Here is a 141,899-nt window from a genome sequence, read left to right as displayed (position 1 = left end):
CTTTACTGGCAATTAAAATGGGGGACACCCCCCAAAAAAAAGACGTGGGGCCCCCTATAATTAATAACCATCAAATACTATGCAGACAGCTGCGGGCTGACATTAATAGCCTAGGAAGGGGCCATGGATATTGTCCCCCCCAGGCTAAAAACATCAGCTCTCAGCCGCCTTTTACATGCACCTTTTCTGGCGCTTTGCCTGGCAATTTCCACTTGCCCTGTAGCGGTAGCAAGTGGGGTTCATATTTGTGGGGTTAATGTCACCTTCATATTGTCCGGTGACATCAAGCCCACGGCTTAGTAATGGAGAGGCGTCTATAAGACACCCATCCATTACTAATCCTATAGTTGTATTGTAAATAAAGACTCGGCCAGAATAAAGTCCTTTATTAATCTTTTTTAAACCATACCGAATGCATAATCCTCGACTCGCTCATCTCCCACAACAAAAATAATAAACCACAATGGGGAAAGACATGCAGGGGGAGAGGAGTGCATAGGAGAGGATTAGATACTGACTGCTGAGCCGTGTATCTAATCCTATCCTGTGTGATACCGACTGCTGAGCCGTGTATCTAATCCTATCCTGTGTGATACCGACTGCTGAGCCGTGTATCTAATCCTGTCCTGTGTGATACTGACTGCTGAGCCATGTATCTAATCCTGTCTAGTGTTGAGCGATACCGTCCGATACTTGAAAGTATCGGTATCGGCCGATACCGGCAAAGTATCGGATCTAATCCGATACCGATACCCGATACCAATACAAGTCAATGGGACACCAAGTATCGGACGGTATCCTGTATGGTTCCCAGGGTCTGAAGGAGAGGAAACTCCAGGCCCTGGGATCCATATCAATGTGTAAAAGAAAGAATTAAAATAAAAAATAGGGATATACTCAACTCTCCGACGCAGCCTGGACTTTACCGCCGTAAACGGGAGCCGTTGTACCTAAGAATGCGCGCTTGAAGGGCCTCAGATGACGTCACGGCGCTCTGATTGGTCCGTAGCGGTCGCGTGACCGCTACGCGACCAATCACAAAGCAGTGACGTCACCTAAGGTCTTTCAAGCGCTTGAAAGACCTTAGGTGACGTCACTGCTTTGTGATTGGTCGCGTAGCGGTCACGCGACCGCTACGGACCAATCAGAGCGCCGTGACGTCATCTAAGGCCCTTCAAGCGCGCATTCTTAGGTACAACGGCTCCCGGTTACGGCGGTAAAGTCCAGGCTGCGTCGGAGAGGTGAGTATATCCCTATTTTTTATTTTAATTCTTTCTTTTACACATTGATATTAATCCCGATACCGATTCCCGATACCACAAAAGTATCGGATCTCGGTATCGGAATTCCGATACCCGCAAGTATCGGCCGATACCCGATACTTGCGGTATCGGAATGCTCAACACTAATCCTGTCCTGTGTGATACCGACTGCTGAGCCGTGTATCTAATCCTGTCCTGTGTGATACTGACTGCTGAGGACACAGTACATAGGACAGGATTAGCTACACAGGACTAGATTAGCTACACAGGACTAGATTAGCTACACAGGACTAGATTAGCTACACAGGACTATATTAGCTACACAGGACTATATTAGCTACACAGGACTAGATTAGCTACACAGGACTAGATTAGCTACACAGGACTAGATTAGCTACACAGGACAGAGGTAGCAGTGGTAGGTGTATAAAGAGGCAGGTAGCAGTGGTATATAGAGGCATATAGTGGTATGTAGAGGCAGGTAGCAGTGGTAGGTGGTATATAGAGGCAGGTAGCAGTGGTAGGTGGTATATAGAGGCAGGTAGCAGTGGTATATAGAGGCAGGTAGCAGTGGTAGGTGGTATATTGGGGCAGGCAGCAGTGGTATATAGGGGCTGGTAGCAGTGGTAGGTGGTATATAGAGGCAGGTAGCAGTGGTAGGTGGTATATAGAGGCAGGTAGCAGTGGTATATAGAGGCAGGTAGCAGTGGTAGGTGGTATATTGGGGCAGGCAGCAGTGGTATATAGGGGCTGGTAGCAGTGGTATATAGGGGCAGGTAGCAGTGGTAGATGCATAAGAAAATAAAAACCCTGTACTTACCTTCTGTCCTCTCCCAGGAAGTGCTGAATCCTGTTCAGGGCAGAGCAGTGTGCCGATCTCCCTGCTGTGCTCTGAACAGGTTGGCAGTGAGCAGTGATTGCAGCCTGTACTGTAATACTAAGTACAGGCTGCAATCATAGCTCCTTGCTGCATATACTTACCTCGGACCCTCGCTTCCCAGCGGCAGCTTCTCCCTGGCAGCTCCTGTCATCGCACGCACTGAGCTGTGTGTGCGATGACAGAGGAAAATAAACAAAATGGCCGCGATCTCGTCTCACAGCTGTGACGTAGCAGCTCAGTGGGCGTGCCCAAGTCACAGCTGAGAGGCAGGAGGAGCGGCCTCAATGAAAGAGATGCGGTCGGAGCCCGACTGTTGGCTCCTATGCCCATGGCTGCCGTAAGTGAGGAGTGCAAGTGTTGTGCCCAGGCACTTACACCCACACTAATGAAAATGGCGGCCTCCAGTGGTAAACGTAAAATGGAATAAATAAAAAAGTATGAAAGTAGTACATTTACTTTTGTATTAAAAATAATTGATTATATAATCAATAATTATTAATACAAAAACTAAAATCACGGCACCCTCCCTTTAAGCTAGATATTCCAAGGTGGGATGAAATTGATTGGAGATAGACTCGACAGTAGGTTCACTCAGGTGAACACAGTTTTCCAGGATATCCACAGACGCCTTGACCCCCCCTGGAAGACGACCTTCAGAGACTGGCGCATCATTTTTTTTCCACAATAGAGCGGGGCGTGTCAGAAAACCTTACGCCTGAACTCCAGCTGGACATCATACAGGCCTGCCAGGCTGCTTACAACCAGGCATTGCAGCAGTCCCTAAGCTACCATCCGCAGACCGGATTTTACAAGCAGGCGAACATTTGTTTTCTGACACCGCAACAAGGCCGAGCACAGCATCAGTGGGCGAAGACGCCAGCACTGAACTATCCTTCACCACCACCGCTGGACATTATGGCTCTTCCCCCAGGTCACAGCTACACAATGCTCCAGAGTGCAGCACCCCTTCAGCGTGCAGCAGCCACCACGCTCCAGAGTGCAGCACAGCACCCCTGCAGCAAGCAGCATCCACCAGGCTCCAGAGTGCAGCACCCCTGCAGCAAGCAGTATCCACCACGCTCCAGAGTGCAGCACCCCTGCAGCAAACAGCATCCACCATGCTGCCCAGTCCAGCACCACGCTAGCACACTGCTACAGAGGCCACCACTCCCACTCAGCCAACCAAGAAAAACAGAGGTACCTATAAAAAAACAGACTACCCCTAGTGCCTCTGCGCCGCACAGGAAGAGGATGACAAAGAGCCAAAAATGTCAGCCAAAAGTGGACCCACCACCTCCACCCTCACCTCCCAATGTGTCTATGTTGTCAAATTTGTCACTACCTTCCCTTGGTTCTCTCCCTTCCAGTTTGTCTATCCATTCCTACGAATCAACTCCTAATGTCTTGTCTACTCCCAATGTGTCCAGTCCCATCCAGGAGTCAATCCTGCAATTTATTGCCCGTTCCCCTGTAACCCATTCATCATCGAATGCTACCCAATCATCACAGCTCAACACCCCCAATGTCCACAATATCTCACCGTCAGACAGACCCCGAACATAAACAAAATTGTTGTTTAATGCAAAATAAACAGTTGTTTTTTGTTGTTAAATAAAATGTTTATTTTGTTTGCACATTCCCTGTGTTTTCTTTGCCTCTTTATGTGAAAACACACACGTGTGTATTGTATTGTTGACTGAAGTTGTAACTGGTGTTTAACGTGTTTAACTGGAGGTGTTTTATTAGTAGTAAAGTCAGCAAACATTACAGGTACATTTACTTATGATGATCACGGTAATCCTGCAAAGTGCTAGCAACAGGTTTGTCAAGTTCTAATTGTTGTCGCTCTTTTGCCAGGATGTAATTGTGCATAACAACATGCTTTGACCACATCATCAATTGTCTCAGCTTTTAGATTGATTGGTGTTCCCAAAATGCGCCATTAGATGCCAGCAAACCAAGGGCACACTCCACAGTTCTTCGTGCCCTTGTCAGTTGGTAGTTAAAAATCCTTTTGGTGTGATTCAAGTCCTGACTCGAGTACGGATTTATGAGGGTGGCACACATTTGAAACGCCTCATCCCCAACCACAACAAATGGCACTGGCGGTCCTTCAGTGTTCGGAAGAGGTTGTAGGGGTCGAAAATTGAAATTATTACCATACAAACGTTGGCCCATGTCAGAGTTTTTGAAAGTCTGTGAGCCATTTCCTCATCCAAATGAGTCAACGTCAACGGCGACAAATCGACATTCAGCGTCTGCAATCGCCATGGGAACAATCGAAAAGTATTTTTTGTAATTGAAATACTCAGATTCAGTTCCAGCAGGTTTCATAATCTGAATGTGTTTGCCGTCCACAACACCCAAACAGTTCGGAAAATTACAAATTCCATGGAATTTTGCAGCATTTTTCAGCCAGAGTTCAGTTGTGGGTTGGGGGAGGAATTCTGCACGCAGAACGTCAGATAAAGCAGGGCAGGTGTCTCCAACAATCCCAGAAAGGGTGGACACTCCAATCCAGAATTGAAAATGTAGAGATAAGGTCTCTCTGGTAGCCAGGAATCTGCCAAACAGAAAATGGAAAAAAAATAAGTACATGGCTGTTATAACAATAATACAAATGACATGTGTTCAATTTTCAAAATTATGTACCTCCGGGTCACCAACAGACTCAGCAGGAATTGTTCGACGTAGTTGTGTGTCCTGCCTGGTGATGGATCCTCGGACATGTTGCAGCAAGTCATCGAAGCTCTGTTCTGACATCCTTGTGTTTTTTATAAACTTCTCCGGGTTTTCATGCAGCTCACTGTACAATGAGTGGTAGGCTCCACGGCTCTCTTGGACTTCAACGATGGAGTATTGCCAGTAGTGACGACGACGTCTTCTCCATCTTGCTCTTCTTCTTTCTTCTTCACAATCCACAGCAAAGACAAAAGCCAATTTCAATTCCAAATCCAGATAACAATAGAAGCTCTCCATGCCAAGATCCATGTTGCAGCTGGATACAGCAGCAAAAGATGAGTATTTCATCTGTGTAGTGTCTATATACAGAATCGCCACGCCCATTGTGTGTGGCTTTTGTCAAGGAAATTCTCCTGGAACAGCACTTGCCGCATAACAAAATTCATGGAAATTTCGAACGCATTCGCAGAAACAACACAAATGCATGCACATACGCACACAAACACATGCACGTTTTTTGGCGTCATGCATAAGCTGATGTGAATAAAAAACGCTGTGTAGCCATGCGTTTGAATGCGCTTTGGCATGCGTTTATGCATGCAGATGATACGCTGCAGACAGATACGCAAATGTGTACTTAGCCTTAATTAGCCCATGCAGCAATAATGTCCCACTTCCTGGCTCCTACCTCTAATAACGTCCCCCATTCTGGTCCCATATATACTCCATTCAGGACCCCAAATGTCTCATTCCTGGCCCCATGTGTCTTTATCCTGCCCCCATATGTTTTCCCATCCTGGCACCATGTCTCTCCATTCTGCCCTCTTATGTTCTCCCTCCCTGGCCCTATATGTCTCCATCCTGCCCCATATTTTCTCCCATCCTTGCCCAACATGTCTCCATCCTGCTCCCATATGTTCTCCCATGTGTTGTCCCATCCTGGCCCTATGTGTCCTGCCATCGTGACCTCATATGCCTGCTTTCAGTATAAAAAATAAAAAAGTTTCTCCTTAACTGGCTGCGGTGCAGCAGCACTGTCACAGGTTTACCACGACAGAGAGGAGCCAGAAGACCACGGCGTCTGATTTGTCCTACTCCTGCAGTGATTAGAAGCACTTCACCTTCATATTAAACGGTGCATGTTTCTTTTAGCCGTGCTGGGGTTAATTTGCTCAGTTGAGAGCTCCAGGAAGCATTCCTGCATTAGGGCTCAGCTATGCACGGTTAGCCACTCCCATCTCCTATATAATCTGGACTCTGGCTAGAACTCAGAGGTCAGAGGTAGCTTTTGCTGCATGGCTGCAGGTTGGTTGTTATTTAAGAATGTGTTTGGTGGATTTATCTGAGAGTGTTGCTAGGTTTTAGGTGTGTGCCAATTCCACTTCTACTTTGGTTTTACCCCATGCTCCACTCACCGGAGTATACCTCTGTTGTTTGTGTGTATATATTTGTATGTTTGGTATTTTCCTTTATCCCTGTTCGTATTGCCTTGTTAGTCTGGTTTGTGTATTACGTGACACTACTACTCCCCTCTTGCCTGGGTAGGGGGAAGCATACAGACTGAGGCTGGATTCAGGAGCAAAGGCAAGGTACATGACCCCGGCGTCCTCACTATCAGAAGTAATCCGGGGAACGGGCGAGCTAGTGTGCCCCTAGCTTTAGGGACAGGGAAGGAGCCCCTGGTCCTGGGACATCCGACAACAGAGTTGTGACAGGCACCCTCTTTTCATCCATTTGAGGAGCGGAAGCGATGATGTATGGCAGTAACGTCATACGCCGGCGACGTGCACGCTGATGTCAGCTGCCGGCCTCTGATTGGCTTGCGGTTTTTAACTATATATTTCAACTGAATGTGCATCCGCTATCGTGAGAACCATTAGCGGTGACGTCAGTGATGTAAATGGAGTTCATCGGCTATGAACCCCGCTCACCTTATTCACATCACCTAGAGGCACTGATGCTGTGCTATCACATGCAGCTCAGTGTCTCTGCTGGAAGGCAGGCTGAACACTTCCATCATCCCAGCATTCAGCCTGGCATCTATATGTAGCACAGGTAGACTTGTCAAGGGACCAATGGATTATCTTCACATCGGAAAGGTGAGGGATATGGTTGTTTATTATTTTTTTTACAGGGGACATGGGTTTCAATGGATTATAGGCGTAAAGGTGAGTATAACTTTGTTTTTTATTTTTAAATAAAAGTGTAAAACTGGGTGTTGAGTTTTATTTCAAATAAAGGATTTTATTCTTGCTGTGTTTATTTCCAAACTTACTATGGGATTAGTAATGGGGGCGTCTTATAGACCCCTCTCTTTTACTAACTCTTGGGCTTGATGTCAGCTGCCAATACAAAGCTGCCATCAACTCTAACCCTATTACCCTACTTGCCACCACCACATGGCAAGTGGGAAGAGCGAGGCTAAGCGCCAGATTTGGCGCATCTTATGGATTTTCCATTCCTGGGGCGGCTGATGGTGGTAGCCTGGGATTAGGGGGCAATATTTTTGGCCCCTTACCAAGCTATTAATATCAACCCACAGCTGTCTGTTTAGCCTTTGCTGGTCTGAATGTATAGGGGGACCCTATGTCATTTTTTTCTGGGGTCCCCATAAATTCACCAGTAAAGGCTAAGCAAACAGCTGTGAGCTGTTATTAATAGCCTGGGGACCTTTTGGGATATTGTCCCTTTTCCCAGAATATTAACATCAGCCCCCAGCTGTGGGCTTTCCCTCTGCTGGCTATGAAAATTACGCAGGAGTCCATGCCATTTTTTAAATTTCATTCTTTATTCTACAAAGGACATTCACAGAGTGTGCTTACTACAACTCCCATCATTGACACCTGGTTGCGCTGAGCTTAGGGAGACCATGCGACAATGATGAGACCAGCATCTGGGATAAGCGCAAACTGTACAGCTTTTCCCAGGTGCCGATACGTGTCACACAGACAGCACAAGGAATGTACATGGATGTGACACACGGACAGAAAATGGATACATCTGAAGCGCCTCCATCCTGGTCCGCTCCTCGGTCCTCACCTGTTGCCTCGGGGCTGCTGCTTTGGCAGGGACACCGGTCCCCTGGGGCTCATCTCCCATGTCCCACGCTGCCTGCTCCTGATTCCAGGATGCTGCGCGCATCCCGCAGGCCTCCTAGCATGCCACTAAGGGAGAGCGCGCACACGCTCGGTCTCTTAAAGACATAGCACGCCAGTTTCAAAGATACATTTCAGCCAATTGCTGAGTGTCTCATACTATTTCAGGCACCTCCGCCCTTAGAGAGGTACCTGGGGAACAAGTGTTTACTTTTGCTAGTTCTCAGGTCCTCTGCATGCTATGCTCTGCTTGCACCTTGCTAAAACTGGTTTGTTTCCTCAGTGCTTCTACCGTGCTTTCCCACGTCTTATCTCCTGCCTTGTTCTCCGCTACTTGCAGTACCTGCCTGCCACCAGCTTGGCTGAGTCAGCTTCCATGTACTCAGGGTCTAACTGGAGGTAGCACCTTGCGTCTCCTGAACTTTCCTTTCCTGCCCTGTTTGAGGGGTCTTACTAAGGGAGTCCGGGGTTCACTTAGTCACGCCCCCATTCGGAGCCCCGTGATTTCATGAAAATTTCAATAAACGAATGTGCACTTCACCATCTTTGCCTCCGTTTCCATTTGTTCCAGATTTCTCAGGCGATGAAACTGCTGGCTCCCAACCACCTCAGGCTGCAGCGCTATTTCAGGAAGTCACCCACCTGAGAGACCAGCAGATTATGACTTATCTGCATGGACTCTGGGACATCTCCAATCTCGTCCGCCTCTGCTCAGGCTGTGACCATCTCAGCCGCTGGCGTCCAGCCACCCGGCTTCATCCCTGGCAAAAGACCTCGCCTGGCGGCTCCCACCTGGTTTGACGATAATCCCGCGCAGTGTTGGGGGTTCATTAATAAGTGCATGCTGCCCTTTAAACTGTTGGGTCACCTGCTTGCTTCCGATCTGGCTAAGGTAGCCTTCATGATGTCCCACCTTGCAGGAGAGGCTCTCGCCTGGCTGAACCCTTTGTGGGAGAGAGGGTATCCGCTAGTTAATGATCTCTAGTCCTTCCTCAGAGCCTTCTGCAGGACCTTGAATGAACCAGGTGGTACTACTTCTACAGCTTCTTCTCTTCTCTGTCTTCATTAGGAGGATCTCACAGTGGCTCAGTACGATGTTCGGTTACGCACCCTTTCCTCTGAGCTGTCCTGGAATGACGAGGCGCTGGTGTCAGCCTTCTCAGAGGGCCTATCTGGTAGAGTTAAGGATGAACTGGCAGGCTGGGACGTTCCTACCTCCTTGGATGATCTGATATGCTTGGCGACTCAGATTGATCTCCGGTTTCAAGAACGCAACAGGGAGACTAAGCGGGAGAAGAGACTTTCTCGCCTGGCTCCTAGTTCGCAGAGGTCAGTTGTTCCTCAGTACTCTGCTTCTTTTCCACTGCCTATGCAGGTAGGCAGAGTGAGCTTGGCCAAGCAGGGCCAGGAGGAGGGCCGCTCAGAGAGCTGCTCGGAGGGAAGATGCTTCTACTGCGGAAGTCCTGAGCATTTGATCTTCTCTTGTCCGGAGAGGCCAGGAAACTCCTGAGCCTAGGGTCTGTAGGAGAGGCTTCCCTAGGTGAGGATTGTTCCTTTCCTTCTCTGCTGACAACTGTGTCATTCTCCTTTGGCACTGTCAATTAGTCCGAGTCAGGTTACCTGGATTCTGGGTCCGCCGGGAATTTCATTCAACAAGCCGTGGTGGATAGTTACCGGATTCCTGTCCGGCGCCTCCTGAACCCTGTACGGGTGACCTCTGTGGATGGCAAAGCCCTGACCAAGCCCGTTAATTTCCAGACTGTGCCTGTGGAACTTCGGGTATGTTTGACACACAGAGAGAATCTGTTGTCATGTGTTGCCTGGTTTGTCTCACCCCGTGCTCCTAGGTATACCCTGGCTTCAAGCACATGAGCCTGTGTTGAATTGGAGGACCAGAGAAATCCTGCGCTGGGGAAATTCCTGTTTCAACATATGTCATGTTTCCGTCTGTCCAGTCCACCGTCCTATGGCACCATCTGCCCTGCGGGGTTTACGATCTTCCTACTGGGCCTTTTCTGATGTCTTCGATAAGAAAGAAAAGGAGACGTTGCCACCCCACAGGCCGTATGATTGCCCCATTGACCTGCTGCCTGGGACGTCTCCTCCTCGGGGTCGAATCTATCCTTTATCCCAGGCAGAGACCAAAGCCATGTCGGAGTACATCAAGGAAAATCTGGCTAGAGGATTCATCCAGAAGTCCTCTTCTCCTGTGTGCGCAGGTTTCTTTTTAGTCAAGAAGAAAGACAGATCTCTATGGCCCTGTATTGACTACAGACTACGGTAAAGAACCGATACCCATTGCCACTTATTTCAGAGTTGTTTGACTGTCTCAGAAGGGTCAAGATCTTCACCAAATTGGATCTTAGAGGAGACTACAACCTGATTTGCATACCCCAAGGAGACGAGTGGAAGACGGCCTTCAACACCCGATATGGGCACTATGAGTACCGGGTTATGCTGTTCGGGCTCAGCAACGCTCCTGCTGTGTTTCAGGAGTTTGTGAATGACATTTTTAGGGATCTTCTGTATTCTTGTGTTGTGGTCTACTTGGATGACATCTTGATCTACTCTTCAGACCTGGCTACACATTGGAGATATGTCCGTCTGGTTCTAGAGACTCAGGGAGAACAGGCTGTGAGCCAAGTTTGAGAAGTGCGTCTTCGAGCAATCCTCTCTGCCATTCCTTGGTTACATTGTCTCGTCCTGTGGTCTGAGGAAGGATCCAGAAAAGTTAGCCTCTATCCTCAAATGGCCTCGCCCGACCGGGCTTAAAGGGAGACAACGTTTCCTGGGGTTCGCTAACTATTGCCAGTTTATTCCACATTTCTCATCTTGGGTGGCTCCTATCTCTGCTCTGGCCTGAAAAGGCACCAATTCTAAGGATTGGTCTTCGGAAGCAGATGAGGCATTTACTTCTCTAAAAAAGCCTCGTCTTCCATGCCCATGCTCCATCAGCCAATTACAGATAAACAGTTCTTCCTCGAGGTGGATGCCTCCTCCATAGGCGCCAGAGCTGTTCTTACCCAGAAGTCTTCCTCAGGGCGAATGGTCACATGTGGATTCTTCTCAATTTTTTTTTCTGATTCCGAAAGAAATTATTCTATCGGTGATCGGGAGTTACTGGACATCAAGCTGGCTCTGCAAGAGTGGCATCATCTTCATGAGTGAGCAGTTCACCATATCGTTATTTTCACCGACCATAGGAATCTTGCCTATCTCCAGTCTGCACAGAGGCTGAACCCAGGCCAGGTGGTCTCTGTTTTTTGCTCGATTTTATTTTGTTCTTCATTTTCACCCTGCTAGCAGGAATATCAAGGCCAACGCTCTCTAGGTCCTTCCTGCCTCCCGATTTGGAAGAGGAAACTCAACACATCATCGAGCCCTCCCGAATGGTGACAGTGGCCTCTGGCAATCTGTCTTGGATTCCTTCCTGTAAGACATTGGTAGCTAGTTCGGACAGGAGACAGGTTCTTAGGTGGGGTCACTCTTCTAAATTATCAGTTCATGTTGGACAAAAGAAAGACTTCGCAACTCATTTCACGTTATTATTGGTGGCCTACCATGCATAAGGACATCTGGGAATGTCTCGGCTTGCCCCTCCTGCGCCCGAAACAAAACTGTGAAGCATCTTCTGTCCGGACATCTTCTGCCACTTCCCATTCCTTCAGTTCCCAGGCAGCACATTGCTATGGACTTTATTATGGATCTTCCCCGTTTCTGTTGGCTGCTCCGTTATATGGGTTGTGATGGACTATTTTTCGAAGATGCCTCACTTCTCCTCTGTCAGGTCTTCCGTCTGCTCCTGAGCTTGCCGACTACTTCGTTCAGCACATTTTTCACCTCCATGGGTTTCCTCTCCACATTGTGTCCGACAGGGGTGTCCAGTTCACTTCGACGTTTTGGAGGGCAATCTGTGAAATAAAAATAATGAATGTGGAGCTGGATTTCTCTTTTACGTATCATCCTCAGTCCAATCGTCAGGTGGAGAGGATCAATCAGATTGTGTCCGGGTTCCTTCATCACTTCATCAACGTGCATCACAGTGAAAGGGTCAAGTTACTACCGTGGGCGGAGTTCTCCTATAACAACCACGTGAGTATTCTACTAAGTCTCCTTTCCAGTTTGTGTTTTGACTCCAACCCGGTATCCCTCTTCCTATCTCTGTATCTTCGGGCATTACAGCCACTGACACTGTTACACATAATTTTTCTAAAGTATATAGAGACACCAAGACCACTTTAGAGCGAGCGTCACAGCGTATGAAGAATCATGCTGATAAGAGATGTCTGGATGCTCTGACCTTTCAGCCAGGGGATAAAGTCTAGCTCTCCTCCAAGTACATCCGTCTGAAGATGCCTTCCTACAAATTAGGACCTCGCTTCAGCTTTATGCTGGCTCTTATAAGTTGAAATTATCTGCTTCTTTGCGTGTGCCTAACTCTTTTCACTTCTGTATATGTCCTGCGTTGTATGCGGACGTGTGTGGCGACCACACGGAAACGCATGTCCCTGCATACCCAATGTTAAGATAGGTACGCAAGGAAACGCAGGACGCATACAGAAATAGGTGGAGCATAGGCGGAGCTTCAGGGAGGAAGATGGGAGGAAGTACGCAGCCATCCGCAGCCCTCCTGAACGCAAATGTGAAACCAGCCTAAAACTGGTTTGTTTCCTCAGTGCTTTTACCGTGCTTTCCCATGCCTTCTGGGATGTCAGAACCACCTGCTTCTCTCCGTGCCAGCTGTTGTCTATTCAGGGCCGGACTGGGACTAAAATTCAGCCCTGGCATTTGAAGTCACACAGGCCCACTTGTCACATGGTGACTGTATAATATCTTTGTACACTTGTAGGCAGGGCCGGTTTTAGGCAAAGTGGGGCCCTAGGTAAAGTTTAAAATGGGTCCCCAAATGCTAACATATTGCACATCACACAAAAGCATTTCTGTTGTATTTACGTGCGCTGAGTTCAGGCCGCTAAATGAGTTTGATCGACAATACGGAAGTTGTTCAACGCTTGTTTCCCGGCCTCTTTCCACCAACTGAGGAATAATGATGGGACAGAACGATCACTAATAGATCACTAACAGATCACCATACAGTATCATGTTATAAGCAGCACATCTACAGTTTACACCCGCGATGTGCTGCTGAGAACAATGATTTTTGTTCCAGCAAAAACAATCTGAATATGCAGCATTTTACTTGTTTAGTAAAATACACCCCATAGTCCTCCATATATTATAATGTGCTCCACAGTCCTCCATATAGTATAATACACTTCCTATAGTCCTCCATATTAAAGGGAACCTGTCACCACGTTTTTGGAAGATGGGATAAAAATAGCGTTAAATAGGGGCAGAGGTGGGCGTTACATTAGTGTGTGTGTTATGCGTTTATTACCCACCTAAGTTGCCGAAATAACTTTGCAAAGTCTCCGTTTTCGCCTGTCAATCAGGCTGGTCAGGTCGCATGGGCGTTGTCTTCCCCCAGATTTGGCGTAGTTTTCCGTTGGTGGCGTAGTGGTGTGCGCATGCCCAAAGTCCGGAATCCTCTTCCAGGGGATTTAAAATAGCGCGGTGTTCGTTATTGCATTGGTGATCGGTGGGCGCGGCCATCTTCCTTTGGCCGCGCGTGCGCAGAAGCGGCGCTCTGCTGGCCGCGGCTTCAGGAAAATGGCCGCCGCGATATCCATCTGCGCACGCGCGGCATCCCGCGGCCATTTTCCTGAAGCCGCGGCCAGCAGAGCGCCGCTTCTGCGCACGCGCGGCCAAAGGAAGATGGCCGCGCCCACCGATCACCAATGCAATAACGAACACCGCGCTATTTTAAATCCCCTGGAAGAGGATTCCGGACTTTGGGCATGCGCACACCACTACGCCACCAACGGAAAACTACGCCAAATCTGGGTGAAGACACCACGCCCATGTGACCTGACCAGCCTGATTGACAGGCGAAAACGGAGACTTTGCAAAGTTATTTCGGCAACTTAGGTGGGTAATAAACGCATAACACACACACTAATGTAACGCCCACCTCTGCCCCTATTTAACGCTATTTTTATCCCATCTTCCAAAAACGTGGTGACAGGTTCCCTTTAAAATACACTGCTCAGTCCTCCACATAGTATAATACACTCCTCATAGTGCTCCATATAGTATAATGCACCGCCATAGTCATCCATGTACTACAATTCACTTCCCATAGTATAATGCACCCCATAGTTCTTCATATAGTATAACGTATTCCCCATAGTCCTTGATACAGTATAATGCAGCCCACATATAGTATAATGCAGCCACCCCAGAGTATAATGTAGCCACCCCACAGAGTATAATGTAACCCCCATAGAATATAATACAGCCCACCTCCCCATAATATATAATGTAGCCCCCCCATAGAATATAATGCAGCCCCCATAGTATATAACACAGCCTCCCCCATAGTATATAACACAGCCCCCCCATAGAATATAATATACCCCCACAATAGTATATAACACAGCCACATAGTACATAACATGGCCTCCCCCATAGAATATAATATACTCCCCATAGTATATAGCAAAGCCCGCATAGTATATAGCACAAACTGTATAGTATATAGCACAGCCTGCATAATATAGCACAGCGTGTGTAGTAGATAACACAGCCCACACAGCAGTATACAGCACAGCCCACGCAGTAGTATACAGCGCAGACCACACAGTAGTATACAGCACAGCCCACGTAGAAGTATACAGCACAGACCAAACAGTAGTATACAGCACAGCCCACAGAGTACTATATACAGCACAGCCCACAGAGCACTATATACAGCACAGCCCACAGAGCACTATATACAGCACAGCCCACAGAGCAATATATACAGCACAGCCCACAGAGCAATATATACAGCACAGCCCACAGAGCAATATATACAGCACAGCCCACAGAGTACTATATACAGCACAGCCCACAGAGTACTATATATAGCACAGCCCAGAGTACTATATACAGCACAGCCCACAGAGTACTATATATAGCACAGCCCAGAGTACTATATACAGCACAGCCCACAGAGTACTATATACAGCACTGCCCACAGAGTACTATATACAGTACAGCCCACAGAGTACTATATACAGCACTACCCACAGAGTACTATATACAGCACTGCCCTCAGAGTACTATATACAGCACAGCCCACAGAGTACTATATACAGCACTGCCCACAGAGTACTATATACAGCACAGCCCACAGAGTACTATATACAGCACAGCCCACAGAGCACTATATACAGCACAGCCCACAGAGTACTATATACAGCACAGCCCACAGAGCACTAAATACAGCACAGCCCACAGAGCACTAAATACAGCACAGCCCACAGAGCAATATATACAGCACAGCCCACAGAGCAATATATACAGCACAGCCCACAGAGCAATATATACAGCACAGCCCACAGAGCACTATATACAGCACAGCCCACAGAGTACTATATACAGCACAGCCCACAGAGTACTATATACAGCACAGCCCACAGAGTACTATATATAGCACAGCCCACAGAGTACTATATACAGCACAGCCCACAGAGCAATATATACAGCACAGCCCACAGAGTACTATATACAGTACAGCCCAGAGTACTATATATAGCACAGCCCACAGAGTACTATATACAGCACAGCCCACAGAGTACTATATACAGCACAGCCCACAGAGTACTATATACAGCACAGCCCAGAGTACTATATACAGTACAGCCCACAGAGTACTATATACAGCACAGCCCACAGAGTACTATATACAGCACAGCCCAGAGTACTATATACAGCACAGCCCAGAGAGTACTATATACAGCACAGCCCACACAGTACTATATACAGCACAGCCCACAGAGTACTATATACAGCACAGCCGAGAGTACTATATACAGCACAGCCCACAGAGTACTATATACAGCACAGCCCACAGAGTACTATATACAGCACAGCCCACAGAGTACTATATACAGCACAGCCCACACTGTAGTATACAGCACAGAGCACAGCCCGCATCTCTCCTCCCCCCCCCCCCGAGAATGGCCCACTGTCCAGTAAAAAAAACAAAAAACACTCTCCTCACCTCTCCTCGTGCCCCGCGTTGCTTCCTGCTCCTGTCTCAGCAGCTGCAGTCTGCCCGGGACACAGCAGGTGCGCGATGATATGACGTCATCGCGCACCCGCAGTGTCAGAGGCAGAGCGGGGAATGATGGGAGAGGGAGCGTCTGTAGACGCTCTCTCCTCCAACATTGCATTCAACTGTACCGGCGTCTATACGCCGGTATAGTTGAATGCGACGGTGAGGGGGGAGTCGGCGGGGGCGGGGGAAGGCAGATCGAGCGGCCCACGACTGGCACCGGCCCTTCTGGCATTTGCCAGAAGGGCCCGATGGCCAGTCCGGCCCTGTGTCTATTACCCGCTTGAGCCGCTTATCTCCTGCCTGGTTCTCCACTACTTGCAGTACCTGACTGCTCGCCAGCCCGGCCGAGTCAGCTTCCACGTAACCAGGGTCTAAATAGAAGTAGCACCTTGCGTCTCCTGAACTTTCCTTTCTGGATGCTGGCCCTACTTTATATGGGGAAAAACCTGGTGACAGGTTCCCTTTAAGGATTTCTCTTCTTATCTCTATTGTTGAGCTGTGAGCCTTGGCATCCTTTCACTACCCTAAATCACCATAAAATGGCTGCTGCATTCTCTGTCAATTTTTATACATGCTATGATAGTTCCTCCTTATTGGCTGTGCTATAATACATGATGTGATAGCTGCAAGGCATTACGGGGAAGCCTTGGCTGTTGCGTCTAACGTCTTGTGAGCCTTCTTTGACTGACAAAATCTTCTCTAACATGTAAAAAGTCAGCGAGAATCTTTTTTGGGGGGAAGTTCACACAAATCAAATTGCAAGTTGTTTCATAAAATTTGACCCACTAATCTCTATTAGATTATTTTCTGTTCATATTGTGGACAGCAGGTGGCGCTGCGCTGTAAGTCACAATGTAAGGAGTGCCTGATGGAAATGCTGCTTGTGTAGAAATCATCGTGTGTGGGCTTCTTTCTTTAATTAACTTGTGTTTTGGCAGATTCTATTTCAAAATAACATCTGCTGACAAAGGTAGAAGCCATCACTGTGCTGCAGAACAGTAGACTTGCATTTTTTAATCTATAAAATGTCATGTTCTATATACATTTGCTGGCAGAGATCAATATCCTGTGTTGCTAAAGTGCTTATAATATATAAAAAGAACAAAAAGCAGTACAAAAAATATTTGTAGGATGCAAAAGCCTCCCTGGTATGTACGAAAAAAAATAAATAAAAAAAAAATATATATATATATATATATATATATATATATATATATATATATATAATGTATATATAGACACACTGAGTTTTATGTGCAGATTTTCCCCATAGACTTGCATTATATACAGAAAATCCGCAAGTACGGTCATTTATTGTGCATTTCCGCTGCTGAAACGTACTAAATACGCATATAAGGAGCACATGACTATATCAATACATTTTTGTCAAAGGGAAATACCAGTAAGTGTCAAGAACAAAGCAGTTCTATTTAAAATGTGATATGCCAAAAAGAGATAAAAAGCACAGGGTCAAAAACGTGATCAAAACACACTAAAAAAATGCAATAAATAAAGGAAGTAACCGAATTTACCTGATAGGTGCAGAAAAATCTGCAACATCCAAATTCACCAATTACTCTTCATGGGAATGAAGCCTGGTGTGTACTGCATCCACCGCACAGCCTCATCTTTATAAATCTCATTGGAAGGGCACCGAACAAAAGTTTCCGCATCATCACCTTGCCCAATGCAGATTCGTGGTTCATCACTGAATCTGGCTTTCATCCAGTCATCCACAGTCCAAGATTGCTTTCCTTAGCCCATTGTAACCTTGTTTTTTTCTGTTTAGGTGTTAATGATGGCTTTTGTTTAGCTTTTCTGTATGTAAATCCCATTTCCTTTAAGCGTTTTCTTACAGTTCAGTCACAGACGTTGACTCCAGTTTCCACCCATTCGTTCCTCATTTGTTTTGTTGTGCATTTCCTGTTTTGGAGACATATTGCTTTAAGTTTCATGTCTTGGCGCTTTGATGTCATCCTTGGTCTACCAGTATGTTTGCCTTTAACAACCTTCCCGTGTTGTTTGTATTTGATCCAGATTTTAGACACAGCTGACTGAACAACCAACATCTTTTGCAACATTGCATGATTTACCCTCTTTTAAGAGTTTGATAATCCTCTCCTTTGTTTCAGTTGACATCTCTCCTGATGGAGCCATGATTCATGTCAGTCCACTTGCTGCAACAGCTCTCCAAGGTGTGATCACTCCTTTTTAGATGCAGACTAATGAGCAGATCTAATTTGATGCAGGTGTTATTTTTTTAAATGAAAATTGACAGGGTGATTCCATAATTTTTTCCTCAGAATTGAGTGACTCCATATTTTTTACCCTATGCTTGGTTTAAAAAATTAACCATTACTGACTACCACATTTTTTTGTTCTTGATTTATTTTAGTGTTTATTAAAGTCAGAAAGTTGCCATTGGAAATGACTTTAGTTTTGTGCCATGTTTGTGATCTGCTTTTATTCTACAAAATTAAACTAAATGAACATCCTCCAAGGTCGGTGATTCCATAATTTTTGCCAGGGGTTGTAGAAGAAATATCTCTGAGATTTCCCACCATTTTCCCTTCGATGCTGCATCTGCTCTGACTCACTCAGGTCACAATAAAACATCGAGATACAAAGGAAACCAGTGTTTGTGAATGTGGAAGAAGATTCTCGCGACAATCATATTAAGGCCACGTTCACACGTTCCGTATTTGGTCAGTATTTTACCTCAGTATTTGTAAACCGAAACCAGGAGTGGAACAATTGGAGGAAAAGTATAATAGAAACACGTCACCACGTCTGTATTTATCACCCACTCCTGGTTTTGGCTTACAAATACTGATGTAAAATACTGACCAAATACTGAACGTGTGAATGTGGCCTAAAAGTGAAAAACGTTTATCAAGATATATGTATACTATGACCCAAATCATTTGCCCCTAATTCCTGCTGTGTACTTCCATTTTTGAGCTACTTTCCAGATTACATTATTCAACTATCTATATATATAATTGTCTAAGGGTACTTCCGTCTGTCCGTCTGTCTGTCACCGTTATTCGTTCGCTGATTGGTCTCGGCAGCTGCCTGTCATGGCTGCCGCGACCAATCAGCGACGCGCACAGTCCAGAAAAAAATGGCCGCTTACTCCCCGCACTCACTGCCGGCGCCCGCATACACCGCTCAACACAGGGTTAATGCCGGCGGTAACGGACCGCGTTATGCCGCGGGTAACGCACTCCGTTACCGCTGCTATTAACCCTGTGTGTCCCCAACTTTGTACTATTGACGCTGCCTATGCGGCATCAATAGTACAAAATGTAATGTTAAAAATAATAAATAAAAAAAAAAAACCTGCTATACTCACCCTCCGCCGCCTTTCTCGCTCCTCGCCACGCTCCCCGGACCGCTCCATTACAAGCGTCAGCTTGCGGTCCGGTCCCGTCCCAGGGCTGGTGTGCGACAAGGACCTGCCGTGACGTCACGGTCATGTGACCGCGACGTCTTCATAGGTCCTGCTCCCACCAGCCCTGGCACTTGCAATGGAACTCGGCTTCAGGAAAATGGCCGCCGCGATCGCGATCTGCGCACGCGCAGCATCCAGCGGCCATTTTCCTGAAGCCGACCACTACCATCTGCACAGGATCCCAGGAAGAGAAGAGGCAGGACGCAGAGGAGCAGCGACAAGAATGGTGAGTATGATACACTACAAGGGGCCCTCAGATCGTTAGGTGAGTATGTTTATTTTTTATTTTTTGGCCCTATACGTGCCTCGGTAATATACTACGTCACTGGGCAATATCCTACGTGGCTCTGCTGTATACTACAAGGCTGGGCAATATACTACGTGGCTGGGCAATATACTACGTGGCTGGGCAATATACTACAAGGCTGGGCAATATAATACAAAGCTGTGCAATATACTATGTGGCTCTGTGCAATATACTACGTAGCTGCGCAATATCCTACGTCGCTGTGCTGTATACTATGTAGCTGGGCAATATACTACGTCGCTGGGCAATATACTACGTGACTGGGCAATATACTACGTAAATGGGCAATATACTACATGGACATGCATACTCTAGAATACCCGATGCGTTAGAATCGGGCCACCATCTAGTTTGTGATATTTTTCTATTGAGTTGTACAGTGCTGCGGAATATATTGGTGCTATGCAAATAAAAAGTATTATATTGTTATTATCTCCTTCCCGACCTTTGATGTATAGGCAACATCATGGCGATCATGCGGGGCACAGGATCTTATGTGATAGCGTGCCCCGGCTGTCACTGTCAGGAGCGCTGCCCAACCCACCCCGTGGCCATTTAACCTCCTAAATGCTGTAATTGATATCGATCACAGCATACAGAAGGCTGAAAGAAGTAGAGGGATCCCTCCTCCTTCCGATTGGTACCCCCTTGATCATTGCCATAGCAACCTGAGGCTGTCATGACGACCTCGGGGTCTGCCAGCTGAGGTCAACCATGGTCTAAAGAGACTTCTGTCAGGGCAGCATTGACAGGTATAAAGCATTGCAATGCATTATACCAGCGATCAGGACCAGAGTTAGGGGCAGGCAGACCAGGCAGCCACCTAGGGCCCCCTCTCCTCCAGGGGTCCCCAGCCAGTGGCTGCTATGGAGCCCCTGAGTAAGAGGGGCCCAGCACCACCGCCTCCCCACATCGCGCATTCAACTTAACGGCATCATAGATGACGATAAAGTTGAAAGCAGTGATGGAAGAAAGAGCGTCCTCTCCCATCACTCCCCTCATGAAATCCGATGCCCACTATGCGTGAACAGACTCCCGCAGCTCATCTGCAGAGACAGACATGCGGTGTGTCTTTCCAGACCACAGCATGTCAATTTATCTTTATTTGTCTCCACAAGATAAATTTCACCCGTACAATGTATTGGACGCAGTGAATCCGCATGGTTCAATGAACACATGCAGATTCACCTGCGTTCAATTACCGGCAGCGATTTCAACGCAGTGGACATGTGCTGTGTCCAAAGCGCTGCCAATTACTGAACGTTTGCATCTGCCCTAAAGAAGCCGGGAAACAAGCGTCGAACGACTTCAATATTGTCGATCACGCTCATTTATTGGTCTGAACTTAGCATTTGTAAATACAACAGAAATGTTTCTGTCTGATGGTGCGATATGTTAGCATTTGGGGCCCCACTTTGTCTAAAACTGGCCCTGCCAGCGATCAGAGTAATAAAAGTTAAAGGGAATCTATCAACCCCCCGGGACGTACATGACCTATTAACCCCTTCATGATCACAGCTTTTTTCGGTTTTGCATTTTCGTTTTTCGCTCCTCTTCTTCGCAGAGCCATAATTTTTTTATTTTTGCATCAATATGCCCATGTGAGGGCTTATTTTTTTGCAGGACAAGTTGTACTTTTGAAAGACATCATTGGTTTTACCATGTCGTGTACTAGAAAACAGGGAAAAAAAATTCAAAGTGCGGTGAAATTGCAAAAAAGTGCAATCCCACACTTGTTTTTTGATTGGCTTTTTTGCTAGGTTCACTAAATGCTAAAACTGACCTGCTATTTTTATTCTCCAGGTCATTACGAGTTCATAGACACCAAACATGTCTATTTTATTTTTTATCTAAGTGGTTAAAAAAATTTCAAACTTTGCTAAAAAAAAAAAAACTTGCAATTTTCCGATACCCGTAGCGTCTCCATTTTTCGGGATCTGGGGTTGGGTGAGGGCTTATTTTTTGTGTGCCAAGCTGACGTTTTAATGATACCATTTGAGTGCAGATAGGTTCTTTTGATCGCCCGTTATTGCATTTTAATGCAAAGTCGCGGTGATAAACAAAAAGTACCGTATTTTCTGGTGTATAAGACGACTGGGCGTATAAGACGACCCCCAACTTTTCCATATAAAATATGGAATTTGGGATATACCCGCCGTATAAGACGGGGGTCATCTTATACACCCAGTCATCTTATACGGCATGTGGTTCCCAGGGTCTGTCCTTCAGGCCCTGGGATCCATATTCATGTAAAAAATAAAGAATAAAAAAAAAAATATGGATATACTCACCCATCTGACGGACCCTGCAGAGGGCGCATCACCGCAACTCAAGGTAACTACAGGTCACCCAGCTTTCCTTTCAGTACCCGGGGGTTTACAGGCACGAGCGAGTGCATTAGCACAGCTCCTGGCTGTAAAATGATTTAACCCCTTCAGATATATTTACATCGTGGGACATAACGGAAGGTATGGAATATTGTTGTTTGTTTTTTTAACTTTGTTACAGAACGAGGGTCTTCAGGTGGATTAAGAGTCTAATTAAATATTACAACACCCTGTGTCTTTATTTCATTAAAATACTTTGTAATAATGTGTGTGTGTTTTATTAACCATTTCGTACTATTGGATTAATAATGGATAGGTGTCATAATTGACGCCTCTCCATTATTAATCTGGCTTAATGTCACCTTACAATAGCAAGGTGACATTAACCCTTCATTACCCCATATCCCACCGCTACACGGGAGTGGGAAGAGAGTGGCCAAGTGCCAGAATAGGCGCATCTTCCAGATGTGCCTTTTCTGGGGTGGCTGGGGGCAGATGTTTGTAGCCAGGGGGGGCCAATAACCATGGACCCTCTCTAGGCTATTAATATCTGCCCTTAGTCACTGGCTTTACCACTCTGGCAGAGAAAATTGCGCGGGAGCCCACGCCAATTTTTTCCGCGATTTAACCATTTATTTTAGCAGCTACAGCGCCCAAATTTTGCACATACACACTACTATCATTAGTAGTGTGGAATATGCAAAAAAAAAAAGGGATATGAGATGGTTTACTGTATGTAAACCATGTCTCATATCCTGTCGGGTTTGTGAAGGAGAAATGAAAAGCCGGCAATTGAATTACTGGCTTTTCACATATATCGCGCTGAATTAAATATAAATACAGTATATATATGTGTCTCAATGATATAGATAGATATATATATATATATATATATATATATACACTCACCGGCCACTTTATTAGGTACACCTGTCCAACTTCTTGTTAACACTTAATTTCTAATCAGCCAATCACATGGCGGCAACTCAGTGCATTTAGGCATGTAGACATGGTCAAGACAATCTCCTGCAGTTCAAACCGAGCATCAGTATGGGGAAGAAAGGTGATTTGAGTGCCCTTGAACGTGGCATGGTTGTTGGTGCCAGAAGGGCTGGTCTGAGTATTTCAGAAACTGCTGATCTACTGGGATTTTCACGCACAACCATCTCTAGGGTTTACAGAGAATGGTCCGAAAAAGAAAAAAAATCCAGTGAGCGGCAGTTCTGTGGGCGGAAATGCCTTGTTGATGCCAGAGGTCAGAGGAGAATGGGCAGACTGGTTCGAGCTGATAGAAAGGCAACAGTGACTCAAATCGCCACCCGTTACAACCAAGGTAGGCCTAAGAGCATCTCTGAACGCACAGTGCGTCGAACTTTGAGGCAGATGGGCTACAGCAGCAGAAGACCACACCGGGTACCACTCCTTTCAGCTAAGAACAGGAAACTGAGGCTACAATTTGTACAAGCTCATCGAAATTGGACAGTAGAAGATTGGAAAAACGTTGCTTGGTCTGATGAGTCTCGATTTCTGCTGCGACATTCGGATGGTAGGGTCAGAATTTGGTGTAAACAACATGAAAGCATGGATCCATCCTGCCTTGTATGGAGCATCTTTGGGATGTGCAGCCGACAAATCTGCGGCAACTGTGTGATGCCATCATGTCAATATGGACCAAAATCTCTGAGGAATGCTTCCAGCACCTTGTTGAATCAATGCCACGAAGAATTGAGGCAGTTCTGAAGGCAAAAGGGGGTCCAACCCGTTACTAGCATGGTGTACCTAATAAAGTGGCCGGTGAGTGTATATATATATATATATATATATATATATATATATACGAACATTTGAGCACATAAATCCATTAGATGTCGGTTTTGCAAGCCTGCGAGAAAATATCGCAGTACGGATGCCATATGGATTACATACGGAGGATGCCATGCGCTGACACACCCTGCCTACGGATCACTATTTTGGGGACTTTTCTGCGTATTACGGCCGTACAAAACAGACCGTATTCACATACGCTGAGTGTGAGGCCGGCCTTAGGAACGGAGGCAGACGCTTGCACCGGTGACAGCCAGGCTTCTCGGAGGGGTGAGTATATCCATATTTTTTATTTTTATTCTTTATTTTTTACATGAATATGGATCCCAGGGCCTGAAGGAGAGTCTCCTCTCCTTCAGACCCTGGGAACCATCCAGGATCGCTCTGTGCACCCGTACCCGGCGTATAAGACGACCCCCGACTTTTGGGACAATTTTTAGGGGTTAAAAAGTAGTCTTATACGCCGGAAAATACGGTAATTCTAGCGTTTCTAATTTTTTTCTGCCTACGCCGTTTAGCGATCAGGTTAATCCTTTTTTTTTTTTTTATTGATAGATCGGGCGATTCTGAACTTGATGATACCAAATATGTGTAGGTTTGATTTTTTTTTTTATTGCTTTATTTTGAACGGGGGGTGATTTAAACTTTTATATTTTTTTTTCATATATATATATTTTTTTAATGTTTTTACTTTTGCCATGCTTCAATAGCCTCCATGGGAGGCTAGAAGCTGGCACAACTCGATCGGCTCTGCTACATAGGAACGATGCATAGATTGCCCCTATGCAGCTGAATTACAGGCTTGCTATGAGCGCCTCACAGCAATCCGGCATCAACAACCATAGAGGTCTTCAAAAGACCTCTGGTTATCATTTCGACGCATCGCTGACCCCCGATCATGTGAAGGGGGTCAGCGATGTGCTCATTTCCGGCCCGATGGACGGAAGCGCTGGTTAAATGCTGCTGTCAGCGTTTGACAGCGGCATTAAACTAGTTAATAGCGGCGGGTGGATTGCGATTCCACCCGTCGCTATTGCGGGCACATGTCAGCTGTACAAAACAGCTGACATGTCCCGGCTTTGATGTGGGCTCAACGCCGGAGCCCACATCAAAGCGAGGGTTCAGACCTCCGTCCGAGGCCAGAAAGGGGTTAATATGTGCATACAGGTAATAGAAATGTTACACTAGTCCTATCTGTATGCCTCATATTAATGGTCTTGTTGTGGAGAAATGTTACATTCTTTATGTTAATGATTTCTTCCAGGCTCGGGGCGTGCGGTGCCTGTAAGAAATCCATGCCTTCATTGTAATACTACCCCCCCCAATCAGCGTCTGTTACGGCCCCGGAATCCTGCACCTGTGCCCTGCACTCCCTCAGAAATACACACCTCATCCTCCTTTATGTGGGCAAAGCACTCGGTGATCTTCTGTGCCAGCAACTTCCGTTCCAGTGACCTCCGGTGTGTGTGCCGGTAAGGTGCTCTCCCCACTTCCTCCCTGCATAGTCATCGCTATGTACACATGGTTCCTAGCAATGACTGTGCAAGGAGGAAGTGGGGAGAGCACCTTACCGGCACGCACACCTGAGGTCACAGTAACTCGCCTGTGCAGAAGATCCCTGAATGCACTGCCCATATAAGTGAGGATGAGGTATGTATTTCTGAGGGAGTGCAGGGCGCAGGATTCCAGGGCCGTAACGGACGCTGATGGGAGGGGGGTAGTATTACAATGAAGACAGGGATTTCTTCCAGGCACCGTGCGCCCTGGAGTTTGGAAGAAATCATTAGCATAAAGACAAAATATAACATTTCTCAGCATCAAGACCATTAATATGAGGCATACAGGTAGGACTAGGGTGACATTTCTATTACCTGTATACCCATATACAGTAATAATAAATAGATCATATGAGTCCTGGGGAGTGACAGATTCCCTTTATAGTACAATGATGGGACCAAGTAAAAAAGCTAGAAGAATTGTAAATATATATAAAAAAAAAAACAAGCAAACAAACCACAAAATAAAGAACAATAAAATATTATAACAATAAATACAAAGAAGTATAAAAAAAGAGAAGATACATACACATATTGCGGCTTGAACATCCCGACCTACAAAACTGTCCCACTTGTTAGTCCCATTCAATGAACATCGTAAAACAATTAAATAAAAAAAGTGACAAAAAATATGCTTTTTCATCAACTACCCAAAAAAGTGGAATAAAAAGCGATAAAAGTTAAATGGAAATAAATATGGTCCTGCTGAAAACGTCATCTTCTCTCAGAAAAAAGCAAGCTGCCATAAAGCTACATCTGCTGAGAAATAAAAAAGTTAGAGCTTTCAGAATAAAGCTATGCAAAAATATTTTTTTTTCTATAATAGTTTTTTTTTTTTTGCTATACAGTGAATTGAGTCCAGAGGAACTCTGCTGCCTCATTATAGTGAATGGATCCCTCGGGGTTTCATCTGAATCATGTTATTCTGAGTTTTAGATGGAAACCCCAAAGTAAGTGGTTAGCATAGAGCGCCGGATACATGTGATCCAAAACGTTATGTGAAATGTTCCCAATAAAAGCTTCAACTCAATCCACAAAAAAAAAGCAAGTCCCCACTCAGGTCCGTCATCTGTTAACAGAAATATAGGGGGCTTCCACGTTACTGGTAGCACAAAGGAACCTCACCCACCAAAAGAAATCCAGCAAATTCTGCGCTCCCAAATCCTAAGGTCCCCTCCCTTCTGAGCCCCAGTGTGCCTAAATCACATTTAACGCCCAGGTTTAGCATTTCGGTAGTGATGACAGCCCGCCTAATTTACGGGGTCCATGTCTCCATAAGCATGAGCTGGGTACTACAACGTACGGGCACTACAATAGCAGATTTTCAATTTTGACTCCGTAAAATCCACTGCTGATTGTTTCTGGAAAACACACGCGAAGTCAAAATCATCACTACACCTTAAGATTAAATTTCCAGAGGAATGTATTTTCCAAAAAGGGGTCACTTGAGGGGGGGGATTCTGCTCTTCTGGTACTTAAGGGCTCTATATATGGAGTTTGCAAACTGTTCTATGATTTCTTCTCCATGAGGCAAATAGCGCTTCATCCCTCCGGAGTCTCTCCATATGGCTAAGCAGTACTGTACTGCCACATATGGGGTACTGCCACGTTTAGTAGAAACTGTGGGACAAATTTTGATGCCAGTTTCACCCATTTCCCCAAGTGAAAATTTAAAATCTGGGGCTAAAACAACATTCTTGTGGTAAAAATATAATTATTTTTTCTTCACCACCTAATGTATCCTTACCCATCCCTTGTAGATTGTGAGCCCTCGCGGGCAGGGTCCTCTCTACTCCTGTACCAGTTGTGACTTGTATTAAGATTATTGTACTTGTTTTTATTATGTATACCCCTGCTCACATGTAAAGCGCCATGGAATAAATGGCGCTATTATAATAATGGTATAACACTTTGTGACGCACCCGTGGTGTCAATATGATCACTGAACCCTTAGATGAATTCATTGAGAGGTGTAGTTTGATAAATGGCGTCGCTTATGTGGGGTTCTGCTACCTCAGGGGCTCTCCCAGTACGTCAGGCACCAGAAAACCATAACAGCCAAATCTGTGTACAAAATGGCGCTCTTTTCCCTTCTGAGCTTTTCACTGTGCCTGAAAAGTAGCTCTTGATTACATGTAGGGTATTGGCGCACTCAGAACAAATTGCACAACAAACTTAGGTCCGTTTTTTTTATTAGCCTTTAGACAAATTAAAAACTTGGAGTTAAAACATTTTTTTTAATAAAAATATAATTATTCTTTCTTCACCACCCAATGGTATATAATTCTGTGAGGCTCATGTGGTGTCAACATGCTCACTGCTTCCCTAGATGAATTCATTGGGGAGTTTAGTTTGTAAAATGACATAACTTATTGGGGGTTTCTGCTTTTCTGGCACCTCAGGGGCTCTGCCAATGGGACATGACACACTCAAACCATTCCTGCAAAATCTGACCTCCAATATGGCGTTCCTCTTCTGAGCTATCCACTGTGCCTCAAAAGTAGTTTTCAATCACATAAGGGGTATTGTCGTACTCAGGAGAAATTTTGAAACAAATTGTATGGTGCATTCTCTCCTTTTATCAATTTGAAAATTAAAAACTTGAGGTCAAAACAAAATTTTAGTTGAAAAAAATGGTAATTTTCCATTGACTCAGCCCAATGTTATACAATTCAGTGAATCACCTGAAGGATTAAATTGCTCACTTCACCCCTAGATGAACTCCTCAAGAGTTGTAGTTTCCAAAATGTGGCATGTTAGGGGCTTTTCAGATGTGACATGGCATCTGCATTCTAGTCCCGCTAAAACTGCGCTCTAGAATTCAATTGGCGATCCTTCCCTTCCAAACCCTGCCGTGCGCCAAAACAGTAGTTTTCCACCACATTTAGGATATTGGTATACTCAGGAGAAATCACACAACATATTTTGGGGTGCATTTTCTCCTTTACCCTTGCGAAAATTAATAATTTGGGGCTAAAGCAACACTTCGATAAGTTCTGTTAGGGGTGTAATTTCCAAAATGGGTTCACTTGTTAGAGGTTTTTATTATTTAGGTGCATCAGAGGTTCTGCAAACGTGAAATGGCATCTATCTATTGCAGTCAATTTTGTGCTCCAAAAGCCGAAGGGTGTTCCTTCCCTTCCGTGGCCTGCCGTGCGCCCAAACAGTAGTTTTCCATCACATAGGGGGTATTGACGTACTCAGGAGAAATTGCACAACAAATTGTATGGTTCATTTTCTCCTGTTACCCTTGAGAAAATGCAACATTTGGTGCTAAATCAATATTTTGGTAAGAAAAAGTAAAATTTTCGTTTTTTCCCTTACACATTGCTTTAATTCTGATGGAGCCACTAGACTGTTAATAAGCTTCTTGAATGTGGTTTTGAGCACCTTGAGGAGTGCAGTTTTTAGATTGGTGTCACTTTGGGGTATTTTCTTTCATACAGACCCTTCAAAGTCACTTAAAATGTGAGGTGATCCCTAAAAAATTATTTTGTAAATTTTGTTGGAAAAATGAGTAAATCGCCGGTTAAAACCCTTCTAACTTCCTAACAAAAATAAATGATGTTTCACAAATGATGCAGATGTAAAGTAGACATGTGGGAAATGTTACTTATTAACTATTCTGTGTGGTATAACTATCTGATTTAAGGGCAACATACTGCTGCCGGAATAGGGGGCAACATCAGTGTCTCATTGACACAGGGGACAGCAGGGAAAGACCTGACATTGTCCAGCATATCCACAGCCTGATTCTCCACGCATGTAACTTTTTATTTTTAAGTATTTTTCTTTTTTACGGTGATTACTTGGTAGGGTTATAGTTTATTCTTTGTGACTTTCTTACATTAAAATCTCATTTAACATAAAAGGGATTTTTTTTAGATTATTTGTTAACGGTTTTCGTTTGTTTTTGTTTGTTGTTTTTTGCAGTTCAAGACGCAGAATATCTTGGAATAAATTTTGTCCTGCTTTTTATTAAAAAATGTTGTGAACAAAGGGCGTAAAAAAGTAACAACAAAAAAATAGCAATTTTTTTTTTTTTTTACAGTGTTCACCAGGATGTATAAATGACAAGTTAGTTTTATAGTTCAGGTTATTACAGATGAAATGATACCAAATACATACAGACTTTTTTTTCACTAATAAGAGACAAAAGGGAGAAAACAGTTTTTTTGACCAATTTTTTTGATTTTCAAAACATTTTTTTTTATTTTGCAGGTGCAATACATAAAATGTAAAACTTGTTCACGTGGTGAGTTTTTGCAGCATTTATTCTGTGCATTTATCACTTTACAGTACCAGCAAAGGGAGTGAGATTTCTGAAATCTCATGCACATACCGCTAATTTTATCTTTGCGGATTAGATCATCATAACTTTTTTTCCAAATCTGCAGCAAATCAATCTTTTTTGCAGTTGTTCTCCTATTCAAATAAATGTGAAAAAAAGCAAGTAAAATGCATAGAAAATGCATCACAAATGCGTGTATTTTGCACAAAGGTTTTCGGCCAACTCTGTAGGCTTGGGTGCAAAAAAATCTGCTGCAAATATTCAACGTATGCACATACCATAATGTATTGTATACATAAGGTATGGTCACATGTTGCTTGACCGAAGGCTCCTATGCCTGAAGTAACAAAGCATAGAGCACGTGGTGATGGGTGGGGAATAGAGCTGGAGTGACAGATGCTTCTTCAGATCTACAAGTAGTTCTTCAGCCTCACTTGCATATCATTTCAAATGCTGATTTCTCAGTAACAGAGGAACATACTGTTCATGTGGACTTGTCTTTGAAAGAACTACATGTGCATATAAATACCTTGGGGTGTCAAATCCTGTTGCCAGATTCCCTTTAAGTGAAAGAGTTCTGGCACAAAACTAGGCATGGTCTAGTAGAAATTGGAATTTTTGACAAGTCAGAACAGGCCAATCTTAGTAATAATTTTAGCACAAATTACTTCTCTACTTCTACTAGCATAAATAAAACCCAACAGTTTTAAATGTGCGTCAGTGTGTTCACTCCTGACTGTCTTCAGTATTTTGATATTCAATTTATTGACTTTTTGTATCTTTATATTGAAGCTTATCAGTCTGCAATTCTTTAAAAAAAAAAAAAAAAAAAAGAGACAGACAAGACATTTGTGGTTATACCAGGTGTGTTGTGACAATTTAAGATTTCAAAACGCAGATTTGTTAATTGCAGTATTTAAGAGGGATATAGGAATGAAAACTTAAATAAACAGTTTAAAACAATGTCTACCTTTATATACAGTTTTGCAGTTTACATTTCTAGATAGTCTTCATAAAACGTTAGATAACTTTGTAACCACTAAATCTGTCCGTGCATAGAAAACAACACAGTGATAAACAACAGGAAATTCAATCGTGACTCTGTAGTTCCAACTGCAAAATGTGTTTAGTCTTTGCACTTCGCAAAAACGAAAAGGCTCCTAGTGTGATCTATAGGTCCCCATTCACCACCTGGATGCCAAAAAGATTGTCATTTTTGTATCCTTATGGCTACTATGGATAGGCATACCGTTAACCAGTTATTTTCCTGTATAGAAAGGCACTTTCCTATATGGGTAGATACAACAAAACGGTATCCCAGACAATATATGTATATTTACAATAGGGCCCTGTGGTGGACAGAGGATGGCACAGCCTCCAACAAGACTGTCACCACTGTCAGGGAGTATACCTCATGAGCGTATTTGCCAGACAGTAGCAGAGAACTGTATGTGCACCTAGCCTAAAAGAAGCCTCAAAATATAAAGGGAACCTATAATATCCAGAACACTATTTACCTGGAGATAATCTGCAGGTAAACAGCGTTTATATCTTGTTTAGCTGGCTACAGGGAGAAAATGAAATTATATTCTTCCTGCAGCCGCTTCCTTCAAGTAATTGGGATGGTGCAGGAGCATACACTATTACGTGAGTGCTCTGTAATCACTTCCTGGAACTTTGACAGTCTTCTACTGCTCCCTGCACTGCCCCTTTGACTGGACACAAGCAGCTGCAAAGAGAATATAACTTAATTTTCTACCTGTAGCCATGCTTCCGTTAAGCCAGTTAAACATGATTTTCACACCATTTACCTGCAGACAACAAAATGAATGAATAAAAACCGTTTCTTTTGCTTGCTGGTCTTCTATGATTACCGTGAAAGTCTATCAATAACATTCTATTCATAGATCCCACATATCATGCTTTTATCAAAATATACACAGAAACATAGGCATAAAAACATCTTGTGTTATTTGTGAACTGGAATCTTGGTCATTGTAGTGTTTAAAGCTGTGCAAAAGTCTTAAGGAATGGTTACAACTCCGTCACGCCAGTGCATAGTGTTACTTGGAAAGTTTGCTTATTACTCTGATTAAAGCTCCGTTTTCATCCTTCAGACGCTGGTTGTCAAATTTAAGGTCGGTCAGTGCCTGTAAGAGACGTGCGAGATTCCAAAATTATATTTTTGTAGTTGGAAAATAAAAGAAAGCAGACTAGTTTCTCATAAAACAAAGTGCCATGAAAAATCACTGGGATATGTTGAAGCATTCCAGAGTTATTAACACACAAAGTGACACTGGTCAGATTTAAAAAAAATTGGCCTCATCATTAAGGGTTTAACCCCTTCATGACCCAGCCTATTTTGGCCTTAATGACCTTGCCGTTTTTTGCAATTCTGCCCAGTGTCCCTTTATGAGGTAATAACTCAGGAACGCTTCAACGGATCCTAGCGATTCTGAGACTGTTTTTTCGTGACATATTGGGCTTCATGTTAGTGGTAAATTTAGGTCGATAATTTCTGAGTTTATTTGTGAAAAAAACGGAAATTTGGCAAAAATTTTGAAAATTTCGCAATTTTCACATTTTGAATTTTTATTCTGTTAAACCAGAGAGTTATGTGACACAAAATAGTTAATAAATAACATTTCCCACATGTCTACTTTACATCAGCACAATTTTGGAAACAAATTTTTTTTTTGCTAGGAAGTTATAAGGGTTAAAATTTGACCAGTGATTTCTCATTTTTACAACAAAATTTACAAAACCATTTTTTTTAGGGACCACCTCACATTTGAAGTCAGTTTGAGGGTTCTATATGGCTGAAAATACCCAAAAGTGACACCATTCTAAAAACTGCACCCCTCAAGGTGCTCAAAACCACATTCAAGAAGTTTATTAACCCTTCAGGTGTTTCACAGCAGCAGAAGCAACATGGAAGTAAAAAATGAACATTTAACTTTTTAGTCACAAAAATGATCTTTTAGCAACAATTTTTTTTTTTCCCAAGGGTAAAAGGAGAAACTGGACCACGGACGTTGTTGTCCAATTTGTCCTGAGTACGCTGATACCTCATATGTGGGGGTAAACCACTGTTTGGGCGCACGGCAGGGCTCGGAAGGGAAGGAGCGCCATTTGACTTTTTCAATGAAAAATTGGCTCCACTCTTTAGCGGACACCATGTCGCGTTTGGAGAGCCCCCGTGTGCCTAAACATTGGAGCTCCCCGACAAGTGACCCCATTTTGGAAACTAGACCCCCCAACCCAAGGAACTTATCTAGAAGCATAGTGAGCACTTTAAACCCCCAGGTGCTTCACAAATTGATCCGTAAAAATGAAAAAGTACTTTTTTTTTTTTTCACAAAAAAATTATTTTAGCCTCAATTTTTTCATTTTCACATGGGCAACAGGACAAAATGGATCCTAAATTTTGTTGGGCAATTTCTCCTGAGTACACCGATACCTCACATGTGGGGGTAAACCACTGTTTGGGCACATGGTAAGGCTCGGAAGGGAAGGAGCGCCATTTGACTTTTTGAATGGAAAATTAGCTCCAATCGTTAGCGGATACCATGTCGTGTTTGGAGAGCTCCTGTGTGCCTAAACATTGGAGCTCCCCTACAAGTGACCCCATTTTGGAAACTAGACCCCCCAAGGAACTTATCTAGATGCATAGTGAGCACTTATAACCCCCAGGTGCTTCACAGAAGTTTATAACGCAGAGCCGTCAAAATAAAAAATAATTTTTCTTTCCTCAAAAATGATTTTTAGCCCAGAATTTTTTATTTTCCCAAGGGTAATAGGAGAAATTTGACCCCAAAAGTTGTTGTCCAGTTTCTCCTGAGTACGCTGATACCCCATATGTGGGGGTAAACCACTGTTTGGGCACATGCCGGGGCTCGGAAGGGAAGTAGTGACGTTTTGGAATGCAGACTTTGATGGAATGGTCTGCGGGCATCATGCTACGTTTGCAGAGCCCCTGATATGCCTAAACAGTAGAAACCCCCCAAAAGTGACCCCATTTTGAAAACTAGACCCCCGAAGGAACTTATCTAGATGTGTGGTGAGCACTTTCAACCCCCAAGTGCTTCACAGAAGTTAATAACGCAGAGCCGTGAAAATAAAAAAATAATTGTTCTTTCCTCAAAAATTATGTTTTAGCAAGTAATTTTTTATTTTTGCAAGGGTAACAGGAGAAATTGGACCCCAACAGTTGTTGCCCAGTTTGTCCTGAGTACGCTGGTACCCCAAATGTGGGGGTAAACCACTGTTTGGGCGCATGTCGGGGCTTAGAAGGGAGGGAGCACCATTTGACTTTTTGAACGCAAGATTGGCTGGAATCAATGGTGGCGCCATGTTGCGTTTGGAGACCCCTGATGTGCCTAAACAGTGGAAACCCCTCAATTCTAACTTCAACACTAACCCCAACACACCCCTAATCCTAATACCAACTGTAGCCATAACCCTAATCACAACCCTAACCCCAACACACCCCTAACCACAACCCTAACCCCAACACACCCGTAACCCTAATTCCAACCCTAACCCTAATCCTAAACCTAATCCCAACCCTAACCCTAATCCCAACCCTAACCACAACTGTAACCCCAACACACCCCTAACCCTATCCGTATCCCTAACCACAAGCCTAATCTTAACCCTATTTCCAACCCTAGCCCTAATTCCAACCCTAACCCTAAGGCTATGTGCCCACGTTGCGGATTCGTGTGAGATTTTTCCGCACGATTTTTGAAAAATCTGCAGGTAAAAGGCACTGCGTTTTACCTGCGGATTTACAGCGGATTTCCAGTGTTTTTTTGTGCGGATTTCACCTGCGGATACCTATTGAGGAACAGGTGTAAAACGCTGCGGAATCCGCACAAAGAATTGACATGCTGCGGAAAATACAATGCAGCGTTTCTGCACGGAATTTTCCGCACCATGGGCACAGCGGATTTGGTTTTCCATAGGTGTACATGGTACTGTAAACCTGATGGAAAACTGCTACGAATTCGCAGCGGCCGATCCGCTGCGGATCCGCGGCCAATCCGCTGCGGATCCGCGGCCAAATCCGCACTGTGTGCACATGCCATAACCCTAACCCTACCCCTACCCCTAGTTCTAGTTCTAACCCTAGTTCTAACCCTAACCCTAGTGGAAAAAAAATATATATATATTTTCTTTATTTTATTATTGTCCCTACCTATGGGGGTGATAAAGGGGGGGGTTTATTTATTATTTTTTTATTTTGATCGCTGTGATAGAACCTACCACAGCGATCAAAATGTACTTTGCCAGCCGGCAGATTCGGCGGGCGCACTGCGCATGCGCCCGCCATTTTGGAAGATGGCGGCGCCCAGGGAGAAGACGGACCGACTTCGGGAGGCTCGGTAAGTATGAGGGGGTGGTGGATCGGAGCACAGGGGGGATCGGAGGACCGGGGGAGCGGACAGGAGCACGGGGGAGCGGACAGGGGGACGGAGGGGGGTACCGGACAGAACGGAGGACTGGGGAGGAGATCGGGGGCGGTGGGGGGGGGCAGAACATGATTTCCAGCCATGGCAGATGCTATTGCAGCATCGGCCATGGCTGGATTGCAATATTTCACCATTTTCATAGGTGAAATATTGCAAATTGCTGTGATTGGCTGTTGCACTTTCAACAGCCAATCAGAGCGATCGTAGCCACGTGGGGGCAAAGCCACCCCCCCTGGGCTGAAGTACAACTCCCCCTCTCCCTGCAGATCGGGTAAAATAGGAGTTAACCCTTTCACCCGATCTGCAGGGACGCGATCATTCCATGACGCCACATAGGCGTCATGGGTCGGATTGGCACCGACTTTCATGACGCCTACGTGGCGTCAAAGGTCAGGAAGGGGTTAAAATCATATTTTACATACTGTAGTTCTGTGTAATTTCGAGCTACTTTTCTAAATGAAAAATCAATCGAATATACAAATATAAATAGACAAATATGTCAGCGAGCTATATAAATCAGTGCTTTGCATGTGTAGTTTTTTGTATTTAATTAATAAATACGTTTAAAAATAATGTTAGGTCACCCTTATTTTTAAGAACCAGCTGAGAGAAAGGAGATAGCTGTGAGCTGGTCCTACTAGTCTGGTGGGAAGGGGAAAATGACAATGGATTTTCAAAGACTATTGATAACAGCTAACGTCTGTCTGCTTTGCCTTTACTGGTCATTAAAAAAGAAGACCCTAAAAAAAATGAAAGGGGTCCACCCTATTTTTAATAACCAGCAAAGAGTAAACAGCTGCAGGCTGATATTAATAGGCTGTGAAGGGCAGCCCTCAACCCACCAAGAAATTGTGCATCCATTAGATGTGCCAATTCTGGCATTTAGCCTGGTCTCTTCCAGATTGTCCTGGTGCAGTGACAATAGGGGTAATGGTTTTGGGGTTGATGTCTGCTGAATAATGTTTGCTGACATCAAGCTCAGGGGCTAGTAACGGAGAGGTGTCTATCAGTGTGTAATGTGTTATGACCGATGGCATAACTTATAGGGCATGGTGCTATGAAGACTGCATCAGCCATATAGTCTCCCCTGAAAAGTCTTACAAGAGAAAACGCATTGGGACTTGGGAGCAATGTATTTACTTTTGGATGACATGATGATGGCCTAATGGGACCTCTACATGTATCCAGTAGACAAGGAGACACTTCTTTTTGAGACTTCAAATAGAAGAATGCACGTTTTGGAACAATCTCACTATGTGAACGTTATCACATCCCATTAACTTGCTGTCTCCTGTTTATTATAATATATCATGCTAATTTCTTAGTATTTTGATAGCTGGCTGGTAACCCGATTCAGATATTTTCACGTGACTACTTGATGCTGTAATAGGACCAAGTTTCTATACGGGGCATAGTACATACACTGTTTGTTGTTTCACCAGGTGCGTAACAACTGGGGGTCGCAGCTGCGTCCGGGCCCGGAGTGCTTAGGGGCCCGCCCAGTCCAGCAAACAAGTAGCAGTAGCCGGGAAACTGAACAGACAAATCACGCACCCTGCTGTCCACACCCACAACGGCCAGCTTCCCCAGACTTCCAGTGGTGTGAGGCAAGTGGGCGTGTCCATGAAGGACATGTGACCTAGCAGAAGGGCTGGGCGTGTCACTGAAGCTTGACAGAGATGGAGGGGAAACAACAAACCCGAGGAGCCTCCAGCAGCTGTCACAGAGTCCGGGTGAGGCGCGAAGGCTGCAGCTGGTGAGTCAAGTGCAGTCGCGGCTGTAAAGTGCTGATATGCGGCTTACACCTGTCATTCACCTACACACACACACACACACACACACACACACACACACACACACACACACACACACACACACACACACACACACACACACACCTGTTCTGTGCGCACAGGACCTGTGATGAGGTCACAGGAGGGGAGGAGTCAGGGGGTCACATGATCAGTGGCCTCAGTGTATGCAGGACTCTGCTGTGCTGATTGTCTTGGTGCTGAATGAGGGGAAGTTTATGTGTGGGGTCAGGAGGGGTTTACAGTGTGGATGTAGCAGAGCCGTGTGTGTACAAGGTGTACAGAGTGGAGCCGTGTATGTGTGTAGTGGAGCAATGTGTACGAGGTGAACAAAGCTGAGCCGAGTGTGAAAGAGGTGAGCGGAGTCGTGTATGTATGGGGTGTATGGAGTGGTGCTGTGTGTTTACGAGGTGTATGGAGCGGAGCCACTTGTGTACGAGGTGTGCGGAGCCGCGTGTGTACGGGGTGGACGGAGCGGAGCCACGTGTGCATGGGGTGTACAGAGCGGATCTGTGTGTGTGAGGTGTATGGAGCAGATCTACGGGTGTAAGGAGCGGAGCCGCGTGTGTACAAGGTGTACGGAGCAGAGCCGTGTGTACGGGGTTCACGGAGCGAAGCCGAGTGTGTACGGGTTGTAAATTTCCAAGTCGGGAAGAATGGTACACGGTTGTGCGCAGAGCCTAGCATGTGCACTGTGGGGGAGTACTGGGTGTACTCGCCAGCGTCAGAATGTGCAGTGCGTATGCTCCGGACCCAACCAGTACACTCAATACACCCCCACACTGCACAGGTCCGGAAATGACGCACTGCAGCGTCATACCAGGAAGAAACAGCACACAAATTTCAAACACCGGGCATGCGCTTGGAATTAGAGCGAGGGAGGACATGAACGCCCAGAGTCTGCACTTCCGAAGACATCACCATAATTAGTATAGGGACTTGTTAGTTATAAAATCATTTTTCTCAGCGATTACAGGGCAGTATCAGGACAGAGTATACAACAAAACTATAGTGTGCGAAATGAATAGGGAAAATGTGAATTTCGGTGGGAAATATTTTGGTGCGAGGGGGGGGGGGGCATTTGAAAGTTCGCATCGGGGACCCTCACTTTGTAGTTACGCCACTGTGTCTCAGGTATATTTGTACAGTTTTCTGATCTATTTGCAATAATAGCCCCTGGGTAATTTATACGTGTATCTGTCTATGGATTTTAGCAGTACAGATTAAAAGTTAATTTTTAATATCACCACTAGTTTCAATTATATCAGTGGTACTCCACATATACCCAGTTTTTCGCTTTAAGGCAGTAATTTCTTCCTCTGTGGGTTTCCTTTGAGATGTGTGTAAAAATCAGATGGCACAAGCACCTATTCACTTGCATTAGCGAGTGTGATAAGATTCTCGCAGACAATCGCAACATGCTGCAATATTTTTCTCAGTCCAATCTGAGCAGAGACAAAACTCGCAGATGAGCATGGACTCCTTTAATAACATTGGTCAGAGTGCAATGCGATATGCTCTTATTGAACTCGTCCGATTCATACGGCAGTGTGAGCGAGTCCTTAATTTTACTCATGTTAGGAGATAAAAAAATGTTCTAGGAAACTCAGTCTTGTCAATATGTTGGAAATTGTTCTTATATTCAGTGAGATAAAGATTAAAATCTTACTTTTCCAAGGAGGTGTTAAGCACTGTATTTATCAATTCTTAGACAGTGCAAACTAGCCCAGACTGTGTTGAATTGCTACAGATCTGTCAGTGGTTCATGCTTTCTAATACATCTGTCTAATTTTAAGCCTTTCTAGTCTAAGTTTACAGCACCTGTTAGTTGGCTTACTAGAAACTTGCACCAAAATTTTGGCATGTTTTTTGGACCATGGTGTTTGCACATTAGACTACACCCTCTTCCAAGAGAGACCATGCCCCCTTCTCAGATAAGGTGCAAAAGGATTCCCCCGACCTTCCAAAAGTGACTAAAACACATGAAAAGTATGTCGCAAGTCATGAAAGACAGATTTGGGGCAGAATTCAGGGGCATTTAGCTTGATAAATATACAATGGCTTTGATGTAGAATAATACCTCTGAAATTAAGTGCAGCATGAAGGCACCATATGGTGGCACTCGGGGTGGTTACTTACACATTAATGGCATACTCCCGCAAGGACTACAAGTACCTCAATTCAAACAGCTCAGCTGTGTGTGTAACACCAAGAACTCGAAGGGTTTTTTGTCCTTAATTATTTTAGCCAACTTTTACCATAGACAACTTTTAGCATCACATTTGAAGGCATCTTTAATCTAGAAGAGAACTGGAAGCAAGCCAATAGTCCATCACATCACTGGCCCACCGTCCTGCTATACACTGTCCTTGGTTGTCATTATATCATGCACATGTCACAACACAGGTTTTTACCTTTAGGTCATCTTCCATTTCAGACATCTTACGCTCCAAAACTCTCTTTTCCTGCAAGAAGAAATATCTTTAGTTGTTAACAGGTTTACAATCAACCTTGGTGTGGGCCAAGAAAAATAATAGGCACTTACTCTTTTTTCAGCCTCCAACAACCCAACCTGACTTGAGTGATCCTGTTTCTAGGATAAAAGTAACATTGCATAAATTATTTTGTAAATCAATTTTTTTTTATATCTTTTTCCATATGGAGAGACGTTCTAGTGGTAGCTCACTAATCCAATTGAAAGTTCTGAGTTGTCCATAATATACACTTCTATACTGAAAGCTGGATTCATTTTAGAGTGGTAGTTGCGGCCCCATTCATTTATTAACCAAAAAAGAATATTAAACTTGGAGAATTCTATCATAATATTGTAAACATATTTCTATGTTATACATTGGTATTAGGCCAATCATCCAAATTGGCACTATTCTAGGGTTAGGATATGTCCATAATATTGTCAGTGTGAATATAACTAGTACATACGGCAATGACTGAGGGTGCCAATGGTGAGCCACCCAGTTGGCCGTCATGATTCACATGTGCCATTGCTGTAATGTAAAATTTTAAGATTGCCCAAACATATTATTGTGTTAGCTTGAGTACCATGAAACAGAAGAATTAGCTCTCATGCACCCCACCCTTTTATGTGTCATCTGGATCCATACTACTGCGCTCATTACCTTCTACAAGCCCACACTGTTATGTGCCTCTGATTACACACAAGTGTCTTTTTTCCCCAGAGATTCACATAGAATTTGCCAGAAAAAAAAACCTAGAGTGGATCTGTGGTCCATAACTTGTTGAAAGTGATATGTAAAATATATAGCATTATTTTTTTATTATTATTATTGTTTTGGAACAAATACATAACAGAATGTATAGTATAATAATATTATCAGTTCAGTTGCTTTACAAGCAGATTGAACAAGGGTATAAAAGGGAGTGTGACCCCTACAAAATGCTAGCTAACCCACGTAAACAGGTATATAGGGACTTAGCCTCTATAGGATCATTCATAGCTTTTATTTGTTTAGTTGGCAAAAAGAACATTTATTTTATATGCAAATAAGAGGTTTGGTGCATCCTTGGCGTGGCCAAGACCTCATTGCACCATTACGCCCCCTCAATTTGCATACCGAGTACTGCCATATCTTGATTGACAGGGCTCAAGCGAGAACTAGTTGAACTCAATCCGCGGCTCTGCACTGACACGGCAGCCACAATCACACATGCCTGCACTCATTGCTGGCTGCTCTCTGCAGTTCAGTACCAAATGAAAGTAACATACTGTAGTTAGCAAAGCCAAAAAAACAAAACATTTGTCCATCCAATTCAGCCTATATTCCGTCAGAATAAATCCCCAGATCTACGTCCTTCTAAAGAACCTAATAACTGTAAGATACAATATTGCTGCGCTCCAGGAAGACAGCCAGGCCTCTCTTGTAACTCTCGACTGAGTTCGCCATCACCACCTCCTCAAGCAAGGAATTCCAGATTCTCACTGCCCTAACAGTACAGAATCCTCTTCTATGTTGGCGAAACACCAAAACAAAATAAAAACAAAGGTAGAATATAGTAGGAATCTCAAAAATGTTGAATAGTGACACATTTGGAATATGGCAGATCTAGTTTATAGCAGACCTGTTTTAGTTAGTGAGGACATCTTTACAGAACATGCAACTAATTTTTACACGTGTACTTGAAGATTTACAAGATCTTAAAATGAACCTTGTCATTTATAATACTCAAAAACATGTATGTTTTCATCAAAATCAACAAGCAATTTTTATGTACAGTTAGGTCCAGATATATTTGGACATCGACATTCAAGATACAGTTATATAATCAATATGGGCTTAAAGTGAAGACTGTCCACTGTAATTTAAGGGTATTCATATCATATTGGAGTAAGGGTTTAGGAATTGCAGCTCTTTAATATGTAGCTGCATCTTTTTCAAAAGACCAAAAGTAATTGGACAACTATCTCAAAACCTCTTTAATGGACTGCATGAGCTATTTCCTTGTTATATATCATCAGTCAAGCAGGTAAAAGGTCTGGATAGGATTCAGATGTGGCATTTGCAAGCTGTTGCTGTGAACCCACAACATTCAGTCAAAAGAGCTCTCAATGGAGAGAAACAGAGAATCATTGGGCTGATAAAAATAAATCCATCAGAGAGCTATTAGAAATGTTAGGAGTGGTCAAATTAACATTTTGGTACATTCTGCAAAACAGAAAAAAATGAAAAAGAAAAAAAAAAGGGTGCACTGGTGAGCTTGAGAATTCAAAAACACCTGGACATCCACGCAAGTAAACAGTGGTGGATGATCACATAATCCTTCCAATGGTGAGGAAAAACCCCTTCGCAACATCCACCCAAGTGAAGAGCACTCTCCAGGAAGTAGTTGTTTCAGTATCAAAGACCAACATAAAGAGAAGACTTGATGAGAGCAAATACAGAGGGTTCACCGCAAGGTGCAAACCATGATCCAAAGCACGCCACATCCTTTGTAAAACATGGTGGAGGCAGTGTGATGGCATGGGCTTCCAATGGCACTGGGTCACTAGTGTTTATTGATAATGACAGAAGCAGCTGGATGAATCCTGAAGTCTACAGAGCTATTCCGTCTGCTCAGAGTCAACCAAATGCAGCAAGATTGATTGTCTATCTGCACTGTGAAGCGCTGTCCAATTACCCAAAACATACCGAGAAAGCAACCCAGGAGTTTAAGGTCAAAAAGTGGAATGTAATGACCGAGTCAACCTCCAGATCTCAACCTCATCAAGCAGCATTTCACATGCTTAAGATAAAATTTAAGCAGAAAAACCCACAAACAAGCAGCAACTGAAGTCAGCTGCCGTAAAGACCTGGCAAAGCATCAACAAAGGAGGAAACCAGTGTTAGGTGGACGCCTATGGCTTCCAGACATCAGGCAGTCATTGCCTGCAAATGATTCTCTACAAAGTGTTAAAAATTAATATTTTATTTAAAGGTAAAGTTAATTGTCCAATTATTTTTGAGCTCCTGATATGAAGAGGCTTTGTACAAAAATAGTTGCAATTCCTAACGTTTCACAGGATGTTTTTGTTCAACCCCCTTTAATTAAACCTGAAAGACTACTCTTCAATTGTGTCTCAGTTCATTCATTTAAAATACAAAATGTTGGCACACAGAGCCGAAATCACGAAGATTCGGTCACTGTCCAAATATTTCTGGACCTAACTATCTCACATCTGTATATCGTTACCTTTACGACCCTTTCCAGCTTGGCTTTAATATCCGCGAGCTCCAGCTGGGCCTCACGCAGGTTGCTTTTAAGCTTCTCATTTTCATTATAGGCACTTTCATACAGCTTGCAGAGAAGAATAGAAAGAAAAAAAATATATAACATTTTAATATCTATTGTAAATGTGCATATTATAACAGGCAACAATTGTATCCTCCTCCTAACTGTACTTCATAAGATGTATGGTTCTGTGCAAAAGTTTTAGACAGGTGTGGAAAAAATGCAGTAAAGTAAGAATGCTTTAAAAAATATGTTACAAGTTTATTTTAAAGTTAATAATTGATATACCTCCCTTTCAAGTTCCTCCAAAAACTGTGCTCCTGTATCTAGAAGAAATGATGCAGTTTTGAAGTCAAAGGGAGGTCATAACAAATATTAATCTGATTTTGATTTCCCTTTTGTTCATTCACTTTCCATTTTATTATTTGACAAAAACAAACTACCATATATACTCGAATATAAGCCGAGGTCACAGCAGCAGGTCAAAGGAGGCAGGGGCCGGCTGCTGAGGCTAAAGCGTGTGCCCGCTCCTAAAGAGAAATGAATATTCACTGCGCTGGCAGTGAAGATTCATTTCTCTGTATTAGCGGTCACAGTAGTCGCAGTCACTGGCTTCCTGCAGCAGTCAGGCGATCACGTGTGCCCGCTACGTAAGAGAAATTAATATTCACTGCCCTCCACGCCCATAGGCATAGAGGGCAGTGAATATTAATTCCCTTAAGTAGCAGGCACACGTGATTGCCTCGCCTCTGCTGGCACCAGAATAAGACGCTGCGAGAGGGAGAGCAGAGATGGCAAGTACGATGGTTTTCTTAATGTTTTTCTGATGAGAGCCATGCATACAAGGATAGGAGGGATGAGAAGCCATGCATAATAATAATAATAATAATAATAATAATAATCTTTATTTATATAGCGCCAACATATTCCGCAGCGCTTTACAGTTTAACAGTTTCAAACACAACAGTCATAGGTAACAATGTTAACAATACAGTAATAAAGCAAAATAAGACAAAATAAGACGACCCTGCTCGTGAGAGCTTACAATCTACAATGAGGTGGGGAGATACAATGCACAGGTGTGTATTTACAATGATGTATTTACAATGATGGTCCAGCCATCTTCAGGGAGTGGGGGGTAGATGGAGATAGCGAATGGGCTACACACAGACAAACATAAAATTAGTTTGATTAGGGAACGTGATAGGCCGCTCTGAACAAATGTGTTTTGAGCGAGCGCCTAAAACTATGCAAATTGTGGATGGTCCTAATATCTTGGGGTAGAGCATTCCAGAGGCTTGGCGCAGCACGGGAGAAGTCTTGGAGTCGGGATTGGGAGGTACGGATTAGTGCAGAGGTTAGTCGAAAGTCGTTTGCAGAGCGCAGTGGTCGGCTAGGCCGATAGACAGAAATGAGGGAGGAGATGTAAGGTGGTGCCGCACTGTGGAGAGCTTTGTGGATGAGAACAAGTGCTTTGAATTGTATTCTGTAATGAATGGGCAGCCAGTGTAATGACTGGCGAAGAGCGGACACGTCCGAGTAACGATTAGCCAGATGGACAACCCTGGCTGCTGCATTAAGGATAGACTGGAGAGGGGAAAGTCGCGTGAGGGGGAGGCCAATTAATAGAGCGTTACAGTAGTCCAGACGGGAGTGGATTAGGGCGACAGTGAGAGTTTTTGTTGTCTCCATGGTGAGAAAAGGGCGGATTCTAGAGATGTTCTTTAGGTGTAATCGGCACGAGCGGGCAAGAGATTGTATGTGGGAGGTGAAGGAGAGATCGGAGTCAAACATAACACCCAGACAGCGCGCCTGCTGCCGGGGTGTTATTATGGTGCCACCCACGGAGAGGGAAATGCCAGATTTAGGGAGGTTAGTAGAAGGTGGGAGCAGAAGAAGTTCAGTTTTGGAGAGGTTGAGTTTCAGATAGAGAGCGGACATTATGTCAGAGACTGCGGACAGACAGTCAGTGGCGTTCTGTAGTACAGCGGGGGTAAGGTCAGGGTATACCAGGATAGGGATGAGGAGCCATGCACACCAGGATAGGGATGAGGAGCCATGCATACCAGGATAGGGATGAGGAGGCCATGCACACCAGAATGGAGATGAGGGAGCCATGCATACCAGGATAGGGATGAGGAGCCATGCAGACCAGGATAGGGATGAGGAACCATGCAGATCAGGATAGGGATGAGGAACCATGCAGATCAGGATAGGGATGAGGAGCCATGCATACCAGGATAGGGATGAGGAGCCATGCACACCAGGATAGGGATGAGGAGCCATGCACACCAGGATAGGGATGAGGAGCCATGCACACCAGGATAGGGATGAGGAGCCTTGCATACCAGGATAGGGATGAGGAGCCATGCACACCAGGATAGGGATGAGGAGCCATGCACACCAGGATAGGGATGAGGAGCCATGCATACCAGTATAGGGATGAGGAACCATGCATACCAGGATAGGGATGTGGAGGCCATGCACACCAGAATGGAGATGAGGGAGCCATGCATACCAGGATAGGGATGAGGAGCCATGCAGACCAGGATAGGGATGAGGAACCATGCAGATCAGGATCAGGATGAGGAGAACATGCAGATCAAGATGGGGATGAAGAGCCATGGATACAAGGATAGGGATGAGGAGGGCATACATACCAGGATAGGGATGAGGGGGCATGAATACCAGGATAGGGATTTCATTTTTGCATATCTTTGCCCATTAAAGTCTATGTGGGCACACTGGTGTATAAAGTGGGATAATTTCCTGGCATACACACCAAGTGCACTACAAAAATGGTGGGGATTAAGCTTAAAGAGGACTTTCACCAGTTTTAGCATGTTAAACTGACCACATCATGGAATAGGGGCTGCAGAGCTGAATAAAACATTATCTTTTAATTTCTCCTCTCCATTGTAGAGACATTAGATTGTAAATTTTGGGTCTTAATTTATGAGGAGTCTAACCTGGTGTTATCAGAGATTTGTGTTTGGGGGTGTGTGCGATTTTCCCTGTACGAGATTGACCTATCAAAAGCTGGCAGTGTCATGGAGGGTAAAAAAGAACACACCCTTGCCACTGATCTTTACAGCTATTTACAGCGATACAGTAGAGCTGAGTTCTGTATCATTACAAACACGTCCAGATCTTATCTCATGAAAGTCCGTGTGGGCATGGATCAGAGCTGCACTGTAAAATATGGAGATTTGTAAGTGTTTGCAATGCTCTGCTGTATTTCTATAGAGTACCTGCAGAGTTATGTATCAATACAAGCCCTTAGAGATCTCAATTCACAGCAGTCAGTTTGGGGGAGGAGAATCAGAGTTGCACTGTGAGATGAGATCAGGAAGTGTTTGTAATGATACATAACTCTGATGCTCCTCTACACAGTAGCTGCAGAGATCAGTGAGGAAAGGAGGGCATGTTCTTTTTTCCATTGTATGCGGTTGCCTGCTTATGACTGGTCAATCAAATGCAGGGGAAGAAGTATACTCCCCTCGAGGTAAATCTCTGGTAGCACCAAGTTAAACAACAACATAAATAAACTTTACAAGCAAAGAGAGTGGATTGCAAAAGCATTCACCCCCACATTGGCTTTTTACCCATTTTGTTACATTACAACCTGTGTTTAAATATTTTTTAAATCGGATTTATGTGTGATGCATCAGTACTAAATAGTCCAAGTTGGTGAAGTGAGAAAAATAAAGGCAAAAATTAAATTTATGGGATCAAATAACAAAAAATTGGCATGTAAATATCTATTTACCCGCTTTTTAGCGATGAAGCCCCTAAAACATTCTGCTGCAAGCAATTATCGTCATATCTCACGAGCTTAGTGCAAGGAAGTTCACCTTTGTGCAATCTAAGTGTCACATATCTGTCAGTATATACACACTTTTTCTGAAAGGCCACAGAGGCTGCAACACCACCATTAATAGTAATAAGTGAGCGTGCTCGTTACTCGAGTTTTTCGAGTATGCTCGAGTCTCAACCGAGTATTGCAGATGCTTGGATGCGATGCTTGAATAATACAGCCAATAAACATGGCTACAGTTTAACCGTGTATGGCAGGTAATCCCTGCATCTTTCTTTAAGCCACGCAACATGCAGGGCATGGATCTGAGCATCGCATCCGAGCACCAGCAATACTTGGTTGAGACTTGAGGATGCTCAGAATACTCGAGTAACGAGCACACTCGCTCATCACTAATCATTGAGCAAGAGGCACCACTAACCAAACACCACCATGAAGACCAATGAGATCTCCAAACTAGTCAGGGCCAAAGTTGTTGAGGAGTACAAGTCAGGGTTGGGTTATAAAAATATATCCCAATCTCTGATGAGCAACATTAAATGGAAAGAACATGGTACCACAACAAACCTGCCAAGAAAGCGCCGTTCACCAAAACTCTCAGCCCAGGCAAGGAGGGCATTAATCAGAGAGGCAAAAGGCAGAACAGAGAACAAAAATAACCTTGAAGCACCTGTAGAGTTCCCAAGCAGAGACTGAGGTATCTGTTCATACGACCACAACCCTCTTGCCAGCACGTTTAAACTTATGAAAAGGTCACCCTTACAGCATTGTTTCCTTTACCTACACAGGGTTATCTATGCGAGGAGAAACTGTGCTCATCAACACCCTTCAAACACAGCAATCGGGTAGGTCCTTTTCCTTCATTTACCCATCCCTCCATTTTACCCCTTTTTTGGGGGCTGATTGTCCATTAGTAATGTATTGTTCAACTGACTATTTAGAAACGCAGCATATATCTTGAGTTTGATTGATGATGTTGGTACACTCTGGTGGGATTGCAATTTCTCTCTAGACTCTGACCTTTACTTTGTCATTGATGTATATACCGTACTTTATTATCTTTCATTTTACTTTTTTTATTTTTATGTTTACATTGTAATACACTGAGGAAGGTTATTGAGACCAAAATGTCTGCTGTATGTATAAACCCTACTACTTTATGTGGACTGCATTAAATAATTTCACTTCAGCATCTGGTGTGTGCCAAGGTTACGTGGTATCACGGTTTGGGAACCTACTTGTGCACTAACCAGTAGTGCTTATGCTTTTTCACATAAACAGGCCTAAAACATAACATTCTTAATAACCATTACCACAATTTCTTCTAAAAGAATTTAGTTTTTCCATGGACATTACAGTACCTGGTGGGATCAGTAGAACAATTCATATTGCTTATGAGGACTCAGGAAGATATCACCACAGTAAATTACAGTAATTGAAGAATTACAGTTCATTGCCTTAAGGCTTCTTTCACACTTCAGTTATTTGGCGTCAGTCTGCTCCGACATAGTGACGAATCTGTCACAATTGTTGAGAAAACGGTTCTAACGGATCGGTTTTTTTGACGGATCCGTTTTTTGGGGGTTGTCTGGGAAAAGTATCTACTTTTTGGAGCATGTGCAATTGAAAAAGCGGATTGGGGCGACGGATCCGCCAAATGACGGTCGCGACGGATCCGTCGCCCTTAGGCGGCCATTCTATGGAATGGCAGATGTGATGGATCCGTCGCGAACCGCCATTTTGGCGCAGACAAAAAACTTCTAGATGACGTCCGCCAAATCTCGACGGATCCTTCACATGGCAGATGGAACGGACGACCATCCGCCACAATCCGTCACTAATGCAAGTCTATGGGAAAATAGCGGATCCGCCAAAAAAAATGGCGGATCCGCTATTTGAGGAAAACGACGGATTCAAACTGACGCCAAAAGACTGAAGTGTGAAAGAGGCCTAAGAAGTTATATGGCCTAAATGTAGGTCTCTTTCTTAAGTTGAATACCTAACCTAAGGATAATCAACCTTTTTGAAATCTTTGTTGGGTTCCTCGTCTGTCTTGTTGCCAGTGGATGGCAAGCGATTTTCCCGTCGTGAATAGACACTCGCACGGGTAGATGCACGGTCACTGTCTGTTGATGTGAGACTTGAGCCTCCGGAATCTAATCTACAATAAAAAAATAAAAATAAATAAAAAAAGCAACTGCGTAAAAAAAAGAAAAATGTATACCCATACAATTTTATATGTTCACATTGGTTTTTTTTTACCAATTAAAATGGTAAGAAAATGATTTACCCACCCTTAAGATAGATCTTCAATTAAGGATTAGTGTGACCAACCAATCAGCTGACTGAAAGGGCCAATGTACTCCAACAGACGCAGCATCACCCTTAGTATGTGTATATATATATATATATATATTTTATATATATATATATATATATATATATATATATATATATATATATATATATATATATATATATATATATATATATATATATATATATATATATATATATATATACACACACACTAGCTGTACTACCCGGCTTCGCCCGGGTTAATGACTGCTGTTAGCAAAATAGAATGTGATAGCAAAAATTTATTCTGCACACAAAAACCACAAAACAAATAGATAGAAATGTAATTATTAAAAGGCAAAAACTAAGCTAATAGAAGAATTTCAATACATATATTAGCTTTGTTATACTGAGAATGTCTTTGTTGCCTATATTAACCAATCAGAGCTCAGATTAATTAACTGTAGCAAAATAGAAGCTGAGCTGTGATTGGTTGCTATTGGCAGCCTGATAAATCCCCAGCCAACAGGAAGCCCTCCCCCCTGGCAGTATATATTAGCTCACACATACACATAATAGACAGGTCATGTGACTGACAGCTGCCGGATTCCTATATGGTACATTTGTTGCTCTTGTAGTTTGTCTGCTTATTAATCAGATTTTTATTTTTGAAGGACAATACCAGACTTGTGTGTGTTTTAGGGCGAGTTTCATGTGTCAAGTTGTGTGTGTTGAGTTGCGTGTGGCGACATGCATGTAGCGACTTTTGTGAGATGAGTTTTGTGTGGTGACATGCGTGTAGCAACATTTTGTGTGTCGAGTTGCATGTGACAGGTTAGTGTAGCAAGTTGTGTGCAGCAAGATTTGTGCATGGCAAGTTTTGCGCGTGGCGAGTTTTATGTGTGGTGCGTTTTGAGTATGTGCAAGTTTTGTGTGAGGCAACTTTTGCATGTGGTGCAACTTTTGTACATGTGGCATTTTTTCTATGTGTGCAAGTTTTGCATGAGGTGAGTTTTCCATGAGGTGAGTTTTCCATGAGGTGAGTTTTGCACGTGTGGCGAGTTTTGCTTGAGCCTAGTTTTGCATGTAGCGAGTTTTGCGCGTGGCGAGTTTTGAGTGGTGACTTTTGTGTTTCGACTTTTATGTGGCGAGGTTGGTGTGTGTGTGTGGTGAAATGTGTGCTGAGGGTGGTATATGTGTTCAAGCACGTGGTAGTGTGTGGCGCATTTTGTGTTTGTGTTCATATCCCCGTGTGTGGTGAGTATCCCATGTCGGGGCCCCACCTTAGCAACTGTACGGTATATACTCTTTGGCGCCATCGCTCTCATTCTTTACGTCCTCATTGTTCACATCTGGCAGCTGTCAATTTTCCTCCAACACTTTTCCCTTCACTTTTTCCCCATTATGTAGATGGGGCAAAATTGTTTGGTGAATTGGAACGCGCGGGGTTAAAATTTCACCTCACAACATAGCCTATGACGCTCTCGGGGTTCAGACGTGTGACTGTGCAAAATTTTGTGGCTGTAGCTGCGACGGTGCAGATGCCAATCCCGGACATACACACATACATACACACATACACACATTCAGCTTTATATATTAGCTATACCTGTGTGTCATCTCACCTATATATAGTATATATATGTGTGTCATCTCCTGTATATAGTATATACCTGTATGTAATCTCCTCCTATACATAGCATATACCTGTATGTCATCTCCTCCTGTATATACTATATACCTGTAGGTAATCTGCTCCTGTATATAGTATATACCTGTATGTCATCTCCTGCTGTATGTAGTATGTACCTGTATGTCATCTCCCCTGTATATAGTATATACCTGTGTGTCATCTCCCCTGTAAATAGTATATACCTGTGTGTCATCTCCTCCTGTATATAGTATATATCTGTATGTCATCTCCCCCTGTATTAGGCCTCGTTCACACGTTAGTCGGTCAGTATTTTTACCTCAGTATTTGTAAGCTAAATTGGCAGCCTGATAAATCCCCAGCCAACAGTAAGCCCACCCCCTGGCAGTATATATTAGCTCACACATACACATAATAGACAGGTCATGTGACTGACAGCTGCCGGATTCCTATATGGTACATTTGTTGCTCTTGTAGTTTGTCTGCTTATTAATCAGATTTTTATTTTTGAAGGATAATACCAGACTTGTGTGTGTTTTAGGGCGAGTTTCGTGTGTCAAGTTGTGTGTGTTGAGTTTTGTGTGGCGACATGCGTGTAGCAACTTTTTGTGTGTCGAGTTGCATGTGACAGGTTAGTGTAGCAAGTTGTGTGCAGCAAGTTTTGCGCATGGCGAGTTTTGCGCGTGGCGAGTTTTATGTGTGGTGCCTTTTGAGTATGTGCAAGTTTTGTGTGAGGCAACTTTAGCATGTGTTGCAACTTTTGTGCATGTGGCAATTTTTCTGCGTATGCAAGTTTTGCATGTGGCGAGTTTTCCATGAGGTGAGTTTTGCACGTGTGGCGAGTTTTGCATGTTGAGAGTTTTGTGCGTGGCGAGTTTTGAGCGGCGACTTTTGTGTTTAGACTTTTATGTGGCGAGGTTGGTGTATGTGTGGTGAAATGTGCGCTGAGGGTGGTATATGTGTTCGAGCACGTGGTAGTGTGTGGCGCATTTTGTGTGTGTGTGTTCATATCCCCGTGGTGGTGTGGTGATTATCCCATGTCGGGGCCCCACCTTAGCAACTGTACAGTATATACTCTTTGGCGCCATCGCTCTCATTCTTTAAGTCCCCCTTGTTCACATCTGGCAGCTGTTAATTTGCCTCCAACACTTTTCCTTTCATTTTTTCCCCATTATGTAGATAGGAGCAAAATTGTTTGGTGAATTGGAAAGCGCGGGGTTAAAATTTCACCTCACAACATAGCTTTGACGCTCTCGGGGTCCAGACGTGTGACTGTGCAAAATTTTGTGCCTGTAGCTGCGACGCCTCCAACACTTTTCCTTTCATTTTTTCCCCATTATGTAGATAGGAGCAAAATTGTTTGGTGAATTGGAAAGCGCGGGGTTAAAATTTCACCTCACAACATAGCCTATGACGCTCTCGGGGTCCAGACGTGTGACTGTGCAAAATTTTGTGGCTGTAGCTGCGACGGTTCAGATGCCAATCCCGGACATACACACATACATACATACACACATACACCTTTATATATATACTAGCTGTACTACCCGGCTTCGCCCGGGTTAATGACTGCTGTTAGCAAAATAGAATGTGTTAACAAAAATTTATTCTGCACACAAAAACCACAAAACAAATAGATAGAAATGTAATTATTAAAAGGCAAAAACTAAGCAAATAGAAGCATTTCACAACATATATTAGCTTTGTTATACTGAGAATGTCTTTGTTGCCTATATTAACCAATCAGAGCTCAGGTTAATTAACTGTAGCAAAATAGAAGCTGAGCTGTGATTGGTTGCTATTGGCAGCCTGATAAATCCCCAGCCAACAGGAAGCCCTCCCCCCTGGCAGTATATATTAGCTCACACATACACATAATAGACAGGTCATGTGACTGACAGCTGCCGTATTTCCTATATGGTACATTTGTTGCTCTTGTAGTTTGCTTATTAATCAGATTTTTATTTTTGAAGGACAATACCAGACTTGTGTGTGTTTTAGGGCGAGTTTTATGTGTCAAGTTGTGTGTGTTGAGTTGCGTGTGGCGACATGCATGTAGCGACTTTTGTGAGATGAGTTTTGTGTGGCGACATGCGTGTAGCAACATTTTGTGTGTTGAGTTGCATGTGACAGGTTAGTGTAGCAAGTTGTGTGCAGCAAGATTTGTGCATGGCGAGTTTTGCGCGTGGCGAGTTTTATGTGTGGTGCATTTTGAGTATGTGCAAGTTTTGTGTGAGGCAACTTTTGCATGTGGTGCAACTTTTGTACATGTGGCAATTTTTCTGTGTGTGCAAGTTTTGCATGAGGTGAGTTTTCCATGAGGTGAGTTTTGCACGTGTGGCGAGTTTTGCGTGAGCCTAGTTTTGCATATGGCGAGTTTTGCATGTAGCGAGTTTTGAGTGGTGACTTTTGTGTTTCGACTTTTATGTGGCGAGGTTGGTGTGTGTGTGTGGTGAAATGTGTGCTGAGGGTGGTATATGTGTTCAAGCACGTGGTAGTGTGTGGCGCATTTTGTGTTTGTGTTCATATCCCCGTGTGTGGTGAGTATCCCATGTCGGGGCCCCACCTTAGCAACTGTACGGTATATACTCTTTGTCGCCATCGCTCTCATTCTTTAAGTCCTCATTGTTCACATCTGGCAGCTGTCAATTTTCCTCCAACACTTTTCCCTTCACTTTTTCCCCATTATGTAGATAGGAGCAAAATTGTTTGGTGAATTGGAACGCGCGGGGTTAAAATTTCACCTCACAACATAGCCTATGACGCTCTCGGGGTCCAGACGTGTGACTGTGCAAAATTTTGTGGCTGTAGCTGCGACGGTACAGATGCCAATCCCGGACATACACACATACATACATACACACATTCAGCTTTATATATTAGATATACCTGTATGTAATCTCCTGTATATAGTATATACCTGTGTGTCATCTCACCTATATATAGTATATATCTGTGTGTCATCTCCTGTATATAGTATATACCTGTATGTCATCTCCTCCTATACATAGCATATACCTGTGTCATCTCCTCCTGTATATACTATATACCTGTAGGTAATCTGCTCCTGTATATAGTATATACCTGTGTGTCATCTCCTCCTGTATATAGTATATACCTGTATGTCATCTCCTCCTGTATGTAGTATGTACCTGTATGTCATCTCCTCCTCTATATAGTATATACCTGTGTGTCATCTCTCCTGTATATAGTATATATCTGTGTGTCATCTCCTCCTGTATATAGTATATACCTGTGTGTCATCTCCCCTGTAAATAGTATATACCTGTGTGTCATCTCCTGTATATAGTATATAGCTGTATGTCATCTCCTCCTGTATTTGACCTCGTTCACACGTTATTTGGTCAGTATTTTTACCTCAGTATTTGTAAGCTAAAATGGCAGCCTGATAAATCCCCAGCCAACAGTAAGCCCACCCCCTGGCAGTATATATTAGCTCACACATACACATAATAGACTGGTCATGTGACTGACAGCTGCCGGATTCCTATATGGTACATTTGTTGCTCTTGTAGTTTGTCTGCTTATTAATCAGATTTTTATTTTTGAAGGATACCAGACTTGTGTGTGTTTTAGGGCGAGTTTCGTGTGTCAAGTTGTGTGTGTTGAGTTGCGTGTGGCGACATGCATGTAGGGACTTTTGTGAGATGAGTTTTGTGTGGCGACATGCGTGTAGCAACTTTTTGTGTGTCGAGTTGCATGTGACAGGTTAGTGTAGCAAGTTGTGTGCAGCAAGTTTTGCGCATGGCGAGTTTTGCGCGTGGCGAGTTTTATGTGTGGTGCCTTTTGAGTATGTGCAAGTTTTGTGTGAGGCAACTTTTGCATGTGTTGCAACTTTTGTGCATGTGGCAATTTTTCTGCGTGTGGCAATTTTTCTGCGTGTGCAAGTTTTGCGTGTGGCGAGTTTTGCACGTGTGGCGAGTTTTGCATGTGGAGAGTTTTGCGCGTGGCGAGTTTTGAGCGGCGACTTTTGTGTTTCTACTTTTATGTGGCGAGGTTGGTGTATGTGTGGTGAAATGTGCACTGAGGGTGGTATATGTGTTCGAGCACGTGGTAGTGTGTGGCGCATTTTGTGTGTGTGTTCATATCCCCGTGGTGGTGTGATTATCCCATGTTGGGGCCCCACCTTAGCAACTGTACAGTATATACTCTTTGGTGCCATCGCTGTCATTCTTTAAGTCCCCCTTGTTCACATCTGGCAGCTGTTAATTTGCCTCCAACACTTTTCCTTTCATTTTTTCCCCATTATGTAGATAGGGGCAAAATTGTTTGGTGACTTGGAAAGCGCGGGGTTAAAATTTCACCTCACAATATAGCTTTGACGCTCTCAGGGTCCAGACGTGTGACTGTGCAAAATTTTGTGCCTGTAGCTGCGACGCCTCCAACACTTTTCCTTTCACTTTTTCCCCATTATGTAGATAGGGGCAAAATTGTTTGGTGAATTGGAAAGCGCGGGGTTAAAATTTCACCTCACAACATAGCCTATGACGCTCTCGGGGTCCAGACGTGTGACTGTGCAAAATTTTGTGGCTGTAGCTGCTACGGTTCAGATGCCAATCCCGGACATACATACATACATACATACATACACACACACACACATTCAGCTTTATATATTAGATATATACACATACATACATACATACATACACATACATATATATATATATATATATATATATAGTCATGGCCAAAAGTATTCACACCTCTGCAATTCTGTCAGATAATACTCAGTTTCTTCCTGAAAATGGTTGCAAACACATTCTTTGGTATTATTATCTTCATTTAATTTGTCTTAAATAAAAAAACACAAAAAGAATTGTCCTAAAGCCAAATTCAATATAATTCCACACCAAACATAAAAAAGGGGTGTGGACAAAAGTATTGGCACTGTTCGAAAAATCATGTGATGCTTCTCTAATTTGTGTAATTAACAGCGCCTGTAACTTACCTGTGGCACCTAACAGGTGTTGGCAATAACTAAATCACACTTGTAGCCAGTTGACATGGATTAAAGTTGACTCAACCTCTGTCCTGTGTCCTTTTGTGTACCACATTGAGCATGGAGAAAAGAAAGAAGACCAAAGAACTGTCTGAGGACTTGAGAAACCAAATTGTGAGGAAGCATGAGCAATCTCAAGGCTACAAGTCCATCTCCAAAGACCTGAATGTTCCTGTGTCTACCGTGCGCAGTGTCATCAAGAAGTTTAAAGCCCATGGCACTGTGGCTAACCTCCCTAGATGTGGACGGAAAAGAAAAATTGACAAGAGATTTCAACGCAAGATTGTGCGGATGTTGGATAAAGAACCTCGACTAACATCCAAACAAGTTCAAGCTGCCCTGCAGTCCGAGGGTACAACAGTGTCAACCCGTACTATCCGTCGGCGTCTGAATGAAAAGGGACTGTATGGTAGGAGACCCAGGAAGACCCCACTTCTTACCCCGAGACATAAAAAAGCCAGGCTGGAGTTTGCCAAAACTTACCTGAAAAAGCCTAAAACGTTTTGGAAGAATGTTCTGTGGTCAGATGAGACAAAAGTAGAGCTTTTTGGGCAAAGGCATCAACATAGAGTTTACAGGAGGAAAAAAAGAGGCATTCAAAGAAAAGAACACGGTCCCTACAGTCAAACATGGCGGAGGTTCCCTGATGTTTTAGGGTTGCTTTGCTGCCTCTGGCACTGGACTGCTTGACCGTGTGCATGACATTATGAAGTCTGAAGACTACCAACAAATTTTGCAGCATAATGTAGGGCCCAGTGTGAGAAAGCTGGGTCTCCCTCAGAGGTCATGGGTCTTCCAGCAGGACAATGACCCAAAACACACTTCAAAAAAGACTAGAAAATGGTTTGAGAGAAAGCACTGGAGACTTCTAAGGTGGCCAGCAATGAGTCCAGACCGGAATCCCATAGAACACCTGTGGAGAGATCTAAAAATGGCAGTTTGGAGAAGGAACCCTTCAAATATCAGGGACCTGGAGCAGTTTGCCAAAGAAGAATGGTCTAAAATTCCAGCAGAGCATTGTAAGAAACTCATTGATGGTTACCGGAAGCAGTTGGTCGCAGTTATGAGGGTGCCAATACTTTTGTCTGGCCCATTTTTGGAGTTTTGTGTGAAATGATCAATGTTTTGCTTTTTGCTTCATTCTCTTTTGTGTTTTTTCATTTAAGACAAATTAAATGAAGATAATAATACCAAAGAATTTATGTTTGCAATCATTTTCAGGAAGAAACTGAGTATTATCTGACAGAATTGCAAAGGTGTGAATACTTTTGGCCATGACTGTATATATATATTTGTCTAAGGGGTACTTCCGTCTTTCTGTCGGCAACTTCCGTCACGGAAATCCCGCGTTGCTGATTGTTCTCGCCAGCTGCCTGTCATGGCTGCCGCGACCAATCAGCGACGGGCACAGTCCGATTAGTCCCTCCCTACTCCCCTGCAGTCAGTGCCCGCCGCCCGCTCCATAATCCCCTCCAACTACCGCTCAGACAGGGTTAATGCCAGCCTATGCAGCATCAATAGTAAAAAGATGTAATGTTAAAAATAATAAAAAAACAAAAAAAACTGCTATTTTCACCTTCCGCCGTCCGACGATGCGCTCGCGCCGGCCACTATCTGCCTTTCCCAGAGATGCATTGCGAAATTACCCAGAAGACTTTGCGGTCTGCGTGGGCTGTGTGATATACTGCGTGGGCAGTGCTACATACTATGTGCCCTGTGTTATACACTGTGTGGGCTGTGTTATATACCGCGTGGCTGCTATATACTACATGGGCAGTGTTATATACTGCGTGGTCTGTGTGATATACTGCGTGGGCTGTGCTATATACCACATGCCCTGTGTTATATACTACGTCGACTGTTATATACTGCGTGGCTACTATATACTGCGTGAGCTGTGTTATATACTGTTTGGGCTGTGTTATATACTGCGTGGCCATTGTTATATACTGCGTGGCCTGTATTAACGCATCGGGTATTCTACAATATGTATGTATGTATGTATAGAGAAGCCACTTAGTATATAGCACAGGCAACGTAGTATATAGGAGCCATGTAGTATATAGCCGACAAATATTACGTGGCCTGTGCTATATACTATGTGGCTGCTATATACATACATATTGTAGAATACCCGATGCGTTAATACAGGCCACGCAGTATATAACAGTGGCCACGCAGTGTATAACACAGCCCACATACTATATAACACAGCCCACGCAGTATATAGCAGCCACGCAGTATATAACACAGTCGACATAGTATATAACACAGGCCACGCAGTATAACACAGGGCATGTAGTATATAGCACAGCCCACGCAGTATATAACTCTGCCCATGTAGTATATAGCAGCCACGCGGTATATAACACAGCCCACGCAGTATATAACACAGGGCATGTAGTATATCACACAGGGCACGTAGTATTTAGCACTGCCCACGCAGTATATCACACAGCTCACGCAGTATATAACACTGCCCATGTAGTATATAGCAGCCATGCGGTATATAATACAGCCCACGAGTATATAACACAGGGCACGTAGTATTTAGCACTGCCCACGCAGTATATCACAGCCCACGCAGTATATCACAGCCCATGCAGTATATAACACTGCCCATGTAGTATATAGAAGCCACGTGGTATATAACACAGCCCACGAAGTATTTAGCAGTGTGGGCACCATATGCCTGTTAAAAAAAAAAAATACTTAAAATAAAAAATAAAAATTTCAAAAAAACTGACGGTCACATCCAAACATAGATCAAGTGTGAACAGGTGCTGAACCTAGAGTCACCAACTCGTACACAGTCAAATAAATAAGGCAGCACACTGTAGCGCTAAAATATGCAAACATGAAACTTGAAAGTTTCATGTTTGCATATTTTAGCGCTACAGTGTGCTGCCTTATTTATTTAAAATAAAAAATAGTTATATACTCACCCACTGGGATCCAGCGAAGCTCTGGCGATGCGCGCGCGGCTGCCGCCATCTTCCGTTCCCAGAGATGCATTACGAAATTACCCAGATGACTTAGCGGTCTCGCAAGACCGCAAAGTCTTCTGGGTAATTTCGCAATGCATCTCTGGGAATGGCAGATGGCGGCCGGCGCGAGCGCATCGTCGGACGACGGAAGGTGAGAACAGCAGGTTTTTTTTAATTATTTTTAACATTACATCTTTTTACTATTGATGCTGCATAGGCAGCATCAATAGTAAAAAGTTGGGGACACACAGGGTTAATAGCAGCGGTAACGGAGTGCGTTACACCGCGGCCCATTACCGCTGGCATTAACCCTGTGTGAGCGGTGACTGGAGGGGATTATGGAGCGGGCAGCGGGCACTGACTGTAGGGGAGTAGGGAGGGACTAATCAGACTGTGCCCGTCGCTGATTGGTGGCGGCAGCCATGACAGGCAGCTAGCGAGACCAATCAGCGACGCGGGATTTCCGTGACGGAAGTTACAGACAGAAAGATGGAAGTACCCCTTAGACAATATATATATATATATATATATATATATATATATATATATATATATATATATATATATATATATATATATATATATATATACATTCCTGCTTATTTAGAGATACTGTCACTTCATATGTTAGGCAGGATCTTGCTGAATTGCCTGTCACTTAGGAAGGATGGCTACAGTGATGAGGTTGGTCTGCAAAGCTACAGCATGGTATGGATGTATAAGCAACCTTGCCAGAATTGTCATTTTTAGAACCAGTTTCAAATACAAACATTTTTCAGCATATGATCAGTGGTTTCAAAAATTGTGGCCAAGGATCTGACTGACGTTTCTACCAACGTAAAGGGAAACTTATTGATTATTAGAAAATTACCTAATCCATAAATCAGGTTTTCGGGTTATTTTTTTTCCCTTCTTATCACAATATGAATAAAAAATAAAAAATATCAGCCTTCAAATTTTCACACTGGTCACTGGGCCTTTTTTTTAGACTTTATCTTCCAAGTCTTTCAGGAAATTACATGGCTAAATAGACACAATGATGGCATCTCAACACTATTTTTTGTATTGAAGCATGTAATGAGAGTGTGAAAAAGATCATTGTGAAAGGAGTCAGGCCATGTGCACACGTTAAGTATTTTTCGCGTTTTTTTCGCTATAAAAACGTGATAAAAACGCGAAAAAAACGCTTACATATGCCTCCCATTATTTTCAGTGTATTCCGCATTTTTTGTGCAAATGTAGCCTTTTTTTCCGCGAAAAAATCGCATTGCGGAAAAAAAAGCAACATGTTCATTAAAATGCGGAATTGCAGGGGATTCCGCACACCTAGGGGTCCATTGATCTGCTTACTTCCCGCACGGGGCTGTGCCCACGATGCGGGAAGTAAGCAGATTATGTGCGGTTGGTACCCGGGGTGGAGGAGAGGAGACTTTCCTCCACGCACTGGGCACCATATAAGTGGTCAAAAAATAAGAATTAAAATAAAAAATAGTCCTATACTCACCCTCGATGTCTTCCCGCCTCCACTGCACGCTGTCGCTTCGGTTCCTGTAGCTGATGTGCGGTGGAGGACCTTGCCGATGACGTCACTGTCCTGTGATTGGTCGTGAGCGGTCATGTGACCGCTCACGTGACCGTGACGTCACGGAAGGTCCTGTGCGCACAGACCAGCTATAGGAAGAGGAACGGACACCACTGAGGAGATGTCTGGGTGAGTATAACCTTTTTTTTTTATTTTTTTTATTATTTTTAAACATTCTATCTTTTACTATTGATGCTGCATAAGCTGCATCTATAGTAAAAAGTTGGTCACACTTGTCAAACAGTATGTTTGACAAGTGTGACCAACCTGTCAGTCAGTTTTCCAAGCGATGCTACAGATCGCTTGGAAAACTTTAGCATTCTGCAAGCTAATTACGCTTGCAGAATGCTAAAAAAACGCGAAAAAAACGGAAAAAAAACGGAAAAAAAAAATGCGGATTTCTTGCAGAAAATTTCCGGTTTTCTTCAGGAAATTTCTGCAAGAAATCCGCAACGTGTGCACATACCCTAAGGTGTGACATTGCCTATTGTTAATGGTGGACCCTGTGTTATCAGCTGTGTATAGAGGTTGTAAACCTGTCACAGGTAAAGAATCGGGATGAAACCACTTCCAGAAAGAACAGGAAGTATAGGTCTAAATATAAACCAACAGCAACTATAGAAATTGAAAGATTACTAATTTTGTGTTTTGTTTTTTTTTAAATAAAAATTGTGATATGAAAAAAGAACAGCCAAACAATATGTCACTTTCTGATGATGGCTTCCCTTTAATGGTGGCCTAAAGAAAGACGACCTCCTTTTTCTTGCACTCTCTCTTTCTTCTCTTTTCTGTTTCACCCTTTCCTTTTCTTTTTCTATGTTCATATATAAACTGAGATTGTCCATATAAACTGATCTCTATTTTTATATTCACATTAGGAATGACATTTGCAGAATGTAATTTTATGTGTGTGCTTGCCAATTCTTTTCATCCCTCATGTCTTGATGCCAGATAGTATTGTGTAAAAAATCCCAGTGTCCACTTTTTTTTTTTTTTTTTAGCACTGATTAACCCCTTAGGCTATGTGCACATGTTCAGGAATTTTCGCGTTTATTTTGTGCTTTTCGCTATAAAAACGCGATAAAACTGAGAAAAAAAAATGCATACATTAAGCATCCTATTTATCAGAATGCAATCCGCATTTTTTGTGCACATGCTGCGCTTTTTTCCGCGGCGGAATCGCATTCCGGAAAAAAGCAGCATGTTCATTCTTTGTGCGGAATAGCGGGGATTCCGCACACATAGGATTGCATTGATCCACTTACTTCCCGCATGGGGCTATGCCCACCATACGGGAAGTAAGCGGAGCATGTGCGGTTGGTACCCAGGGTGAAGGAGAGGAGACTCTCCTCCAGGCCCTGGGAACCATATCATTGTTAAAAAAAAGAATTAAAATAAAAAAAATCATGATATTCTCACCTTCCGACGTCCCTGGCGGTTTTCCCGCTCCTCGCGATGCTTCCGTTCCCAATAATGCATTGCGAGAATGACCTGTGAAGACGTGGCGGTCTCGCAAGACTTCTACGTCATCTGGGGTCATTGCCACTAGGCATTATTGGGAACGGGATTTGCCGCGAGCATCGCGAGGAGCGGGAAGCGTGCGGGGGCCGCCGGAAGGTGAGAATATCACGATTTTTTCTTTTTTTTTTATTATTTTTAACATTAGATCTTTTTACTATTGATGCAGCTCGGTGCTGCTAGTGGCCAAGCTCCTGCACTAATAGCCAGGGACAGTGCCAACACGGCCCCTGGCTGTTTAATGCCCTAAATGCTGTGATTGAGAGAGATCTTAACATTCAGAAGGCAGGGAGAGGGATGGGAGCTTCCTCTGCCTTCAGACTGGCGCCCCTGCGACTTAATCGCAGGGCCCAATCGTTGCCATGGTGACCCATTCTGTCTCACAAACATCGCAGTAAGTTTTGGCTCACATTTATCCTGCGCTCTACGCTGAGTGCTTACACTGGGGTGCCTGTGAAAATCTCTGAAATATGTGATTCAAACGAAACCCTCAGTGGAAGATTCCCTATAATGAAGCAGATGGAATCACTGTGGAAACATTCTGGCCAGTGATCTAATGATGTCCATCTTTTTAGGTGTGCATAAAAGTGCGGTCGACCACAGTTTTCTGCACTTCTGAAAAGAAGGACACCACTGATCAGAGGTCAAAAGGAGTCTTGAGTAACTCCCCGGTCACATTATAGTGAATGGATCCCTGGGAGGGTTTCATCTGAATCACGTAATTCGAAGACTTAGATGCAGACCCCGATATAAGAGCTCAGCGTGGTGCGCAGGATAAATGCGAAACCAAAAGTTATGTAAAACGTTCCCAATAAAAGCTTCAACTAAATTCACAAAAAAGCAAGTCTCCACCCAAGTCTATCATCTATCAATAGAAATATAGGGCCTTCCACGTTACTGGTAGTACAAAGGCTCTGGAAAAGCGAGATGGGTTCCTCCCCCCCTCAAAAAAAAGAATTTCAGCTAATTTTGCGCTCTCAAATCCAAATGCCTCATACCTTCTGAGCCCCACATTGTGCATAAACCACATTTAGACTCCACATGTTTAGTAGTATAATTTCTAAAATAGGGTCACATGAGGGGGAATATTCTGTTCTTCTAGCATTTAGGGGCTCTGTATATGGAGTTTGCAAACTATTCTAGGAAAATCTGAGCTGCAAGAGGCAAATAGCGCTCCATTCCACCTGAGTCTTACCGTATGGCTAAGCAGTACTGTACAGCCACATATGGGATATTGCCACATTCAGCAGAAATTGTGTGACAAATTTTGGTGCCATTTTTACCCATTCTCCTGTGTGAAAATGTAAAATCTGGGGCTAAAACAATTTTTTTGTGGCAAACATGTAATCATTTTTCCTACACAGACCAATTATATAAAATTCTGTGACACACATGTAATGCCAATATGATCACTGCACTGCTTGATGATTTAATTGAAAGGTGTAGTTTGTAAAATGGGGTAACTTATGTGGGGGGGGGGGGTTTCTGCTGTTCTGGCACCTCAGGGGCTCTCTCCAAGGGGGTCATGGCATCTGCCAGTGAAATCTGCACTATTATATGGCGCTCCTTCCCTTCTGAGCTTTGCACTGTACCTGAAAAGTAGTTCTCGATTACATGTAGGGTATTGGCGCAATCAGAAGAAATTGCACAACAAACTGAGAGGTCCGTTTCTTCCCATTAGCCCTTACAAAAATTAAAAATTTGGGGCCAAAACAGCATTTTAGCTGTAAAAGTTTAACTATTCTTTCTTCATTGCACAATGATATAAATTTCTGTGAGACACATGGGGTGTTAACATGCTCACTGCTCCCAATGATGAATTAATTGAGAGGTGTAGTTTGTAAAATGATGTCCCTTATGGGGGCTTTCTGCTGTTCTGGCACCTCAGGGGCTCTGCCAATGTAACATGGCACCCTCAAACCCATCAAAATCTGAACTGCAATATGGCGCTTCTTCCCTTTTAAGCTTTGCACTGTGCCTCAAAAGTAGTTTTCAGCCACATATGGGGTCTTAGGGCACTCAGAAGAAATTGAACAAAAAAATTGTATGGTGCATTTTCTCCTGTTACCCTTGTGAAAATAAAGAAAAATTGGAGCTAAAAGTTAACTTTTTGTGGGGAAAATGTGATTTTTTTTATTTTCATGTCTCTACCTGGGGGTTCAAGGAGCTCACCACACATCTAGATATGTCAGTTGTGGGGCTTTCCACTGTTTAGGCACATCAAGTGCTCTCCAAACGCGACATGGCATCCACTCTCGATTCCAGCCATTTTTGTGTTCAAAAGGTCAAACGGTGCGCCTTCCCTTCCGAGCCCTGTAATGCACCCAAACAGTAGTATTCCTGCACATATGGGTTATCGGTGTACTCAGGAGAAATTGCACAACAAATTGAGGTTTTTTTTTTCCTTTTACCCTTGTGAAAATAAAAAATTGGGGCCCAAAGTAAAAGGTTTATGAAAAAAAGTAAAATGTTCACTTTTTCCTTCCATTGCATTAATTCCTGTGAAGCACCTGAACGGTTAATAAACATCTTGAATGTGGTTTTGAGGACTGGGAGGGGTACAGTTTTAAGAAAGGTGTAATTTTGGGGGGTATTTTCTGTCATATAGGCCCCGCAAAGTCACTTCAAATGTGATGTCCCTAAAAAAATGGTTTTATAAATTTTGTTGGAAAAATGAGAAATCGTTGGTCAACTTTTAACTCTTCCTAGTTCCTAACAAAAAAAATTCTGTGTACATCAGCACAATTTTTTGTAAGTAGACATGTGGGAAATATTATTTATAAACTATTTTGTGTGACATATCTCTCTAGCTTAAGGGCAGAAGAATTCAAAGTTTTAAAATTGTGACATTTTCAAAATTTTGCCAAATTTCCAATATTTTCACAAATAAACGCAAGTTATATAGAACAAATTTTACCACTATCATGAAGTACAATATGTCTAAAAAAAACAACAAAAAAACCCCACTATCTCAGTATCACCAGGATCCGTTGAAGCGTTCCAGAGTTAAAGTGACACTGGCCAGATTTAAAAAATGAGGCTTGGTCATTAACGTACAAAGTGGGTCAGTCCTTAAGGGATTAAAGAGATCCTGTCAGCAGCATTTTACAAAAGTAAATTACAGACAGGGCCATATTAGCATTGTCATACTGATTAAACTGATACCTCAGGTGAAGAAATCCATTTTGTAGATTTTCTTTAATCGTTATTTGAAGTTTCCTTGTATTCATCTCTTCGGCATCGGGGTTGGCCTGTGGGTGGGACTGTGGTAAGGTCTTCAGCTTTGTTCTATCCCCTCCGCTGTGTCTGGGTGTCATTTCTTCTTTATTTAAAATTGGCACCGTTTCACTGAAGCCCACCATTAGATCAATCTGCGTTAAGCGCCACCTGCGGCTAGGACTAATGGTGGGCTTCAGTAAAATGGCACCGGTTGCACTAAGCAATCTACTCATGAGCAGCTGCGCTATTATGCTGAAGCCCACCATTAGATCTATGCAAGCGCCACTCACTGCTAGGACTAATGATGGGCTTCGGTAAAATGGCAGCAGTTGCACTGAGCAATCTATGCATGACGCTTTTTGCTAAATATTGTTTAGAGCTCGTTATTTGCAAGCGCCACCCGCGGTTAGGTCGGCGCCGGCGCTACATTTTAAATATAGAAGATATTACACCCAGACACAGTGGAGGGGACAGTACAAAGCTGAAGACCCTACCTGCAGTCCCACCCCGATGCTGAAAGATAGGAATACAAGGAAAATATACAAAATGGATTTCTTCACATGAGGTATAATTTTAATCAGTATGACAGCGCTAATATGTCCCTGCCTGTACAGGGTCCCTGCCTAATAGGGTTCTCCAAGAATGTAAAAAAAAATTACCCCTTTCATGCAATTCAAATTGCAACCCGCCCTAGTCATGTGTCAGGATGGGCTGCTGTCTGATGAAACAGCTCAAGACCAGTGTCTCAACTGTCAGAAGTTCGGTATCTTAAACACAAACACCTCAGTGAGCTGTTGGAGCAGGTCTGACAGGAGAAGAAAGAAATCATCTTGCTGACTGACTGCGAAGAGAGGACGATTTATTTCTTATCATGTTACAGCTCTACTCCGGTATATCAGAGGTACGTGTGCTTACGATATCGCTGTTCTGGGAGTTAAAACACTGGTCTTAAGAAGTGCTTCTTCAGACAGCAACCTGTGCTGACACTTGACTACGACTGGTTGCCGTTTGAATTTGGAGAAAGGGGCCATTTAATCACATTCTTGGAGAACTCCAGTGACATATGAATTAAACCTCTCACTTTGTGCAGTTAGGTGATATAGGAAACCATTTGGAAATTAGAAATGTTATGCCATCCTCGTACATGATAAGTATGTTGTGATTTGTGGATTCTACAACAAGCACAGCTTGTGTATTTACTTCTATGGCTTTGCCACTGATTCACACAAATGAATAAGAAAAATATCTTACCTTGCTAATCGTTCATGCTGTAAAAAGACAAAATAAGAGTTTTAGCTTTAGGATTTGAGAAAGCAAAATGTAAAAATGACAGGATAACACATTCATGTATACCATAAGACTGGTGATAATGAACTGCTTAGATCTGTTCTAAAGAAAGGCATGTCTTGAAAGCCTGACCTCTAGTAATTGAAAAAAAAAAGGTGAAATAACAGATACAGAAACAACCATCTGATTCCAATTTTAAGTAAATTAAGTTACGGTAGTCAATATGATTCTAAACCCAAAATTGTATCAAATCCTCTCAAAGATTGTAATTCTTAATGTATAATGTGAAAATTATATTTTATATTAATTAGGGCAGCATACAAGTACTGTACTTTCTCTAAGGCCCCTTTCACACATCAGTTTTTTGCCATCAGTCGAATTTTGAAAAAAACGGATCCGGAGACTGATGCCGCCGGATCCGTTTTTTTTCTCATACACTTGTATTAGCAACGGATAGCCTCGCGTTTCATCCGTCGTTCGCCAGATCTGTCAAAAGTTGTTTGTCCGGTGGCCGGAAACAAGGGACAAAGTAACGTTTTTTGTGTTGAAAAAACGGACAGCGACGGATCTGTCGCCGTCCATCGTTTGCGAGAATGAAAGCCTATGCTCCGGATCCGTCAAATGATGGAATCCGGCAACGGATTCCGTTTTTCTTAACTGAGCATGCTCCGATCCAATTAGCCAGATCTGCTAGTCGGATCCATCCAAAAAACAAATCCGTCGCATCAGTTTTCCAAGCATCAGTCAAGCCAACGGATTGTGACTAACGACAAAAAACTGATGTGTGAAAGGGGCCTTAGGAAGAGATTAAAAGGAATCTGTCAGCAAGTTTTAGCTATGTAATCTGAAAACAGCACGAGGCAGACACAGAGACCCCGATTCCAGCGATAGGTTTTGCTTAGTTTACGGAGTGGGGTAGTTATGACAGAGTCACAGTTTTCTCTGCCACAGTTAGCAGAGTTGAGCGGTGTATTCCTTGGCCACACAGCATTCTGTATACAATGTATAGTGATGGAAAGCTAATAATCAATGCTGGGGGTATAGCTGGACTAGGAGGCATGAGGACAGCTGTCCTGCAGTGATAATCTCCGGTTGGTAAATCACTGATCGTATTCAAACAGCAAAACACATTCAAGTTAGTGAAACATCACAGTGATCAGGGCCTCTGCTCCTACATTATGGTGCTCTCAGATTACATAGCAAAAACCTGCGACAGACTCTCTTTAAGCATTTTGCTTCAGTTGTTCCGCAGAAAAAAAAGACAAATTTTGATGCTGGTTTATTATACTCAGAAACTTGTGCTATACAGCACTTGGGACACTTTTGTAAAGATGGATGGGGCTTGGACCAACAGAAATCTACACCAGCTAAGATTTCAATTTGTAGTTCACAGACGGCCCAAAATGTGTCAAACTTGTGCCGAGGCGTGCACCTCCTTATGAGTTTGCTGCATCCTGCTCCGAGGCTTCTGGTCAGGACTTAGTAAACACCTTTCATCGGTTGTTTTAGATTGGGTTCCCATGTTGTGGCCATTGAGTGTTATTTTTGCCTGCGATCGTTGTAGAACCGCAAGGTTTTTGTTGTGACTTTTTAAAAGTCACGGCAAACTGATGTGTTTTTGAAGAAGCTGCAGCAGGAGATTAAGTTTTCTTCGCCGCAGCTGGATGATTTACAGCTACTAGCCTGCTTGATTACATGTGGGGATTCCCTAGCAATCAGGCAACCCCCACATGTACTTATGCTGGCTAACAGATGTAAATCACTCAGCTGAGGCGATGAAAACTAAATCTCCGAGCACTTAAAAAATACTCGGGAGGACCCCGAGCATGCTCGGGAAATCTCGAGTAATGAGTATATTCGCTCATCACTAGTTATAACCCAAGTTGCCTTTGACATAGCCAAACCATTTGTGATTCTAATGAACTGGGCCTAAAGCACCATAGGGTCCTAAGTTGTTTGAAGACCAGAGGTCTGGATATTGTGACCATAATACTAAGGCTAAAATATTAGTAATATAGTATTATTAACTGGAAGGCAGGCCTACCTCTACAATATATTATTGCATTACCTTCTGCCCAACCAGAAGGTGCCATCATTAGTGCGTGTAATGGTACAGTTACCATTCAGACAATTATACAAATCTTCAGCACCACTTATACGCAGTACAGCCTTTTTTCTGATCTGTAATTAATTGGTTGCTATAGATTCCCGTTGACCCGATTATTGCTGGGTCATGTAAAATTCTGTAGTGCTATATATGCTGAGTGCCACCGGCAAGTTACAATCGCTAGGTACAACTATGCCCGTGTATACAGTGTTACAGCAATGCAATTGTATGTGGCTTATTCAGCTTTATTTTTCAGCTACAACATACTAAAGAATGTTTAATGATATTTTGTTAATCTTGGTGATTTGCAACTCACAGAAGAGATAGGAGGTTGTGCCTAACAAACGCCATTATTGCTAGACTCTAACGCATCGGGTATTCTAGAATATGTATGTGCAGCGCCCCAGAGTCCTGGTCGTTGCAGTAATGTCATTCTTCCACCAGGGGGAGTGATATTACGTCTGATGGCACTAAAAGAGTTCACCTTACCAGGTATCACAAAACACACACTACACTTCACACTCTAGTCCACCAGGGGGAGCCTTGCTCCTATCTATTAGGGCACTCCTCACATTAGGGTAAAACTGGTGGGTTGGATAGGAAGTTAGTCAGAAGCTGACTGGGCTCGGCCCAGGCAACACCTGTCAGGCAGACAGGGGGAAAGGAGGAACATCTGAGCTGCAGACAGAGGGTCCCTGTCAGGGGTGGGATCCTGGCAGAGGCCTAGCATGAGACAGAAAGACACGGAGCTGCGCCTGCCCCACGTGCAGCAGCATCCTAAGAAAGGACAAGAAAGGAATTGTATTGTGGAGAGTGAGAAACGAAGTCACAGCACAAGGAGACACCAGGAGGAGTTCTGCCCTGAGAGAGGCTGCCTCCTTCTGAGGCGCATAGCCGGTGGCCGGAACACCGAGGGAGTAATTGACTCTACGCATTACTTCAGAGACCGGCAGGACAGTCAATTCCAAGTTGGCTGCCCGACCTTAATACCTAAGACAGTGGCAAATTGTGGGGGGTCGGGGCATCTCTAGGGTCCCTATAAACAAGCCTCAGGCCATCAGTCATACCGGTTTGTCCTATCCATACCATCTGGGGGACAGAAAGGAAGAAATAACATCTAGAACATCTACAAAGGTTGTGAGGATTATCCCGAGTTGCTCAGCAGGGAGGTACTACAACACCCAGGCGCTAGTAGGAAGGCTACCGATTTCCACCTGGATAAGGGAACTCTGGATTTGCCTTCGGACCGGCCGGACTCTGCCTGCCCTGTGATCTGTACCCTGGACTGTGGATGCTGAAGTCTTCAGTAAAAGGTAAAGAGACTGCACCATTTGTGTTCTCGTTATTCACTGCGCCTTACACCATCACCATCTACACCTCCGGGAAGCCCTGGGGATACACTTCACCTGTGGGAAGGTATACCATCTAGCTGCCATTCCATCACCCCAGCGGACCCCTAAGCAGCGTCGGTCACCCTAACCGAATACCACAGGTGGCGTCACGAACATTTTCCATATAAACACTCTGCCGTTTATTGGACGCCCCTCATAGGGCCACGGGCCGGGTCGGGCCACCGTGACATCCCCATCGAGTACTGAATGACCCAGTACAGAGTACCCCATTGCCCTTACGTGGGGGCGATCCATATGTAGTTTATTTATCAAGATTTTAGAATAATACATTGAATACACAGTATTCGGCAGGCCGCGACCAATTAGCGAGGCGTGGTTCAAATCCCGCGCCAATTCGCAGCCGGACTGCGCCTGTCGCTGATTGTTCGCGGCTGGCCATGTTGTATATAACAGCCCACGTAGTAAATAGCACAGCCACCTAGTATGTAGCACAGCCACCTAGTATGTAGCACAGCCACCTAGTATGTAGCACAGCCACCTAGTATGTAGCACAGCCACCTAGTATGTAGCACAGCCACCTAGTATGTAGCACAGCCACCTAGTATGTAGCACAGCCACCTAGTATGTAGCACAGCCACCTAGTATGTAGCACAGCCCACGGAGTATATAGCACAGCCATGGAGTATATAACACAGCCCACAGAGTATACAGCACAGCCACGTAGTATATAGCACAGCCCACGGAGTGTATAACAGCCCACATAGCATATAACACAGCTCACATAGTATATAACAGCCCATACACACAGTGTATAACACAGGCCACGTAGTGTATAACACAGGCCACGTAGTGTCTAACACAGGCCACGTAGTGTATAACACAGGCCACGTAGTGCATAGCACAGGCCACGCAGTGTATAGCACAGGCCACGCAGTGTATAGCACAGCCCACGCAGTATATTGCACAACCCACGCAGTATATTGCACAGCCCACGCAGTATATTGCACAGCCCACGCAGTATATTGCACAGCCCACGTAGTATATTGCACAGCCCAGGTAGTATATTGCACAGCCACGCAGTATATTGCACAGCCACGCAGTATATTGCACAGCCACGCAGTATATTGCACAGCCACGCAGTATATTGCACAGCCCACGCAGTATATAGCAATGTGGGCATCATATCCCTGTTAGAAAAAAGAATTAAAATAAAAAATAGTTATATACTCGCCTTCCGTTGGCCCCCGGATGCAGGCGAAGTGGTTACTGATGCTCCTCGCGTGCTCCGGTCCCAAGAGTGCATTGCGGTCTCGCGAGACCGCTACGTCATCATCTCGTGAGACCGCAATGCATGGAGCGGTCACCGGAGCGTCGCGAGGAGCGGGAAAGGCCGGTTATGGATCCGAGGGGCCGACGGACGGTGAATATATAACGATTTTTAACATTAGATCTTTTTGCTATTGATGCCGCATAGGCAGCATTAATAGTAAAAAGTTGGTCACACAGGGTTAATAGCAGCGGTAATGGAGTGCATTACACCGCGGCATAACGCGGTCCGTTACCGCTGACATTAACCCTGTGTGAGCGCTGAGTGGAGGGGATTATGGAGCGGGCATTGACTGCGGGGAGGAAGGAGCGGCCATTTTGCCGCCGGACTGTGCCCGCCGCTGATCGCCAGGCCTCGACCAATCAGCGACCCGGGATTTCCAGGACAGACAGACAATTAAACCCTTAGACAATTAATTATATATATATATATATATATATATATATATATATATATATATATATATATATATATATATATATATATATATATATATATATATATATATATATATATATATATATATATATATATATATATATATACACTAGATTGTGGCCCGATTCTAACGCATCGGGTATTCTAGAATATGCATGTCTCCGTAGTATATGGATAATGATGATTCCAGAATTCGCGGCAGACTGTGCCCGTCGCTGATTGGTCGAGGCAACCTTTAGGACATCATCGTCGCCATGGCAACCATTATGACCTACGTTGATACTGTGCCCGTCGCTGAGTGGTCGAGGCCTGGCGGCCTCGACCAATCAGAGACGCGGGATTTCCAGGACAGACAGACGGAAAAACCCTTAGACAATTATATATATAGATATGCTATTAGCTAGGAGTTCACACTTGCTATTTAGTGGCACCACCTAGGGTTCAGATGAGGACAGGAGGAGAAAGGCTCCAGTCTGAGCGGTAGCATAGTTGGCCTAATCTAGGTGGAGGACATCCCACATACACACGGGGTCAAAATTGTTGGTACCTCTCGCTTAATGGCAGAAAATCCCACAATGGTCACAGAAATAACTTGAATCTGACAAAAGTAATAATAAATAAAAAATCTATGAAAATGAACAAATGAAAGTCAGACATTGCTTTTCAACCATGCTGCCACAGAATTAAAAAAAAAAAATAAAACTTATGAAATAGGCCTGGACAGAAATGATGGTAACCATAACTTAATATTTTGTTGCATAACCTTTTGAGGCAATCACTGCAATCAAACAATTCGTGTAACTGTCAATGAGACTTCTGCACCTCAACAGGTATTTTGGCCCACTCCTCAAGAGCAAACTGCTCCAGTTGTCTCGTGTTTAAGGCTATGTACACACGTTGAGGATTTTGCTGCGGATCCGTTGCGGATTGGCCGCTGTGGATTCGCAGCAGTTTTCCCTGAGTTTATAGTACCATGTAAACCTATGGAAAACAAAATCCGCAGTGCACATGCGGATTCCACAGCGGTTTACACCTGCTCCATAATAGGAATCCGCACAAAAACGGTGAAAAAAAACGCGGTAAATCCGCAGTAATTCTGCAGTGCAGATTTCTTGCGGATTTACCAAAATCAGTGCGGAAAAATCCGCACAACTTTCCGCAACGTGTGCACATACCCTGAAGGTTGCCTTTTCCAGACTGCAATTTTCAACTCTTTCCAAAGATGCTCAATAGGATTTAAGTCAGGGCTCATAGAAGGCCACTTAAGAATAGTCCACTGTTTTCCTCTTAGGCTGGTTTCACACTTGCGTTTTGATCTGCAGCGTTTTTGCCGAAAAAAAACGCATGCGTTTTTTCCCTATGTTTAACATTAAAAACGCATGCGTTTTTTTGTACGCGTTTTGCCGCATGCGGGTTTTTGTACGCGTTTTGCCGCGTTTAACGACGCATGCGTTTTTTTTGCTGCATGCGTTCTTTTGCAGAAATGCAACATGTAGTAATTTTCAGAGGCGTTTTTTTGCCGCAAAAAAACGCATGAGTTAATTTGCATTTGATTTGCGGCAAAAAATACATTGGTCTATGGAAACGCATGCGTTTTTGCGTACATGCGTTTACTTGCGTTTTAAACGCATGCGTTTTTATAGAAAAAAACAAGAATACACCCTGATAAGCCACCCCCCACCATCAGGGTGATAAAGGGATCCTAACCCTAACCCTAGGGATCCAAACCCTAACCCTAACCCTAACAATATGACAGTGAATACTCTCCGAGTTTATATTTTTAGTACTCTATAGCAATACCATATATCTTGGGGTGTCCACATTGAACAAAGCTTTTTATTAGAAGAATGTCCTGGTCTCCAGGTCAACATAATAGCCAATCCCTATGGATCCCTAGGGTTAGGATCCCTAAGGTTAGGGTTTGGATCCCTTTATCACTTTGATGGTGGGGGGTGGCTTATCAGTGACCTGGTGACCAGGACATTCTTCTAAACCCTAACCCTACCCCTAACACTAACCCTAGGGATCCTAACCCTAACCCTAGCTAATTCTATTAATAGTGGGTTTTCTAGTTGATTTTGATGATTGGCAGCTGTCACACGCTTCTCAGCATGCGTTTCAAAAACGCAAACGCAGGAAAAAAACGCATGTAAACGCGTCAAAACACCGCGTTTTTTTTTCTGCATGCAAAAATGCATGCGTCTAAAAAACGTAGCGTTTGCACGCGTTTTTTCACCACATGCGTTTTTTTTACAAACGCTGCAGATCAAAACGCAAGTGTGAAACCAGCCTTAGCCATTCTTGGGTGTTTTGGGTCATTAACCTGTTGCAAGACCCATGACCTGCGATTGAGACCAAGCTTTCTGACACTGGGCAGCACATTTCTCTCTAGAATCCCTTGATAGTCTTGAGATTTTGTTGTACCCGGCACAGATTCTAGACACCCTGTGCCAAATGCAGCAAAGCAGCCCCAGAACATAACAGAGCCTCCTTCATGTTTCACAGTGGGGACAGTGTTCTTTCTTGATATGCTAAATTTTTCCGTCTGTGAACAAAGAGCTGATGTGCCTTGCCAAAAAGTTCCCAGAAGCTTTGTGGCTTGTCAACATGTAGTTTGGCAAATTCCAGTCTGGATTTTTTTTCAATAATGGTGTCCCTCCTTGATCTTCTCCCATGAAGTCCATTTTGGCTCATACAACGACGGATGGTGCGATCTGACACGGATGTTCCTTGAGCTTGAAGTTCACCTTTAATCTGTTTAGAAGTTTTTCTGGGCTCTTTTGCTACCACTCGTATTATCAGTTTCTTTGATTTGTCATCAATTTTCCTCCTGCGGCCATGTCCAGGGATGTTGTCTGCAGACTCATGGATCTTAAATTTCGGAATAATATGTGCAACTATAGTCACAGGAACATCAAGTTGCTTGGAGATGGTCTTATAACTTAACTTTAACATGTTTGCCTATAATTTTCTTTCTAATCTCCTGAGAACTCTTTCCTTCGCTTCATCTGGTCCATGTTGAGTGTGATACACACCATGTCACTAAACAGCACATTGAGTATCTGTAGCCCTATATACAGACCCACTCACTGATTCCAAGATTATAGACACCTGTGATGCTAGTTAGTGGACACACCTTGATTTAACACATCCTTTTTGTCACAATATTTTCAGGGGTACCATAATTTCTGTCCAGGCCTATTTCATGAGTTGTTTTTTTTAAATTCTGTTTAAGCATGGTTAAAAAGCAATGTCTGACATTCATTTGTTCATTTTCATAGATCTTTTAGTTATTATTACTTTTGTCAGATTCAAGTCATTTCTGTGGCCATTGTGGGTTTTTCTGTCATTAAACGAGGGGTACCAACAATTTTGACCACATGTGTATGTGACAGAAAAAGTCAACATTAGAAGAGTGGACCAGCCAGTTTAGGCCAAGGGGTTTGTTGGCTATACCAGAGGGGTGCCAGGCCAGAAACAGCTAGGACACTAATGGATGTGCGTACAGGACTGTGACTGGTAACTGATAAGTGCAGGCCACAAGTGTGTATAAAAAGTGTCAAACAAGCTAGTATGGAACATCGACTACCAACTGTCCACCTCTGTTCAAGTCAAGTTATTGGCCCATCAAGATAGTTGCCTCCTGTAAGACTGATGCAGTGAATTTTGTTGCCTCCTTGTGGGTACAGCCAGGCTCAGGTGGTCGAATTTTGCAGTCTGTATGTGGACAGCAATGTATTGACTGAAGGTGGGTTTCCCAATCTAAGCTTACATTCTCATAAGCATACAGAATATGACACTGTAAATTGGGGTTGGGAGAGCAGCATCCAGTCCTTGACCAAAACAAGAAGCAATAGAGGTGATTTACCATCAACCATTTGGTTAACATTAATTTTATGTCTACGGCCATGTTCTTTATATTGTTTCCTTTTAGATTTTGTTCAAGAAATTTTGTCAGCAGGATTTCACCCCTAAAATATTTTTATGCTCTTTCAAAGACAAGTCCAGCAATCACTTTACATGGCCAGTTTGTTCCTCCATTAACAAGAAATCTGTGTTTAAATTGATAATCAAATGAGGCTGAATAACTATTTGTAGATCTGAAGCCTCTGTCACTCCAGCTCTATTCCCTGCCAACACCTCCTCCTCCTACCTGACAGCCTCTATGTTGTGTGACTTTAGGAAAAGTGGCTGACAGTCAAGGCAGTGAAGAGTGGGGAATAGAGCTGGAGTGACAGAGGCTTCAGATCTGCAACAATAGTTCTTTAGACTCATTTGTATATTAATTCAAACACCTATTTCTCAGTAACAGAAGAATGGACAGACCATGTAAAGGTGTAGCTGAACTTGTCTTTATATGTGCATTATACAGTGCCTTGCGAAAGTATTCGGCTCCCTGGAACTTTTCAACCTTTTCCCACATATCATGCTTCAAACATAAAAAGATACCAAATGTAAATTTTTGGTGAAGAATCAACAAGTGGAACACAATTGTGAAGATGAACGAAATTTATTGCTTATTTTAAATTTTTGTGGAAATTCAAAAACTGAAAAGTGGGGCGTGCAATATTATTCTGCCCCTTTACTTTCAGTGCAGCAAACTCATCCCAGAAGTTCATTGTGGATCTCTGAATGATCCAATATTGTCCTAAATGCCAAATGATGATAAATATAATCCAAAAACTGACCTCGGAAATTATAGGCCAGTAAGCGTAACCTCTACTGTGGGTAAAATCCTGGAGGGCATTCTAAGGGATGCTATGCTGGAGTATCTGAAGAGGAATAACCTCATGACCCAATACCAACATGGGTTTACTAGGGACCGTTCCTGTCAGACTACTCTGATCAATTTCTATGAAGAGGTAAGTTCCAGACTGGACCAAGGGAACCCAGTGGACGTAGTGTATATGGAATTTTCAAAAGCTTTTGATACGGTGCCACACAAAAAGGTTGATACATAAAATGAGAATGGGGATAGGGGAAAATATGTGTAAGTGGGTTAAGAGCTGGCTCAGGGATAGGAAACAAAGGGTGGTTATTAATGGAGCACACTCGGACTGGGTCGCGGTTAGCAGTGGGGTACCACGGGGGTTAGTATTGGGCCCTTTTCTTTTTAACATATTAATGACCTTGTAGGGAGCATAAAGAGTAGAATTTCAATATTTGAAGAGGACACTAAACTCTGCAGGGTAATCAATACAGAGGAGGACAATTTTATATTACAGGATGATTTATGTAAACAAGAAGCTTGGGCTGATAAATGGCAAATGAGCTTTAATGGGGATAAATGTAAGGTCCTGCACTTGGGTAGAAGTAATAAGATGTATAACTATGTGCTTAATTCTAAAACTCTGGGCAAAACCGTCAATGAAAAAGACCTGGGTGTATGGGTGGATGACAAACTCACATTTAGTGGCCAGTGTCAGGCAGCTGCTACAAAGGCAAATAAAATAATGGGATGCATTAAAAGAGGCATAGATGCTCATGAGGAGAACATAGTTTTACCTCTATACAAGTCACTAGTTCGACCACACTTAGAATACTGTGTACAGTTTTTGTCTCCGGTGTATAAGAGACATAGCTGAACTGGAGCGGGTGCAGAGAAGAGCGACCAAGGTTATTAGAGGACTGGGGGGTCTGCAATACCAAGATAGATTATTACACTTGGGGCTATTTAGTTTGGAAAAACGAAGGCTAAGGGGTGATCTTATGTTAATGTATAAATATATGAGGGGACAGTACAAAGACCTTTCTGATGATCTTTTTAATCATAGACCTGAGACAGGGACAAGGGGGCATCCTCTACGTCTGGAGGAAAGAAGGTTTAAGCATAATAACAGACACCGGATTCTTTACTGTAAGAGCAGTGAGACTATGGAACTCTCTGCCGTATGATGTTGTAATGAGTGATTCATTACTCAAATTTAAGAGGGGACTGGATGCCTTTCTTGAGAAGTATAATGTTACAGGGTATATGTACTAGATTCCTTGTTAGGGCGTTCATCCAGGAACTAGTCTGATTGCCGTATGTGGAGTCAGGAAGGAATTTTTTTCCCCAGTGTGGAGCTTACTCTTTTCCACATGTTTTTTTTTTTGCCTTCCTCTGGATCAACATGTTAGGGCATGTTAGGTTAGGCTGTGGGTTGAACTAGATGGACTTAAAGTCTTCCTTCAACCTTAATAACTATGTTACTATGTTACCTGTGTATAATCAAGTCTCCGTATAAAGGCACCTGCTCTGTGATAGTCTAAGGGTTCTGTTTCAAGCACAGAGAGCATCATGAAGACCAAGGAACACAATAGGCAGGTCCGTGATACTGTTGTGGAGAAGTTTAAAGCTGGATTTGGATACAAAATAATTTCCAAAACTTTAAACATCCCAAGGAGCACTGTGCAAGCAATCATATTGAAATGGAAGAAGTATCATACCACTGCAAATCTACCAAGATCCGGCCGTCCCTCTAAACTTTCATGTCAAACAAGGAGAAGATCAGAGATGCAGCCAAGAGGCCCATGATAACTCTGGATGAACTGCAGAGATCTACAGCTGAGGTGGGACAGTCTGTCCATAGGACAACAATCAGTCGTACACTGCACAAATCTGGCCTTTATGGAAGAGTGGCAAGAAGAAAGCAATTTCTCAAAGATATCCATAAAAAGTGTTGTTTAAAGTTTGCAGCAAGCCACCTGGGAGACACATCAAACATGTGGAAGAAGGTGCTCTGGTCATACGAAACCAAAATAAAAACTTTTTGGCAACAATGCCAAACGATATGTTTGGCGTAAAGGTAACACAGCTCATCAGCCTGAACACACCATCCCCAATGTCAAACATGGTGTTGGCAGCATCATGGTTTGGGCCTGCTTTTCTTCAGCAGGGACAGGGAAGATGGTTAAAGAAGAATGGGCAAGAATTTCAGTCTCTCGATGTACAAAACTGAGAGAGACATACCCCAAGCGACTTGCAGCTGTAATTGCAGCAAAAGGTGGCGCAACAAAGTATTAAGTTAAAGGGACTGAATAATATTGCACGCCCTACTTTTCAGTTTTTGAATTTCCACAAAAATTAATTAAACCATTAAATTTAATTCAACTGCACAATTGTGTTCCACTTGTTGCTGATTCTTCACCAAAAAGCTACATTTGGTATCTTTATGTTTGAAGCATATGTGGGCAGGGCCGGCGTTAGGGGCAGGCAGATCAGGCAGCTGCCTGGGGCCCCTGCTCCCCCAGCTAGCGGCAAGTCACGCAGCCGCTATGGGGCCCCTGTGAGGCAGGGGGGCCCCCCCTGCCGCCAGCGCTGACTCCCCTGCCGCATTGAACTATACCGGCATCTGCCGGTACAGTTCAAAGCAATGATGGAGGAGAGAGCGTCACCTGACGCTCCCTATCCCATCATTCCCCGCTCTGCGCGTCATCGCGTACTCACTGTGTGCCAGGCAGTGTGGCGGCAGCCGCCGACACAGGAGTAGCGCGGGCTCAGGAAGAGGTAAGGAGCTTGTGTTTTTTTTACTGGACTGGACTGTGCGGCCATTCTCAGGAGGAGAGGCGGGGAGTGAAGGGGGGGATGTGGGCAGTGCTGTATACTACTGTGTGGGCAGTGCTGTATACTACTGTGTGGGCAGTGCTGTATACTACTGTGTGGGCTGTGCTATATACTACTGTGTGGGCTGTGCTATACACTACTGTGTGGGCTGTGCTATACACTACTGTGTGGGCTGTGCTATACACTACTGTGTGGGCTGTGCTATACACTACTGTGTGGGCTGTGCTATACACTACTGTGTGGGCTGTGCTATACACTACTGTGTGGGCTGTGCTATACACTACTGTGTGGGCTGTATACTACTGTGTGAGCTGTGCTGTATACTACTGTGTGGGCAGTGCTGTATACTACTGTGTGGGCAGTGCTGTATACTACTCTGTGGGCAGTGCTGTATACTACTCTGTGGGCAGTGCTGTATACTACTCTGTGGGCAGTGCTGTATACTACTCTGTGGGCAGTGCTGTATACTACTCTGTGGGCAGTGCTGTATACTACTCTGTGGGCAGTGCTGTATACTACTCTGTGGGCAGTGCTGTATACTACTCTGTGGGCAGTGCTGTATACTACTCTGTGGGCAGTGCTGTATACTACTGTGTGGGCTGTGCTATATACTACTATGTGGGCTGTGCTATATACTACTATGTGGGCTGTGCTATATACTATGGGGGTACATTATATTCTATGGAGGAGGCTGTGCTATATACTATGGGGGGCTGCATTATATTCTGTGGGGGGCTTTATTAGATTTTATGAGGGATGATTGCATCATACCCTTTGATGGGGCTACATTATATTCTATGGGGAGGTGGGCTGTATTATATCTTGTTCGGGGATACATTATATTCTATGGGGGGCTGTATTATATTTATATTCTATGAGGGGTGATTGCATCATACTCTATGAGGGGGCTACATTATACTATATGGGGGGCTGCATTATATTCTATGGGGAGGTTACATTATACTCTGGGGGGATTACATTATACTCTGGGGTGGCTGCATTATACTCTATGGGATGGCTGCATTATACTCTATGGGGTGGTGGTTGCATTATACTATATGTGGGCTGAATTATACTGTATCGAGGACTATGGGGAATACATTATACTATATGAAGAACTATGGGGTGCATTATACTATGGGAAGTGAATTGTACTACATGGATTATAGCGGTGCATTATACTATATGGAGCACTGTGAGGAGTGTATTATGCTATATGGAGGACTGAGGAGTATATTTTAATATATGGAGGACTATGAGGAGTGTATTATACTATATGGAGGACTATGGGAAGTGTATAATACTATATGGAGGACTATGAGGAGTGTATTATACTATATGAAGGACTGTGGTGCACATTATAATATATGGAGGACTATGGGGTGTATTATACTAAACAAGCAAAATGCTGCATATTCATTGGGTGATTGGATTATTTATGCCGGAATAAAAATCATTGTTCTCAGCAGGACGTCGCCGATGTAAACTGTAGATGTGCTGCTGATAACATGATACTGTATGGTACTGTATGGTGATCTATTAGTGATCATTCTGTCTCCTTCATTCTTTCTCAGACGGTGGAAAGAGGCCGGGAAACAAGCGTCCAACGACTTCAGTATTGTCAATCACACTCGTTTAGCAGCCTGAGATCAGCGCATGTAAATACAACCGAAATGCTTCTGTATGATGTGCAATATGTTAGCATTTGGGGCCCAATTTTAAACTTTGCCTAGGGCCCCACTTTACCTAAAACCAGCCCTGTATGTGGGAAAAGGTTGAAAAGTTCCAGGGAGCCGAATAATTTCGCAAGGCACTGTAGCGCTTTCAAATAGTTTGAGGATGAAATTCTGCTGACAGATTCCCTTTAAACATTTTAAATGCTAATACAAAGGATATTAGCAAGTGCTAAAAATCAATAAACTGGGCTTATAATTTTTAACTAGCAAGAGGGATAAAAGGAATGAAAAAGCCTAGAAAATTCAAATATCCTGGAAAGGGACCTACAAGCTCACGCTGACGCATCAGATTTGTTTCTTTCTGCATTCTCCATACAATAACAATTCTTTAGCTTTTCCTCTTAAACTGTTTTGTACCAATCCTGCTACTTCTACTGGAAATCTAAGCTGACACTTGAGCGTTTCATTCCAATGTGAATAGGGTGTAGCCCTGCAAGGTTCAACACTGTCAGCACAGCTGGACACCCCCAGTTGGTGAAAGTATTAAAATATCGAGATCCTAATGTAAAGTTAGAGGTACACATTTTCAGTGGAACAACAGAGGAATGGTATAAAATTCCTAACGATGCTCCTGAATTTGCATCTCATGGGAAAGTATTTAGTGTTTACAGATATTTACACTACCCCCATTTTTACCTTGTTGTCCATATAGTGGACTTCCTAAACCCTATCTGGGCTTTTCTTTCCATGTTACTCACAGATATATACGGAAATAACTATCTGCTAACTGATTTGAATTACTTTTTTTTAGGACTTATGCTATACACTTACGGTTCTGGTGGCGTTGTTTTTGATCAAGAGCATAAAGGAACACTTTTGTGCCTCTGCCCACAATCAGACTGGATGTGGTGTACGTGCGTCAAACTTCAAAACCAGTAGGTGGAAAAAGCATTTAATTGGTTTTCTATGGCCCATGGACGTTTATGGATGTGATGTGTAAGTTGAGTCAGAGAGTAAATAGCGGCCGTAATTAACCACAGATATGACTAGTACCTAATGTTTAGGTAATAAGTCTTCTGTGTCAGCGTCAACCACTAGAATTTAAAAACAGATTCTCAAGACTCATTTCTTCCGGTCATTATTACATTGAAATGGCATCTCAGCCACTCAAAGGGAATCTGTCAGCAGGTTTCTGCCACCTAACCTGAGAGCAGCATAATGTAGAAACAGAGACCCTGATCCCAGCAATGTATCACTTACTGGGCTGCTTGCTATAATTATGATAAAATCCCCATTTTTATCAGCAGGCAACTATAATTATAGGACTAGTAAACCTGCTGCTATATAGTCCTCCACATTCATGAGCTCTGTATAACCCCACCCCTGATTAGCAGCTTTGTGTCTATGCAGAGTGTACGCAGAAAGCAGTCACTCAGTGGTGTTGGGGGCTCTAAAGAGCTCAGCACTCAGAAAATGACTAGGTCTCTAGTGATAAAAGATTTTAATCAAAACTGCAGCAAGCAGCCCAGCAAGTGAAACATAACTGGAATCAGGGTCTTTGCCGCTACATCATGCTGCGATAGGGAAAAACCTATTGACAGATTACCATTAACATATTACAGCCTTGTAAAAGCATTCTAAAATGTATGGTTGGTAAACTATTTAACCCCTTTCTGCCAGCTGACGGGATAGTACGTCAGCTGGCAGACTCCCCCGCTTTGAGGCGGGCTCTGGCGGTGAGCCCACCTCAAAGCCGCGACATGTCAGCTGTTATCAACAACTGACATGTGGCCGCAATGGGCGTGAGCGGAATCGTGATCCACCTGAGCCCATTAACTAGTTAAATGCCGCCGGCCGCGCGGGCGGAAGCGCCCGCACCACTGACCCCCGTCACATGATCGGGGGTCAGCGGTGCATTGCCACAACAACCTGAGGTCTCCTTGTGACCTCTATGGTTGTTGATGGCAGATTGCTGTGAGCGCCACCCTGTGGTCGGCGCTCAAAGCAATGCTGCATTTCTGCTACATAGAGATGATATGTGAATCACCTCTATGTAGCAGAGGCGATCGTGTAGTGCATGCTATGCTTCTAGCCTCCTAAGGAGGCTATTGAAGAATGCAAAAAAAAGTGTTTAAAAATATACAAAAAATAAAAAAAAAAAAAAAACTAAAAACTTCAAATCACCCCCCTTTCGCCACAATCAAAAATAAAAATCAAACCTACACATATTTGGTATCGCCATGTTCAGAATCGTCTGATCAATAAAAAAAAGGATTAACCTGATTGCTAAAAAGGCGTAGTTGCTAAAAATCAAAACGCCAGAATTACATTTTTTGGGTCGTCGCGACATTGCATTAAAATGCAATAACAGGCGATCAAAAGAACATATCTGCACAAAAGTGGTATTATTAAAAACGTCAGCTCGGCACGCAAAAATAAGCCCTCACCCGACCCCAGATCACGAAAAATGGAGACGCTACAGGTAACGGAAAATGGTGTCTTTTTTTTTTTTTAGCAAATTTTGGAATTTTTTTTCACCACTTACATAAAACATAACTTAGACATGCTTGGTGTCTATGAACTCATAAAACTCATAATGACCTGGAGAATCATAATGGCAGGTCAGTTTTAGCATTTAGTGAACCTAGCAAAAAAGCCAAACAAAAAAACCAAGTGTGAGATGGCACTTTTTTGCAATTTCATCGCACTTGAGATTTTTTTCCCGTTTTCTGTTACACGATATGGTAAAACCAATGGTGTCATTCAAAAGTACAACTCGTCCTGCAAAAAAATAAGCCCTCACATGGCCATATTGATTGAAAAATAAAATAACTTATGGCTCTGGAAACAAGGGGAGTGAAAAACGAGAACGCAAAAGGCTCCGGGGGTTAAGGGCTTATAGGAAATCGATCACCAATTTTTTTGGCTACCTCATCTGAGAGCAGCATAACAGAGAAATAAAACCCTGAATCCAACAATATATCACATAGTTTACTGTGTGCAGCGGTTCTACTACAATCAGAGTTTTTAGATTTAGCAAACCAGCAGAGCTGAGAAAACTAACCCCGACCCCTGTACATTGTCTATAGACAGTGAGCTGCTTATCACAGGAGGGGAGGAAGGCAGACTTGCAAGCGCAACCCAGGAAGTCACAGCAATGATAATATCCCAGTGATAAAACCTTTAGTGTGAGTAAACAGCACACAGTCTGATATGTGACACCGTTGAATTCTGCGTTTTAAAACCTACCTTACACTGTCCTCAGATTACAGAGCAAAAACCTGCTGACAGATTCCCTTTAAGCATCAGAGGCTCTTTCTATGCAGTGGTATCCACTATTAACTAAAATATGATTTGCACATTATAAGTGAATTTTGGGTAATTTATTCAGGGAAAGGGAGGGGAAACAAAACTCACTGCACAATATTGCATTATCGGATATGTGGCTAAGCACATGCAAATAAGATTTATTTTTGTGAATTTTAATTTATGAGATGCAAAAAAAAATTTGAATCCTTCTCTTTGACATACACCTCCTAATTCTACCAATTCTTCATTAAACTAATAAATGAGTCGCTCATGAGTTTAGGCCAGGGGGCTGTTGAAATGTTCTCCAGGTCATTTTCACTTCTCCGCACCCACATGGAAGAGTTACTCCTATTCTTCTGGAGAATGCAAACTAACCATTCATGTTACTTATGGAGAAGGACGCTGTTGAGTGGATATAACGATCTTATATAGGCAAATATCTAGCACCTCTCCATGCCCATGTTCGTGCCATGTGTGGTCCCTGCTACTTTGGGCCACAGGTGACAGATTTTCTGTGATTTATTGTTTCTCTCAGAATAAAGAATCACTGCTTTCGGGTTGTGGCCAAGGTTTAGTTATGGGATTTAAAAAATGGCAATCCTTGCACAATCCGTGTATTATTAGACATGTATCCTCCCTTCTGAAATACTATAAAAATGTAAAATAAAGATACCCGATACTCGCCTCCTGCACCGGCGCCATTCCAGCAATGTCGGATCTCCCAGGGCTCACGTGACATTGACCATCCAAAGGAAACTGCATCCTAATGGCAACTGGTGGCCTACGCTGCACACGTGGCATAGCAATGGCCCTGGCACAGGTCATGTTTTCAGGATTTCCTTACTATTGCATAGGTGATGGAATTAATGATTGACAGGTGATGAAATTATCACCTGTGCAATACTAAGGAAATCCTGAAAACATGACCTGCTGTGGGGTCTTGAGAACTGGAATTGAGAAACACTGGAGTAGAGGTTAACCTCCTTTAACAAGAAAGGCCCTGCATTGGAGGATAATGGACCAAACTGGAAAGACTTGTGTCATTTTGAAGCTTTACAAACCAGGTAAATGTTAGAGAAATTATTTTGTATCCTGTTTGCATCTCAATAAATGGAAACGTTTTGAAACAAAAGCCAGAAAAAACTGGGGCCCAATGGAGACTAGAAAAATAGAATTAGACTTACCGGTAATTCGGTTTCTAGGAACCTTCCACGACAGCATAGGAGGATGTCTCCATTCCCTAATGGGGGACAGGAAGCACGAGAGGTTAAAAGCCCCTCCTCCCTCCAAATCGCCAGTGACTTACAACGGATACCATAGCACTAGCTACCTTAATAAACCCAGTATAAATCCAAGGAACGGGAGGGAATTAGTGCTGTTGTGGAAGGTTCCTAGAAACCGAATTACCGGTAAGTCCAATTCAATTTTCTCTAGTCACCTTCCATGACAGCAGAAGCAGGAGTACCAACCAATTCTGCACTAGGGGGGGACAATAGCCTGGAGAACTTTCCGGCCAAAGACTAGATCCCTATTGGACAATAAGTCCAATCTGTAGTGTTTGGTAAAGGTATGTGGTGAAGACCAAGTTGCAGCCCTGCAAATCTGCTCGATGGAAGCGCCTGCTCTTTCTGCCCATGACACTGAAGTAGATCTTGTAGAATGGGCCTTGACTTTAATTGGACAAACAGGTTTTGATCAATTCTAAAAGAATTAGTCTGTTCAAGATAGTATAGAATAGTCCTTCTAACATCGAGAGTGGAACTCTTCTTCTTTGGGGTTTGCCAGGTTCTGACAGAAGAAAGGAAGAATAATGTTCTGAGAGCGATGAAAATCATACACCACCTTCGGCAAAAAAGATGGATCAAGCTAGAGAATTATAGAGTAGTCTGTTATAACCAGGTAGGGTTCTCTAACCGGTAAGGCTTGCAGCTCTCCCACACGCCTTGCTGTGGTAATCGCTACCAGGAAAGTGGCCTTGTATGACAGGTGTTGAAGAGAACAGGAAGTTAAAGGCTCAAAAGGTGGTTGTGTGAGCCCTCTGAGTACTATACTCAAGTCCCATGAGGGTATAATGAGTTGTTTCCTAGGCTGCGATCTTACGGCTGATACCATAAATCTTCTGATCCAGCGGTGATTGGCCAGATCCTGGTCACAGACAGCACTGATAGCGGAAACTTGAACCTTTAGCGTGCTGGGTCTAAGGCCCAACTGTAACCCACGCTGCAGGAAATCCAAAATTTGAGATATGTGTGGATGTAGTGGATCCGGTTTACTGGGCAGACAAAGTCGAGAAAGTCTTCCATACTTTGGCATAAATTGCATTAGTGACAGGCTTCCTGGACTTTTGCAAAGTATAGATCACAGCATCTGACTGCCCTCTAGCACTTAGGACCTGGGCCTCAGAAACCAGGCCGATAAGTTCAATCTCTGGGGATTCTGGTGCTGGAAGGGTCCTTGGAGAAGATCGTCATCTACCGGTAGAAGAACTGGACCGTCTATCTGCAGCTTGATAATGAGATTGTACCAGCTTCTCTTTGGCCATACTGGAGCAACTAGGATGGTTGGCACCTGTTCCTCTTGAATCTTTCGGAGGGTTTTTGCCAGTATTGGGATTGGCAGGAAGGCGTAGGCCAATCGGAAGTTTCATGCCTGGACTAGAGCGTCCACTCCTAAGGAATTGTCCCTGGGGTTCAGGGAAAAAAAGGCTGTGACCTGTGAATTTTGGTCTGAGGCAAATAAATCTACCTTCGGTAGACCCCATCTGTGTACTAACATCCTGAAGACTCTTCTGTTCAGGCTCCACTCTCCTGGCTGAATGTCCAGGCGACTCAGGAAATCCGCCTGCAGGTTGGAAGACCCCTTCAAGTGGACTGCTGTAAGAGAGAGGTGTTTTTCTGCCCAACAGAATATTCGGCTTGAAATATTTTTCAAACTGTTGAACTTTGAGCTCCCCTGATGTTGGAGGTGAGCAACAGCCGTCGTGTTGTCCGAGTAAATTTTTACATGACTCCCCCATATTAGGCGGCTTGTAGGGCTTCCTCCACTGCTTTCAACTCCCTGAAATTGGAGGCTCTGGCGCTTGTTGCATGATTCCAGCATCCCTGGAAGGGAGTGTGCAAGATTACTGCCCCCCAGCCTTGCTTGCTGGCGTCGGTTGTAATTGTTACAAGGGGGGGATTGTGACCAGCTCACACCCCTGCGGATGTTTTTGGGGTTCAACCACCACTCTAGAGATGCTTTTACACGCCTTGGAGAATATACCCTTTTGTTCAGGGAACCCGGATTTCCATCCCAGTTTGCGAGGATGTGAGCTTGAAGGGTTCTGGAATGGGCCTGAGCCCAGGCAACCGACTGAATAGATGCCATCATAGAGCCTAGGACTGACATACTTTTCCGTAGAGTCAGAGACCTGTCCTCTCTGAGATCCACGATCTTGTCTATTAACACTCGACGATGATCTTCCAGGAGAAATTATTTCTGTTTTGCCGAGTGCAACAGAACCCCCAGAAACCTCCTTGAGAAGGTTGAAGCTGGGACTTCTTCAGGTTTGGGAGCCACCCCAAGGTTTTGAGGGTGTCAAGGGTCTTTGAGACATGACTGTTGAAGATCTGAGCCAAAGGGGCTATAAGCAGCAGATCATCCAGGTATGGGACAATACAGACTCCGGATGTGAGACACGGCTTCTGCCATTATCCTGGAGAACACTCTTGGCGCTGAGGAAATGCCGAAAGGGAGTACATTGAACTGAAAATGATTCACTTGTAGGTTGAACTGTATTGCAAATCTGAGGTACTTTCTGTGTCGGGGACGGATTGGCACATGAAAGTAGGCGTCTTTTAGGTCGATGGTAGCCATAAAATAATTTTGACCTATCAGGGGGATAGCTGACTTCACCGATTCCATCTTGAAGCAGCGGTAAAGAATATGACGGTTGAGATCTTTTAAGTTTATTATGACCCGCGCCTCGCCTGATGTTTTTTTTTACCAGGAAGAGACGAGAGTAGTGGCCCGAACCCCATTCTTCGGGGGGTACTGGGGAGATCGCATTTGATCTTAGGAGATCCCCAAGGCCTGTCCTCATCACCGAATGCGCTCCCTGAGAGGTTGGAGAAGTAATCCTCAGATTCCGAGGGGGGGGGGGGGGGAATATGAATTCTAGAAGGCCCTCCTGAATAACATTGAGGACCCACTGACCGGTGGTAATGGCCGCCAATGATGGATGAAATGAGGATATTCTTCCCTTTGCCCTTAGCATAACTCCATCGTCCCGTGTTCCCTTTACCTCTTGTTTGAGGGGTATTAAACTGGGGGGCATGAAAAAACCGTCTTCTGTTCTGGAAGGGCCTTTTTTTCTATCAGTGGCCTTTTCCAGGATTTCATCCAGGGCAGGCCCAAAAAGATAGTCACCTTTAAAGGGAATTGAACACAGTTTTATCTTGGAGGTAACGTCACCACTCCACATTTTAAGCCAGAGGGCCCTGCGGGCGGAATTAGACTGGACTAAGGATCTTGCCATGATTCTGATTGACTCCATAGATGCGTCTGCTAAAAAAGTTGAGGCTTTTTGGAGCATGGGAAGGGAGTCCAGTAGTTCCCCTCTGGAGGTACCCTGAGAAATGTGCTTCTCTAGCTCATCCATCCAACGAGATAGAGCTCTGGCAACACAGGTGGCAGCAATGTTAGATTTTAACCCCGAGGTAGAGGTTTCCTAAGACTTTTTTAACAGGCTTTCCATCTTTCTGTCCAGCGGATCTCTCAATTGTGATGAGTCCTCAAAGGGCAAAGAGGTTTTCTTTGCCACCCTCGCCACCTGGATATCCACTTTAGGCATGTCCCAAGAAGGGGAACCTGCCTCTAAGGGAAACCTATGTTTCATTTCAGAGGGTGTGGATAAGCGTTTCTCAGGGAGCTCCCACTCCTGAGAAACTAAATCCAAGACATTTTTATGTACCGGAAACCCAATTTGTCTCTCTGTCCTCAATCCTTAAAACATTTCGTCCTCTATGGTTTGAGGGACAGATTCCTCATGTAACCCCATCATGTTACGTACAGCCATAACCAATTCTTCAGTATAATCGGAGAAAAAATACTTTCTTGCCTCCGAAAATTTAGGAGACGAAGATTCACCCCATTTTTCAGAGGAGGATGAAAAAGAGTGATCGGACTCAGATGCTGAATCCTCAAATTGTATTTTCCTTTTTTAGAAGAAGGACCCTGCGGCTGTAGAAGAGGTGGAGGAGGATTGAAGGCAGCTAGAGAAGTCTGGACTTCATGCTTGACCGGGGCCTGGATTTCATCAAGGAGGGAAGGTTGTTCGGCTCTGATGACTATGTGCACCCGACACAGCTTCTTCTCCCATAGAGAGGGAAGCTTTACATTGCAGATTGCACATTTAGACGATTTTTTGGCCGGGATTTTCTGGGCAGACTTGTCTCCCTGCAAAGAGAGGGAGAGTAGTGTAAGGATATGAAGCCCACTAATCCTAGCCACGGACCCACCCCGCAACGGACTTACTGGAGCAGGGGTAGCGCTGGGGTCTGCAGATGAAGGGCAGGAAGCACCCTCCATTATGCCAGGGATCAGTCTTACCTGGAGGTACCTTCAGGCTGATTTATATAGAAATAAATCCAGCACCCACCGCAGTTGAAAAAATGTTCCTCTCCTCCTCCCCGGGTCCTGGAGCAGGCCTCCATGAGGAAAGGCGTCGGTAGTCCTGGGGGCGCTAGGAGGCCAGACCAGGAAGTCCATGCGCTCCAGCGTGCGTTCCAGCAGAGAGCGCAGGACCAGAAGTGACGCGTCACGCAACCATGACGTCACTTCCGGAACACCGCACAGGAGGGGAGAAGCGGTGAGCTCATGGAGGCTACCGCTGGGGATCACTGGCCCGCTTTACCTCCGCAGAGGCGCAGGTGGGCCAGGAAGGTCCCGAGTCCAGGGGAGACGGGAGCAGCACACACGGAGGAAGGCAGAGAAAGCTTACAGGTACGCCACAGTCACCGGCCACGCAGCCTACCAGGACCTCTCCATGCCCCATGAAGGACAGGAAAGACACTGGCGATATGGAGGGAGGAGGGGCTTTTAACCTCTCATGCTTCCTGTCCCCCATTAGGGAATGGAGACACCCTCCTATGCTGTCGTGGAAGGTGACTAGAGAAATTGGTCCTGGCTCCACCATCCCTGTCTCCTCCTACTGGTCACGGACAGAGTAAAACATACACCTGCCAATGAGAGCCAAAAGGAAGGAGTTAAAGTATATTTTGCATTGCTTAGGACTACTAAGAGTGTCAAAAAAGAGGAATGGCGGGAGCCTCCTGTGCAACTGGAGTCCTACTCCGTCAGCAAGAGAAGTGAAGAATGGATAAGACAAAAGATGTACTGTATACAGGGAATCTGTCACCACATTTTGCTGCCTAGTTTGAGAGCAGCATGATATAGGGGCAGAGACCCTGATTGCAGTGATGTCACTTACTGGGCTGCTTGTTATCATTGTGATAAAATCACTTATCTGCTGCAGATCTAGCAGTTCTCTGAATGCTCAGCTCTGTATAACTCCACCCACACCTCTGATTGGCAGATTTTTGTCCATGTACAGCGTACACAGAGAGCTGTCGGTCACTGGGGGGGGGAGACATATAGAGCCCAGTAAGTGACACATCGCTGGAATCAGGGTCACTGTCTGTTCATTATGCTGCTTTCAGATTATGTGGCAAAAATCTGCTGACAGATTCTCTTTAACATATGATCAATTGGAGAGATTTATGAAGACTATTATATAGGAAAGGTGTACCATAAAAAAACAGTTATGTTGCTGCTTTTATTTACTAATACCCCTCTAAAAATATAAAAACTTAAAATCCTATCGGCTTTTAAAAGGTTTTTTTCATAAATGGGTAAAATTTTGAAAAAGCTAATAAAAATAAGCAACTTTGCAATTCATTCGTTAATAAAAATCTCAAACTGAAAAAAAAATTTTTTTACTTTCGTTTTCTGGTTAGCTGCCACTTTTGCAGCTTGTCGGAGATGGACGGTTTCCTTGGCTAGGACCTAGGACAGTAGTTGTTAGCGGTCTCAAGATGGCTTGAATCACTGCCCTCTAGCTCCTCCGATGCTGCAAAGGCAAAGCGGCTTCCGCTTGCAGCATGGGAAAGCGCACACTTGGCCCACACACTTGGCCGCTTGCAGCATGGGAAAGTGCACACTTGGCCAAGCGGCTTCCGCTTGCAGCATGGGAAAGCGCACACTTGGTCAAGCGGCTTCTGCTTGCAGCATGGGAAAGCGCACACTTGGTCAAGCGGCTTCTGCTTGCAGAATGAGAAGGCGCACACTTGGTCCTGCGGCTTCTGCTTGTAGCATGGGAAAGCGCACACTTGGCCCAGCGGCTTCTGCTTGTAGCATAGGAAAGCGCACACTTGGCCCAGCGGCTTCTGCTTGTAGCATGGGAAAGCGCACACTTGGACAGCGGCCCTACTATGCAGTTGGACTGAACTATCAATTCTCAGCAAGCAGGAAGTCAGCAGTCAAGAGAAGTCTGCTCATGAAAAGAGAGATTCCCCCCTCACAGACATTTATGGCAGTCAGAGGAAATAACAGAAATATTCAATTGTTGCAGATACTAAAAGGGGGTCCCCAACCTATATCTTATTACCACTGTCAGTGGAGTGGTGCTTCTTCAGCCATTTTCATAACTCTCGTACAAAGAAAGCAGTGAATGTGCAGACATCTCTCCATTCACAACACCACCAGGGTTAGGAGACCCCAGCATGCGGTGCCCCCCAAATGTGGCAAAAGGACTGAATATATACATGCAGAGTAAGCCTGGTTGTAAGTCTGCATTGTCAACTTCATTGTTTTACTTCATTATTGGAGCAGAAAAAAGTGATAGTCGGATTAATTGCATGACCGACACCTAAGGCATGCATAATGGAGTCCTCAGGGTTTCACTACGGTGCCTGAGGTTTAGATGAGAAATATAGCACTGCAGGCTGCTCTATTCTAGGGTCTGCAAGAGCCAACGCAGATGTGGATAGAGCCGGAGGGGTCTTATTACACCCCCAACGGGCAAGAGGGCATGGGTCGGGTTCAGACGTCGTATGAATAATTGGGATAGTCGTGCTTGCAAATTATGGACATGAATGGCTGTGTGCAGATCCGGGATAGCGGACCTGCATCGTGTAATGGTGCAGCTGTCTATTGTGTGATGTCCTGGAAAATGGACCAGAGTCATGCACACAATGACGTTATCCACAGGACCCTTGAAGCCGGCCGCTCTTTTCCATCTATCCAAAGTGGCGGGCTCAGAACAGAGCCGCTTCATATGGACATCTGAGATTTTTCTCCTACAAAAAGACACCGACTGATTTTCACCAGTGTTTGGTCTACGTGCCAAGTTTTTACAATCAGTGATTTTCACATATGAAAGCATATAAATGACAACTCCTAGACTATGCAATGGTAATCACAGACTACGCACTGATGTGCCATCCCTGTGCGGTGACCCATTGAATTGTATAGGTCATTTTTATTGTTGCTTTAGACAAAAATAACAGACGTCTCTAGGATTTTTTGGCGCACACATGGTCTGCAATAAAACACGGCCTCATAGATCGCGAAAGATAGAACGTGTACGTGTTTCACAAACGTCTAAATGAGGCATAATGCAGATGTGAGCCGAGCGTCATCGTGACCCCGAGAGCTCTGTGCACTAGCGCTGGCTTAGCCTTCACAGGAACGTCCCATTACTCTATGGTTAGAAATACCAACACTACAGCTCTGTGACTAGAACTTTCAGAAGACGTACTTTTCCCTGGACCCTAAACAGCTGTTACGTACAAGGGAAAGCCGAGCCATGAGCAGCCCCCAGCACACATTTGCGCAAGGCTGTGCTTGTAATTCCATATTAGGACAAGACAAAGATGAGCCGTAGAAGCGAAGGAATAAAAATAGGATGAAGTCAAAGCAAAGAGAAAACCATTTTCCAGGACCATAAAATGTGAACTCAACAATGGCTCATATAAGGTGTTAGACACACACGGGTCACAGAAGTAGGAATTCAGCATTTTTTTTTTAATATATACTAGCTCAGTGATCGTGCTAGCCCTGTGCATGTGTGATACAATAGCTCAGCGCTAGCCCTGTGCACGTGATACACTAGCTCAGTGACGGTAGAAGCCCTGTGCACGTGATACACTAGCTCAGTGACGGTAGAAGCCCTGTGCACGTGTGATACAATAGCTCAGTGACAGTACAAGTCCTGTGCACGTGTGATACAATAGCTCCGTGACGGTAGAAGCCCTGTGCACGTGTGATACAATAGCTCAGTGACAGTACAAGTCCTGTGCACGTGTGATACAATAGCTCAGTGACAGTACAAGTCCTGTGCACCTGTGATACAATAGCTCAGTGACGGTAGAAGCCCTGTGCACGTGTGATACAATAGCTCAGTGACGGTAGAAGCCCTGTGCACGTGTGATACAATAGCTCAGTGACAGTACAAGTCCTGTGCACGTGTGATACAATAGCTCAGTGACAGTACAAGTCCTGTGCACGTGTGATACAATAGCTCAGTGACAGTACAAGTCCTGTGCACGTGTGATACAATAGCTCAGTGACAGTACAAGTCCTGTGCACCTGTGATACAATAGCTCAGTGACGGTAGAAGCCCTGTGCACGTGTGATACAATAGCTCAGTGACGGTAGAAGCCCTGTGCACGTGTGATACAATAGCTCAGTGACGGTAGAAGCCATGTGCACGTGTGATACAATAGCTCAGTGACAGTAGAAGCCCTGTGCACGTGTGATACAATAGCTCAGTGACAGTAGAAGCCCTATGCACGTGTGATACAATAGCTCAGTGACGGTAGAAGCCCTATGCACGTGTGATACAATAGCTCAGTGACAGTACAAGTCCTGTGCACGTGTTGTACAATAGCTCAGTGACGGTAGAAGCCCTGTGCTCATGTGATACAATAGCTCAGAGAGAGTAGAAGCCCTGTGCTCGTGTGATACAATAGCTCAGTGATGGTAGAAGCCCTGTGCACGTGTGATACAATTGCTCAGTGACGGTAGAAGCCCTGTGCACGTGTGATACAATAGCTCAGTGATGGTAGAAGCCCTGTGCTCGTGTGATACAATAGCTCAGTGACGGTACAAGTCCTGTGCACGTGTGATACAATAGCTCAGTGACGGTAGAAGCCCTGTGCACGTGTGATACAATAGCTCAGTGACAGTACAAGTCCTGTGCACGTGTGATACAATAGCTCAGTGACAGTACAAGTCCTGTGCACCTGTGATACAATAGCTCAGTGACGGTAGAAGCCCTGTGCACGTGTGATACAATAGCTCAGTGACGGTAGAAGCCCTGTGCACGTGTGATACAATAGCTCAGTGACGGTAGAAGCCATGTGCACGTGTGATACAATAGCTCAGTGACAGTAGAAGCCCTATGCACGTGTGATACAATAGCTCAGTGACGGTAGAAGCCCTATGCACGTGTGATACAATAGCTCAGTGACAGTACAAGTCCTGTGCACGTGTTGTACAATAGCTCAGTGACGGTAGAAGCCCTGTGCTCATGTGATACAATAGCTCAGAGAGAGTAGAAGCCCTGTGCTCGTGTGATACAATAGCTCAGTGATGGTAGAAGCCCTGTGCACGTGTGATACAATTGCTCAGTGACGGTAGAAGCCCTGTGCACGTGTGATACAATAGCTCAGTGATGGTAGAAGCCCTGTGCTCGTGTGATACAATAGCTCAGTGACGGTACAAGTCCTGTGCACGTGTGATACAATAGCTCAGTGACAGTAGAAGCCCTGTGCACGTGTGATACAATAGCTCAGTGACAGTACAAGTCCTGTGCACGTGTGATACAATAGCTCAGTGACAGTACAAGTCCTGTGCACCTGTGATACAATAGCTCAGTGACGGTAGAAGCCCTGTGCACGTGTGATACAATAGCTCAGTGACGGTAGAAGCCCTGTGCACGTGTGATACAATAGCTCAGTGACGGTAGAAGCCATGTGCACGTGTGATACAATAGCTCAGTGACAGTAGAAGCCCTGTGCACGTGTGATACAATAGCTCAGTGACAGTAGAAGCCCTATGCACGTGTGATACAATAGCTCAGTGACGGTAGAAGCCCTATGCACGTGTGATACAATAGCTCAGTGACAGTACAAGTCCTGTGCACGTGTTGTACAATAGCTCAGTGACGGTAGAAGCCCTGTGCTCATGTGATACAATAGCTCAGAGAGAGTAGAAGCCCTGTGCTCGTGTGATACAATAGCTCAGTGATGGTAGAAGCCCTGTGCACGTGTGATACAATTGCTCAGTGACGGTAGAAGCCCTGTGCACGTGTGATACAATAGCTCAGTGATGGTAGAAGCCCTGTGCTCGTGTGATACAATAGCTCAGTGACGGTACAAGTCCTGTGCACGTGTGATACAATAGCTCAGTGACGGTAGAAGCCCTGTGCACGTGTGATACAATAGCTCAGTGAAGGTAGAAGCCATGTGCACGTGTGATACAATAGCTCAGTGACGGAAGAAGCCCTGTGCACGTGTGATACAATAGCTCCGTGACGGTAGAAGCCCTGTGCACGTGTGATACAATAGCTCAGTGACAGTAGAAGCCCTGTGCTCGTGTGATACAATAGCTCAGTGACAGTACAAGTCCTGTCCACATGATACAATAGCTCAGTGATGGTAGAAGCCCTATGCACGTGTGATACAATAGCTCAGTGACAGTAGAAGCCCTGTGCTCATGTGATACAATAGCTCAGTGACAGTACAAGTCCTGTCCACATGTGATACAATAGCTCAGTGTTGGTAGAAGCCCTGTGCTCCTGTGATACAATTGCGCAGCGATAGTGCTAGCTCTGTGCACGTGTGATACAATAGCTCAGTGACGGTAGAAGCCCTGTGCACGTGTGATACAATAGCTCAGTGACGGTAGAAGCCCTGTGCACATGTGATACAATAGCTCAGTGACGGTAGAAGCCCTGTGCACGTGTGATACAATAGCTCAGAGAGAGTAGAAGCCCTGTGCTCGTGTGATACAATAGCTCAGTGACGGTAGAAGCCCTGTGCACGTGATACAACAGCTCAGTGACGGTAGAAGCTCATGTGATACAATAGCTCAGTGATGGCACAATGTATCACTTAATGGGCTCTTTCCTATAGTTTTGATACACTGTATTACCTGCTAAGCTCAGTATAACTCCACCCACACCAGTGACTGGCAGCTTTCTACTCACACTGTGCATAGGCAGAAAGCTGCCAATGTTGGTGGCAGGGTTACACAGAGCTTGTGAATATGGAGGACTACCTGGCAGCAGATTAAATTACAAGTCCTTTAGTGATAATCTCCTGCTGATAAAACTGATTTTATGATAACTACAGCAAGCAGCCAGGTAAGTGGCACTTCGTTAGAATCAGTGTCTCAGTCTACATCATACTGCGCTTAGATTAGGTGGCAAAAACCTGGTGACATGTTCCCTTTAATACATTTGCTCACCAATTGCAGAAGACCAGTGCACTTGTGATAAAATAACTCCATAATTGCTGACTGGCTAGCATACATGTAATACAGTGAGCCATGTTTATGATCACTAAGGTGGCAGTAAGCTGTGTGATGCCAGCGTGGTGCGGAGGGGAGCGAGAACTCTGCATGTGGGGTCCTATACTATCCCTCACATGTGCTTCACTACCAGGGACCAGTGCCACGGACAATAGCCCAGAGGGCCGTTATCCCAGCGTCAGGCAGCAGGAAACAACCTCAGGGCTTTCCCACAGCAGTCTCCATAAATGTCACCCTGGTGGCCCTCTGCTGGCTCTGGCCCGAGCCCTAACGCCTGACGGCGCCCCTCACCTCGGACCCTCATGCCTAATGGCGCCCCTCACCTCGGACCCTCATGCCTGGTGTAGCAGGGGCGCCCCTCACCTCGGACCCTCATGCCTGGTGTAGCAGGGGCGCCCCTCACCTCGGACCCTCATGCCTGGTGTAGCAGGGGCGCCCCTCACCTCGGAGGGTCCCAGCAGTTGGACCCCACAGTTAGGCATTCCCTGGCACAGCACGCCGGGTGACCCTTGCACTAGGTAGAGAAGCTCGGAGCAGCACGAGTGGCAGCAGCCGGTTGCGGTGAGCGGCGGACACAGCAGGGAGCAGTGGGACACACACAGCACATATAACGGAAAGTTTCGTACACGTAACGTCTTTGCCGTCGGTGAAGGGGAGGAGGGCGGAGAGTCCGACTGCGAGACCCTGGATCTCGGGTAATCCTTGGAGCGGCTGTACACGGAGGACATCCTGGCTCCTCACGAGTCCGGCGTGTGCGGTGGCCGCAGGTCCGAGCTCTCCTCACCACACGCACTGCACACGGGCGCTGCAGCCTCCGGCCGGGAGCGCGATGGGAGCGGAGGATGAGCCCGGGACACTGGAATTACAGGCACGTCCGGAGCTCTGCAGGCGCTCAGCATTTTACTGGGGAACCGGAGACTGGAGGAATAACAAACCGAGACATGTAGGCGGCGGGCTCCGCTTATGGACATGAGGGAGGAGCCGCCATTACTGACGAGAAACGCGTGTCCGTCCAGTGCTGTACAGCCGTTTTCACAGGGTGTGAGAACTGCAGCCCCGACCTCACAGGTCACACCTGTGTCCGAGCCTCCGTCACCAGACCATGAGGCCAGTCAGCCCCGACCCCACAGGCTGCACACTGCATAGGCAGCGTCGGACTGGAGCACCTTGGGCCCACCAGAGAAAATCATTCTTGGGGCCCACTATGTAGCTACATAGAAATAGATACAAGACCTCCAATTGTGCGGTAAAAAGCGCTAATATCAGGGTATAATATAAGGTAGTTCACGTCTTAAAGGGAACCTGTCACCCCGTTTTTTCCGTATGAGATAAAAATACTGTTAAATAGGGCCTGAGCTGTGCATTACAATAGTGTATTTTGTGGACCCCGATTCCCCACCTATGCTGCCGAAATACGTTACCAAAGTAGCCGTTTTCGCCTGTCAATCAGGCTGGTCTGGTCAGATGGGCGTGGTGTCTTCCCCCAGATCTTGCTTAGTTTTCCGTTGGTGGCGTAGTGGTTTGCGCATGCCCAAGTCCAGAATCCACTGCACAGGGGAGTGAAAAGAGCGCGATCTGCGCTATTCCCCTGGTGATCTGTGGGGGCGGCCATCTTCCTGTGGCCGCGCGTGCACAGATGGAGCGCTCTGCTGCCCGGGGCTTCAGGAAAATGGCCGCCGCGATCTCCATCTGCGCACGCGCAGCATCCCGCGGCCATTTTCCTGAAGCCCCGGGCAGCAGAGCGCTCCATCTGTGCACGCGCGGCCACAGGAAGATGGCCGCCCCCACAGATCACCAGGGGAATAGCGCAGATCGCGCTCTTTTCACTCCCCTGTGCAGTGGATTCTGGACTTGGGCATGCGCAAACCACTACGCCACCAACGGAAAACTAAGCAAGATCTGGGGGAAGACACCACGCCCATCTGACCAGACCAGCCTGATTGACAGGCGAAAACGGCTACTTTGGTAAAGTATTTCGGCAGCATAGGTGGGGAATCGGGGTCCACAAAATACACTATTGTAATGCACAGCTCAGGCCCTATTTAACAGTATTTTTATCTCATACGGAAAAAACGGGGTGACAGGTTCCCTTTAATTATGTAGCAAGTGTTGGGGTAGCCCCCTCATAAAATATAATACGGTCCCCTCTCATAGAATATAATGCAGCACTCCACAAAATATAATGCAACCCCCTCAGGTATGACGCAGTCCCCACCATAGAATATAATGTAGCACCCCCATAGGGTATAATGCAGCCCCCCTCATATAGTATAATGCAACCCACCACAGAATATAATGTAGTCCCCTGAGAGAATGCAGTTCCACCACAGAATATAATGCAGCCCCCCCATAGAGTATACTGTATCCCCCTCAAATAGTATGATATAGCCCCCATAATATAATGTAGTCCCCTGAGAGAATAATGCAGCCCCACCACAGAATATAATGCAGCCCCCATAGAGTATACTGCAACCCCTCATATAGTATGATGTAGCCCCCCATAATGTAGTACCCTGAGTAAAATGCAGTCCCCCCACAGAATATAATGTAGCCCCCCAGGGCCGTATTTAGAGTTTCTGCTGCCCTAGGCACTTTTGGTGCTACCTCCCCCTTTGGTGAGTATGACACTATCGGCAGTGACTTTGGCAAGAATCGCTGATGTGAAAGTCGCCTTTTGCAGCAGATCCGGCAGTTTTTCTGCATCTGCTGCGTAACGGATCACTTACGGCAACACTGCGTTTGGCCTTATTCATTCCCTATGGGATTTGCGGCACTTGCCGTGATCTGGCAAATGTGGTACCACACCTCCCAACTTTTGAAGAAGGGAAGGAGGTATAAAGTTTGCGGCGCGCGTAGTGTGCCGCGGCAAATTTTAGGCCACACCTCTGACCACACCCATTTCACAACTAGTCGCACCCATATCCACGTCCCAACCACAGCCATTTAGCACTGCTGATCACACTGTTTCATATACAATAATTATAAACGAAAAAAAATATGGCCACACAGTGCTCCACACTGTATAATGGCCACACATGATACTCAATACTGTATAACGGCCACCACACATGATGCTCCATACTGTATAATGGCCACACACTTCTCCATACTGTATAATAGCCGCACATGATGCTCAATACTGTATAATGGCCACACATGATGCTCAATACTGTATAATGGCCACACATAGTGCTCCATACTGTATATCGGCCACACACAGTTCTCCATACTGTATAATGATCTCACATGATGCTCAATACTGTATAATGGCCACAAATGATGCTCCATACTGTATAATGGCCACACATGATGCTCCATACTGTATAATGTCCATTGGCCACACATGATGCTCCATACTGTATAACGGCCATACATGATGCTCCATACTGTATAACGGCCACACATGATGCTCCATACTGTATAATGGCCACACACAGTTCTCCATACTGTATAATGATCCCACATGATGCTCAATACTGTATAATGACCCCCCTCCTGTATGCATGGCTCATCTCCCTCTCATCCCATATGCATGACTCATATCCCCCCCCCCCTGTATGCATGGCTCATATTCCCCCTCCTGTATGCATGGCTCATATTCCCCCCTGTATGCATGGCTCATATTCCCCCCTGTATGCATGGCTCATATTCCCCCCCTGTATGCATGGCTCATATTCCCCCCCCTGTATGCATGGCTCATATCCCCTCCTGTATGCATGGCTCATATTCCCCCCCCCCATATGCTTGGCTCATATCCCCCCCCCCCGTATGCTTGGCTCATATTCCCCCCCTCCTGTATGCATGGCTCATATCCCCCCCCTGTATGCATGGCTCATATTCCCCCCCCCTATGCTTGGCTCATATCCCTCCCCCCCCCTGCTTGGCTCATATTCCCCCCTTCCTGTATGCATGGCTCATATTCCCCCCTTCCTGTATGCATGGCTCATATTCCCCCTCCTGTATGCATGGCTCATATTCCCCCTCCTGTATGCATGGCTCATATCCCCCCCCCTGTATGCATGGCTCATATCCCCCCCCTATGCTTGGCTCATATTCCCCCCCTCCTGTATGCATGGTTCATATTCCCCCTCCTGTATGCGTGGCTCATATTCCCCCCCGTATGCATGGCTCATATCCCCCCTTTGTATGCATGGCTCATATCCCCCCCTGTATGCATGGCCCATATTCCCCCTCCTGTATGCATGGCTCATATTCCCCCCTGTATGCATGGCTTACCTCTCCACCCCCCCCCCCCCGTATGCATGGCTTACCTCTCCAACCCCCCCCCCCCCGCTCCCGCTCCTATCTTGAATGGCGCGCCGGCTTATGTCCTCCTTCATCCCCCCGTCCCTCATACTCACCTGTCACACACCGCGCCGACATCCCTCTGGCTCTGTCCCGACTCCCTACGCTGCACCTTCTTCCTGCTTGAGCAGTCAGGTGATATACCGCTCATTAAGGTCATGAATATGCGCATATTCATGACCTTAATGAGCGGTACCACGTGACTGCTCATTCAGGACGAGCTGCAGACACCGAGACAGGCATCGCTGGAGCAGGGTGAGTATCGTCTTCAAGGAGGGTGGGTGGGAGGCGGGCGGCCGGGGGGGGGGGGCTGGAGCAGTGGGGGCTCTAGGCAGCTGCTGGCCAGTATGCCAGCAGGTGTCAGTGCCTGGGCCCACCGGAGAATCCTCCAGTTCTCCGGTGGGCCAGTCCGAGCCTCTGTGCATAGGTCACACCTGTGTCAGAGCCTCTGTCACCAGAACATGAGGCCAGTCAGCCCCGACCCCACAGGCTGCACACTGCATAGGCATACCTCCCAACCATCCCGGATCCAGCGGGACTGTCCCGATTTTGACAGTCAGCCCCGCGATCCCGGGCGGGACATTAGTTGTCCCGCACTGGTTGGGAGGTGTGTATATCACCCGGTCAGCTCCTTGAGCCCCTGCACCCGCAGAGCAGCATATTGGCTGCTCTGCATAGGTCACACCTGTATCAGAGCCTCCGTCACCAGACCATGAGGGCAGTCAGCCCCGACCCCACAGGCTGCACACTGCATAGGTCACACCTGTGTCAGAGCCTCCGCCACCAGAACATGAGGCCAGTCAGCCCCGACCCCACAGGCTGCACACTGCATAGGTCACACCTGTGTCAGAGCCTCTGTCACCAGACCATGAGGCCAGTCAGCCCTGACCCCACACTTCATAGGTCACACCTGTGTCCGTCCGAGCCTCCATCACCAGAACATGAGGCCAGTCAGCCCCGACCCCACAGGCTGCACACCACATAGGTCACACCTGTGTCCGAGCCTCCGTCACCAGAACATGAGGCCAGTCAGCCCCGACCCCACAGGCTGCACACCACATAGGTCACACCTGTGTCCAAGCCTCCGTCACCAGGACATGAGGCCAGTCAGCCCTGACCCCACAGGCTGCACACTGCATAGGTCACACCTGTGTCCGAGCCTCCGTCACCAGAACATGAGGCCAGTCAGCCCTGACCCCACAATATGCACATTGCATAGGTCACACCTGTGTCAGAACCTCCGTCACCAGAACATGAGGCCAGTGAGCCCCGACCCCACAGGCTGCACACTACATAGGTCACACCTGTGTCTGAACCTCTGTCACCAGAACATGAGACCAGTCAGCCCTGACCCCGCAGGCTGCACACTACATAGGTCACGAGTGTCAGAACCTCCGTCACCAGAACATGAGGCCATAGACAATAAAGAGATTGCTGACAGCACTCACTCATTGAGGCGCCCGTTCCATGTCCAGGGAACCTTCCTGGATCTTCAAGGTAATCCAAAGTGGAAAATGAACAGCGCTCCAGCCGGGTGTAGTAGTGACGTAGAAAAAGTATTTATTCAGCCATGATAAAGCGACGTTTCGACCGACATTTGGTCTTTTTCAAGCAAGAAAAAGACCAAATGTCGGTCGAAATGTCGCTTTATCATGGCTGAATAAATACTTTTTCTACGTTACTACTACACCCGGCTGGAGCGCTGTTCATTTTCCACTTTGCAGAACATGAGGCCAGTCAGCCCCGACCCCATAGGCTGCACACTGCATAAGTCACACATGTGTCCGAACCTCCGTCACCAGAACATGAGGCCAGTCAGCCCCAACCCCACAGGCTGCACACTGCATAGGTTACACCTGTGTCCGAGCCTCCGTCACCAGAACATGAGGCCAGTCAGCCCCAACCCACAGGCTGCACACTGCATAGTATTATGGCGCGTGTAGATACTTTGCTTCCCAGTTCCCTCACCGCATCTCGCCTCCTCTTCCGGGTCCTCAGCCGTGCTGGGGATCCCGTTCCCCGCGCATGCGCGCTAGGCCTCTTAGGTTGTGGTCGCGCGCACTCCCGGCTTCTTTTTGAAGCCAGGTTGAACTGACCCGGAAGCGCTGTCCTGTCTGGGCAGCGTCCTTCGGGTATATCAGGTCGCTTCCTGCTAGAGGAAACGCCTGATTGTTATTGTACCTTTCCGTGCTCCTTCCAGGTCCACTTAGGTTTCTGCACGTCAGGTCCCTGTACGTTTCCAGTGTGTGCGTGCTCTGCTCAGTCCCTGTACACTTCCAGTGTGTGCGTGCTCTGCTCAGTTCCTGTACGCTTCCAGTGCGTGCTCTGCTCCGTCCAGAATCCGGTACCCTCTGCAATGTCCTGAGTTTTCTCTGTGGCTGCTCTGTCCATCTGATCCTCGGTGAGTACCCCGATTCTCCTCGAGCCGCCCCTCTGGCACAAGCTATCGCGGTGTATCTCCCCCCTAGGCTTACCCCTAACAGTCCCTGTATAGGGGGTCGGTTCCGCCTGGGAGCAGTCGTCACTGCGATCCAGTGGGTCCACTCCTGGAATCATAACAACAATCAAGCCATGGACCCTGCTGGTACCTCGGCTGCTGCTCAAAAGGAGTTGGTGTACTTGCTGGAGAATCAGACGCGTATAATGTCATTCATGAAGTCCATGGAATCTCGGTTGTCCGCTTACAGGCCTCTTATCCTGGGAATGGTTCCCAGCTCCCCAGTCTCCAACAGGAGCTAGTTCAGCAGCGTGACACCCAGACTCACATATTAAGTTATATGGCTGATATACGGATGACCGTCTGCTCTCCCTTCAGTCTGCCGCCATAGCCTCTGCCCAAGCTTAGTCTCGTAACCCTGATCCCTCTCCGCATCCTCCACCCCGTCTTGGTAAACCACCCCGGTATAATGGTGACCCCAAGCTGTGTCGGGGTTTTTTTGAATCAATGCCGCCTACATTTTGAATTATTGCCGCACCAATATCCCACCGATCGGGCAAAAATGGCGTTTGTGGTTTCTCATTTAGAGGGCGAGGCTCTGGCCTGGGTAAATCCTTTATGGGAACGTGATGATCCCATAACCTCTCAATTGTATACTGTTTTAGAGACCTTTTGTAAAGTGTTCGATGAGCTTGGTCATGTAGCCTCGGCCACTGAAGCTCTCTTTAATCTCCACCATGGCTCCCTTACAGTTGGGCAATATGCTATTCGTTTTCGTACTCTGTCCTCGGAGCTGGGGTAGAATAACGAGGCACTGGTCAGAGCATTCTGGCGTGGGTTGTCGGGTCGAATTAAGGATGAATTGGCGGGTTGGGGTACTCCAACCTCCCTAGAGGATTTGATCTCTCTGGCCACACGTATTGACCTACGCTTCCAGGAGCGCTCCCGTGAGTCCGTCCGGGAGAGGAGGTACCATCGTTCGGTTTCCTCCATTAATAGATCTCTCAGCCTGCAATCTGTGATGTCCTCTTCCATTCCCACACCTGAACCTATGCAGGTGGAACAGGTAAATATGGCAGTCCAGCATCAGAAAGAGAGGGTTGCACAAGGGCTTTGTTTTTATTGTGGTAATGCCTCGCATTTACTCCGTTCCTGCCCCTTTCGTCCAGGAAACTCCTCTACCTAGGTCAGGTAGGATAGGCCTCCCTGGGTTTTTGTCACTCTTCTCTAGCTTTAACTATGTCTGTCCAGATAACTTTTGTGAATGGGCGCTACTCGGTGTTGGTGTATTTGGATTCGGGCGCGGCAGGCAACTTCATTAGTCTGGAGGAGGTCAAGAAGCACCAGATTCCGGTCAGGATTTTGAAAGAGCTGTGTCTGATTTCCTCTGTGAATGGAAGGCCTTTACAAGAGAACGTCACTAAGGTTACGGAAGAAGTTGAGTTGCAGGTGGGGGCTCTGCATCGCGAGAGAATCGTGTTCTACGTCTTGCCCAATTTGCCCCATGCAGTTCTTGGGCTACCTTGGCTGAGGGCACAGTGAACCTATCCTGGATTAGCGCTCGGGAAACCTTTTTCATTGGGGTCAGCACTGCCCTGATCAATGCCTGTTATCAGTCTGCCCTGCCAAAATTTCTCGTCCCATCTCCACTTCGGCCGGATTACCAGTCGCTTATTCGTCCTTTGCGAATGTCTTTTGCAAGAGGGAGGCGGATGATTGCCCAATTGAACTCATTCCTGGCTCTACGCCCCCCCAGGGGTAGAATCTATCTGCTTTCTCCAGTTGAGTCGCAAGCAATGTCGGAGTATATTAAGGAGAATCTGGCCAAAGGCTTTATTCAAAAGTCTTCTCTCGCTGGCGCTGGATTCTACTTTGTCAAGGTGAAAGATGGCTCACTTCGTCCTTGCATTGACTACAGGGGGCTCAATGAAATTACCATCAAGAACAAGTACCCACTGCCGCTCATCCCTCAGCTCTTTGATCGCCTGCGAGGAGCAAGAATTTTTACTAAGCTTGACCTCCGTTGGACCTACAATTTTGTCCGAATCCGTGCTGGAGATGAACGGAAGACCGCATTCAACACACGGAATGGGCACTACAAATATTTGGTCATGCCCTTCAGTCTCTGCAATGCTCCTGCAGTGTTTCAGGAGTTTATAAATGTCTTCCGGGATCTCTTGTATTCCTGCGTTGTGGCTGCTCCGTCCGTCTGGTCCTCGGTGAGTACCCTGATTCTCCTCGAGCCGCCCCTCTGGCACAAGCGATCGCGGTGTATCTCTCTCCTAAGCTTGCCCCTAATGGTCCCTCTATAGGGGTCGGTTCCACCTGGTCAGCTCGCCTCAGAGCGGTCGTCACCGCGATCCAGTGGGTCCACTCCAGGAATCATAACACATAGGTCACACCTGTGTCAGAGCCTCAGTCACCAGAACATGTGGCCAGTCAGTCCCGACCCCACAGGTGCACACTGCATAGGTCACACCTGTGTCAGAGCCTCCATCACCAGATAATGAGGCCAGTCGTCCTGCGCAGCCTCCATCTCATCTTCTATCCAGTGTCGCATTGCATCGGGTGTCTTTGGCAGAGGCCACAGACGAAACCTTGCCGAGTAATTGGCAGAGTTGGTGGCTCTGTGCTCCATAACAACTGTTATGTCCTGAGGATGTCAGTACTTTTGACAGCTTACCAGACCATGAGGCCCATAGCTGGACCGGCCCATTTGACATTTACCAGATGGCCACTCCAGCTCTGGGTGAAGGAACAGTTTGCCATAAAAATTAGTACTCCATTTTATCAGCACAAGCCTTAGATCTGTGTAGAAAATAACAGTGGCCCTATTCATCACAACTAACATATTGATAAACTGCTTAACTGAATTTGGCAAATCTTTCAACAGCCATGCCCCACCTCAAGAAATTGTACTTAGGGCTCTGTCACACTGCCGTATCTGACCTCATGCCAGAGAATCAGTCCGATTATAGTTATGACACTGTCAGAGTTTGAGCCGAGTGTCATCTGAGTGTGATATGTTTCTTTTACATGAGAGAATCGCAGCACAGGTACAGAGAAGATAGAGAACTTAATTTCTCCATCTTCTCCATTGTCTCTGTGCGTGTACATCCGATGACATTCGAGTGCAGTCCGATGTTTCACATTCACATATAGGCTTGTATGGGTGCCCATGGTCCGATTATAGGATGCACTCGGATTGTTTTCTCATGCAGATCTGCGCTGCCCCATAGAATAATATTGGGCCAAGTGCTATCTGATAAAACACCGGATAGCACTCGGCCGTGTTATACGCTTGTGTGAGCAAGCCCTTTGTCAGAGCCTGCAGTACATTCCCATCGTAGTTTATACTACTATTTGTACATCATGATGAATTTGACGAGTGGCTGGTCACGTCCTGCCCAATTTCTGCCCATTATCTAAAAGCTGGCGGGACTGGTGTAAAATGAGCAAAAGCCACAAAATGTTTGCTCAGCTTCGAGTCATACAAACATTTTTGCGATATTTCAGGCAGTTTTATGCCAGAATTCTAACAAAAACTGCATGATGAATCAGGCCCTATGTGCTGCAGCAGAATGACAATGCTCAGTGCTGTCTGTTGTGCACACACCAAAACTACGTAGCTCTTGGCTGTATTCAGACATTAGTATTTGGTGTCTGTATGCTGCCCACATGTCGGAACCAATCGTCCGCTTATAAAACAAGAGACGTCCTACTCTGTTTTGTGGACAGAACAAACCTATTTACGTAAAAACTAAACACTCAGTATCATATGTACCTGGACAGGAAAGGCCAAATTTCACACATTGATGTGTCGTGGTTCAAGTACCCAGACCCTATTAGTCTGCTGAGTTCTGATTAGGAGACCCAATGAGTCTGCATAATGGACCGCGACACAGATGTGTAATGCAGATTTAAGCGTATAAAAAGTGCCCTAAAACACACATTTTTTAATCTGTATTGTGTTCCATATGTACCAAAATCACATATGTTATGTGGTTGTTGTGTTCGCTTTTGACATCTTTATGGCCCACATTTTGTACATTCACCAAACGAGGCCAAGTTCAATTCATTCAGTTGTGTCATTTTTGCAATTTATGTAAAATGAATGCCATATCGGTAGTGTCTCAATATTTCTGTCCACCTTGGCACATGGCACTTATGTCCTCGTGATCTTGCCCATAATCATCACAAAATCGCCAGAGCTAAAAATGACAATCCTCACAGTCCAGATGTCGGTAACCGACTGAGTCACAGAGCTGACAAATGGTGGCGTGGGATTATAAGTGCAGCTGTTCACCTCCTTAAACCATGTTCATACTGTGTTTGGGCCACATGTCGTTGGATCCGTTGGGGCTTCCATCGGCAGCCCTGTAACACAGGATTCAATCAAAACCACCGATGGGATCATCAGGTAGTCGGAGTCACTTGGTGCGCACTCTGGCCTTACTTTCTGCAGTGTTCGCCTTTTTGAGGTGGGCCAAAAATCATGATCAACCACGGTGCCCATCCTGACCTCTGTCCACTATTGAAATCACCTCCATTGAGCTCCTTCACTGATATCCTGCTAAGTACACATATGCTTTGGAGCAGGATGCAAGTCAAGGTGCAGGGGAGTGATTACAGCCGCACTCATGGTATAGTGAGCGGTGACTATTGGAGCTCCCTTCACCTTCCCAATGAATGGAAGCAAGAGGCCACAGGGAGGATATAACTTCATATATCCCTGTAGTCACGCTTCCAGTTAGACTGCCAAACATGTTTAAAATTAAATTTATGTGCAGATTACCACTATATCTTAAAGTAAATACTATTTGCTGGCAGATTCCCATTAAATTGTGTCCTGACTATTGCACCCAAGGCTTTGTTGTTGGGATCACTCGAATATGCTTCTATCATCTCATCACAAGGCTATGGAGGCCACTCATAAAACAGCCCTTGGGGTTCAAAATCATATAAATCGATACCAAAATGCCATCATTGCCTTTTGGGTAAAATCAGCGGTGATATAACATACAAATGAATACTGCTAAAAGAGGTTTTCCAGGTTTAGAATGACTGCAGACTTCTGAGTCCTCAAGCCCGCTCATCGCACGCTGTTAGGATTCTCCGATGCCAGCGGCGTGAGCGGGTGGTCAGGTGACCGCAAGTATGTGATTTGCATACTTCTGGCCACATTCAGACAAGATATGCGTGGCCCCACTTAGTCACTAGAGACCGAGCACGTCTAGTTGTCATGTGATGAATGTATGCAAATTGTCGCTAGTACCGGAGAGGGAGAATCCTAGCAGCATGCGGTGCACATGCTGTGAGGATTCAGAAGTTTGCAGTCACTTAAGGTACCTTCACACGAAACGACATCGCTAGCGATCCGTGACGTTGCAGCGTCCTGGCTAGCGATATCGTTTCGTTTGACACGCAGCAGCGATCAGGATCCTGCTGTGATGTCGCTGGTCGCTGAATAAAGTTCAGAACTTTATTTGGTCGTCCGATCGCTGTGTATCGTTGTGTTTGAAAGCAAAAGCAACGATACCAGCGATATTTTACACTGGTAACCAGGGTAAACATCGGGTTACCAAGCGCAGGGCCGCGCTTAGTAACCCGATGTTTACCCTGGTTACCAGCGTAAAAGTAAAAAAAACAAACAGCACATGCTCACCTGCGCGTCCCCCAGCCTCTGCTTCCTGACACTTACTGAGCGCCGGCCCTAAAGTGAAAGTGAAAGCACAGCGGTGACGTCACCGCTCTGCTGTTAGGGCCGGAGCTCAGTCAGTGTCAGGAAGCAGAGGCTGGGGGACGCGCAGGTGAGCATGTGCTGTTTGTTTTTTTTACTTTTACGCTGGTAACCAGGGTAAACATCGGGTTACTAAGCGCGGCCCTGCGCTTAGTAACCCGATGTTTACCCTGGTTACCCGGGGGCCTCGGCATCGTTGGTCGCTGGAGAGCGGTCTGTGTGACAGCTCTCCAGCGATCAAACAGCGACGCTGCAGCGATCGGCATCGTTGTCGCTATCGCTGCAGCGTCGCTTCGTGTGAAGGTACCTTTAGAGTGACTTCAGACCTTAAAGGGAACCTGTCGCCCCCAAAATAGACGGTGAGCTAATCCCACCGGCATCAGGGGCTTATCTACAGCATTCTGGAATGCTGTAGATAAGCCCCCGATGTATCCTAAAGATGAGAAAAAGAAGTTAGATTATACTCACCTGGGCGGGCGGTCTGATCTGATGGGCGTTGCGGTCTGGTACGGGGACTCCCATCTTCATAGGATGATGTCCTCTTCTGGTCTTCACGCTGCGGCTTCGGCGCAGGCGTACTTTGCCTGCCCTGTTGAGGGCAGAGCAAAGTACTGCAGTGCGCAGGAAAGGTCAGAGAGGCCCAGCACTCTCAACAGGGCAGACAAAGTGCGCCGGAGCCGAAGCGTGAAGACAAGAAGAGGACGTCATCTGATGAAGATAGGAGGCCCCGGACCGGACCGCAACACCCATCGGACCGGAGCGGGACCGCCCCTGGGGGAGTGAGTATAATCTAACCTTTTTCCCATCTTTCAGGATACATCGGGGGCTTATCTACAGCATTCCAGAATGCTGTAGATAAGCCCCTGATGCCGGTGGGCTTAGCTCACCCTCGATTTTGGGGGTGACAAGTTCCCTTTAATCCTAAACCTGGACAGCCCCTTTAATTTTTTTTTTCAAACCAAGGCAAATCAGAGTGTGACTTGTACACAAAAGCTGTTATAACATGGTATGGAAGTTCATAAGCAGCTATTTGTATATGTGACATTCAGCTGTTGTAAATCAGAATTTCTCTGGTGCGCGATAAACATTGTGTAATAAATGGTGCGGAATGTATAATAGTGATTACACTGCATGGAAGACGTGCATGTAGCTATACCAGTAATCAGGATCTGTCATCCCAAGCTTTTATTCCTCCCCTTCTCCACCCTGTAATTATATCATGAAGTACATTATAATATACAGGTGTGAACAGTACATGACCTACTGACATCACTGGGAGACCTTTAATCTGTACTGCCCATCCATTCCAGTCATGCCCACAGAGTTCTTATTCCCCCATTCCAGGCAAGCTATTTTCAACCTTTTTACTATAGGAGTAATCCCTGTAAAAAGTGTATTTCCACTCAGGCCCAACTAAGGACTCTTCTGTTAAGGCTACGTTCACCCTTTCAGTATTTGGTCATTTTTTTACATCAGTATTTGTAAGCAAAAATGAGGAGTGGAACAATCAGAGGAAAAGTATAATAGAAACACATCATCACTTCTGTATTTTGGCTTACAAATACTGATGTAAAAAACTGACCAAATACTGAAAGTGTAAATGTGGCCTAACAGTAAGAAGAAAGGATCTGCCATTCTGTATAGGGAGTTCATATATCTAGAAGCAGAGCATTGCACTAGGCACTGTTCTTGGCGTAAGTATGGGGATTAGTTCATGTGACTTTATTTTCGATGGTTAGGCCCGATATAAGTGCATTTATAAGTCTCCCTAATGTTTTGCAAATAAACAAAAACAGAAACCCAATGAAAAAACTAAATACCAATGTCGTTACTCACCTCATCACACCAAACATCACTCACGCACAGAACAGTGACCCTGCCTCCAACTGTTACGAGATCTGCAGTTTTAATTCTAGCCACTATAGTACCCAATAAAAGAACTAGTTCCAATTTCTCCATGGCTGAGAACCATGGTGTTCGCATAAAAGAGCTAATGGTTGGTCAAGATTCATTTAATAATGTTTCTGCTGTCACCTAAAGGATTCCATCAAAAAGCCATTCTGTCTTTTAAAAATACATTGCTCTATTGGGTACAATTAATACAGAGGCACTGTGATATATATTGGGTTGAGGGAAAAGAGTCATATTATAATAAGGAGATCCAATACAAGGTCATATACATTCTTAAAACTATTCAGTATATTTCTACTTACCCAACTGCTCCTCAGGCTTTCAGTGTTGCGTAAGGAGGATTTCTCTCTGACATGTAAAGCGAACCTTTCATAAGATGGAGAGGTGATCAACCAGCGGTGTTCTGTCATAACTGAGAGTCTCCTTATTCCCTTTCGATATCCAAGCTTTCAACTATGCACACAATGGAGGGTGGATTTATGTGTGAGTAGTTCTCTAAATGAATGCCTCCTGCTGCAGGTGTGTCTGCCTGTCCACCTCCTCCGCCCATAGGATGCAACATGTTAAGTAGCACGTGTCAGTGGATTGTATTTACTATTGAAACAATGTTCTGTAAAGTTAAAAGACGCAGCTCATGAGGTTGCAGTCACCATTTCCTTTTACATAGTGGTTTTTAGGCTGCTTTCACACATCAGTTTTTTGCCATCAGTTGCAATCCGTCATATTTTGAAAAAAATGGATCCGTCGCAGAGTGTGAAAAACTGATGCGACAGATCCGTTTTTTCGACGGATCCGACAAAGGGGGCTGGCTAAAAGATCCTAAAAAAATCGGAGCATGCTCAGTTAAAAAAAAAAAAAAAAAAGGAATCCGTCGCCGGATTCCATCATTTGACAGATTCGGCACACATAGGCTACCATTCTAACTAACGACGGACGGTGACTGATCCGTCGCTGTCCGTTTTTAAAAAAAACGTTACTTTGTCCATTGTCTCCAATCGCCGGACAAACAATTTTCAACGGAACCATCGAACAAAGGATGAAATGTTAGGCCATCCGTTGCAATCTGTCGCTAATACAAATCTATGAGAAAAAAACGGATCCGGTGGCATCAGTCGCTGGATCCGTTTTTTTCAAAATTCAACGGATTGCGACTGATGGCAAAAAACTGATGTGTGAAAGGGGCCTAAGATTGCATGATGAAAAAGCTAATTTATAAATAAATTTGATAAAAATGCCGTTTTGGCATTGACTGAACAATCATGAAAAACCCTACTACTTACTGAAGGGGATGCCTTAAAAATGTTCTCACTCCTGGGAAAGACCTAAAGCCATTGTCACCTCCAAAAAGCTTGGTCTATGGGCTGGTAAAGCATTCTGTAATTCTTGTCCAGTGCTATAATTTGGCTCTTTCTTTGGGCAAACTGAAATCAGTTACTAATCCATCTTTATAAGCTCTCCTCTCTCCAATCCATCCAGAATAAAACAGCCAGTATCATACTCCCATATTCCTCACCAACCGTTACACTGATGCCTCTACCCTGTGCCAGCCAGGAAAGTATTCAGACCCCTTTACATTTTTCACTTTGTTTCATTGCAGCCATTTGGAAAATTCAAAAAAGTTCATTTTTTTCTCATTAATGTACACTCTGCACCCCATCTTGACAAAAAAACAGAAATATAGTAATGTTTGCAAATTTATTAAAAAAAGAAAAGCTGAAATATCACATTGTCATAAGTATTCAGACCTTTGCTCAGTATTGAGTAGAAGCACCCTTTTGAGCTAGTACATCCATGAGTCTTCTTTGGAATGATGCAACAAGTTTTTCACATCTGGATTTGGGGATCCTCTACCATTCTTCCTTGCAAATCCTCTCCAGTTCCGTCAGGTTGGATGGTGAACGCTGGTCTACAGCCATTTTCAGGTCTCTCCAGAGATGCTCAATTGGGTTTAGGTCAGGGCTCTGGCTGGGCCAGTCAAGAATGGTCACAGAGTTGATCTGAATCCACTCCTTTGTTATTTTAGCTGTGTGCTTAGGGTCATTATCTTCTTGGAAGGTGAAGCTTCTGCCAAATCTGAAGTCTAGAGGCCCCGTCTCACATAGCGAGATCGCTAGCGAGATCGCTGCTGAGTCACAAGTTTTGTGACGCAACAGCGACCTCAGTAGCGATCTCGCTATGTTTGACACGTACCAGCGACCAGGCCCCTGCTGCGAGATCGCTGGTCGTGTCGGAATGGCCTGGACCTTTTTTTGGTCGTTGAGGTCCCGCTGACATCGCTGAATCGGTGTGTGTGACACGGATTCAGCGATGTGTTCACTGGTAACCAGGGTAAACATCGGGTTACTAAGCGCAGGGCCGCGCTTAGTAACCCGATGTTTACCCTGGTTACCAGTGTAAAATGTAAAAAAAACAAACAGTACATACTCACCTTCGCATCCCCCGGCGTCCGCTTCCCACACTGACTGAGCGCCGTAAAGTGAAAGTGAAAGCACAGCGGTGACGTCACCGCTCTGCTGTTAGGGCCGGCGCTCAGTCAGTGCGGGAAGCGGACGCCGGGGGACGCGAATGTAAGTATGTAGTGTTTGTTATTTTACATTTTACACTGGTAACCAGGGTAAACATCGGGTTACTAAGCGCGGCCCTGCGCTTAGTAACCCGATGTTTACCCTGGTTACCAGGGGACCTCGGCATCGTTGGTCGCTGGAGAGCGGTCTGTGTGACAGCTCTCCAGCGACCACACAGCGACTAAACAGCGACGCTGCAGCGATCAGCATCGTTGTCTGTATCGCTGCAGCGTCGCTGTGTGTGACGGGGCCTTAGAGCACTGTTGGGATTGTATTGGTCAAGGTGATCAGCAGTGTCTGGTTTTCTCCACACATACCGCTTAGAATTATCACCAAAAAGGTCTAGCTTCATCTCATCAGACCAGAGAATCTAATTTCTCATAGTCTGGGAGTCCTTCATGTGTTTTTTAGCAAACTCTATGTGGGCTTTCATATGTCTTGCACTGAGAAAAGGCTTCCGTTGGGCCACTTTGCAATAAATGCCCGACTGGTGGAGGGCTACAGAGATAGTTGACTTTGTGGAACTTTCTCCCATCTCCCTACTGCATTTCTCAATCTCAGCCACAGTGATCTTGGGGTTCTTCTTTACCTCTCCCACCAAGGCTCTTCTCCCACGATTGCTCAGTTTTGCTGGACGGCCAGGTCTAGGAAGCTTTCTGGTTGTCCAAAAACGTCTTCCATTTAAGGATTATTGAGGCCACTGTGCTCTTTGGAACCTTGAGTACAGCAGAAATTCTGTTGTAACCTTGGCCAGATCTCTGCCTTGCCACAATTCTGTCTCTGAGCTCCTTGGCCAGTTTCTTTGACCTCGTGATTCTCATTTGGTCTGACATGCACTGTGAGCTGTGAGGTCTTATATAGACAGGTGTGCCTTTCCACATCAAGTCCTATCAGTCTAATTAAACACAGATTGACTCTAATGTAGGAGTAGAACCATCTCAAGGAGGATCACAAGGAAATGGACAGCATGTGACTTAAATATGAGTGTCTGAGCAAAGGCTCTCAATACTTATGACCATGTGATATTTCATTTTTTCTTTCTTATTAAATTTGCAATTTACATTTCTGTTTTTTTTCAATCAAGATGGGGTGGAGAGTGTACATTAATGTGAAAAAAATGAACTTTTTTGAATTTACCAAATGGCTGCAATGAAACAGTGAGTGAAAAATATTAAAGGGGTCTGAATACTTTCTGTACCCACTGTACATCTCCTCCCTCGTCTGTCTCCCACACTACCCGTGCCCTTCGTTCTTCTAAGGACCTGGGATTAACATCCTCAATAAACCTCCCATTCCTGTCTCCCACACTTTTTTGCGTGCTGCGCCAATTCTTTGGAATGCACTACCCAGGATAATTCGATGAATCCCCAATACCCACAGTTTTAACAATGCCCTAAAACGTATTTCTTCAGATTTGCTTACCGCTTCAACATTCTTATCTAACTATCCCTGTTTTGCCCATATAACATTTTCTTCAAATCCAGGACCCTCGTATCATCTGTCCTCACACCCTTTTTGCATTTAATAGCCCTCCGTGTCTGTACTTTTACACATAGTGGTTGGTTACCGGTTCATGCAGCATTACATGGAAACCCTATTTATTACATTGATGTCCGGACCGTACAGTAAAAGGAATTATTGCCATCCATTTTTCGTGTCCCCTGTATTTCCTCATAGATTGTAAGCTTGTGAGCAGGGCCCTCACTACTCCTGTATCTGTTGATTTAAGTGATTTTTGTTATTCTGTATTGTCTTTTATTGTCTGTACAAGTCCCCTCTAAAATGTAAAGTGCTGTAGAATGTTAGTGCTATAGAAATAAAATTATACTTATCGGTTTGCCTTCCCTATTTTTAAAACATAAAAACACTTGCGCTTCCAATGGTCGCTGTTTCTCTTATAACCACCCACTATGGTTAACAAAAGAAATATATGTATGAAGAATCATATACTAAGAACCTATGGAACACACCTATAGGGAAACCCAAAAAATATATAGTGTGTGAGGAGGCAAAAACTTACATTTGTTCACTAGATGTGCAGAAATGGCTGCAGACTGGATTAGTTTGCAGTTTGCGCTTCACAAGGTGCCCTCAGTCGATAATTGCGCTGCTCAGCTGGAGGTGTAAGTGCACTTGTCCACCTTCAGGATGGCCGGCAGTTTGGATGGAGCGGCAAACTCGCTCCACCCTAAGCTCCGCCCCCTTCTGTGACGCAATGATGCCGGATGTGTTCATTGCACACATCCGGCATCATCGCACCCCATACATAGGGCCCTGTGTTCTACCTTGCTGTGGCGCAGCGTCGCCGCAAGGTAAACGGACATGCTGCGATTTTAAAAGACGCGCAGCATGTCCGGAATCGCAGGGCCGCCGGGTGCGTGTTACCACGCATAGTGGAGACGGGATTTGATAAAATCCCCTCCACTATGCTGTAACATCTGGACGCTGCGTGTTTGACGCTGCGGCTCTGCGCAGCGTCAAACGCAGTGTTACCTGAACGAGGAAACATACCCTAAGTCTGTTGGAACACCACGGAGCGTCCTCCCTGGTTGATGGATCAAGCCTCCATGATTGCAGAGCAGCTAGATGACTGTGCGGCAGCGTGCTCCGGCCGAGAGACGCTGCCGTGAGATCGCGTGGAGTGCAGGGGCGGGGCTTAATGGTAGTGACGTCACCGAAAGACAAGCGCTCAGAGGGGTCAGATTTCCGACGTGTTTCCAAGGTACTCGGACCTTCTTCGTCAGGGAATATATATGGTGTATAATATTCTAATGTTTACATTTTCCTTCTAGTTTAAGAATTTGCTAGATTTTGCCTAGACTACCTTTTTAACAAGATCGTGAAGCATTTACCTTGTACAGAGGGAAAAAATGTTTTCTTTCCTTATCAGCCACATTCAGCTTTGAGTGATGGTTGTGAGCCACATCCTAAAGAGTCCCCTCCATAGTGACATCCCGACCCCGTCCTCCCATCATTCTTTCTCCAGTGTAAAATATTACTGTATTACCCCCATGCCCACTATATGTACATATCTGGAGACCTGCTCTTCATAGCGGTTTACTTGACCTGATAGTAATGCACAAAGCTGGAAGACAGCCGCGAGCCACAAATCATGGGCCGACGAGTCACCTGTGGCTCCCGAGCCATAGGTTGGGCACCCTTGTTCGTGATAATGTTTGGCATTTTCTTTTATGGTGTCATTTTCTCTAGGGTAACTGTACAGACTCCCCCAAAAAATCTATTTGTCACATTGTGTTCAAACTTTACATGTAAATAAATTGAGGAAAGCGACGTTGTGTACCAAAAATGGAAATAAATCTGGATTTACTCCCAGTAATCATGCTTAAATGTGGATCTACAAAAAAATGTTCAATAGGTTTCACGGTACTTCTGAATTAACCTTACATGTTAGAGGGGACAGTAACTCAAGTAAAACTGAAGAATAGGCACTCCGTAGTTAAATTGAGGGGATATTCTTTTGCAAACAAATATGCATGTTAATTGTACTTCCAACTTTTGGTCAATAACTTGGACCTTGAGGTACACAGATTGCATTAAGGAGAAGCATACATGCTAGAGAAGCATTAAACAAAAGGCGGCATGATTGCAGTGGCAAGGCAATTAGCCTTGTAGTGCACCACCTACTCGGTGTGCCATGATCTACGTACAATTGTAATAGCCCACGGTTAGACATGCAACCGTTTCTTTTTACCAGTTGCACTGCCCGGTGATGAAGCTGTATGAATTGGGAAACAAGCAGCAGGGCAAGTTCTAGGACTCAGCTGCTAAGCGGTAATATTGAAGATTCAGAATTATAACTGTTGGCTGCAATGTCACCCCTAGTACTGGCCATCTAAGTCAGGTGGCTTAGATTTTTGGTTTAGTGCCCTTGATTCCCAGGTAACATACAACAACATACTACAACTGTAGTCACTCCATTCTCTTCTTGGTCATCATGTACTGTCATAGGCCTCAACTCTTTGCGTCTGTGTTCTTTGAGACATCAGGAGCATTCTAAGGTCTTCAGCAACCTCAAACACGCTTTGGGGCTTCTGACTGTTAAATAAAACTGCATGTAAAAGTTTGTGCACCCCTAGCCAAAATTACTGTTATTGGGAACAGTTAAGTAAGTTGAAGATTAAATGATCTCTACAAGGCCTAAAGTTAAATATTACACATTTTGTTTGTATTTTGGGCAAAAATATATATAGTTTTTTTTACATTTTAAAAATTACAAAAACGAAACTAGGCTGATGCTAATGTTTGGAGATTTGTGTGCTCAGATAACTTTGACCAAGGTTTAAGACCTTAATTAGCTTGTTAGGGATATGGCTTGTTCACTATCATTTGTAGGAAAATGCAAATTTACCAGGTTTATAAAAACCCAGCCTCCTCTAAGCTTGTGCCAAAAAAACAGTAGCCATGGATTTTTCTAAGAAGCTGCCTAGCACTCTGAAAATGAAAATAGTATAGACCCACAAAACAGGAGAAGGCTATAAGAAGATAGCAAATTGTTTTCAAGTTGCCCTTTTTCAGTTGGAAATGTAAATAAGAAATGGCAGTTAAAGGAAAGCCGTCAGCAGGATTGCACATAGTAACCTACAGACAGTGTCAGGTTGGCACCGTTATACTGATTAAAATGATACCTTGAATTCTTGGACGTTTTGGGAGAAATCGAGGGAGACAGAATATGTACATCTTTATACCGTAAACCTGTGGCAGCGAGCACGATGATGCATTACAAGAGTTTTCATCCTGCACACACAAAGCAGGCGTTGCCCCGTAGTCAGTTTATGAGGGTTAATAGAGTCAATAATACCGAAGAGGGATTTAAACGTCAGTCAGAGGAGATGTCCCAGAGATTTAACCCCTTAACGACCGCCGATACGCCTTTTAACGGCGGCCGCTAAGGGTACTTAAACCACAGCGCCGTTAATTAACGGCGCTGTGGAAAAAGTGAATAGCGCCCCCCAGAGTCGGATTTTCTCTGGGGTCTCGGTTGCCGAGGGTAGCCGAGATCCCAGAGAACATGATTCGGGGGGTTTTTACCGACCCCCGAGTTACGATCGCCGATAATTAACAGTTTACCGGCGGTCGCAAAAAAAAACAAAACGCAATTTGCCATTTAATTTCTCTGTCCTCCGATGTGATCACACATCGGAGGACAGAGAAATAGGGTCCCCGATGGCCCCCGATAGCCCCCCAATACTTACCTATCTCCCCCGGTGCTCCTCGTGGCTCCCGATGGGCGCCGCCATCTTTTTTCCGGGAAAAAATGGCGGGCGCATGCGCAGTGCGCCCGCCGCCCGGCACCCGGAAGATCTTTGGGGTCTCGGCTGCCGGGGGTAGCCGAGACCCCAAAGAACATGATCGGGGTCGGTTTGCACCGACCCCTGTTTTGCGATCGCCGGTAATTAACAGTTTACCGGCGACCGCAAAAAAAAAAAAAAAAGCGATCTGTAATTCTCTGTCCTCTGATGTGATCGCACATCAGAGGACAGAGAAATAGGGGGATTCGGGGACCCTATCATACTCACCCGGTGTCCCTGGGTCCTCTTCTGTCTCCTCCTGCCGGCCGGCTTTTTCCTCATGGCGGGCGCATGCGCAGTGCGCCCGCCATCTGCTGCCATCTGCCAGCCGGCAGGAGAGACGAGTTGGGGCTAAAATTAGGGTTAGGGTTGGGGCTAAATTTAGGGTTAGGGCTAGGGTTAGGGCTAGGGTTAGAGTTAGGGTTAGGGCTAGGGTTAGGGTTGGGGCTAAATTTAGGGTTAGGACTAGGGTTAGAGTTAGGGTTAGGGTTAGGGTTGGGGCTAAATTTAGGGTTAGGGCTAGGGTTAGGGTTAGGCTACTTTCACACTAGCGTTTTTTGGCTTCCGTTGCAATGCGTCGGTGAAAAAACGCATCCTGCAAAAGTGCTTGCAGGATGCGTTTTTTCTCCATTGGCTTGCATTGCGACGGATTGCCACACGTCGCATCCGTCGTGCGACAGATGCGTCGTGCTTTGGCGGACCGTCGGCACAAAAAAAGCTACATGTAACTTTTTTGTGCGACGTGTCCGCCATTTCCGACCGCGCATGCACAGCCGGAACTCCGCCCCCGCCTCCCCGCACCTCACAATGGGGCAGCGGATGCGTTGAAAAAACAGCATCCGCTGCACCCGTTGTGCGGCGCTTACAACGCTAGCGTCGGTACGTCGGCCCGACACACTGCGGTGGGCCGAGTACGACGCTAGTGTGAAAGTAGCCTTAGGCTTCTTTCACACTTGCATCGGTACGGGGTGGTTGCAATGCGTCGGGCCGACGTACCGACGCACGTTGTGAAAATTGTGCACAACGTGGGCAGCGGATGCAGTTTTTCAACGCATCCGCTGCCCAGTCTATGTCCTGGGGAGGAGGGGGCAGAGTTACGGCCACGCATGCGCGGAAATGGCGGACGCGACGTACAAAAAAAAGGTTACATTGAACTTTTTTTGTGACGACGGGGCTAAAGTTATGGTTAGGGTTGGGGCTAAAGTTAGGGTTAGGGTTGGGGCTAAAGTTAGGGTTAGAGTTGGGATTAGGGTTAGGGTTTGGATTAGGGTTGGGATTAGGTTACGTTTGGGATTAGGATTACGTTTGGGATTAGGGTTGGGATTAGGGTTAGGGTTGGGATTAGGGTTAGGGGTGTGTTGGATTTAGGGTTTTGATTAGGGTTATGGTTAGGGTTGAGATTAGGGCTGTTTTGGGGTTAGGGTTGTGATTATCGTTAGGGTTGTGATTAGGATTATGGATCGGGTTGAGATTAGGGTTAGGAGTGTGTTGGAGTTAGGGTTGGAGTTATAATTTGGGGGTTTCCACTGTTTAGGTACATCAGGGGGTCTCCAAACACGACAGCCAATTTTGCGCTAAAAAAGTCAAATGGTGCTCCCTCCCTTCTGAGCTCTGCCGTGCGCCCAAACAGTGGTTTACCCCCATATGGGGTATCAGCGTACTCGGGATAAATTGGACAACAACTTTTGGGGTCCAATTTCTCCTGTTACCCTTGTGAAAATAAAAACTTGGGGGCTAAAAATCTTTTTTGTGGGAAAAAAAATATTTTTTTATTTTCGCTACTCTGCATTTTATTATAAACTTCTGTGAAGCACTTGAGCATTCAAAGTTCTCACCACATATCTAGATAAGTTCCTTAGGGGGTCTAGTTTCCAAAATTTGGTCACTTGTGGGGGGTTTCTACTGTTTAGGTACATCAGGGGCTCTGCAAACACAACATAACACCCACAGACAATTCTATCAAAGTCTGAATTCCAAAATGGCGCTCCTTCTCTTCCGAGCTCTGCCGTGTGCCAAAACAGTGGTTTACCCCCACATATGGGGTACCAGCATACTCAGGACAAATTGGAGAACAAATATTGACATCCAATTTCTCTTGTTACCCTTGTGAAAATAAAAACTTGGGGGCTAAAAAAAATCTTTATTGTTAAAAAAAATATATTTTTTATTTTCACGACTCTGCATTATAAACTTCTGTGAAGCACTTGGGCATTCAAAGTTCTCACCACATATCTAGAGAAGTTTCTTGGGGGGTCTATTTTCCAAAATGGGGTCACTTGTTGGGGGGTTTCTACTGTTTAGGTACATTAGGGGTCTGCAAACGCAACATAACGCCCGCAGACAATTCTATCAAAGTCTGCATTCCAAAATGGCGCTCCTTCCCTTCCGAGCTCTGCCGTGCGCCCAAACAGTGGTTTACCCCCACATATGGGGTACCAGCATACTCAGGACAAATTGGACAACAACGTTTGGGGTCCAATTTCTCTTGTTACCCTTGTGAAAATAAAAACTTGGGGGCTAAAAAATCTTTATTGTTAAAAAAAATATATTTTTTATTTTCACGACTCTGCATTATAAACTTCTGTGATGCACTTGGGCATTCAAAGTTCTCACTACACATCTAGATAAATTCCATGGGGGGTCTAGTTTCCAAAATGGGGTCACTTTTGGGGGGTTTCTACTGTTTAGGCACATCAGGGGCTCTCCAAACGCGACATGGCGTCCGATCTCAATTCCAGTCAATTTTGCATTGAAAAGTCAAATGGCGCTCCTTTGCTTCTGAGCTCAGCCATGCGCCCAAACAGTGGTTTACCCCCACATATGGGGTGTCGGCGTACTCAAGACAAATTGTACAACAACTTCTGTGGTCCATTTTCTCCTGTTACCCTTGGTAAAATAAAAATTTGGAGGCAAAAAGATCATTTTTGTAGAAAAAATGCGATTTTTTTATTTTCACGGCTCTACATTATAAACTTCTGTGAAGCACCTGGGGGTTTAAAGTGCTCACCACACATCTAGATAAGTTCCTTAAGGGGTCTAGTTTCCAAAATGGTATCACTTGTGGGGGGTTTCCACTGTTTAGGCACATCAGGGGCTCTCCAAATGCGACATGGCATCCGATATCAATTCCAGCCAATTCTGCATTGAAAAAGTCAAACGGTGCTCCTTCACTTCCAAGCTCTGCGGTGCGCCCAAACAGTGGTTTACCTCCACATATGGGGTATCGGCGTACTCAGGAAAAATTGCACAACAAAATTTGTGGTTAAATTTCTGTTTTTACACTTGTGAAAAGTAAAAAAAAATGGTTCTGAAGTAAAATGTTTGCAAAAAAAAGTTAAATGTTCATTTTTTTCTTCCACATTGTTTCAGTTCCTGTGAAGTACGTAAAGGGTTAATAAACTTCTTGAATGTGGTTTTGAGCAGCTTGAGGGGTGCAGTTTTTAGAATGGTGTCACACTTGGTTATTTTCTATCATATAGACCCCTCAAAATGACTTCAAAGGTGATGTGGTCCCTAAAAAAAACATGGTGTTGTAAAAATGAGAAATTGCTGGTCAACTTTTAACCCTTATAACTCCCTAACAAAAAAAAAATTGTTTCCAAAATTGTGCTGATGTAAAGTAGACATGTGGGAAATGTTATTTATGAACTATTTTTTGTGACATATCTCTCTGATTTAAGGGCATAAAAATACAAAGTTTGAAAATTGCAAAATTTTAAAAATTTTCGCCATATTTCCATTTTTTTCATAAATAATCACAAGTAATATCGAAGAAATGTTACCACTAACTTGAAGTACAATATGTCACGAAAAAACAGTCTCAGAATCAGCGGGATCTGATAAAGCGTTCCAGAGTTATAACCTCTTAAAGTGACACTGGTCAGAATTGTAAAAATTGGCTCGGTCATTAAGTACCAAATTGGCTCTGTCACTAAGGGGTTAAAGAGAGGGGTTACCCGGAGAAATTAATACTGTCAGCAAAAGAGAGGGTAACAAGAGAAAGGATAATGGGTAGCGAGCGCGAGTCAATAAAGCAGAGTACTGACAAAGGAAAAAGATTCACCTTTTGCTTTGCATATAACAATATGGATCGGCAGATTAGGTTGGCTATCAAGAGAAATTGGCACATTCTGGGCCAGGACAAGGAACTGGCAGGTGTTGTAGCCAGAGGTCCTTTGATAGCCAACAGAAGGACCACCAGATTAAGAGACAAATTAGTGAGGAACCGGATCACTAAGTCTGATCAGAATTGGTTGAATGCTGCGGTGCCGAAAGGCAATTTTAAATGTGGACACTGCTCTATGTGCAGGCAGCATGTAACAGAACGGACCCTTCATATAGGAGCATTGAAACATGTAGTAAGTAAATGATTTTATAACATGCAGGACAGACCACGTAGTATATGTGGTTTTCTGTCCTTGTAGATATTACTACATAGGAAAGACTATAAGATCGATGTATGTCCGGTTCCGTGAGCACTGCAGGTCGGTAGTAACAGGTAAGGGGGTACCGCGCCTGATTACCCATGTAAAAGAGAAACATGGGGGTAGGGCGGAGTGTCTTACCTTTGCGGGGATCGAGAAGGTCAGTTTACCTATAAGAGGGGGCGATCTGGATAATTTGCTTCTTAGAGCTGAGGCGAAATGGATCATGCGCAGTAATGCGATGGGGCCCCTGGGCTTTAATGATAGGGTGGATCTTTCAATATTTCTCTGACCCGTTTGGCAAGAAAATAAGATGACAGTTGTTGAGAATTAATTATAGATGAGATATTATTGGTCTTGATATAAACAATTCTGGGAGTGTTGTTCCGTTTCTGTGCCGTTCCTGTGAACGGATGCAAGTGTTATACATGTAAGTTTAGTAACCGGGTTTATATTTCCAGCCATTGTTCATAGTTTATAAGAAAATATTCACTATGTGTTATTGTTTTAAATTGTGCTTTTTATATTAAGAGTGTTTTAGTTTTGGTGGGAGGGCTTTGAAGGTGGAGGGAGGTGTCGTGGCCGGCACTATATTTCCGCTGTCTTGCTCTTGCACTAAGTGACCCGTAGAAGCGCAAGCACAGCGCGAAACGGCCGTCGTCCCCGTTCTCCCCTGCTCACACGAGCTTCGGCTCCGTCGTTCCCGGCCATGAATTTTATCTGGAAACATTGCCAATAAAAGCTTGAATTTTGAAGACTGGTGAGTGCCCTCGTCTCTTCTTATATATGGATTACAAAAATGATACCTTGGTTGATAAAATCTGTCTTGTAGTTGTTGTGTAATCTTTATTTTCAGTTTTGTGTTAATGAGATTCTCGTGCCCTAATGCGGGGTCGTTGTATGTAGTGCTCTGCTTAGCTATTCATAATGCAAACTGCTGACAGGTCACTGATCCCTCAGTAACCTGCCCCCTAGTTTGCATAATAGTTATATGCACATAATGGAGGGGAAAAAAACTCTTCTGCAGGCAGGTGCGCAGCATAATCGCATGTGTACTTTGCACTTAATCCCTTTTGCTGATTTAATTGAACGAGGCCAAAAAAAAGTCAATTTGAAAATTGCGCCTGCCACGCCTGTGCAGGAGCAAGAGCTGCTTGTAGGATTGCTAGAAAGTCAAATCAGATCCCCTGCTTGACTGCAAAAGACCTCCAGAAAGATTCAGCAGACGGTACATTTTTCTACTGTTCAGAGACAGCTGCTCATGGAAGAGTCATCAGAAGAAAACCTCTTCTGCATCCTAACAATAAAATTCAGCATCAGATGTATGCAAAAGAACAAGTGTGATGCATTTTGGGATCAAGTCCTGTGAACTGATAAGGTTACAATAGAACACTTTAGCCACAATAATCATAGGTATGTGTGGAGAATAAAGGGCACAGAATTTTAGTCTTGCCAACCATTAAGCATGGGGGTGGATCAATCAAGCTTTGAGGTTGTGTTGCAGCACAAATGGCACGGGGAACATTTCACGGGTAGAAGGAAGAATGAATTCAATTAAATTTCAAGAAATTCTTGATGCAAACATAACCTCATCTGTGAAAAAAAAATGAAGTTGAAGAGAGGATGGCTTCTACAAATGGATAATGGTCCTAAACACGCATCAAAATTCATACTAAATTACCTCAAAAGGTGAAAGGTTTTACAATGACCCTCATTTGATGTGAACAGCAATGAAAATCTGTGGCTAGGCCTCAGAATATCAGTGCACGCAAGATGACTCAGGAATCTCACAGAACTGGAATAATTTTCCAAGGAAGAATGGATGAAAATCTCTCAAACAAGAATTAACCCCTTTCCGACATAGTACGCCGATGTCGGACTCCCCGTTTGGTGTGAGCTCCAGCGCTGAGCCCACACCTTTCCTAGCACGTCAGCTGATATATACAGCTGAAGTGTGCCTTCAACAGCCGCAGGTGGAATCGCGATTTGATCATCGCCTGTATGTAGCAGAGCCGATCGGATTATGGCAGCTTCTAGTCTACCATGGAGACTATTGAAGTATGCCAAAAAAATTTAAAAAAATGTTTTTAAAAATATTTAAAATATATAAAATTTTAAATCACTCCCTTTCGCCTTATTCAAAATAATACAATTTTAAAAAAATAAAACAAACCCATATTTGGTACTGTCGCGTTCTGAATTGGCCGATCTATCAATATAAAAAAAGAATTAACCTGATCGTTAAACGGCGTAACAAGAAAAAAGTCAAAACGCCAGAATACCTTTTTTGGTCGCCGCAACATTGCATTAAAATGTAATAACGGACGATGAAAAGATCGTATCTGCACCGAAATGGTATCATTAAAAACGTGAGCTCGGCATGCAAAAAATAAGCCCTCACCCAACCTGAGGTCACGAAAAATGGAGACGCTATGGGTATTGGAAAATGGTAAATAAAAAAGAACCTACACATGTTTGGTGTCTATGAACTTGAAATGACCTGGAGAATCATAAAGGCATTTAGTGAACAAGGTACAAGATACATTAAAACCAATGGTGTCGTTCAAAAGTACAACTCATCCTGCAAAAAACAAGCTCTAACATGGTCATTTTGACCCCCAAAAATAAAAAAGTTGTGGCTCTGGGAGGAAGGGGAGCAAAAAATGAAAACAGAAAATGGCCTGGGAGTTAAGGGGTTAAAAGACATTTGTCTGGCTACAAAAAGCGTTTATAAGCTGTGATACTTGCAACCATGCAGAGTGCCCAAACTTTTGCATTGGCCAATTTTCCTTTTTGTAATTTTTAAAATGTAAAAATAATTATTTTTTTTGCCTAACATAGAAAAGCAATGTGTTTACTTTAACTTTAGCCCTCTTAGAGATCATTTAATCTTCAACTTGCTTAACTTTTCACGATAACAGTAATTTTGACAAGGGGTGACAAACGTTTACATGCCACTGTATTTTTAGTCACAACCTGACCTACTTTATATGTAGTGGTCATTAATTCTAAAGTTCACCACAATCCAGTAGGATGAGCCAATAAAGAAACTCTGAAATGAGCCTTTACCTGGAAAAGGAATTCCAGTAACGGATGAACAATATAATCATTTCTACCTTCAATAACAAAATAGGAGCACAAAACACATGAACCATGGGAGCTGTAAGAGCACATACATGCAACCCTGAAGTGACATCTGGGTCATGCGTGTCTTGGACAAGATCACTTGGACCAATGTTCCCCAACTCCAATCCTCAAGAGCCACCAACAGATCATGTTCTCAGGATTTCCTTGCACAGATGATAGAATTATCTCCTGGGCAATAATAAGAACATTCTGAAAACATGGTAGCTCTTGAGGATTGGATTTGGGGAGCACTGATCTGGGCCACAGAATCCGTTGAAGTACTGAATTTCATGTATTTGGCAAGTGTGGGAGCACCTAGGTGGGGCACAAACCCCGATCACCGTGGATGTGGAGCGGCCCCCAAGCGCAGGGCAGCGGGGTACTCGGTACCGGGTCCCTCCTGTCTCGGTTCTGGGGATGTCACGGTGGCCCGGCCCGGTCCGTAGCCCTGCTAAGGGGCGCCCAATTAAAGGGGTAGGTGAGAGTTTGTCAAGTGTTTGTGACGCCACCTGTGGTGTTCGGTCAGGGTGACCGACGCTGCTAGGGCTCCGCTGGGGTGATGGAATGGCAGCTAGATGGTGTAACTTCCCACAGGTGAAGTATGTCCCCAGGGCTTCCCTTGATGAGTAGATGGTGATGGTGTAGGTCGCAGTAAATGACGAGGACACAGGGTTGCAGTCTCTTTACCTTTTTACTGAAGGCTTCGGCATCCACAATCCAGAGCACTGCTAACAGGGCTGGCTGAGACCGGCCGGTCCGAAGGCGCATCCAGAGTTCCCTTTGCAGGTGGAAATCAGTAGCCTTCCTACTAGCGCCTGTGTGTTGTAGTACCTCCCTGCTGAGCACCACGGGATAGTCCTCACAACTGTCGTGTATGTTTCCGTTCTCTCTCTCCGTCCCCCAGATGGTTTGGATAGGACGCACCCGTATGACGGGGTAGGCCCGGAGTTATTTTATAGGGACCCTAGAGACGCCCCTCTCCCACAATTGCCTCCGTTGTCTTCATTAGGTGTAAAGGTGAGACAGCCAACCTAGAGTTAACTGCCCTGCTGTAGTTCAGAGTAATGCGTAGAGCCTATTACTCCCTCGGCGTTCCGGCCGCCGGCTACGCGCCTCAGAAGGATGTTGCCGATCGCGGGGCATGACTCCTCCTGGTTCTATCTCCTTTGTGCTGTGATCTCGTTTCTCACTTCTCCACAATATACTTCGCTTCTTGTCCTTTCTTAGGATGCTGCCGCAAGGAAGTGCAGGCGCAGCTCCGTAACGATCTGTCTCGTGCTAGGCCACTGCCAGGATCCCACCCCTGACAGAGACCTCCCTGAGTCTTCCCAAGCAACGCTCTCCTTTCACTAGATGTTACCTGGGCAAAACCCAGTCAGCTTCTCTCTAACTTCCTATCCGACTCCCAGTTTTACCAGAGTGTGAGGAGTGGCCTAATACATAGAACCTTTTGCTCCCCCTGGTGGCCGGAGTGTGAAGTGTAGTGTGTGACTGTGATACCTGGTCAGGTGAACTCCTTTAGTGCCATCAGACGTACTATCACTCCCCCTTGTGGAAGAGCGACAATACTGCAACGACCAGGACTCTGGGGCGCTGCAGATGATTTTCTTGTTACCATGATGACTAGATTTTTTTTGTTTACCTTTTTACCCTTTTAAATGTAAGTGCTATCATGACTTAAACAAATAAGGAAGGAAAAAAGCATAAATGTCCAGTGATACATGTTTCCTTCAAATAAGAAATTGCAGAAACACCTTTGATCTGCAGGTGTGGGTATGGTATGAAAGGCATCATTTAGATATGTATCACTAGGTAGATTTCATGCTTCATTAAAGGTACCTTCACACTCAGCAACTTTGCAGCGAGAATGACAACAATCCGTGACGTTGCAGTATCCTGGATAGCGATCTCGTTGTGTTTGACACGCAGCAGCGATCTGGATCCCACTGTGCCATCGCTGGTCGGAGCTAGAAGTCCAGAACTTTATTTCGTCGTCAGGTCGGCGTGTATCGTCATGTTTGACATCAAAAGTAACGATGTCAGCAATGTTTTACATGGAGCTAACAACCAGCGAGAACGATAAGTGAGTCGCCGCTACGTCACTGGATCGCTCCTGCATCGTTCTGGAGCTGCTGTGTTTGTCATCTCTACAGCGACCTAAACAGCAACGCTCCAGCGATCGGCTCGTTGTCTATATCGCTGCAGAGTCGCTGAGTGTGACGGTACCTTCAGAGTTTCAGGTGCACCAACCTTTCAATGTTTAATCTGTTCCTAATTTTTGAGAAAGTGCCTGAGATATGTGGCCTCGTCTTTACTTCCTGGGAAGTAAAAAGGATTGTAGGAATTTTGCGCTTCTTCTGCAGCAGATAGCATTCACGTAGGCAATGTCTCTGGTCCAGGCAATGGAAGTTTTATTGTTTTCATAAACTTCCAGATAAAGTCCAATCAAAACAACCTCTTCTGCAAACAAAAGGTATACCAGAAAACAAAACAGTTAGTTCAGCAAGCCTATTAATGTCCCTGCTCATTAGTGCCCACACTTCTTTAGATTCTGGCTTCAGATGGAAGAAACTCAAGAACTCTTTCCTCCCCCACTCACGGACAGTAGAAGCCTTTTAAATGGGTTGCAAAGCCTGGATAGGAGAATATGGAACCAGCCAGATACCCCCAGCTCTTTAAGGGCATCTCCGCAAGATAAATTGACATGCTGCGGTCTATAAAGACGCGCCAAATGTGCGTATATGCATGTCTGTCACCTGCGTCTTTGAACGCATAGTGGAGATGTGATTTCATAACATCCCCTCCACTATGCTGTAAAATCTGGCCGCTGCGGATTGGACACTGCGGCTGTACGCAGCGTCCAATCCGCAGCCAATACTGACCGTGGAAACATACCCTTAGAGCTCCTAAAACTCGGACCCAAAATCCAGGCCCATTAAAATAACTTTCAGCACTATCTGTGCTGGAGCTTGCTTTTCTGGGTTCAGATCCCTGAGACTATCCACCTTGGTGACACATATCTACCCTCCAGGATCTTGTCCAGCTGCCACCTTTCAGGGTGTAAGTTCTGGACATTGGGGAATTCATGAAATTTAGGCTCTGGTTTGGTCACACAAATTATATTTGTTATAATTGAGCAAAATTTGATCCTAAAAAGCCAAGTCAGCTCCTAAATTTCCTGAATTATTTATACAGCTGAATGGCTGATCTAATCATCAGTATGGCTCTACTACTGGTGTTTGGGATGGACAGCTGGGAAAAAAAAAATCAAAAACCTGTAAGAAGACCCATGTGTACTTAAATAATTTTGTAGTCAGCACTTTCCCTGCTAAGCTAGCCATCTGCACTTCTCTCCACTGATCCTCCCTAGTAAAAGCTGCAGGACTTTGAGGAGAATCCTTGTTTCAGGAGACAGCTGTGATAAGTAGAAAATGTTTGGGCAAATAAGTTCGGGGCAATAAAAATGGCATCTAACATTGCATTCTTAACTAGAGCTGACATAAGGTACCTTCACACTAAGCGACGCTGCAGCGATACAGACAACGATGCCGATCGCTGCAGCGTCGCTGTTTGGTCGCTGGAGAGCTGTCACACAGACAGCTCTCCAGCGACCAACGATGCCGAGGTCCCCGGGTAACCAGGGTAAACATCGGGTTACTAAGCGCAGGGCCGCGCTTAGTAACCCGATGTTTACCCTGGTTACCAGTGTAAAATGTAAAAAAACAAACACTACATACTTACATTCGCGTCCCCCGGCGTCCGCTTCCTGCACTGACTGTGAGTGCCGGCCCTAACAGCAGAGCGGTGACGTCACCGCTGTGCTGTGCTTTCACTTTACGGCCGGCGCTCAGTCAGTGCAGGAAGCGGACGCCGGGGGACGCGAAGGTGAGTATGTACTGTTTGTTTTTTTACATTTTACACTGGTAACCAGGGTAAACATCGGGTTACTAAGCGCGGCCCTGCGCTTAGTAACCCGATATTTACCCTGGTTACCATTGTAAAACATCGCTGGCATCGTTGCTTTTGCTGTCAAACACAACGATACACGGCGATCTGACGACCAAATAAAGTTCTGAACTTTAACCAACGACCAGCGATATCACAGCAGGATCCTGATCGCTGCTGCCTGTCAAACTCAACGATATCGCTAGCCAGGACGCTGCAACGTCACGGATTGCTAGCGATATCGTTTAGTGTGAAGGTACCTATAGTCTTGCTAGAGTCTTGCTGGTGCTAAGCGGCTAGTCCCTGCAACATAAGTTGAAAATTTGACTTTTCTGATCAACTTCTTTATTTTCCTTATCAAAAGAAGAAGAAAACAGGACAAAGGAAAATAAAGCTGGCAATTGCAGTTAGATAGCTGTCGAATGAATGTTGTCTTGGCCGATCATTCAGCTGACAGCCATGTTAGCCAATTAGACTTGGCTCTCCATGAAAAAGCCATGATCGTACATGCCTGGTGGCAGCTTATCTCTTTAAGACAATGTAATCGGCAGACTAAAATTAGACTTGCCCGATTGACATCTCTCCTGATGATCAGTTAGGGGAGAAAGACTCCTAAACCAAAGAAACCTCTTGATAGCATTGTATATAGCTATTGTTTGAGCTTCTGAATTGATATTAAGAAAAATAGCCTTTGAATTAAGGTTATTTTTCAACTAAGTGCCCATAATAGGAATAACAGTGTTTTGGACTCTTTTGCGCATGAGCTATTATGTTTTAGGCTCTGCCCGCAGTAGGGCACAGCAAAGTGCGAGAAGGTGATGTCTCTGCACAGGTGCAAGATTTCGCCCCGCTATGTGGATAATGCAGGAGGCGTCTCCCACATCAGAGTAGGAGGATGGCGATCAGAAGCTTGGAGGAGGGATAGACGCCTATCTGACCAAACCGACGGGATTTACATAGAGCATGGGAGAGTTTCAAAAGGTTTTTGGGTGTACACAGGGGGAGTCAGGGGGTTATATACCCCTTTATGGAATGCAGCACAGGCGCTGATTAAGGTGTTAGTCTTGGTTTACACATGTAAAAACTGGTAACAGGTTTCCTTTAAAAGTGCAAATGCATCCTTAATGGATAACTATAGATAAAGCCTCGATGAACTGTTCCTATAATTTGGTTTCTTGTTGGTGAGGCCGCATGTTCTTGGTAAACACTATAGAAAGCATAGTGTTTTGCGGTCTAACCCTTACACTAGGACAACTAAACAGAAAACGGTGAGATATAAAGTTTGGATTTGTACCTGTTTGATCCTTTATAATCACCAACTAAAATTACTAGATGAATGATCATTTTTGGAGAATGTGAAGATGTTCAATCAATGGCATTGCCTATCCTAATTGTTGTGTGCATGGCCGTATTTAGGGTTTATCTTGGTCCACTGCATGATATAAAATAATTTTAAATCCTTTACAGTTTTAGATTGCTTTATAATCAGCCATCTGCAGCTTCCACATCAGTAATTCAGTGGGGGTGAGGTCAGGACTGAGCTGGCTTCACATTTAGTGAACTATTATGAGTCACCTTATTTTGAAGTTTAGATCACAAAAAAAGTGTCCAAGTGTTTTAAATTGAAATTTCCTAATACAATTTAGAATGTAATCCTTTTAAAATGCTCAAAGCCTGCCCAGGCCCTGAGAAAGCATAATACTCCCACACCATTATCCTCCCAGTTCAGACAAGTGTGGACTAATATTTCATCTGTTGACAGAACATTGCTATTTTTGTGCTGTAAAAATTACTTATTTCAGGATTAAGATCCAAAAATTTTTTATATCCTGGCCCCTGATACCTGGGTCTATATCTACAAATATCTGTAATAGGCAACAGACAGAACTGGAATGGACGCTCTTGCTATATGCACTGAATTCTGCCATATACACTGCCTGCCTGCCTAGCACTGATATCTATGCAACTTTTATTAGTCCTCAGAAGGACTGTTAGTTGACATGGATATGTGTATTAGATATGGTATACCCACACTAAGTACGAAGCAAACAATTCTCTCCCTAGCTCAGCAGCAACACTCCCTACACTGCCTGATTCCGGAGTAGACTGGGACGAGCATGGCGGCGCCAGGTCTGATTATAGACCTGATGACACTGTGCAGCCAACCTATCACTGTAATGCCACAACAACATGGCTGCGGCATTACAGTGTGTGGCAGACAATCCGTGCATGTTCATTGGCTCTCTAAAAAGCACCAAACATGCAGGGCGGGGACCCGAGCTCCCGCAGAGTAAACATGGAAATACTTGGGCGACCACCGAGTAGTGGCGAGTATGCTCGCTCATCACTACTTGGACCCTTTCTATACATCCTGGTATATATGTTCCCCTTCTAGGCCCCATCCAGGCATATACGGGGGTTGGACAAAATAATGGAAACACCTAACGTTTTGGCATCATAATCTTCGAACATGTTATAAACATGCAAACCGTGACATATGGTAATGTTTTGTAGTTGATTATTTGTGTTATGTGATATGTGTATGTAAATTAACTGTTTGTTTTGCATAATTGTAAGAACATTGATGAGAACCTGATACCAATGGCAGACCTCTCGGATTTTCAAAGAGGCCAAATTGTTGATGCTCGTATAGCAGGCGCTAGTGTAACAGAAAGTGCCCGAATGCTTGGCGTGTCAAGAGGTACTGTCTCCAAAGTAATGACTGCGTTTGAAAGAGAAGGAAAAACGTCCGCAGCAAAGCACAGGTCCGGACGAAAGTCGAAGTCGACTGAGAGAGACCGTCGGACTCTAAAGCGAATTGTGAGAGAGGATCGCAAGACCACGGCTCTGAAAATCACTGCTGAGTTCAATGAACACCTACAGAACCCAGTTTCCACGAAAACTGTTTGTCGGGAGCTGCACAAATCTGGATTCCACGGAAGAGCTGGAATTAGAAAACCGCTGCTCTCAATGACAAATGTTTCCAAGCGTTTAGAGTGGTGTAGAAACCTCCAGAATTGGTCCCTTGAGCACTGGAAACGTGATATTCTCAGACAAATCATCGTTTACCCTATTTCCGACCTCCGGCCAAGTGTACGTTTGGAGACAGCTGAAAGAAGCATTCCATCCAGACTGCCTTCTCCCAACCGTAAAACATGGCGGAGGGGAACGCCATCTTTCAGGATGATATTGCACCAATTCATACAGCTAGAACCGTTAAAGCATGGCACGAGGAACATTCTAATGAAGTTGAGCATCTCATCTGGCCCCCACAATCCCCAGACCTCAACATTATTGAGCATTTATGGTCCATTTTAGAGATTCAAGTTAGACTGGAGGGTGTTTTAACTGCAGAATAGGCTAAAATTCCTTTGGAAACAATTCACACCTTGTATGAATCCATAACTCGAAGAATTGAGGCTGTAATCGCTGCAAGCACCATATTAAACTAACTTTTGTTGATGTTTCCAGGTGTTTCCGTTATTTTGTCCAACCCCTGTATGTCCTTCATCCTGGTATATGTCCCCCATCCTGGTACTGGTATATATATCCCTTATCTTGTGCCCCATCCTGGTATATATATATATATATATATATATATATATATATATATACAGTGGGGCAAAAAAGTATTTAGTCAGTCAGCAATAGTGCAAGTTCCGCCACTTAAAAAGATGAGAGGCGTCTGTAATTTACATCATAGGTAGACCTCAACTATGGGAGACAAACTGAGAAAAAAAAATCCAGAAAATCACATTGTCTGTTTTTTTTAATCATTTTATTTGCATATTATGGTGGAAAATAAGTATTTGGTCAGAAACAAAATTTCATCTCAATACTTTGTAATATATCCTTTGTTGGCAATGACAGAGGTCAAACGTTTTCTGTAAGTCTTCACAAGGTTGCCACACACTGTTGTTGGTATGTTGGCCCATTCCTCCATGCAGATCTCCTCTAGAGCAGTGATGTTTTTGGCTTTTCGCTTGGCAACACGGACTTTCAACTCCCTCCAAAGGTTTTCTATAGGGTTGAGATCTGGAGACTGGCTAGGCCACTCCAGGACCTTGAAAAGCTTCTTACGAAGCCACTCCTTCGTTGCCCTGGCGGTGTGCTTTAGGTCATTGTCATGTTGAAAGACCCAGCCACGTTTCATCTTCAATGCCCTTGCTGATGGAAGGAGGTTTGCACTCAAAATCTCACGATACATGGCCCCATTCATTCTTTCATGTACCCGGATCAGTCGTCCTGGCCCCTTTGCAGAGAAACAGCCCCAAAGCATGATGTTTCCACCACCATGCTTTACAGTAGGTATGGTGTTTGATGGATGCAAGTCAGTATTCTTTTTCCTCCAAACACGAGTTGTGTTTCTACCAAACAGTTCCAGTTTGGTTTCATCAGACCATAGGACATTCTCCCAAAACTCCTCTGGATCATCCAAATGCTCTCTAGCAAACTTCAGACGGGCCCGGACATGTACTGGCTTAAGCAGTGGGACACGTCTGGCACTGCAGGATCTGAGTCCATGGTGGCGTAGTGTGTTACTTATGGTAGGCCTTGTTACATTGGTCCCAGCTCTCTGCAGTTCATTCACTAGGTCCCCCCGCGTGGTTCTGGGATTTTTGCTCACCGTTCTTGTGATCATTCTGACCCCACGGGGTGGGATTTTGCGTGGAGCCCCAGATCGAGGGAGATTATCAGTGGTCTTGAATGTCTTCCATTTTCTAATCATTGCTCCCACTGTTGATTTCTTCACTCCAAGCTGGTTGGCTAATGCAGATTCAGTCTTCCCAGCCTGGTGCAGGGCTACAATTTTGTTTCTGGTGTCCTTTGACAGCTCTTTGGTCTTCACCATAGTGGAGTTTGGAGTCAGACTGTTTGAGGGTGTGCACAGGTGTCTTTTTATACTGATAACAAGTTTAAACAGGTGCCATTACTACAGGTAATGAGTGGAGGAAAGAGGAGACTCTTAAAGAAAAAGTTACAGGTCTGTGAGAGCCAGAAATCTTGATTGTTTGTTTCTGACCAAATACTTATTTTCCACCATAATATGCAAATAAAATGATAAAAAAACAGACAATGTGATTTTCTGGATTTTTATTTCTCAGTTTGTCTCCTATAGTTGAGGTCTACCTATGATGTAAATTACAGACGCCTCTCATCTTTTTAAGTGGTGGAACTTGCACTATTGCTGAATGACTAAATACTTTTTTGCCCCACTGTATATATATATATATACACATATATATATAATAAATATATATATATATATATAATAAATATATATATATATATATATATATATATATATATATATACTAGCTATTGAACCCGTTCTACGCCCGGGTGGCGAGCATTTATATTGGAATATGGTCTCCATCCTGGTATGTGCTGCTCCTATCCTGTCATATGCTGCTCCATCCTGCGCCCCCACCCTGTCATGTGCTGCTCCACCGTGTCATGTGCTGCTCCATCCTGCGCCCCCATCCTGTCATGTGCTGCTCCACCGTGTCATGTGCTGCTCCATCCTGCGCCCCCATCCTGTCATGTGCTGCTCCACCGTGTCATGTGCTGCTCCATCCTCATCCCCATCCTGTCATGTGCTCCCATCCTGCGCCCCCATCCTATCACGTGCTGCTCCATCCTGCACCCCCATCAGTGCGGGCGGCTGTGCTGAGTGCGGGCGGCTGTATGTGGCTGTGCTGAGTGCGGGCGGCTGTATGTGACGTGGCTGTGCTGGGTGCGGGCGGCTGTGCTGGGTGCGGCAGCTGTGGACGGCTGTGCTGGGTGCGGTGGCTGTGCTGGGTGCAGCGGCTGTGCTGGGTGCAGCGGCTGTGCGTGGCTGTAGGCGGCTGTGCGTGGCTGTGGGAGGCTGTGCTGGGTGCGGCGGCTGTGCGTGGCTGTGGGCGGCTGTGCTGGGTGCGGCGGCTGTGCTGGGTGCGGTGGCTGTAGGCGGCTGTGCTGGGTGCGGAGGCTGTGCGTGGCTGTGGCGGCTGTGCGTGGCTGTGCTGGGTGCGGCGGATGTGCTGGGTGCGGCGGCTGTGCTGGGTGCGGCGGCTGTGGGTGGCTGTGCTGGGTGCAGCGGTTGTGCGTGGCTGTGGGCGGCTGTGCTGGGTGCGGCGGCTGTGGGCGGCTGTGCGTGGCTGTGCTGGGTGCGGCGGCTGTGCGTGGCTGTGGGCGGCTGTGCGTGGCTGTGCTGGGTGCGGCGGCTGTGCTGGGTGCGGCGGCTGTCCGTGGCTGTGGGCGGCTGTGCGTGGCTGTGGGAGGCTGTGCGTGGCTGTAGGCGGCTGTGCGTGGCTGTGGCGGCTGTGCATGGCTGTGCTGGGTGTGGCGGATGTGCTGGGTGCGGCGGCTGTGCTGGGTGCGGCGGCTGTGGGTGGCTGTGCTGGGTGCGGCGGCTGTGCGTGGCTGTGGGCTGTGCGTGGCTGTGGGCGGCTGTGCTGGGTGCGGCGGCTGTGGTCGGCTGTGCTGGGTGCGGCGGCTGTGCGTGGCTATGGGTGGCTGTACGTGGCTGTGGGCGGCTGTGCTGGGTGCGGCGGCTGTGCGTGGCTGTGGTCGGCTGTGCTGGGTGCGGCTGTGCGTGGCTGTGGGCGGCTGTGCGTGGCTGTGGGCGGCTGTGCTGGGTGCGGCGGCTGTGGTCGGCTGTGCTGGGTGCGGCGGCTGTGCGTGGCTGTGGCGGCTGTGCGTGGCTGTGCTGGGTGCGGCGGATGTGCTGGGTGCGGCGGCTGTGCTGGGTGCGGCGGCTGTGGGTGGCTGTGCTGGGTGCAGCGGTTGTGCGTGGCTGTGGGTGGCTGTGCTGGGTGCGGCGGCTGTGGGCGGCTGTGCGTGGCTGTGCTGGGTGCGGCGGCTGTGCGTGGCTGTGCGTGGCTGTGGGCGGCTGTGCTGGGTGCGGCGGCTGTGCTGGGTGCGGCGGCTGTCCGTGGCTGTGGGCGGCTGTGCGTGGCTGTGGGAGGCTGTGCGTGGCTGTAGGTGGCTGTGCGTGGCTGTGGCGGCTGTGCATGGCTGTGCTGGATGCGGCGGATGTGCTGGGTGCGGCGGCTGTGCTGGGTGCGGCGGCTGTGGGTGGCTGTGCTGGGTGCGGCGGCTGTGCGTGGCTGTGGGCTGTGCGTGGCTGTGGGCGGCTGTGCTGGGTGCGGCGGCTGTGGTCGGCTGTGCTGGGTGCGGCGGCTGTGCGTGGCTATGGGTGGCTGTACTGTCATGATTCTCAATGGCGAGAGAACATAGCCCAGCATATATGAGAACTAGCTCTTGGAAGATGGAAACTATACTGACCATGAACTAAACCTGCCGCACAACTAGAAGTGGCCGGGTAGCATGCCTACGTTTTTTAACCCTAGATGCCCAGCGCCAGCCGGAGAACTACCTAATCCTAGCAGAGGAAAAGACAGTCCTGGCTCACCTCTAGAGAAATTTTCCCAAAAGGCAGACAGAGGCCCCCACATATATTGGCGGTGATTTTAGATGAAATGACAAACGTAGTATGAAAATAGGTTTAGCAAAATCGAGGTCCGCTTTCTAGATAGCAGGAAGACAGAAAGGACACTTTCATGGTCAGCAGAAAACCCTATCAAAACACCATCCAGAAATTCCTTTAAGACTCTAGCATTAACTCATAACACCAGAGTGGCAATTTCCGATCACAAGAGCTTTCCAGACACAGTAACGAAACAGCAGCTGTGAACAGGAACAAAATGCAAAAACACAAAAGGACAAAAGTCCAACTTAGCTGGGAGTTGTCTAGTAGCAGGAACAAGCACAGAAGGCTTCTGATTACATTGTTGACCGGCAAGAAACTGACAGAGGAGCAAGGTTATATAGCGACTCCCACATCCTGATAGGAGCAGGTGAACAGAGGGGATGATGACCACAAGTTTAATTCCACAAGTGGCCACCGGGGGAGCCCAGAATCCAATTTCACAACAGTACCCCCCCCTCAAGGAGGGGGCACCGAACCCTCACCAGAACCACCAGGGCGATCAGGATGAGCCCTATGAAAGGCACGGACAAGATCGGAGGCATGAACATCAGAGGCAGTGACCCAAGAATTATCCTCCTGACCGTATCCCTTCCATTTGACCAGATACTGGAGTCTCCGTCTGGAAACACGAGAGTCTAAGATCTTTTCCACAACGTACTCCAACTCACCCTCAACCAACACCGGAGCAGGAGGCTCAAGGGAAGGCACAACCGGTACCTCATACCTGCGCAACAATGACCGATGAAAAACATTATGAATCGAAAAGGATGCAGGGAGGTCCAAACGGAAGGACACAGGGTTAAGAATCTCCAATATCTTGTACGGGCCGATGAAACGAGGCTTAAACTTAGGAGAAGAAACCCTCATAGGGACAAAACGAGAAGACAACCACACCAAGTCCCCAACACAAAGCCGAGGACCAACCCGACGACGGCGGTTGGCAAAAAGCTGAGTCTTCTCCTGGGACAACTTCAAATTGTCCACCACCTGCCCCCAAATCTGATGCAACCTCTCCACCACAGCATCCACTCCAGGACAATCCGAAGATTCCACTTGACCGGAGGAAAATCGAGGATGAAACCCCAAATTACAGAAAAACGGGGACACCAAGGTGGCAGAGCTGGCCCGATTATTGAGGGCGAACTCCGCCAAAGGCAAAAAAGCAACCCAATCATCCTGATCCGCAGACACAAAACACCTCAAATATGTCTCCAAGGTCTGATTAGTCCGCTCGGTCTGGCCATTAGTCTGAGGATGGAAAGCAGACGAAAAAGACAAATCTATGCCCATCCTAGCACAGAATGCCCGCCAAAATCTAGACACGAATTGGGTCCCTCTGTCAGAAACGATATTCTCAGGAATACCATGCAAACGAACAACATTTTGAAAAAACAGAGGAACCAACTCGGAAGAAGAAGGCAACTTAGGCAAGGGAACCAGATGGACCATCTTAGAGAAACGGTCACACACCACCCAGATGACAGACATCTTCTGAGAAACAGGCAGATCCGAAATAAAATCCATCGAGATGTGCGTCCAAGGCCTCTTCGGGATAGGCAAGGGCAACAACAATCCACTAGCCCGAGAACAACAAGGCTTGGCCCGAACACAAACGTCACAAGACTGCACAAAGCCTCGCACATCTCGTGACAGGGAAGGCCACCAGAAGGACCTTGCCACCAAATCCCTGGTACCAAAGATTCCAGGATGACCTGCCAACGCAGAAGAATGAACCTCAGAGATGACTCTACTGGTCCAATCATCAGGAACAAACAGTCTACCAGGTGGGCAACGATCAGGTCTATCCGCCTGAAACTCCTGCAAGGCCCGCCGCAGGTCTGGAGAAACGGCAGACAATATCACTCCATCCTTAAGGATACCTGTGGGCTCAGAATTACCAGGGGAGTCAGGCTCAAAACTCCTAGAAAGGGCATCCGCCTTAACATTCTTAGAACCCGGTAGGTACGACACCACAAAATTAAACCGAGAGAAAAACAACGACCAGCGCGCCTGTCTAGGATTCAGGCGCCTGGCAGACTCAAGGTAAATTAAATTTTTGTGGTCAGTCAATACCACCACCTGATGTCTGGCCCCCTCAAGCCAGTGACGCCACTCCTCAAAAGCCCACTTCATGGCCAAAAGCTCCCGATTCCCAATATCATAATTCCGCTCGGCGGGCGAAAATTTACGGGAAAAAAAAGCACAAGGTCTCATCACGGAGCATTCGGAACTTCTCTGCGACAACACCGCCCCAGCTCCGATTTCAGAAGCGTCGACCTCAACCTGAAAAGGAAGAGCAACATCAGGCTGACGCAACACTGGGGCGGAAGAAAAGCGGCGCTTGAGCTCCCGAAAGGCCTCCACAGCATCAGGGGACCAATCAGCAACATCAGCACCCTTCTTAGTCAAATCAGTCAATGGTTTTACAACATCAGAAAAACCAGCAATAAATCGACGATAAAAGTTAGCAAAGCCCAAAAATTTCTGAAGACTCTTAAGAGAAGAGGGTTGCGTCCAATCACCAATAGCCTGAACCTTGACAGGATCCATCTTGATGGAAGAGGGGGAAAAAATGTATCCCAAGAAAGAAATCTTTTGAACCCCAAAAACACACTTAGAACCCTTCACACACAAGAAATTAGACCGCAAAACCTGAAAAACCCTCCTGACCTGCTGGACATGAGAGTCCCAGTCATCCGAAAAAAATCAGAATATCATCCAGATACACAATCATAAATTTATCCAAATAATCGCGGAAAATGTCATGCATAAAGGACTGGAAGACTGAAGGGGCATTGGAAAGACCAAAAGGCATCACCAAATACTCAAAGTGGCCCTCGGGCGTATTAAATGCGGTTTTCCACTCATCCCCCTGCTTGATTCGCACCAAATTATACGCCCCACGGAGATCAATCTTAGAGAACCACTTGGCCCCCCTTATACGAGCAAACAAATCAGTAAGCAGTGGTAACGGATATTGATATTTAACCGTGATTTTATTCAAAAGTCGATAATCAATACACGGCCTCAAAGAGCCGTCTTTCTTAGACACAAAGAAAAAACCGGCTCCTAAGGGAGATGACGAAGGACGAATATGTCCCTTTTCCAAGGACTCCTTTATATATTCTCGCATAGCAGCGTGTTCAGGCACAGACAGATTAAATAAACGACCCTTAGGGTATTTACTACCCGGAATCAAGTCTATGGCACAATCGCACTCCCGGTGCGGAGGTAGTGAACCAACCTTGGGTTCTTCAAAAACGTCACGAAAGTCAGACAAGAATTCAGGAATCTCAGAGGGAATAGATGATGAAATGGAAACCAAAGGTACGTCCCCATGAGTTCCCTTACATCCCCAGCTTAACACAGACATAGCTCTCCAGTCGAGGACTGGGTTATGAGATTGCAGCCATGGCAATCCCAGCACCAAAATATCATGTAGATTATACAGCACCAGAAAGCGAATAACCTCCTGGTGATCCGGATTAACACGCATAGTCACTTGTGTCCAGTATTGTGGTTTATTACTAGCCAATGGGGTGGAGTCAATCCCTTTCAGAGGTATCGGAGCCTCCAGTGGCTCCAAATCATACCCACAGCGTTTGGCAAAGGACCAATCCATAAGACTCAAAGCAGCGCCAGAGTCGACATAGGCGTCCGCGGTAATAGATGACAAAGAACAAATCAGGGTCACAGATAGAATAAACTTAGACTGTAAAGTGCTAATTGAAACAGACTTGTCAGGCTTCTTAGTACGCTTAAAGCATGCTGATATAACATGAGTTGAATCACCACAATAGAAGCACAACCCATTTTTTCGTCTAAAATTCTGCCGCTCGCTTCTGGACAGAATTCTATCACATTGCATATTTTCTGGCGTTTTCTCAGTAGACACCGCCAAATGGTGCACAGGTTTGCGCTCCCGCAGACGCCTATCGATCTGAATAGCCATCGTCATGGACTCATTCAGACTCGCAGGCACAGGGAACCCCACCATAACATCCTTAATGGCATCAGAGAGACCTTCTCTGAAAATCGCCGCCAGGGCGCACTCATTCCACTGAGTAAGCACAGACCATTTG

The 141,899-nt window shown here is 45.1% G+C and overlaps 1 protein-coding gene across 4 annotated transcripts; it reads right to left on the bottom strand.

Annotated features, from left to right (window-relative positions):
• Positions 1–30,659: 30,659 nt before the first annotated feature.
• PPP1R12B (protein phosphatase 1 regulatory subunit 12B) lies at positions 30,660–111,445 on the bottom strand. 4 transcript variants are annotated; one of them, XM_077295206.1, is made up of 7 exons: positions 111,278–111,445; positions 66,219–66,235; positions 48,709–48,850; positions 42,834–42,938; positions 39,673–39,720; positions 39,542–39,592; positions 30,660–31,992 (listed from the first exon to the last, which is right to left on the bottom strand). In XM_077295206.1, the coding sequence occupies exons 1-7, from the start codon at positions 111,383–111,385 to the stop codon at positions 31,906–31,908; spliced, it is 558 nt and encodes a 185-aa protein (XP_077151321.1). In that variant the 5' UTR covers positions 111,386–111,445; the 3' UTR covers positions 30,660–31,905. The 4 variants fall into 4 exon arrangements, with proteins under 4 accessions (XP_077151321.1, XP_077151322.1, XP_077151323.1 ...); XM_077295207.1 differs by lacking the exon at positions 111,278–111,445 and adding an exon at positions 97,209–97,549; XM_077295208.1 differs by lacking the exon at positions 111,278–111,445 and adding an exon at positions 97,026–97,079.
• Between the last annotated feature and the right edge of the window lie 30,454 nt (positions 111,446–141,899).

The sequence above is a fragment of the Ranitomeya variabilis genome, chromosome 3 (assembly GCF_051348905.1).
Source record: "Ranitomeya variabilis isolate aRanVar5 chromosome 3, aRanVar5.hap1, whole genome shotgun sequence".
Lineage (NCBI taxonomy): Eukaryota > Metazoa > Chordata > Amphibia > Anura > Dendrobatidae > Ranitomeya > Ranitomeya variabilis.
Note: the sequence above shows the minus strand (reverse complement) of the source record. Positions and strands in the feature narration are given on the sequence as shown.

What these genes read in the sequence shown, in the direction of transcription:
- PPP1R12B (XM_077295206.1), bottom strand. Translation starts at nt 111,385, where the DNA reads ATGACAGAACACCGCTGGTTGATCACCTCTCCATCTTATGAAAGGTTC. An exon ending in AGCTGGAAAGGGTCGTAAAG is followed by an intron (nt 39,721 to 42,833) that starts GTAACGATATAC and finishes CTTTTATCCTAG; the next exon opens with AAACAGGATCACTCAAGTCA. An exon ending in TGTTGGAGGCTGAAAAAAGA is followed by an intron (nt 39,593 to 39,672) that starts GTAAGTGCCTAT and finishes TTCTTCTTGCAG; the next exon opens with GAAAAGAGAGTTTTGGAGCG.